Source organism: Melanotaenia boesemani, chromosome 9, assembly GCF_017639745.1.
Source record: "Melanotaenia boesemani isolate fMelBoe1 chromosome 9, fMelBoe1.pri, whole genome shotgun sequence".
Lineage (NCBI taxonomy): Eukaryota > Metazoa > Chordata > Actinopteri > Atheriniformes > Melanotaeniidae > Melanotaenia > Melanotaenia boesemani.
Genome location: NC_055690.1, coordinates 19,744,221 through 19,863,047, shown reverse-complemented (window position 1 = coordinate 19,863,047; position 118,827 = coordinate 19,744,221). Strand labels below are relative to the sequence as shown.

The window sequence follows — 118,827 nt, the reverse complement described above, 5'->3', positions numbered from 1 at the left end:
AATCAGTGACCAATATAACCACCTTTCTTTGCGAGGACACTCAAAAGCCTGCCATCCATAGATTCTGTCAGTGTCTTGATCTGTTCACGATCAACATTGCGTGCAGCAGCAACCACAGCCTCCCAGACACTGTTCAGAGAGGTGTACTGTTTTCCCTTCCTGTAGATCTCACATTTGACGAGGGACCACAGGTTCTCTATGGGGTTAAGATCAGAGGGGTATTGCACGAAACCAGAATAAAGAAATCCAGGATAATTAAGCAAGCCCAGCTTGACCTAGCTTGCGCGGCCTATCCTGGCTTAATTGGTTGCACGTTTGCTGAGCCAGGATGAGAAGGTGCGGCTAGGTTAAGCCAGGTGAAGATAGTTGCGATAAGTGCGTGTGCACGGCATACTGAAGCAGACCTCGCGATCGTTCACAGACTCACCGATGGGGAAATGGATAAAAGTCGCGCGTCCTACGTCACGGCCGCTGAACAACAGCTCCTGACGGAGTTCTCTGACGAAGTTAAGGATATTATAAGGAAAAAAGGCAATACCAATGCCATAAGTAAAGAACGCGAGAGAGCCTGGCAGATAATAGCCGACCCTCTCAATGCGTAAGTAGTCAAAAACTGTACAATTAATAAACAGTGCTCCACTGGAACTGTCATAATTAGGCTACAATTAAAGGAGTTACTTTTCAAATCCACTAACTGTTGTATACTTTAAGAGTGACAAGCAGGTGCATGTTACTCAGGAAATGTAGAGTATGATTAGGTGCAAACAATTATCCACAATGTGTCATTTAATCTATTTTCCTCATGTAACGTTTTTATCTATTTTATCTTTCTGTCCTTCATAAAGGACAAAGCTGTCTGGCCATAAAAGGACCAGGCAGCAAGAAAAAATTAAATATAAGAACATTTTGCAGGCTGGTAAGTGACTCCAAAGTAGATAACCGTGAACAAATGAGGTGAATAGATGAGGTGTCTGCTGACATGTTCAATGTCTGTATGATTGTAGCAGTTAAAAAAAAAGGCCTATAGAACTGGCACAGGGGGCGGCCCACCAAGCCAGGATGTGACTCCAGCAGAGGAACTGGCACTCCATTTAAATAAAGGGAGGCCAGTGATGGAGGGGATCCAGGGAGGGACAATAGCTGACTCTGTCCCAGCCACAGAAACTGTCTGCTTCATACAAGGTACATCACATACTGCAATTCTACTGCACATGGAACACAATCAAATATAATTTAGTGTCTGACTTTGGATAACCTTGCAGTGTCTGGGAACACAATTACACTTTTGGAGCCACCAGAAGATGATCCGGTTAGTACAGTGTCTCGAAATCACAGGCTTGGTATGTTCTGTGAAATCTTAATCCGAGTCCTCTCACTGCATGTATACGGCAGGGGGAAGGCACATCTGCAGCTGCAGAATGCACGTCTGCAGATGAGGAGACTGTGTCAGTGAAGTCCAGAAGGCTTGAGGCATGTCAGTTTTATGGGATTGGCCTGCTTATTTATTCCATGAAGGATATGAAGTCAGTGATGTGGTGCTAAGAGAAAATGTGTAGCAGGACCCGGATGCTGCACAGTCTCCTAAGCGGCCTGGTAACATTGTGAGTATTGGCTAAAGTACATCTACATTATGCACAAATCCTGCTGTGCTAATTGACATTTCCTTTACAGACTTCACAAACTGTCAGAACGCTTTATTCAGGGCACCTGGAGAGAGAGATAGAGCTGGCAGATGTTAAAAGCTGACTCAAAAAGAGCAAGCTCCAAGGAATGGAGCTGGATCTTGAGATTAAACGCCGGACACTCAGAAAACTGCTGGAAATCCAGTAACCGAAAATCTGTATCTCTCAATGACATAGTCATCTCCAAAGGCCAGGGGATGTGACCTGTCCCTGAAGACTCGTTCATGTCTGAATGCTCTTCTGAGGATGCGGGCTTCCTCGTCCAGCACATCCTCCGAAAAAGGGCAAGCCATTATGAAGAGGGACCAGGTGAAGGGGAGTTGGACCTGAATATTCTACATTGCCCTCGTCACGGATTTCTTTGAATACACCTTTGTAACCTCATCCGCTGTGTTTTGTAATCTCAATTAATGCAACAAAAAAAGGCTGTTGCGATTACGAACAGATTTCGATTAAATGTACAGTGACTGTATATGTAATATTTTAATACTGGATGATTAAAATGACGCGCCATACTTAGGAAGACCATGGACATGCTGTAAAACACATTAATTCCTCATAGAATTGACGTTGGACATGCAGGTGACTCGCTAGGATTAATCTTAGCCTTAGCAGTTAGCCTGGTCTGGAGCAGGCTAGCTGCAGCGGATAAATCACCACAGTAACTTGGCCGGGATTAGTTTGAGCTGCTTTCATACAACTGACTTAGGGCTAAATTCAGCCAGGATAACCAACATATCCCGGCTTAATCCCTTATCTTGGTTTCGTGCAATACCCCTCTGGTGAACAAGGAGGCCATGTCATTATTTTTTCTTCTTTTAGACCTTTTCTGGCCAGCCACGCAGTGGAGTAGTTGGATGCGTGTGATGGAGCATTGTCCTTCATGAAAATCATGTTTTTCTTGAACGGTGCTGACTTCTTCCTGTACCACTGCTTGAAGGTGTCTTCCAGAAACTGGCAGTAGGACTGGGAGTTGAGCTTGACTCCATTCTCAACCCGAAAAGGTCCCACAAGCTCATCTTTGATGATACCAGCCCATACCAGTATCCCACCTCCACCTTGCTGGTGTCTGAGTCGGAGTGGAGCTCTCTGCCCTGTACTGATCCAGCCACGGGCCCATCAAGACTCAATCTTATTTCATCAGTCCATAAAACCTTAGAAAAATCAGTCTTATGATATTTCTTGGCCCAGTCTTGACGTTTTATCTTGTGTGTCTTGTTCAGTTGTGGTCGTTTTTCAGCCTTCCTTACCTTGGCCATGTCCCTGAGTATTGCACACCTTGTGCTTCTTGGCACTCCAGTGATGTTGCAGCTCTGAAATATGGCAAAACTGGTGGCCAATGGCATCTTGGCAGCTTCACGCTTGATTTTCCTCAGTTCATTTGCAGTTATTTTGCGCCTTGTTTTTTCAACACGCTTCTTGCGACCCTGTTGACTATTTTTAATGAAATGCTTGATTGTTCGATGATCACGCCTCAAAAGCTTGGCAATTTTAAGAGTGCTGCATCCCTCTGCAAGACATCTCACTATTTTTGACTTTTCAGAGTCCATCAAATCTCTCTTCTGACCCATTTTGCCAAAGGAATGGAAGTTGCCTAATAATTATGCACACCTGATATAGGGTGTTGATGTCATTAGACCACACCCCTTCTCATTACAGAGATGCACATCACCTGATATGCTTAATTGGCTTTCAAGCCTGTACCGGTTGGAGTAGAACAACATGCATAAAGAGGATGATGTGATCAAAATACTCATTTGCCTAATAATTCTGCACACACTGTAATGATACCCAGCCACAATAGCTTGGTACTTCCTCCTCATGCTGGTCACCAGCCTGGCCACATTTTGCTGTGGGATGAAATCCCATTCTTAACCACACTGGTTGTGTTGGTCACTGGTACGAACAGCATTCCCAAGCTGATCACAAGTGTTCAGCTGGGTCGAGGTCTGGACTTTCATGCAGGTAATTCCATCTTTTCCACTCCCAAATTCTGGAAGTACTCTGTGATGACTAAGTGGAAGAGAGCATTGTCATCCTGAAGGGATGGAGTTAGGTCCCAGATTCTGGAGATATTTAGGATCACCACTTGCTCTAAAATCTCATTTCAACATGTCTATCAATTAAGTGTCAATGAGGAGCCTGTTATACATCTGCGACTGGAGCACACCTGGTAGCATTTGAATATCAAAACAAGAGTAAATATCAACAGGAGAATATTGCAGGGGATGTTGGCTTTTTTTCCCCATCTACTTACATGTTTAGCTGTGTCGCTCATTCCACAGAAGCACAATTTTTACAAGTTATACTGTTGTAAAGGTGACTAATCAGGCTTTCCAACACTGTTTCATACAATGTCATTATTAAATAGGATACATAATCAACCAAACACAAATTTCCTTACTTCTTTTGTTAAGTTTATAACCAATACAGACTATGGTTTGGTCAATAGCAATGAATGAGAGTTGCATTTCAAAATGAATGAACTCTGAAACACAAAAGAGCACTGAATGTCAAATGTTTACTTGTTATCAAAGAATATCACAACAGACAGACAGATTTGCTTAGGTTTCATAGGAAATAAAATATCACAATTTGCATGTACATGTTGCAAGCTGGGTTGCATAATGGTGTACTGGTTCGCACTGTCACCCCACATCAAGAAGTTCCTTATTCGAATTTTGGCTGTTGCCTTTCAGCGTAGTTTGCAAGTTGTTTTTGTGCATATGTAGATTCTCTCCAGGTACTCCACATTCCTCCTACAATCCAAAATAACGTGTGTTCAGTTAAAAGGGGTTTCTAAATTCTCTACGTTGACCCTGTGATGGACTGGTTACCTGTACAAGGTCTACCCTGCCTCATGCTATCCTCCCATACATTCAGTGCATGGATGTTGCATACTTTGCTTAGTGTAGACACAATTTAGGAGTTTTTTTAACCAAAACAGTTTTCTTTTATTCATTTTAATAGATTTCTAGGTCAAATACAGTGATTCACAATGTACCCTTTGAGCAGAACATGTGCAGGTGGGAATGTGTTTTTGCCTGGGTCATGCATAAGCAAATAGTAAACAAGTAATGCAACCCACCATTAAAACAAACAAACAAAAAAAGGAGCATGCCTGATATTATTACATTCTGGTGCATAAACCAAAAACAAACCAGCAAATTCAAATCTTTATAGCACAGTGTGTAGCACAGACATGAATACAAAAGTTTAGGACACAACAAAGTCTACAAAAAGACCAATTCTCACAGTGCATTTTGCAGCAGCACATAAGTTTAAAAGCAAAAAGCTCTTAAAACATTCACAATCATTGTGGGTAGATTTGAAATGAATTTTATCATGCCAATCAGTAAAACCAAGGGTTGTACTGTTGCAGGAATCAACTTTATCTGACAACATGGTGGCCTTTTAATTCGAATATCAGAGAATGTATAAAGTAGTCCCACCTTAGACTAACTGATCTGACTTCTTTCAGCTCATTTTTGTTTTATTTCTGTGGCAATAAATCACAACAAAAAAAAAGTCATCTTTATGTAGAAAGGAACCCACAATTCCCTTTAAACATTTTAATAGCAATTCACATTAACCCTTTAGCTTGAGCCCATATTAAAACAAATGGACTTTTTCATTTACTTTGTTCATTTTTACAAGTTAATACTATTACATGAGCACAGCTACTGTAAAATGTGACTTTAAAATGTCAAACTAACTTTGTAACCAGCAGTCTAAGGTATAGATCAAACATTGGGTGTTAAAATGTTACTAGAGAGCACACTTAAGTTACATTAGTTTGGCTTTAAAAAGAAGCAATGTTGCCATTTTGGTTCACCATGTTGGCCCATTCTAAAATATCAACTATTATTTCATGCAGCCATGAACTCTCCCACAGACATATATGTTCTTCAGAAGTAAAATGAAAATGTCCTCATTTGTGGAGATACAATAAAGTTGATTATTTTGGTCTTAAGAGTCACGTGAACAATGCAACAGTTTCTATCTACAAATTGTGGCAAGAGTACATGTTGCTACATGTTTTACAGGAGCCCAGAGTGTAAATAAACCATAACTCATGTTGGTCCTTAAAGCGTCACGTCTAGGCGTTGTGCTGTATGGTATTATCAAGAGGTAAAGACAGAGCGCAGTGTGCTGTTGTCTTTACAGCTCCTTTGCTGAAGTGGCAGCTCAGCAGCGAGAACAAGTGTTGAAACACAGACTTGCGGCAGATGATAAAAACCCATGGATCCACTATGGGGTTGACAGCGTAGAAACGAAAAGCTGTCAAGTTCTCCTTGTCACCACAGAATGGATGAATAGCGTTGATAAAGCCTGCAATCTGAAGAAACAGAGGGTATGATTAGATACAGGCTCTGCAATTTGTCAAGCAAAATGTTAACTGAGGAAGAAAAGATTTAAATCAAGCCATTTTTATGTGTGCTTTGCATCTTTTCAGAAGATTACCTGGAGACTGAACATCAAACTGACTTTATAATGCAAGCTCACAGGAACACAGTGTGTAATTATATGATTGGCTGGGAACTGATTTAATATAAGCATCCAAAGATGGATGTAATGCACTCAAATATGTCAATATATGGTCAATGTCTAACAGGGAAGATGGCAGAATTTGAAAATATCTGTTTGTAAATGGTACAACACTGGCGAGGCAGATTTATTTACAAGGTAACCCAACATTTAGACAAAACACATACAGTGAGTTACAGATTTTTAAAAAATGGTGGCAAATTAAAAAGAAAAAAAAAGTTTTATCACCCAATTAAAAGAAAACTAAGATTTTAAACAGACTTTAGGTTTTCTGATAGTTTGCTACCAGGACATTTCTGTTTGTGACCAAATAATGAGCCAGTTGTGTCATGTACCATCACACTTTTTGTACTTTTGTACATTGGAAGTGTTCTACATGTCGCCCTAACCAAAGTTTCCAGCAGTGAGAAGTAAACAAAAGAGCAACGCTAGAAAATGTTATCATGCCATCAAATTTGTCTCCTTTGTTTATTTATACAAATAACTTAGGTGATTTTTACTTTTCTCTGTAAAAAGTTTAAGGCATTTTAATGCTACTTTTGTTATTTTATACAGTTGCTGTTTACTCTGAACACTGCACTGTCACGATGGAGCCATATCAAACCTATTCATGCTTGCTTAGCAGCAAACAAAGCTGTCAGCACTTTGGTGTTGCAACTAGATGACAACAAAACTGCCTGTTAGTGGTAAACTTAAAACACACCACAGCATTATCTTTGTTAGCATCTGTCTGCAACAGAATATGCATAGCATGATCACACTTTTAAGTTTCCTATCGTAAAGTGTTCTGAATACAGACCCACAAACATGGCACGACAAACCAACATTTTCCTGCATTGACCTTTAAGCTGTGATAGACTGCAGAGAGGCGGCCCAGAGATCAGCAGCTGGCTGCTTACTCATCCTGGGCAGAGAGAGAAGCAGCTGGCCCGGGAAGCTTCTTTGTCACCTCACTCTTCTACTCTATCAACAATTCTCCATTTCCTCTGTGAAATATCCAACAAACAGTAGTCTAATTAATGGCTTGTGCTGATTGAGAGGCTTTGTACATTGGCGTAAATGTTTCCCTGTTGCTAGGGCCTGGGTTGAAAACTAATAAGCTGAAGAGAGGCCAGAGGCAGCAAGTCCAGAGCCAGGACAAATGAAACTACAGGAGGGATGAGACACAGACCTGACTACAACCTCTACACTCTCATCAACTGGGCAATCGTTCAAACATTGATCCACGGAAAGCAGGAGCTAAAGAATAGAAAATTATCAGTGATTTTCTTTTTAAGAATGTTGACCTTAGTCATATAACATCATCATTTCCTCCATCGAGGAGGGTGTGGTAGAAACATTTTGGTTCCAACGGTACCAAAGAAAAGTGGAGACAGGGCATTGCCCAACTAAGAAATGACTGCATACAGAAACCAACTAGATCTGAATCCACACAGTTTCACAGTTAGCCATGGTGAAAATGATGTAGAAAAGATGACTTAGAGTGGAAAGTGGAAGTCACATCCAGATGTTGATGACTCTTTAGAAAGAAATCAAAGAACGTTGCTGAAACTTAATGTTTTTGTCCTTTTTTTTTTTTTTTTTTTTTTTTTGCTTTAGTTACTGTACTCAGAATTAATTGGTATAAAATTAAAAACATCCAGTTATGTAATATATGACTTCAGGTTTATATTGCTTCAGTGTCTTGTAAATACATTACATGATTGTGTGTTAAGTTCTTCCTTTTAGCTCTTTGTGAGCTTCAGACAAGATGTCATCTTAATCAGGTCACAATCTAAATGCCTGAGTTAGTAAGCTAGAACCGATTTCTAAAAACTGGTTGCAAGGAAATGTTTTTTTTTAGTACTTTACAATTAACAATAATCACTGTAGCATCAGAATTCAAGTATGTAGTAATTACAACAAATTATCAAATTTTTTGTCTACTTTAGAAAGTCGCAGTTTATGAAATATCTCCTTTTTCAATGTTCTGAACTGAAGGGTAACAGCAAGCTAACAATAACTTGTGAGCTGGACGAGTTACATAATAACACCTCACAGTCATTCTGCTTAGTGTTAATACGTCGTGATAAGTAATCTGTGTATGTGATGCAGCCTGCTTTCATTAAGTGATTCATTGATTTCTAAATACAAGTGAGTAAAAAGTGTGATGACAGATCCAGAAAAGTGCAGATAGTTTTGATGGAAGGAAAAAACAGGGATGAGAGGAGGCGAAGCCAAGAGACAGTCTGGCAAAGGGATGCTGAAACCAAGGGAGTATATAAATATAATCACACAAGGTAGGTAATGACTCATAATCAGCAGGTGTGTTTTGTGGAAACGATGAGAACCATCACAAAATGAGCCTGTGAAGTCCAATCCAAATTTATGTTAGCAAAATCCAAGAAAGTGGATCCTGTAGATTTTCTAAAAGCTTCAGAAAATAAATGAGAAAAATATCCATAGACGTAATAGTGAGAAATAATTTAACTGACTTTAAGTTGACTTTTAACCAAGAAGCAGGCGCTACGCTGGTCACAATTTATTTCAGTGCAATTATATTATCCACTTAATTTATCAAGCAGTCTTGCCAGAAACATTTCAAGCAGACATGCAAACTCATATGCTCTGCATCATCCTCGCCATTGTTGTCTCATTTCGCGTTACCACCCTCAACTTCTGCGTCTGCTCCTGCATGCCACCCTGCCTCTTATGGTACTCTTAGCAGACATTATACCCTGCAGAGAGGCAAACAAATCATAAGCTGTCCTCACCAAGCACTCCAGGCTGCAGGGCATAACTGATGACATGTCAGGCTCTACTTAAACAGGACCATATTAATGCATCAGTACTCTTAAGAGCAGGCCAGAGGCAGCATGCAGTAGAACAGAGTTATGTGGGGAGCAGAAAGCTTTGATTTCTCATACTCTGAGTATGCATATAGATATATAAATCCAGCAAAATAAAATATGCTCAGGCAAGCATTATATAAATTGTGCAGAGAGTACATTGGCACACAGCTGTACACAGACTCAAAGTTGTTTCTGTGCAAATGCCTTTATCTATCACCATCTAAAGCAACTTACCAGCGCTGAGCCAAAGAAAAATGAAATGCTTTTTAGTCACGCAGATATTTCGCATCACTTTCAAACATGAAATGTTAAGTACTAAAACTAAAACTTTAAGTAAAAGGAATATTTGGATATAAATGACAGGAAAAACAATTGCTATCTATGCACTGTTTCACCAGTAACGTGACAGAAAATAGTGGGAAATGTGTATCACAATGTTCCGCTGTCAAAGCTGCAGCAATCAGCAAATCCTTTTTAACTTTATAAGCATACTTGCAGATTATATTCTTGCATAAATGATTAATTAACTGGCTCACGTACCTGGGCCCAGTTTGTCTGGTGTAAATGAGTGCATCCTGTCAGCAAACACAAGATGCTATTTGAGGCTGATAACTACTGCATCTTTCAGGAAACAGACCGCGTAATGGATGTCTACACCCTACTACCCATTATTTTCCATCTTGTGGTCCTTGTGGACTCTTCTAACCTTCTCTTCCTGATCCTGTTTCAGTGGAAGATCATTAAACAGAGATGAGAGGAGACAGGGATTACCGGCTCTTTGAAGAAGACTGCTTACAGCAGCGAATATGAATGGAGGCAAATCCTTTAGTCATGACTGTCTAAGTAAGTTTCATATTTAAAGTAATGTGTTTAATCTTCTGTTGTGTGAGATATCAGTCTTACACAAGTTTGTTTTAACTGTGATCAGTGTTTGTGTGTATGTTTTTGTTCAATAAATGAAACCAAAGTATTAAGATAAACTACACTTAATATATCATCAAGATAACACACTATTTATTTATACATTTAATACACACGGACCATATAAACATTCATTTATAACTATGTTTGTGTCTACACAATAACTACGAGTCCCACATTAACTATCTCAGGACTATAAACTCAGAAGATAAACATCTAAATGCTCAACTTTGTTCAGCTTTTAGTTGTTATGCGTGTCTAACTTTGTGCTGGGCTGGCAGTGTACAGTCAATCTGGCAGAAAAAAGTAGGTTTAAAGATGTAGGCGATGAAACTAAAACAGTAAGGTGGCAAATGGGGAAATCACGTGATCTGGTAGCAGTTCTGAGGGTTTGTCATTACAAGTGACACCATTTTCATCGCACATTCAGTATAGTACCAACTGGTTCACACAAACTGGTTTATAAAACAGTTTTCATGCTAAAACAAAGGATTGTTAAAAAAAAGCATCTAATGATAAAAAGAAAACATCTGTTGCTTTTTAAAAAATATTCACTTATTCTAAACTTCAAGTAAATATTTGGTTCTTTCTTATGAGAAGTTTTAAAAACTAATGTTAGTGAACAGTTTTCTGCTGTATTTGGGACTGCAAGTTAAAACTCTACGGTGCAACTACGAAACAAAATGAGTCAGAGGTGGAAAAAGTCTCATGAGTTAAAATCTGAAACTCAGTTTGGAAAAAAATTTCCAAACGACATTCTGCACATATGCAAAGGGTATATACGAGAGCACAGATGTTAAGCTGGTCTGCAGTTCAGGTCTGTCACCTGCAGAAAACATTTTTAAGTACTAGAAACAAAACAATGTGACATTAGAAACCCTTGAATTGTTGAGTCACTGAAATTAACTAACTAAAGAAAACATAAAAATAAAGAAAAGAATGAGATCAAAAGCAGACTGGACATCAGAAGTACCAGGAGTTTTCTCTATGAACCGATGGCCAATTGGGCCAGTACAATACATAGTAGCAGAAATAATACAAATTAAAATCTACTGGCTTTTACCCCCATCAAGCAGTAGACAGCAGGTGTGTTTCCATTACCCCTGCAAAACCTAAATATCACAAAAAAAAAAGGTAATTGAAACACCAACATTTTGAAAAACCTCTCAAATAAAATGTTTTTATGCTCTCATGAGGTGGTTTTTCAGACATGTTGATATAGAGTATATCACAAAAGTGTAATGGAAACACTTTTTTTCGCATTTACACTTCCTCAGACATGACGTAAGGGGTCACATGAAAGATGGTACGGAATGAGTAGTCGCAGGAGAAGACGGAAATCTTTTTACGAAATATTAAAGAAAAATAGAACTGCCATCCTCAATAGAACAACAGCGAAATGAAAGAGTTTTTACAAAGAATTAGAAATCTCCATCCTCCTCAAAGTTGACTCTCGCGAGACGAGATTTCACGAGAATAACAGCTAATGCGCTAAACACCATTCAGTGGAAACACCTACAAATCGCAATTGCACTTTGTCAAAATTTTAGAAATACCGCTTTTATTTAGCGAAATACTGCCATGGAAACGTAGTCCTGTGCTAGGGCTGGACGATAGTAACCAAATTTCATATCTCAATATTTTTTACCTGAATCAAGATATACAGTGTATATATATATATATATATATATATATATATATATATATCAGTATAATTTATTTTGTCAAATAACAAAGAGACAGTTCTAATTTACATCATTGGGTGCTAAATACACTTTAATTAAGGATCAGCAGCACATGTACATTAAACAGTTGAATGAAATTAAAGTAGCTGTATGATAAATTAAATGCTCTGAAAACAAAATGAATCAAAAAATGTTTTTCAATGACCACACTAAACACACAGCTGAGTCAGATGTTTTTTTTTTAACTTTACATCTCAGGAAACATTACTGCAACTCTGTCAGATAGTTATAGTCAAAAGCAAATTAAACATAAGTCATTGTTGTATAGGTCATGACATACTGACATACTGTATCTTGTAAAGGTTAACAGTTTGTGCCACACCTAAAGGGGATTTCATCACCACTTAAACCACCTTTAGCTAGTTCCTCAGGAGGTGGTTTCTAAAATTAGAGGTGCAGGAAGTCACACAAAGAATGAGTGAGTATTCTGGAAAGAGCAGCTAAACAATTTTAAAATGTATTTCTTATAATATAAAATTCTCCACAGGGATTAATTGTCTGTGTGGTATTTATTTATCATTGTTAACTGTTATCACTGTTAACTGAAATGAGTCACATTCATATTTTTTAAGTGTGTTGTTTCAGGAGAAGTGAATGTTTCAACAGGGGAATAACACTGTCTGAAAGTCCATTAGTGAATTTCCTCTTTTGAGAAGGCTGCAGTTAGTGTCCTTACGCAATTAGACTTTGTTCCATCAATCTACAAAATGGATTTCAGCTCAATAAAAAAACTATTTAATTAAACCACTGTCATAACCACACTATAAACATGCATGCTGCCTCATTGATTATAGTGTTCCACGATCTGAGAAAAAATGGTTTGATAAATAGGAGATACAGGACTAAATCTTTAATTATCAAACCTTTGTCAAGAAGCTGTAGCAGTTGCTGTTCCCCTGAACACTGAAAAAAGGAATTGCTAATAAAAAGTAACACAAAAAAAAATCTTTAAGCGACACCAAAGAGGAAGTGGGACCAACTGTCAAAGAAAGCTCATCTTTCAAGTTGGAAGACAAATACGAAGTGGATTTTTGTGCTTACACATGAAAAAATAGACTGTGCATAAACTGTGTTGCAAAATCTGCTGCAACAGCGTGACTGCAGTTCCTTTTCAGAGAAAAGGCTGCTGTTTGATGGTGAACTGGTTACATGTAAGATGCCAGAAGACAACTGCAAATGGAAATAATAATGAACTGATAATAAAAAAAAACATTGAATATGACAACTTCAAATTAAGCATGATTATTGTTAGCATGTACACATGTTTAGGTGCATGTTGCTAACTTCTAACTTGCTAACTGTGAACTGACTGTTATTTCACTGGCAGTGAACAATGTCTGCTTGAAATAGTTCTGTTGCACACCTGTTTTTGTTTTATCTATCATCTCTCACGTATGAAAACAGTTTGGGACTTACAGAGAAGTGATATTATTTGTGCTAATTTTGTTCTCTGGCCAAGAAAATGCAACTCAGCTGTATTCCACTGAATTGTCCTTAACCAGTATGTAAAATTACAAAATCCAATCTAGTACTTACCAGGTCACTGGTTTTCTACAGGAGAAAAGTGATTTTACTTTTTGTGTGTCTGCCTGTTCTATACTTTTCTAAATGACAAGAAACCCATTATCTTTTTGTTGTTATCATAGACTGTAAATAAAAAAAAAAGAATCCTGCATTCTTACTAATGACTTGCAGGGGGAAACTGTTCAGGCTGCAAAAGACCTTTCATATGGGCTGGCACCCAGAAATGATGATGGTGTTTTTCTGTTGTGGTGGTGGTGCACCGAGCTCCATCGGCCGACATTTTCATGCTTTCTGTGTCGTAGCTGGGGTGGTAACTTTTCAGATAACTAAACAAATTAATCATGTGAAGCAATCGCCAAATTACAACATTTACATTTTGTTTATAAAATAATAAGTTTATACATTATTTTATATTACATATCATAGTGACCAGCTTAGAGGTGCAACTAGTGGACTGGAGTGTGCTAAGGGAAACACATCTGGCTTTGTAGATGGATAAACTCTACATGTCTCTTGCTGATCACAGAGAATGACGTAAATTCAGTTATGATCTAATATTAATGTTGTTTTTTTTGTCAAGCCCCAGAAATACTTTATTTTCCTCTTAACAGTAGATTCTAATCTTAATTGGACCCTAACTGCTTTAACTCAATGTTTACAGACTGAACATAGGCATTAGCAGTTTCAGGTTAAACTGAGCCCCAGAAATGACTCAGACAGCTGAAATAGCACAATTCTGTTTATTATTAGTGTAAGTTCCACATTTCTAAATATCCATTGTACTTTTATTTAAGATCTAAGCATGAATGACTGAATGCACATTTAAAAATGAGTATAATTTTAGTAATGAAAGGTTTTTGCACACATTTCAGGCTTTTAGTTGTGGCTTTCCAAGATCGACTCTGAAAACAAACAGATAAATCAGCCTTATGCACATGTTCCCTGACAATGTTTCTGTTGCATTTTTTAGGATTCAAGAAACAAACATGAAATAATAAAACTTCATTCAGCTAATAGGTCTGAAAGAATTGTAATATTAAGATAACAAGAATGAATGAAGAAGCTGCTTTTCTGTAACACCAGCTCCTGCATTTATTGCAGATTTAAATATTGTTCTGGGAGTCAAAAACAAATTCTTTACTTCACAGTATGGTCAGTTTCTTCTTTATGCTGTTCATGTACATTAAGTTGCTATTACAGTTACAGATGTTTGTCTTTTTTTTTTCTTTGCTTATTAAGTAGTTTGTTCCCATTATTAAAAACCCCATGAAGCTTTAAGTGCTTGCCTCTTTACCCCCGATGAAGATCCCTCAGCTAAGTTTTCCATTTCATAAATACAACATCTATAAAAATAAAGGGGTTTAAAATAATTGATCTAGGGACTGGTTTGGAATATATTTTTAGATGCAGTAGCTCCTGGGAGCAGATGAAAGTGATAGAAAACTTCTTCCCATCACATAATAATAAACATAGCTGAGCTTTTACTGGTACCCAATATCTCAAAACCCAAAAAACTGCCCGCTGCCTGTTTGCAATTATCTTGTTAGTTTTGTTCAGTCCCTGGTGTCCCTTTGAAAGAATAAGACATTTAATTTGTTCAAGGCAAAAATTTGCAAAGGGAATTTTAGGATATTATAAAATAAATGCATTTTTAAAAAGCCACTTATAACAGAAAAGCAAACACCCAACCAAGCCATCCCACAGACGCATACTCAATCTGTTTTTTATTGACATAAATCATCACTTAACTGAAGCCAGCTGCCCTTTATGCAACAATAAGGGGAAAATTTATAACTGCAGGGAAAACAAATTCACTTCCTTTTATCAGAGATTCTATTGAACCATCAATTATCTAATGCTTTGTATGAAATCACATGGGTGAGATCTTGCTGTACACAATGACTCATTTTTAAGCATTTAAAAAACAGATGGGCAACAACACAAATTAACACCATGCAGTCTGAACAATTCCAATATCTCTTGAGGGCGCAGGTTTTTTCCATATCAAAGTTTTATTGAATCAGGGTGTCAACTGCTTCCCTTTTATTGCGTTTTCAGCACCTCAGCAGATGATCGCCACATTTTGCGTTATGGTTTGTTTGATGAGAGGGAGTTGTATTTCACTGCAGTGTCTAGAACAAACTTTATTAGCTCATATTTCTCCTGACAAGGATTCTTAGGTGGAGTATGAAACGTGTCCTTTTGTTCTTTCTGTACATACATTTCCAGGAAGAGGTGATTATTAAATTAGCACAGAGGATGGGTTGGGACAACTGTATCCAGCTGTCTCAAACCAGCAAAAGTTTGGCTAAATAACTTGATAAATTAAGCCCTGCTGGAGTGTATAAAATTTTTTGCATATTGTGTAAGAGGTTTTAATTTTTATGAGCAAATAATCTGAAGTATACAGATAGAAGGATGTGACTGCTGGACTTACTAGGTACACAAACACGAGCAGCTACACGGATTCATGACATTGGCTATGCCTTTACTCAGTCCACAACTTCTTTGAGTCGTCATATCAAAACATTTTTATTTGTTAAAATTACAAATCAGAACCAGATGTTTATTATAGGTTCTGGAAAAAGTAGTGAACCAGCTCTTTGAATGTTAGTTATCTGAGCATCTTGCAAATGTTAAAAGTCGGGCTCCATCTATGCCTCTGTCCTTCCCCGTACGAGATAAATAACGTTTTCTGAATCTGAATCTTTTATTTATTTATTTGCAACTAAAGAATGTGAACTTGCTCAGATTATGAGGTCCCACAAGAGCCACTGCCTGCAGAAGTAAGTACTGTCTGAAAATGAAAGCTATCATTTCTATGCAAGTTGTGTCTGCCTTCTCTTCAAAAACAACTCAGAACGTGAGCTTCGTCAACTTCTAATTTGAAAAGACGTGAAGAGTTAAAGCATCTGTCCAGGGTGTGAAGATATTCATTCATAATATTTTATACTTTATACTTTTTTTTCTTGCTTTAATATTTAGGGGTGATGTAAGCTGAAAATATCTATTTGACAAAAATGACCTTCTGTTACTCTGGAAAAAGGTTATTCAGAGAGATAAAACAAAAACTACAATTAAAGTCTAAGTGATTATTTGATCATGCTAAAGTATAATGATTATACTTAATGACCATTAATGATCCAAATGATTTGAGCCAGATGTGTGATGATGCCTCACAATCTTGCTGCTACGTATCTTTTTGCTGTGGCGGTTAAAAATAAATCCCCATGTTCACCATCAGCCTATCCTTTTCTTTTTTGTATTGCCTTTTGCAAGCTAAGGTTGATGCTTGCATGTTTTATTGTAATGGTGAGTTCTGCTGCTGCATCTGTGTCAACAAATGGTTGACACAGATTTTGTTCCTTCATGCTGGGTAAGTACCTAGTCTGCAACAGATACCATCAACCACAGCTCCTCCAGTACAGTCACAACTAAAGAAGGGACAATTCTTCTGGCAGTTACCAAAAAAGTAGTTTCAGTGGTCTGAAAGCGATTTCTGAGAAAGGTAAGGTTCTTCCTGAACAGGCTGCACATCTATCTTTGTGCCAACACAGAAAAACAGAAAACGACAACCATGTACGCTTACACTTAGGGCTAGTTTATAAGAGAAGAAAACATGAAGCAACTGGAGAAAATTCACAGACATACGAAGCAAACTTCAACAGCAAGATACCAGCCAACTAGCGGGTTCAAATCCTGCTGTATGTAATGAATACTCAGTAAAAAGACAAATGTTTGTATAGTCAAACTTGTTTTTTTAAACTGTGTTTGCTTATCCAGAACATAGCTACCAAATAGCCATTTGATTCTTAAGGTAATGTACTTTTAGTGCTTTCAAATCCCTTTAAAAGTATCCTTTCGTACCAGTGCAGTTTGTTTTAGTTGTATTTAAGTTATTTATACTGCACCAATTACAGCAAAAAGTCATTTCAAGGCATGTTAAACACACGGTTTAATTTAATCCCATTAAAATATTCCAAATTATTACAAATCAAACAGCCATTTTTAGAACTTTTAGTCAATGAAAAAGGAAATCTGATTTCAGCATACACCCACACGCAAATTGTCAATGCTTGTCATGTGACCTCGCTGACAACTTAAAAGTGGCTCCACAAAATGGTCCCAGCCCTGTTGTTGAGAAACTCTAGACTTGGGTGTGGAACACGCTTGATGCAAGACAGTGAACTGTGAAGCAGCTGATGGACAGAAAAATAACTGCTGACTCTGTTGGGAAATCAAAAAGACAAATACAGAGCACTAAATGAATGGTTGGTGAGGGCAGATATCTTTCCTGTACTTCTTTTAACTAATTCCAGACAAAACCTATTAAAACACAAGCATTCAGCTAACGACACCAACACTGCGACACTTTCCCATATGCACTGCAGCTCTGACCTTTTCCAAGGATGCTCCACAAGGGACGTGTAAGAGCACAAATTTCCACAGCATTCGTTCCCAGTACCAAAGCCCACATGGAGCCCATAACAAACATTCACATTGGTAGAGTCAGAAACTAAAGTCACAACATTAGCTATTACTAATAAACTGTTGCAATTATTGTAGATAACCATTAAAAAGAATATTTAAAATAGCCTCAAGTTTAACACATTAGATTACTAATATTAAGTTTTTGGGAATTTTTGTTTTAAGACATTTGCATGTAAATAAACTTACATCAAGTAAAATGAACACCACCAGTCAAAAGTTTGGACACAGTTTCTCATTAGATTTAATGGGAAACTATTTAACTGGTGGTAGGGCTGGGCGATTAATCGATAAAATCGATAAATCGAATTTTTCATTTCTGGAGATTAATTTTTTTGAAAATCGGGATTTTTTTCCATAGTTAGTTAGCAGCAGACTTAGCCTTCCCTCCACACCAGAACGGTGTTTGTCTGACAGATTTTCAGTAAAGTGACCCTTCACTCACGCCTGGGATTTAGCTGTGCGTATAACTGCAGTGAGAAATGCTGCAAACCCTAGTTAAGAGACAACCTTCATCAGGGGAATTATTCCTGCAGTGGATCCTGTATGATAAGGATCCAGATGGAAAGAGATCACGGATGTATTGTGTCGCATATTTCTATGTGAGAAATGAAGGCGTTTATATGGTGGAAGAGCTATGACATTATATGCTTTATTTTTGCTAGCATTCATCTATATAAACAAATGAATGTTTTAATAAGTTTATTTATGTTTTGTAAAAGAAAAGGAAAAAAAATCGATTAAAATCGGAAATCGGATTTGGTTATAAAAAATCGGAGATTTTATTTTTAGGCCATATCGCCCAGCCCTAACTGGTGGTGTAATAAACCTGCTGATCTGAGCAGTACCAATAAAAAAAATCAAGTAAGAAAACACATGTATCATGGTGGCACACTGATTTAACATCAATAGATCATTGTGTTTGAAGATGAATCTCAAATAGCAAATTAAACAGGAACATTTAGCTGCAGATAATCTGTTTTTATATCTAATCCTTAAAAAAAGTCATTAAGTTAAGTGAATTTATGCTGCCAACATCAGTGCACAGATAGAACTGCAAGACTAATGACTAATGTGATGGTAACTAAAATTATTGTGGAGAAATGAATAAACATGCCAGTAAATTAGAAAAATTATTTATTTAATTTGAACTGCATCCTAGGCTACTTTCTATATCACAGAATGGAAAGACTGGCACTGTTTTCCTCCGACTTCTTATAGACAAATTCCAGACAACTCTAGTAACATCATTTGCTTGTCCCAGAAAAGAAAAATATCTTAAACGCAACTACAGCTTCATACTTTCTTTTAATAGCCCGAATGCTGCTTTCCACTAACCATTCACAACTGTGTAAATGTTCAGATTCATGTGCTGCTGATTTCAACACAAAAACAGTAACCAGAGAGCCTTCACTGGCATTCTTGTACTACTGTAGCTAACTCACAGAAAGGTGTACATGTGTGGACTGAATGTCATAATACAGAAAAACTGTGTGATCCTCAGTGCAGATCTGCAGTTATATACCAGCAAGGCTTTAACATTGCTGTACACATTTTATCATGCTTATAAAGCTTATAAATTTAAAATAAAAATTAAACAGTATTTCTCACATATACGACTAAAAAGTACACAGTGGTGTTTTAAAAAATTGTATAAAGTTTGCATGAAATGTGGAACAAAGATAATCTTTGATTAAATATAGTACAGAGCATTTACAAGGAAGCTACCCACCGTACATAGCATCAGAAATAGCAGCTAGCAACCTGCATCACATCGAGCATGAGTAACTGAGCAAATGAGTCTGGAGGCAGCTATTGATTGGAGAAGACACATTTAATCTGAGTTAATGGCTCCTCGTATACTGAAAAAAAAAGATAGACCAACAATGACTACCATTTAACAAATTCAATAAGGCCTTATTACTTAGCCAATGTAATATGCTGTTATATATGTGAGGGTTATAAAAGTAATGACTAATGTAATGACTATAAAGTAATAACTCTACAGGGGAAAGGCAAACTGTCCTGACAAATGAAAAAAAGAAGTGCAGAAATGCCAATTACTTCCAAAAAACATCAGTAAAGAATGATATACTCCTTGTGTTTTGTCATGGATAGTAATTTTCACTGTAACCACAACCATCTGTTCCCAAATATTACTACAACCATAACCACATCACACATATTAATCATTTTTTAGAAATTACTACACGATTAAAGGGCTGAAATGTAAATATTTACCTAAAAGTATGGCAAAATAGTTACTTGTGGCATTATCATTTTTTTAAACCACATCTGTTTTTACTACAGTATCATTTTCAGAATGCAGCAACAGAGAAAAATGCGGGAAGCGGTCTGCCTAGAAGTAGAAAGAGATCATTCAAAGGGCAGAGTAAGATGCATTTTACAGGAAATGACAGACCCAAGAACAAATTACATGAAGTGTTTTCACACATGAGATAAAATTAGTTAACAGAGGCGCTCGCAGTGACAAACTTACAGAGATTCGTCAGCAGTCACCAGGGGCCTGAACTGCGAGGCAGGATTAGTGGTTTAATCGGTAATTTCAGGTTCAAATTTGTGTTTTTAGAGTTTTGAAGCTAATTTGCTACTTTCCTGCTCTGGTAGGCTGAAGGTTCGATTCAGGATAAAAGGTTAACATGTAAAAAAACCACCTTGAAAACCAATCAATAAAAAAACATCAATGCCAGAACAGCTCAAGTCTGATTCTGGATCAGACTTGAGCTGCATTTGTACATCAACACACTCATGTTCAGTCAGAAAATCTTGGTTGATTTTCCAGGTTAATCACCATCAATGTAAAACCTGCAAAAAACCTATTGTCAGTGAAAAATATTTTATATTTCATTACTGCCAAAAGATAGTACAAAAGATAATACACTGATCTGCTCTTCATATATATCTTCACGCTCTGTTATTTTGTTGCCCTGCCGTTAAAAAATTCTATTCCCGGCTCATTGCTTCCTGTGATACTTTGAAGCGTACAGTTATGTTACCCAACACCCTGACAGTTTAGAGAGACATTAAAGAGCCTATATTTTTCTTTACCTCTTTAAAATCAATTTTCTACTGTGTGGTTTAGGTAATGTGAAATATGAGGAAACTAAGACTAAAAAAATATTAGCAAGTCTGCAGTTTTTTTTCTAGTGAAATAAGAGTAAATGTGTGTATATACATGAAAGCACATGTGTGCATTCAGGTCTGAGCATCCAACCACCAAGAAAACAAACCCTGATTGTTCCCTTCACAAAGCAAGCTGCTGATAGTAGAGCATCATCTTTCCTTAGTGGTCTGAGTTAGGCTTTAAATCCCAATAGCATCTGGTGCACAAAAACAATTTGGGACACAAAGCTGTCAGAGCATGCGTGTCTCCTCATCTTCAACCACACTGCTCCCACTTAGTCATCTGATACCTCACACTGAAGTAAATGTCATTGTACACTGAATTGACAATGGTAATTTCCCTTGTGAATGCTTGTCTGGGATCTAAAAGCATTTTTCCCTGTCATCATCAATGAGAATGCTCCAATTTCTTAAAAGCACAGAGGTGAGACAACAAGGCTCCTGGAAGCTGCAAAGGTTTTGAGTAAACATCAGTACCATTTCTATTTATCAGCTGATCTGATTTTGCAGTTAAAGGAAAATTCACTGCAGGTTTTTCATTCTGTGAGTGCAGCAGCAGCAGGAATTTTGGGATGATCATAAAACTCCTTGAATTAATTTTTGCTGGGAAGGAGGTTATGAGATTGTTTTGCTTGTTTTTTTTTTGTTGTTTTTTTTCTTTCTTTCTCCCAGACCTAAACAAAATGTAACTTAGAACTGATGGGAGTTTTGATGTTCTGGATCCTGGTTCCTCTTGGATGAAGGATTTTGCCCCCTATTTTTCTCATATGTTTTTCATCTAAATTTTCTTTTGTAAGAAAATTCCATTATCAAGAGGGGCCTTATATCCATAAAGCTCCTCTTGGCAAAATGAATTTGTTTAGCACAACACAGCAGCCAGACCCTCGTTCAGCTTGCTATGATGCTGTGACACAGGATGAGTTTAAAAAATGCTGTGTCATTACCAGTAAAATTACATAACATTGATTCCACACTCTCATATTGGGGTGCAAATCATCAATTTGATCATGATACAATATTAAATCTATTTAAAGGACAGCGATTTGATGTTTGCTGATATCGCAAATTAAGCCACGATCCCACTTCAATTAGATTCGACTTAGGATCCAGCGATTGATATAAAACGATGTCACAGGTAATTAAACAGTCATTTCCATGAATATAAAATCACAAAAAGCAACTAGAATATCATTTAACATTATGTTCCTGAGCTCAGGTATTTAAATGAATGCATTTAAATAAAACATTATGTTATTATAACAAAGGCAGACTGGTAATAAATGGAAAACAACATGCCAGGGAAACTCAATATAGCCATTTTCAAAAGTGTGTTTGATAAATGGTTACTGTATCGATTTTTGAAAGATGTTCACATTTTGGATCGATGTCATTGGCCCATTGAACATATGACCAACATATTGATGTAGCTCGATGTTTTGTTTTTAATCCTGCTCCTATATTAGTGTTGGGCCGGCAGTATACGGTTACTGTTTCTGAAGAGATTCGTTCAGTGACTATCAGAAAATCCATCAACCAAAAATTTCTCATTTTTTGTAAGAGCAGATTCATGTATGTTCTCCTCTCACATGCATTACAACCATTTTCAGTCTTTTTGGATTTTGCATATGTACGGACACCCTCTCTTCATCCACACAGTCCGGGATCCTGCTAAAATAGGGAGTGTCTGTTAAATCCTACAATCCTGTTATTCAACATATTTTTAAGTACTGGGATATGACTGGGCATGCTGAGGGACTCAAGGGTTCCTGGCTGTTTTGGAAACTATTATAATAGCGATTTAGTTGTGGGTTTTCTGGTGAACAGGACAACAGATATTGATTTTAACATTGTGAAGCAGAGTTTCATCCGGAACTGGTGCTCATGTGGTTTTAGTAAGTGGTTCTTTAGGTTAGGTTTTTCACCTTTAACCTCCTGCCTTGCATTGTGTCAGTGTGTTTTGTGCACTCTTTATTGCTCGGTTTTGTTATACTGCACTGACTCATGGAGGCATAATGACCTGTGACCATAAATGTGTCAGAGAGGATTGCTGTTACTTATCTTCTTCCCAGCAGGCATTCCTCTGGCTCAGTTTTCTCAGAGCTGTTGGAATTTACATGGTATTTCAATTTTTTTAATGAAAATCACAGAATTCACTATGTTCTTACGATCATTTGACTTTTTCATTACACATTAATCTTTATTTGGTAGCTGCAGTTCGAGACAGTTCACAAACACTCTACAGATGTTTTAACATTACTCAACTATCTCATGGTAAATTTAATGGCTGCAGATTAGGTAAAGTTAGCTTTTTTTAGTGGTATTGATGGAAGATGTGTTTGGTAAGACAGTTGATGAGGAGAACAAATGTGCACAGGAACCCATCTTTTCTCTGGCTACATCTACTGCACACAGTTGTATGAGCCAAACTAAAGCAATGCGCTCTGGTTTGGGAAATTTGTTGTGTCTTCAGTTCCTGAAACCAGAACAACATGACAATTTGAGTTTGCATGTAGACCATCTATGTCTGGGATAAAATTACTAAGGAAGTGCCCATGCTGGCAAAGGAAATGCAGACATGATGACTCATTGCTGCATATTTTATGCAGGGGAACGTATAGATAAATGAATCTGAATGCTAAGCTGTGACGCAAACACAAAAAATATTTGACCCTAAACTACAAGTCAAACAGACTGTCAATTCTTCACATCTGTAAGTGTTCATTCCTTTCACACTGTTCCCAGAATTCACCAAAGACTTTGACGTACAGGTTTTCAAAACTGCAAAACATCTTCAAGGCAAATAAAGTACACTTATGTGGAGTCTAGACTTTTCTCAGGGGTAAAATAATTCTGATATGAAAGTACTACTTATAAATAAAAACTGTGGTGTAGTTTTCTGCTTGAACCATGCTTAAGATAAACACTTATTACATGTTCAGTTTTTATACAAACCTTTATTTCTGTGGTTTATATACACCACTTATCGATTAGCTGCTCTGTAAAAAGGTCTTCATATGTTACGTGTTGAGTGTAGCACAAACTCCATTATAGCTACTGTTCTTGTCTACATCCTTTCCAATCAATGTGGTAAAACCTCTTTTATTGGGTGTTTTTTTCTTTTCTTTTTTTTTTTCCACACTACCTGGCATCTTAGCTCGCACAAACTACTCAATATATGTCTGCTGACTCAGCCTCGGATGCGGTTATCTACACTAATCAAAACCTTTTAGAATCAAGTTAGAGCATTGCTGTTTCTCAGGGTTATTGCTGTTAAATTACCTTTAAAAAAAAAACAAACATGTTTTTCGAAATTCACTCTTTAAAATAATCATGGGAGGTGGTTCAGAGCTAAAATAAGCAATCTTGCCAGTAGGCAGTGATATCAGAGCAGCACTTTATTGATCTATTGACGAAAACATAAGGCTACCGGGCTGCTTTGTGCTTCCCGTGGTAAAATAAAAGGGGAATAGACGTATACTATTAAACCAGTTGTAACAGTTGCTGGCAATACTTCAAGATATGTATAATCTGGCTGAGAAAAACGATAAAGAAACATTATGTCCTCCCTCATCAAACAACTCAAAGGTATGTTTAATGTTAAGTGATAAAAGTCATCATATCAGCTTCCATTGCTTGACAGTTCTTTATCTTTTTAGCTACTGTACAGTTTATATAGTAGGTTTAAATTAGTGAGAGGTGATACGTCACATACTGTGACAAGCCTGGGAAGTTTATGTGATTCAGGTAACACTGAACAGGACAAACATTTGCAGCCAATATATTATTATTCCAAGAAAAACAGACACACATAACCACACACTAAAAACTGATTAATCTTTTCTGGGAAATACTCGTATTTTTTTTTACCACTTCTCCAGCTGCAACACAACATGCCAACTTAAATTTTTATTATTATTAAAAAATCTAGTTTTACCACAACAAACATCCACAACTCAGAAATGTAGTGCTTGACCAAAAGCCACTCAGAAAATGTAAGATTATGAAACTCCATCTGTAAATACAAACTCTAGAAACATTATTTATATCTGTGAGCCAAAGAACAAAGAAAATAATTAATGTTTTTTATCCATTAAAAAAAAGGAGAAGAAAAACTTTCTGGTGCATTATTTCATGCTTTTCCTCTCTACCATCTTTTATCAATGCGGTGCCCCTGCTTCAAACTGCAGGCAGACCCCATTCTTCATATGAAAACACTGTTCACTGTTCCCGTTGTAACACTTGCAATTGCTCCAATCAGGGAGAAGTTAGGAATCATCTAATTTATGCTGCACATGTTCAGTTTAGTCCTTTGTCTGCATATGAAAAAGTATTACCTTAAGACATAAACAGCTAAATTTATAAGGGAAAATATTATTTGGAGATAAGAAAGTCATTTTTTTGCCCACATTATATTTGTGACTACATAACTTGCTTTGTACTTAACATCGTCAAACATATATCATGTTGATTATGTGTCTATTTAGCTGTCTTTCAAGCAGGTTATTTGTAGTAATGTTTTAGGTGTTAGCTTTATGGCCAGCTAGCTCATGGATAATGCACTTGGGGACAGCTGTAACACGCTTTCATGGGGTAGGTTGTAACAGTTTAGAAAATGTGATTTGAATGACAGTATTTTGTTTTAGGGTGCATCTGCAGCAGGATAGTCAGGGGGACTTTGTTCATGGGATGGGGAAATCAGAAAATCTTCACACCTTTGGTTTAGTTTGCTTTCACACTGCTTTTTACTCAAGCGGACCAAACTGACGTTAAGCCAGATTTATGCTCGCGCAACATCTGAGTGCGGTCGTTTACCGCGTAGCTGACGCAGATGAGTTTGCTTTCACACTCGAGCGTAGGGGGTGTGTGTCATTTTGGTGTCGTGTTGCAGTTTCTCCTCCTAATCTGAAGGTGGCAGCAGGGGTGGTATCGGCTGGTAAACTCACCAGGTCAGAATTCTTTTGATGGTTCACTTCAGTTCGGTAAATATTTTCTGTTTTAAAACAACAATGGCGTCTAGTATGGTTCGGTGTCTTTATTAGCTGGTGGAAGATTTCATTTTTCATTTTCATTTTTATTTATTAAACAGGAAAAGATTAAAACAATCGGGCCTGACTCAGTTTAAGAACTGTTTTTCAGCAGGTTCCTGCTCTGCAGAACATACAAACCAGAAACACATCACAAATTCCAAGACAAGACAGTACAATCATACAAACACAAACCAAGAGAAGCAGCTTTAGGGGAGGCTATGGAGCCACCTCAGTGGTCACAGCTGTACCTGTCCATTAGATGGCGAGCAAATATTCTTTTAAATAGTCTTTGTGATGTTATAGTCCTGATGTGCTGTGGGATCTCATTCCAGGCTTTAGTGAGCACATAAAAGAAAGCTCTCTGACCAAAGCAGTTCCTAAAGGCCGGTAAAGGCAAAAGTCCATTTGTAACAGATCTAGTCGAGCGTTCGGACCTTGAGCTGAGTTTTGGTACCAACGGGTAACCCCTTTTAAATCAGTGGTTACCACACAAATTCAGCGAGAAGATCCAGATATCCGGCAACACGTGATCCCAAACTAACTAATCGCAAGGGGGCTACCTTCGCATAACCGTCTGTGAAGCAGGGGTGCACGTCAGGTCTGGAAGAGGTGTGCGTCGAGCCTCTGCAGAGCTACTTTGAGCCTACAGCGATTACGCAAACGCAAACTCAGCGTCACCATAAATCTGCATTAAGATGTTAGTGTAGTTTAAAGACTCATGACAGAACTTTTGCAATGTACCTAGTGAACCGCTTCCTCATCAATGGCTAATCCAGCATCCATCTTATACCCTATCTGTACTGTCAGCTCTCTTTAGTTAGCAAAGGCCTGTTACATATTGTATTCTATATTTGTTATTACTGTAATAAGACATGGAAACAGAAAACACCCATATGTTGTGACGGTTTTGTCCCTTTCTCTCTTTCTTTTCCTTTCTTCCTCTGATAATGTCTTCTTGCGTTTCTTTGCTGAATCAGCCACGGTGCACGTTCAAAAACAGCCGGTGTGTTTATATCCGTTGTATGAAGAAAAGCGACATCCCGAATGAAAAAGTGTATAGTGTAATTTCTCAGCCTCTGGACGCTGCTGGGCAACGTCAGCTCCAGACATTTGTTGGAAATTTACAAAGTGTGTCTTTAACTTCTATTCTGTGAGTCCACAGCATGTTTGTTTTTGTTTTGGGCCTCATTTCATAATATTACATTTCACCCCGAGGCATGTTACAACTGGCTCTGACAATGGGGTCAGTTGTAACATTTCATTCCTTGTGTTTGAGATCAAGCCATACATTTTCTGTTTGTGCTGCACAGGCATTTTCCAGGCCATTTATTAGCAGACACTTGAAGCTAGGTTGCATAGCCGTTTGAACACAGTGGGTTAAAAAAGCTTGAAGTTAGAGACAGAAATGTCAAAACTGTCCCCGGTCTCCCCTACTTTACATAAAAAAGAGCCAACCGGAAACATAGGCTGAAGGGTTTGTTTTGGTATGCTATTACTGTGTGGAGCAAAGGGAGCATTAATGGCTGATTGTGGCTTTTTGCACTTCTTATATAAACTGCATCAGGCTGTATTGATAGCTTTATTTCTACAGACATTTGTTGTGCCAAACTAAATGGTGTTAATCACAAGTTGAAACCTGTCTGGAAACATTTAAAGTTGGCTTATATGGTCTCATATGCTTCACCATCAATGTCTCAGTTCTTTTGTTACAGCCACAAAGAAATAAGCAAACAGGCATACCAAAGTCTGCTGAGATGACAGGGTCTTAAAATATTCAGAATGATATAAACCATGTATTGGGATTGTAACTTCAGACCAATTATTTAACTGATGACATGCATAAGTTAATTTAACATAGTGTCAGATATGATATTAAAAAATGGCATTTCCTCCCTAACTTTACATGGGTCTCACACTGGCTCGTACAAATTTTCTAATTCTCTTTTGTGACTAAAATGTTAACCACCTGCTAGAAAAAAGAAAAACACATGTTCTTATAAGTAGTGAACTTGGGGTTTCTTGAAGTCTTACTCAGAGGGTTGACAAGAGCATATCGTCATGATTGCTCATTTCCCCTGTGGGCTCTCTGCAGCAACGCAAGTCAAGTACCATGGCATACACCAAAAGTTAGTCAAACCTTCAGGCCATAAACTCTCCAGATGCAGACAGTGAGTAGATGATGAACAGCACCAACAAGAACAAACACTTTTTACTGTGCCTTGTAAACTACCTGATCATCAGAGTGGTTAGAAAAAGGCCAAGATAAATAACTGAAGCAAGAATGTTTTTATAATGTAACTCAGATTCATCATATTCTACATTCCATAACACACCTGGCTAATGTTCAGGAACAAAGGCTAATTATCTGCAGACTCCTACCAAAAGAGCCCGCTACCCTTGAGGAAAGGCAGGGCCAGACCAGTCCACCAGGGTTGTCAGGTTAGACACACTCCTCTACAAAGAGGAGCTGAGTAGACAAATGCTCAACACAAACAGCCACAAAGTGACTACATGCCATGTGTGATGAAGGCCGCATTTTCAGACACACCTACATGTAGAGCCTGTAGAGCACAGCACCATCGTCAATGAGATGCTAACAGGCCACAAAAACACATACCATGACAACAAAAACATTAACGGTCGCTATGCCCGCTGAGCTTTTTGTTTACAAGTAATGATTACAGAATGAAGGGAAGGAATTAATTTTATTAGTGTGGGCACATGGAGTCAGGGGAGTCTAATGATTAAATAAACCTGCTCCTTGTGACCCTCTGCTGTGAGCAAATATGAACTCACTGAACTATGTAAAAGTCAAAAACCAAAACCACAATAAAATTAGTTTTTGTCTCCATTTCTTTAACATGTTTTAATTAAATAGAAAATTTCTATTTAATGATTCAACAAATGATAAATTGCACCTCGATGGATCATCCACTAATGTTTTCTAGTGTAAAACTTCATACCCAACAGACGGTAACATAAATGTAGAATGAACTGAAGGGGGAGTGAATTGTGAACTCACGGTCAGCGGCAGGGAGCAGACTGCAAATATGACAGTGATGAGAGCCAGCAGCACCAGGTGGTCCATCTCTTCTTCCCCATGTCCAAACCAGGCCAGGCTCAGCCTCCTCTTTCTCCCCGTTGACACCACCGAACCACGGCGGACCATCTGACTCCGATGCATTTGGCACAGACTGACAATCACTGAGCCATTGCACATAAACACAGCAAAGATCAGCATTGCCATGAGGGAGGAGTAAGACAGAGAGAAGGCCAGCACCAGGTTGGAGTGGTCAACCTCTGTTGCGTCCATATCAATGAAGCACCATGTCCCAGGGCAGTACTGTCTGAATTTACCATAACCAATGAACGGTAAAAGGCAGAAAGCCAGGGAAAAGATGTAAATAAAGACAAGAGTAAATTTGGCAAAGCTGCTGCGGATGTGCACAGAGTAAAAGTATGGGTGGCTGATAGCCAGGCAGCGTTCCACCGCCATGGCGCACAGGGTAAGAGTTGGTGCCAAGCCGAAGAAAATGGTGGCAAACCCAAAGAGCTTGCACAGTCTTTCACCACCCAGATCTATAAGGGACATGTTGTGGGCATAGCAGATGAACACAGGCGGGCTGAGGATGCAGGTGCCCAGCAGGTCCGTGAGGGCAAGGCCGGTCACCAGAATGCAGAAAGCCGAGGACCTGGAGCGGTGTTCCTTTTGGTGCACTCCAAGGATGAAGAGAGCCAGGAGGTTTCCCCCAACCCCAGCCAGAAACATGATGATGCTCGTCACTGGTTTGCCATCTCGACCCACGATGCAGGTGGTGTTGTGACATGTTTCGTTTAAAACAATGCTTCTGTTCATGTCTGTCTTTTTTAGAGGAAATGTTGTTGATCAGTGAGGAATTAATAAAGGATTCCCAGACAACAAGAGAAAATCCTGTCCTGTGGAGACCATCATTTGGCAACACACACAGCAGGGATGTACAGTAAGACTCATACTGATGCCGTGAATTAAAACATTACTCCAAACCTCTCTCTTCTCTCCTGTTTCTTGCCCTTTTGAAACCTTTCTGTGGAGCAAAGAAAGAGAAAGTGTTTTAGTGCTCGTGTAGGTTAAAGGATGTATAGAAATCCCGAAGCATTATCAAATTTATATTTTTAATCTAAATACAAATATTCCGAAACGGTTTCATTGGCTCATAACTCTTTTGTATTTATTTATTTTTACCGATAATTACTCACCTTTCACGGCATCAGTCAGAAAGCAGCAATACTTCTGAAACTTTAGAAGTTTTTACTTTTTCTTCAGTTTACTCTTTTATTCTGCTTTTCTTCCAAGGACTCGTTCATAAAAGATGAAGCGCTCCTCGTGCGAACAAACACTGCTACAGGTAACGTGTCGGCAGACGCACGCGGACCCCACAGAAAACATGACTGTTCGGGCGACGCTTTTCCTCCTCTGAACTTTCTGTGTGTGCAGCGCGCGCCTCCCAGTCTGTGTGATCGACGTGAAGTCCCACCCACTTCATTAGAGACCGAGAAATGAAATGTCATACAGAAAACCTGATCCTCTGAGGTAAAAAAAAAAAAAAAACCCCTTTAAAGTCTGAAAGAACTCCAGCTCTCTTGACGGTCGACTTTATCTTTGGAGTTATTTTACCGTCTTTTATTATTATTATTATTATTATTATTATTATTATTATTATTATTATTATTATTATTATTATTATTATTATCGTTCAGATTTGTTTCCACGAAAAAAAATTATTTTGTTTTAGGCTATCTCTTGAAAGCCAATCAGTTTTCGGGGCTTCCAACAGATTGCTCACTACTTTTACAGTGTTTTAAATAAATAAATACATGTGTGTATTTCATGCAGTCTTTCTTACACTTTGAACAGAGAGCTGAACCATCAAAGCAGCTTGAATCTTTTCTTCTTTGTTGCTCCAAGGTTCATTTCTAATTTCTGGAGCTTATACTTTCTGTTGTTTATTTGTTTTTGTTTTTTTTAACACTAGTGACTGCCAGCATGGGCCGAGAGGAAAATCCTTCAATAAAGCGCAAGCCTTTGTTATTGTCATGTTTACCTTTGTTTGATTAATATATTTCTTTCTACAGACATCATAAAACAGATTGTTTCTTATAGCAATATTTCTTATTAATCTTCTGATCTACATTGTCAAACTCAAATTGCCTTAGTCACATCCACGCCATCATAAATAGTTTAGTGAAAAGTGAAATGCCTTGTGCACTTGCTCCAGATGCCTACACACAACAATAACAGAACTAAAACAGGATTGTGCAAATGAAAATATAAACATGAATATAAATATGTGCAAGTGTCAGTATCCGTTGAGGATGTGGATGGCCTGAGGAAAGAAGCCGATCCTCTCAGCCTTCAGGGAGCGGTGACGGTTCATTGAAGGCAGCAGGATGAACCGTATGGCAGGGGTGAGTGGGTTCTTTAAGGACTCTGGTGGCCCTAGTTCTGCAGTGTTTGTTGTAAATGTCCTGTAGTTGGGGGAGGGTGTTTCTGATTATCTGCTCAGTAGAGCAGACCACTCTCCTGGTGGCCAGAATGTCCTGCTTGGAGCCACCTTATGGTCCCTGTGCAGGTGTAAAAGTTTTATCCTAATAAGAAATCTGAAGTCCCGCAGACGTCTCAGGTGGTGGATACGCTGATGCTCCTTCTTTGCCATGGCATTGATGTGGGTATTTCATGTCAGATCCTCTAAGATGTTAACCCCGAAGGTATCTGAAGATATTCACCCTCCACCTGCATCCCACCGATGGTGATCGAAGTGTAGCTCCTCAGCTGCTTCTGACTGATCAGTTCTTTGGTTTTGGTGACATTCAGTTGGAGGTTGTTGAGCTGGCATATCTGCTGAGTGTGCCTAATTTGTCTTCCATGCTACAAAGGAAGATTATACAGAATTAAATATGGATTAATAGAACCAATTAAATAAAATAGCTGCACCTCAACATTTAAGGCTCAGACAGGTGAAGTGAGTGATTTCATCCCCTTGGGACCTGTCAGTGGCAGGGTTATAATGGGTTGCATGGGAAAATATTGACCTGCAGGAAATTGAACAACTGTGAACTGTGATGGCTAGATTACAAGTGGGAGCATCTTCAAAACATCAGGTCTTGCTAACCAAAATGGAAACATACAGATTTTTCCATCAGAGGAATTAGCCATGGGTCTTCATTTAAAGCATACATTTAACGCCCATTCTGGCCATCATTTGCAGTTGGGAATATAATGCAAAAGAAAGGAATCACAAGTGGGAAGGAAATGTGCTGACAGTTAAACATTATATAGGAAAAGTCCTAAATATCGTGCATGAATGTCAACACATTACTGCCTTATCTGATTAATGGTTGTTGCATTTCATCACCACCGGACTGAGATCTACTGGCCGGTCGTCACTGAGGCTGGAGATGTGCTGCTTCTTAGGCAAGTGGACTATGATGGAGGACTTCAGGCAGGGTGGGACGATTAACTGAGACAGGGACTGGTTGAAGATCTTAGTAAAAACTCTGACCAGCTGGTGAGATATGGAGAATGGATTCCATGACATCAGAGCATATGTGGAGATGCAGAGTCTAGGTGTCATAACAAATTAATAAAGCTCCACCTGTGTATGAAAGAAAGGAAACCATAATGCTGCAGGCCAACTTAGTTGTCTATCATCCACTTATGGGTTTCCTGATTACCTCAGGACTCAGCCCCAAATTCTCCACATTTCTCAATGAGTATCTGTGGAATGCACTGGAAAAACAAGTCTCACCCACGAAGGTCCCACCACAGTACTTTCAGCATTAGGAAAAATTTGCTGCTGCCATCAGTATCTGGTAACACAGAGCATTTCTGTTTCACTGGATCAGATATGCTTTGATGGAATTATGTATTAAGACAGCGCTATTCTCCTTAGTGGTTTCCTCTTAATATCTTTATTAAGATGTTCTGCAAATAAAAGGATCATAACCAATAATTACAGTTGGCTGCATAGTAATTAAATTTGTATAGTAAAAAATTGCTCTGTGTTTACTTAGTTTTTCTGCTCACTCTTGCTTCTTGTTGCAGTTTTGTAACTGTCAGGAGATAATGAAATCAGCATGGCGCCAATGTTCACTTGTCAATCGAGTAATGGAGGTCAAGTTTCAGCTTTTTTTAAAAACTTTTTAAATTACACCATTAATGCACAGCTGTTAACCTGCGTGTTCAGGCCACTGTGATATTGTTTAACAAATGCAAGTACGGTAATTGTCTCAGCCCCTCTTTGACAAAGTTCTAATTTACTTTCAACTATCACAAACCACTGTCCAACGAGGATGCCACACAGCATGTTTACATTGTCAGTGCCCATAAAACAAACCAAGCTGGCATTTTTAAATAAACGGCAGACGTAGCTCAAAACAAATACTCACACGTGTATGCCCAACCAAACCAGTAGACTGGTTTGTAGACATACCAAATGAGGCCCTGAGATCATGACAGATGGTAAATTTACACAAGTTCTTAATATGATAAATGACAGTTTGGACTAGAATCTTTGATTTACAGGACATTCAAAATGCAGCTGTGTTTGTATTGTGATCAAACATACAGTTTAACTGAACTAAACTAAAAAATAAATAAATAAAGGAATGAATGGTATGATAAGTGATGGAAAGGTATCTGGGTGGATGGATAATAGGGTGATGTAAATAGGTGTCTGGATGAATAGATGGATGGATAATCAATTAATAAATGTTTGTATTGCTGCATGAACAAATGAATAAGTTACTTCGACATGTTCCACAGAACGGTGATATGGTTTTGCTTGGGGTGTTTTCACTTTGCACATTTGTTCGCAGATGAGGCGAGTGGGGGGTGGGGGAAGAGGTAGAGGAAGGTATGGCTCATGGCACACTTTGTTTTGGTCTATAGGCAGTACACAACAGCAAACCTTGGGGTGAAATGATTTCGCTATTTGCCTCTTTAACAGAGAAGTGATCAAATATCCAAATGAGCTAACTTTGGATTAGGGTCTGAATATGGAAAATATTACAGGCTTTCCTTCCATCAGAGCTTGAAGGATCTTAGACATGGTGTGAACATGAAAAGGTGTCTTGGATCTAAAAGTGTTTTGAATTCTCTCACATCCATCACCAGGCTGGAAAGGCTGGGATAAAAATTCAGCCAAAAAAAAAAAAAAATGTTTGGATTATATTTTACTTTTGTCTTTGCTTACTAGTAACAGTAACCACCTTTCATACAGCCACTTTTAAGAAGATTCCAATACTGACTGAACATAACTGTTTCATTTGAAGATGGATCTTCTCAGTCTGGAAAATATCATTTCCTCTTTCATTTGTCAGAAAAATAGAAAGAATCCAATCAGTGTAAAATCTGTCACTTACATAACCTATAGGTTGTGAACATGAGCAATGAATGTCATAGAGAAAGGAAAAACTTGAAAGTGCGTCAGTTTCAGGAAGAGACTTCAGTGGAAAATTTGAAAAGTGACAGTGGGTGTTTTACCAACAGACAGCATCAGCCAGGGTTACGTCATGTGTGCAGTTAAGGGAATTTTAGACTTTTTGTCTCTTTTTGTCCCTCAGTCCTAATTGGAAGCAGAATTCTAGCGGTGACAAAGAGTTGAATATAGAGGCTAAAATCTGTTGGGGTTTAAAATAACTCTCTCAATCCTGATACGATTAAAAGAAGGCTCACAACTGATGTATGAATGTGGTGCATGTGTGTTTATTACATTTCAAAATGGTGCAACACCACTGATATTGTAACAGCAATAAGCCAGTCAAGAGCAAGAAATGACTAAGCGATACAGTTTATGTGTCTACATTTTGTTTTTATCTTAGATGCAGCACTTGTGCCACATTTTCCCAGCACGTTCTCTGTTTTAAAAGTATAAAATGTTGAAATCATGGAAAAGTTAATAGACCAAATAAGTTAATTGGCCAGTGATTTTTTTTCCAGTCTTGCATGTCATGAAGTTCTGGAAAGGCACAATTTGTTCTCCTTCCAGGGCTCCAATTCCTCTTTTGTAATTGTTTTTACATTAAGTGGGGCAAAACAGATAAAACAGATTTGGAGATAAATGAGGGTAAACAATGTTTAATGAGTCCAAGCTGTAAATACTCACATACCAAAAATACCATGGGTGCTTCATACATATATATATATATATATATATCTTTGTTATTAGAAAACCTGTTTTTAAGAATTAAATACAAGATTCAAAAGTTATTTTTGTGTAACAATTAAAATCTTTTATATTATATTAATCTTCTGCATCCTCTAATAGCATAGACAAAATCTGAGAACATAACTCAGGAAGTGTTCAGATATTTCACAGGCCTATTATGACACAGCCTCAAATACATCACGGTATAAATTTAGAGAGAAACACACAGGGCTTCCCCAGTCCTGCAGAGAAAACACAGTCGCCTGTAATATGAAAATAATGAGCCAGGCCTATGCATGCTTATCTTTTTTGTTTCAATTAAAATCATAATCAAATTTGTCTCATTTTTTTCTCCTTTCTCTCTCTCTCTCTCTCTGCTTGACTGCGCGTCATTTACTTGAGATTTTGTTGAGACACGCCTTGCAGCAATGGATGTCTTATATAATTCATGCAAACCAAGCATAAACAAAAACTGTAAACTGAGTCAATAAGATTTACAGCAATGTACATACTGACATTTTTTTCTATCATAGAAAAAGCCAAAAAGACAGTGTATATTTTATGTTGCTTAGCTTGGCACCACTGACTAAAACAATATGCCAGTTAATAAGGCAGGTAGGTTTGTAACTTTTTGGCCTTGTTATTTTTTTATATCATAGTGTTTTAAGAAAGAATGATCTGTTTTCTTTGTTAGAAATTCGTGGATTAAAAGAGGCACAAAAGGCAAGTTATTGTATCTCTGTACCGCTGGCAGGTTTTGCACCCCTGGGCTTCGTTTCAGCCAACAGATAATTGAGTTTACAGACCTATGATTTCTTTTTGAATCCAGCTGACAGTTTGTTCTCACTGGAAACAAAGACTCTAGCTTTCAAACCAAGTTTCTTTTTCTTTTTTTTAAATGGTCATTTATGAACTGGAATCACAGCTGTTGCACTGTAAATGTGGCCATTTTGAAAACATAGTAAAACTTTTACCTGGTAAATTTAATTTAAGTTTCAAGTATGACACCTTTATAAATAGGATCTGAGGACTGCAAGTCTCAATAAATCAAGCAGAGAAATACCAGAGATAATATCCAGGGAGACCCAGAATGATCTGCTGACCTTTTAAACAGAAACACATGGGAAACACATAATGGTCCACATGGTAAAAAACATGTAAAACCTGTCCTTTCAGCTTATTTTCTGTCCCTTGCTCTTATGGGAAAAGAGGCTGTGGTTTCCCTCTATAGTCGTGTTGAACGTATTACAAAGTTTTCACTTCCATTTTGTTTATCATAAACATAGCAGTTCCTGACGTTATGGGACTAGTTCAGTACCATCGTCATGGTCAGCTTATAACTGGAACAAGTTTGGAATTTAAAAACATTAAGGTTGTATCATCCTACTGTTTTAGGATGCACACCATCACAAAACTCATATACTCCAATTTTTCGTCTAGAGTTAGGTGCAGATGTTTTTAGCTTCTTGTTTTCACAGCTGGAAATCCTCTGAAGTGGCTCCTGAGTTGTGCAAAAAAGATGCAGGAGATGACATATAGATGATGCCGCTGAAAAATGCTGCGCTCTAATTGCAGACTGAAAATATCAATGAAGTTCCCTACTAATCTATGATGACTGACAAAAGTAGCACAATTTATTACACCAACAATCCAGCTGTTACCAGATGTGGACCGGATGGATGGTTATGTGGATGTTTACAGGCTGACCCATGCACTGATTCATAACATTGGTTGGGATATACTTTATTTAAACAGGGAGTATAAACTCTTGATGTGAATAATCTCTTATCCAAGAATACCCAGACCAAGATCAAATCACAGGTCAATAAAAATAAAACAGTTATACACACACACTGTAAACAAAACTATATCACAAAGTTGTAAAAATAAAAAATCTATGGTACTAAAACATCAACATAAATAGTCACCAGTCATTGGAGGCCAAATGGGGACTTAACATTAAAACGACATTTACAACTGGACATGTAAGCCTCTATTATGCTTAGAGGTTCTTCACATCTTTTTTAGTTAGACCAGGTCTTTAAGATTCAGGTAGTTTTGCAGCTGAATCCAACTCTGGTGACTTTAGATCCAAGTCACAGTCTTCAGATGTGCTCCAAGCAGGAATGTAATAAGAACGATTAGTATCAGTGACCTCTGGCCACATCCATGTCTGCCACCAATTAGAATCCTATTCTGAAAATCAACTAGAGACTGCATGACTCTTGCATAAACGTGAAATCACAAATATAACTTCTGCAACTCTCCTGTTCTCTTCATTACCTCACCTTGTGTGTGATCAAACATTTTGCATTTTAAGACCATTTTAAGGTCACAGAGTGCTAAGAGCAAATTCAATGCACTTAAGAAAAGAATGTAAAGTCAAAACCAGCAAGTGGACCCGATGTAGAGACTGTACTATCTTTTCAAACATTTTTGTTTACAGTGCATGCAGGTACATACAGTACATGATGTACCGTACATCATCCAAAGCAGTTTAGCAATTTACATTTCTTTGTGAGTTACTTTACAAGTTAATGGGTACATCACAGTTCGATACAGCAAGGAATTCAAAAGGAAGTCATTACAGTCAGTAATTAAAGGGCCCTTGTGGGAATTTTCTATTTAAACCAACACAATTGATATATTGATAAAAACATGAAGCTCAGAGAATAAACTACATTAGGTCAAACAAAGATTTCTTTCTAAAGCTTCCTATGTCAATTCCTTTGACTGGTTAAAGAGTTTTTTCCAAGCAGATTCATTAACTACTTCGTTTGAGATGTGATCATCCTTTTTGCTTTTCTTCAGCATTTTGAATATCTAACCTGAAGCATTTCAAGACTGAAAACTAACACAGGAGGATTAACCCCCAAGGTTTTTTTTAATCATCATTTTAACCTTTGACCTGATGGCTTTACTTAAGAACAGATGACCACAAAACCATAGATTATGAAATATTCTGTTTAAAGGTCTTATGTCAGCTGTTATTAGTCTCAACAAAAGCAGAAATGCAGTGTGGCCGTAATGTGCTGATTATATTTCAGTTCAGCCGAATAATGGTAGTAACTGGAGGTCTGGTTTTACTGTTTTAGTCATGGCTGATTGAAGCACATCTCTGAGAAATTCCCACAAATTAGCAGGCTGTTGTGATGGATAACACATGCTGTCTCTGGTTGACCTCCAGAGACATATAGTATGTTAAATGTCACAGATGCCTCTCCTCATTATATAAGCTGTCCAGTGACGATGGCAAAACAAAGGAAAAGTTAATGAAATCAAATAGGAAATTACTTAAGTTATTTACAACACTTAAGAGTTGCGACAAGAAGACATAAGCTGCTTTTAAAGGAGCACAATTTTAACACACAACACATTTTAAGAGAGAAGAGGGAGGATAATGCAGTGTGCAAAAGGAAATAAGTGTTCTATCACATGCTTGTGAGGTCCTGGAAAGAAAGGTATTGTGTGCACAACAAATATTAGAACACAGTTATTAGAATAACAAACAGAATATTCCTCTAGTCATTACAATTTTTTGTAGTCTCCACGGCAATACTTTACCAACCACTTCCTCCAGGAAGAACGAGAATGGAAAGGAGCATTCTGTGTTTAGGAGAAGGGGTGAATAGGCTACATTTAACACAATTATATGTAGTGGGTGGGGTGCACCCAAGCAAACACAGGACTGACTTGCAGTTCATGTACTTACTGAAAACCCTCAAACTGAACAGTTTATTTTCTGTATTTTAAGAACACACTCAAACTTTGCCTTTAAAGGAAGTTTAAATGGTTTTGAAATCACTGGCTCATTCGTATGGTTTTGTTTTCTTATACCATTCCTGCTTTAACCTCATTCACAGTATGTACTGCTCTTGGCCAAAATGGGAAGTTTTGGGTTTAGTTAAAATGTGATGGAACACCACCACCTAGTGTTGGTATGTCTATCTCTACAGCATCTTATGCACACTGGGGTTCATTTTATGAATCAGTGTGTAATAAGAATAGTTTCCAAACATTAATAAATCACTCTTGCAGTAATGCTGCATGTCAGTGGTATTTAATTCACTTAAAGTGTTGAGGGCCACAGATCTGTGCCCAGCAATAGTGAAAAGTAAATTTAGTTGAGATGTAGTATTACTTATCTACTGTGGTCGTTGTTTAATTCTGCAAATTTCAGTGATCGTTTTTGGTAATCTTCTTGATGGCTGTGGTCAATATTTCCACTTGCAATTTGTACAGAAACACAAAAACTGCTATGTTTTTAAATGATACGGTTGAGATAAACTAGCATTATATACCTTAAATAGATTCAATGGTAAAATTTTACATTCCGGTGTGGTTAGAGGAAAATCCACAAACACATACATTCCGTTGACATTAACCACGAATACTGGAAGCAATTCAACATTAAGGTTTAAATTTACTTAGACCATCCAGTCTTTGTCACAGTCTTGATCTTGTTTTACTTATTAATTTAGAACATGGGTAGCTAATAAAACAGGCCCAACTGTAGTATTGTTAGCATGAACATTTCATTCAGGCACAAAATTACTCCTCTAAGAATAAATTCTATAAAGACATCAAACTTCTTTGGTGCACTTAGCCTTCCACTGAAGATAGTTGTAATGCCAATGTAAGTTTTTTTTCTCCCCCTTTTTTTGGTAAAACAGATTTTAAAGCCAATTATCAACTTTTTATAACCACCCAACAAGACTCGTTTTAAATATCTGTAAAAATGTGGTGGTTGATTCTGACAGCTGCAGCCACTCTAGCCTGTTTGCATAACTACAGAGATAATCACACTAGTCCAGGAAGTTATCCTGCTGAGTGTGATCCTGCTTCCTAATTCATTTACTTCATCTCCTTAACCTCAAATTTAGCATGTAAATAGACATCCTATCAAATCTACCTGGCCCAGATAAAACTGCATCCAAGTGGCTCTTGATCTTGTCAGTTGGGGAAACTCTTTGTTTTCATCTAGTGGGTGCGTAAGGTCACAACCCCTGCTGACCTGGATTAGCATAGGCTCCAGTAGCAATCTCTTGAGCCTCTAAATATAGCTTGTGCTTGGGACAGTTTCTCTAGTGAAGGCATAGGGTGACCTGCCCTGACACAATCCGAGGCTGTCTGGATGAGATTAGAGATCTTTTCTTGAATGGGGACACTGACGGGGAAGCAAGAGAAACTGAAGTAAAACTGAAAAATAACAGGCTTGTCTTGCATGTGCTCATGTAAGTAGAGATGCATTTTAGATTAAACATGGCAAACAAATACAGATGAAGTAAAGCTCAGTCAATTTATTGATTTATGGAAAATATATCACATCTTTACATTTGATTGTTACCTTCAGAAGTTAATAGTCCTTTAACCATTTACTTTCAAACACCTGACTCTAAGGTAACAAGCAGAAATGCCTCAAATAAAGCAATATTTAAACATTCACACTTGGCAGAAATCATAAGCTATCCCAACCTAACCTTTGTTTTAAACACAGCCAACCGTTCAAAAACTTAGCACTAAAATCAATCGCACATCAACGGCTGAATTCTTTGCTACAAAACTCTCTTTTTCCCATCAGCCTGTCCCAGTCCAAGCGCCCAAATGAAATATATCACCCCCACCACAAGTAGTATTAGTGAATATACAGTAGATGTATTCTGTTCTGAAAACAGCAAGCAGTGAAGTTTGGACTACAAACTGAAGATCAGACACCAACAAGGACACGAAATGAGTGAAACATAGCATTGTCATAGCAGCACAGTCAGTGACATTTGGTTTCTTTTTCTTCTGTCAGAACTTTTTTTTTTTTAAAACATCAACATAGTTTATACCAAAGTGCAAATATATTTAACTGCATGTATTTTTTAAGTTATTATATTAAGTTGAATGAACTACCAGTCTTGCAAGTAAGTTGAGGCGTTAAGAGTATTATGGCACATTTCAAACCAAAGAGAAAACATGTCACAGCTCATTTACTACAACAATAGCAATGCAAACTTTACGATACATTTATAGATATATTTTGTAACCAAAGTTTGTTGTCGATACATATCTGAGAACACATTTAAAAAGCATTACATCAATTTTTTTTATTATTGTGTTATCTGTTTGCAGAACAAATGTATTAACTGCAGTCCTTAAGTGTGTTTTCACAATAACCATCCTGAAGCAGTACATAACACTACTGTCTCCCATCAGTGCCGCAGGCCATGTAAGCCCACAACTCAAAACACAACAAAACTACATCATGTGCAAGAAAACCTCCAGCACTTTCCACTCATTTTTTCCTGATCTCTTCAAGTTATACAAATGCTCACCTCCAGCTGAGCACCAATAAACACCCTACATCTCAACTAATTGCTCTTGCAATAATCAAAAGTGACACAAATTTTACAGATATATAGCTATATGTTTATGTATATACCTCCAGTGTGTACACAATCTGACCACTACCTCTGATGGGATCAGGGCCTCCTTGTTGTCACAAGAGATGGCTACAGAAAGGGTGCATGCAAGAAGAGTACTCAATTCACTTATTTAGTCACCACTGGTGCAAGACAGTCAATTATCTTTGTTGAAGACTATCTGAAAAGAATAAAAAAAAAGAACTTCCCTACACAGACAAAAGCCCTATCCCTCTGCTTTTTCAGTGTTGCTCTTTCCTCTAAATTAATCAGGAGCTGAGTGAGTCAGCAGAATCTTGGTCTGATGTAGGAGGGCTCTGGCCCTATTAAAGCTTGGTCCATGAACTTCTCTAGGGATTATTCTGTTGGTGTTAGCTAACAGATACCTTAGAAGTAGTTGGAAGTATTGAAGCATAAATAGCAAATTTCTACAAGTGAGAGATTTTGGGGGGGTATTTTGTCATTTGATAAGTTTTCTTTTTTTTATTCTTAAAGACAGTAATCTTAAGAGGACAAGCAACATTGAGAGAAATCCTCATGCTCTCTTCACTTGGCAGTCATCATCTGGACGAACTCTGTAAAGAAGAGAAAAATAACCTTTAAATTGCTAATGTATAAATATTTTTTTACTCCTCAGTATTGAGATTAAATGAACACACACACACACACAAAAAAACTAGATATGGAGCACATATAAAGAGGAATGAGTAGTTGTACTTTATCTAAATCTGGAAGGTAACAGGGGACATAGTGGGGTTGGTTACAGGATAACAAGCATCTCACCCTCATAGTTGACTTGACCATCGCCATCAATATCAGCCTCGCGGATCATCTCATCCACCTCCTCATCTGTGAGCTTCTCACCCAAATTTGTCATGACGTGCCGTAGCTCAGCTGCGCTGATGTAGCCATTGCCATCCTGCGTGTAGCCAAAGAACAAGTGTCATCTTCAAGGTTTGCTTTTCTCTTCACTTGAGATGTCACATTCCATATAAATGCATCAAAAACTCACGCTCACGTCAACACTGATAACAGCTCCCAACAAATGCAATGCCTAGCGGCGGCAGTCAGTGTCCGGGTGATCCGCTCATACAAATGGGCTTTTCTGTGGTCATAGTGATAATTTCAGTCTGACAAATTTGGGATTATCAGACCCAGATCCAGTTCTTCATTCTGTTGGTTACTATGGTCACAATTTCTGTCCATATGACTAGTTGCTTGGAAAGTAGTGACAGTGGTGACACCAGCACCTTTTTGAAAAGTTCAGTTTTAAGCTGCCATATCTGCCTCTCACTCACAAAACTGGGGAAAAATAAACAGAACAAAAATAAAAAATGCTGAAAACTAGACACATGCTCACATTCATGCTAGCATGATGAAGATCATTGTATTTCTGGGCACAAGTAGCAGTGGGCGATACATCCAATATACTCAATGTATCGTTGCTCAACATGTGATTTATAAAATGGCTATATCACGAATGTTGAGTACAAACTGTAACAGTAGTGTTTTAAGCAGTTTACATGGAACTTTTTTGTAGTTTGGCTTCTCTCATTCACAGCCGACAGCAAGCTCCCTCTCATCCAGAAAACTCCTACATGCAGGCGCATTGCTCATTTCAGGAGAGACAGGAAAGACGCATGGAGACAAGGAGTACACACATCAAGCTAGTTTGTGAGCGTTAAGAGATGGAAGCTAAATGTGAAATGTCAATTTTAAGCTGAAATACGTCTCAGAAATGACTACAATGATGAGGAGATTCTGATTGTTCAACTAAGCAATGGATATTCAGTTCTTGGCAGTGGATGTTACACCATCCATGAATTTAGTGGTTTTGCTATTGTTTGCCTCAATTCAGGATCCTGAAACTGAAATACCAGAGCAGAACTCCTCTGGCTGCTCCTTGCAGGAGATTATGTGTTCCCAACCCAGGGAGCGCTTACTGTAATGTGGATCTATATAGAAAATAAAATTAGATAAAATTAACTTACTCAATTTATATCATGTAGCATGATAAAGCCCCAAAAAAATATCTGTATGTTAGTTATAGACCATACTGCACAGCCCTGAGCTCAAGTACAGTTTAAAAATGAAACTCTGAAATTAAAAAATACTTATTATCATGTAAAACGGTTCCAGGGATCAAAAGACATTTTTGAGTAAAGGTGCACTGGTGGACATGGCAAAAACGATTTAGGGTGTACAACCAAAATTTGGTAAAATTAATCCTACATCTAATCTTTTAATCCTACAAAAACTAAAAATAAACATTCAATCACATATTTGTAGAGCACTTTAAAAACAACACTGTCAAAGTGCTGTACACAAGAAAAGTAAAACACAGCAAATGAAAAAAAAAACAAAGAAAAAAAAAAAACAAAAAAACAAAAAAACAAAGGTAAAAACGATTACAACAACATAATGAAAAAACATTAAGAAGTAACAATAAAAGCCACAATTTTAGGCTGAGGTAAAAGCCAATGAGAAATCCCATGTTTTAAGAAAAGACTTAAAAACAGTAAGTGAAATGGCCTGCCTGACATTAAACGGTAGATCATTCCACAGTTTTGGGGCGGTGACTGAGAACGTATGGAACCCTGTGAGTTTCTTCTTGGACTTTGGGACAGCTAACATTAATTGATCTGCCAACCTGAGAGAACGGGAGGGAGTGTATGGCTGGAGCAGATCAAACAGATACTGTTTACAGACATATAAAAACAAAAGGATTTTAAAATTAATCCTAAAATTAGCTAAGCTAAAATTGGGGTAATATGCTGGCGTTCTTAGTACCACTTAACAGCCTAGCAGCAGCTAAAACATTACTGTAATAAAGTATAAAATATGACAGAAAGATGAAAACTTCAGGATTTATTAGTTAAAAAGGTAACAAGTCAGCAGCATAAATTTCAAATGCCTGCCTTCTTTCTAAACACAGAAGGAAAAATATCTGATGGTGAATTTCAGCCATCAGGTGTGTTTTCCTGCTGGAACAGACAGAAAGCAGGATAATGTAAGATCTTCTATAGTGTGAGGGTGGTAGTGATGGAGAAGAGAACAATAATACAGATAAAGACAACAAATTTGTATAAATATTCAGTTTATCTACAATTTGACATTTTGTCTTCAATTTCCTGATATGACATAAGCAGAAGGAGATGAAGTGGCATCTGATCAGTAACAAGACAATGACACGTTTAGTCTTTATGAAGGTTATTTGACAACTTTTTAAAACTAAAAATAAAAAGGTTTGAATGTAGTTGTTCCGTGAAACAAGCACAGTACCTCGGGTACAAGTTTTCATCAAGTGCGTGTTTCTTTGTATGGAGCAGACACCTGCTCAGGTGATGCTGCAGTTCACCTGCAGGTGACCTCAAGAATGGCCATCCCTAGCTCCCCATATGACCTGTGGTTTGACTTGGTAGTCAGCAAGGTGAGGAATGGACTTTGAAAAACATGTAAAACTGTGTTAATGCATGATGAATAATTGTCAGTGTTAGTTAATTATTGTGTTATAGTGATTAATGATGATGTGTCAATGATGTGCCCAGCCCCATTTTTAATAGTCTACAGCAGGGGTCGGCAACCTTTGTGACCTGGAGTATCAGTTTGAAGTTTTCTTCTTAACAAGTAAATTATGACACAAAACAAAAACATTTCCAACATACCTGGAATTTCATTCCATCCATATAGAGGGAATTCAATCATATCTTAAAAGATATTTTTCTGTTATCTCAAACAGTTGCTTGTGGTGCTAATGTTGAGGTGGGAGGACAACTCTCAGGTGTCAGAAGTAGCGGAAAGTGGAGGTGGAAATGTCATGGAAATCTAATGTCTGAGACTGAGCCTGTTCAGGTGTCCCGTAATGTCCGCGAAAAACACAAGTTTCACAATCCACTTTTTCTCCTCCAGTTCTGAATACTTTTGGCCCTTTTAAGCCAGAAAGGTCTTGATAGTGTCAAAGCAGTTAGAACTTTTCTGCAGCTCAACCATCTCACTGCTGAGTGGGGAGGGAAATCTGTGTATCCGCTGTCCAGCTCCACCAGCAGGGAGAAACTGCTAATGCATCAGTGCGGATCGCTTCACTATGAAGTTAATAACCTTTGCAACCCTGTCCATAACTTCACTGAGATCTGAAACTGATATTTTTGCTCACAGATTTTCTGGATGTATTATGCAGTGGAGTTTCATGATAGAGTGGCCGACTTTTCCTTCAATAAGTTTGACAGGTGACAGCTCCGTCTGTGGTCACTGCAAACATTTTCCTGATGTTAATCCCTTGTTCCTCAAAATGTTCAGTTAATGTCTTGGCTATGTCTTCACTTATTGATGTGTCAGGCACTGGCTTCAAGCAGCAAAACTCCTCTCCGACAGCTGAATCACAGAACCTTGCCATGACTGCCGAAAAGGGGGATGTCATTCACGTCCATGCTTTCATCAAGTGCAATGCTAAATACCACAGCATTTAATCCAGCTGTTGGCTGAACTCTGACATTTTTAGCCATTTCATTGGACATGGGAATGTCCTTGATTCTTGACTTAAACGTTTCTTTAATAGGCAAGTTTTCAAAAAAAAAAAAAACATGAGCAACTGATAAAAAGCCTCCTTAATAAATTTGCCATCCATAAACAGCCTCCCAAGCTTCGTAATACAATGCACAATCTGATAACTTGGTAAAAACTTTGAGAGAGGTAGCTTGTTTAAATGCACATTTAATTGCCTGAGCTTGGTCTTGGAAGTCTTCTCATGCTTCGTCTCAAAATGCTACCTAACATTTGATATTCGGCATGCAACATTCTCACAACATGAAGTGCACACAGCAAGGTCTTTCAAAAATACAAAATCTAACTTTTTTGTCCATGAAGACTAGAATGCCCTACTTTTGGCCTTCTTAGCAGCCGGTGTTGCCATTGTTGACGACATTTGTAATGTGTGGGTCTCAGGAAATGTGGGCGGGACCGCAGTTACAGCAGCGCAGGGATTGAGCTGTCACTCAATCCCTGCAAACATCAGACCACACATAAAGCAACAATCGTCATAACACTGAGAGGTGCCAGTCTGTCAGTGTTTATGCCATGGGGTGCGACCTGTGGCACGAGTACCAAAGGTTGCCGACCCCTGGTCTACAGCATGTTACAGTAATGCATTTTTAACTTTTTAAATGTTTTTGTCAACAATTTACATTAATAGACATTAATATCTGACTATAAGCCAGGGCGGACCAGTCGGCATCACCTTAACGTGTGCGCGTTTCATTTTCAGTCTGGGAACAGAAGTGAACATCTACTGTAGTCACTGCAGAAGATGGACTAGGAGAGGGACTGCCAGAAAAAACTAGCTAGATTTGTCATTAGTCACTTAACAAAATATCACATATGAAAATAAAAAGTTGCTAGAGGGGCCCGAATACTCGCCAAGTATAGTGGCGTACTCGAGAGGTTTGCAAAACTGCAAGTTAGCAGCTTTTCCCTTACTTGCACAGGTGTACCTGCGGTCGAAAATGAGGTACACTGCTCCAATTTTAAATGCAAAAAGTTGCACATGCGTGTATTATTTCGAGCCCCGAGTTCACAATAATTTCTTTCTCTGGGCATCAGAATTATTTAAATTAACAGCTTTCAAAGTTTTTCTTGTCGTCACTAATAAATAAATATGATACAATGAGTACACAAAGTGGTCTGTGGAAACTTTCTAGTTAAACTAAGAAATGTGTCTCAATAATATAGCGCTTCTCCAGTCCTACAGTACCTTGTCAAAGACCCTAAAAGCTTCTCTGATCTCCTCCTCACTGTCTGTGTCTTTCATCTTCCTGGCCATCATGGTTAGGAACTCAGGAAAGTCAATTGTACCATTACCTACAAAAGTCATAAAAAATATGTCAGTAAAGTTGTATGATATCAATATGCTGTTTAATAGAAAAACATCAATAGATCATGAAGACAGCAAGAAATATAAAAGAGGTAAATAACCCTTTAAAAAAACATGACCAAAATACATTTATGCCTTATGCATTTGAGGATTTATTCTTACCATCAGCATCAACCTCATTGATCATGTCCTGCAGCTCAGCCTCAGTAGGGTTCTGTCCAAGAGAGCGCATCACAGTCCCAAGCTCCTTTGTAGTGATTGTACCATCCCCATCCTTGTCAAAAAGTGAGAATGCCTCCTTGAATTCTGCACATTAAAAGAAATAACCCTATTAGATGACATGTGAATTCATTTAAACAAACTTTTAGTGTTTCAAATGGTCTGAGAAGAAGAAAACATGATGAGCATGATCATAGTTCCTCTAAGAAAAATCCATCAAAATGCAAACAAAACAGTTTGGACACTTGGATGTTGACATCTGACACATACAACACCACACCCCGCATTATATGTGTGGATGTAACTTGTCAATAAACCATAACCAGCATATACTATTATTTTACAAGCCCTTACACCACCAGTTCCACAAATTTTTGCTGGTGAATCCAGGTGCTGCTAAAGATTGAACAAATCAAGTGTGCACTCACCAGCAATCTGCTCCTCAGTCAGTTGATCAGCCTGTAAGCAAACGTACAAAACACCAATGAAGTACTGATAGTGTTCAAAGAAAAGAATCTCTTTTGAAGCAATAGCTCTGTACATTTACATAACAATGAATCTGTGTGAAATCACCATATTGATATTCTCTAAATTCACCTAACACATTGAGAGAATGTGGAGGAGAATTGACATCCTTCTCCAAGTGTACATTGAGTTAGACTAAAACGATCAATGGCACACTGAGCATGCTCTATAATTCACTCAGTTCACAGGACTGATTGTTTTAAAAAATTGCAATCTTCTAGTGAATTTGGCAATCTAATGAGGCAAACAAAATATTACAAATGTATCTTACAAAATCTCAATTCCTCCACTAGCAAGGTCCAACCTCCTTGGTTTTGCAAAACAAAAGTGTTAGAGTCAGAGTTTTAGGGGTTCATTTGGATGGCTAGAAGACCAGTACTCTTTGAATCTACAAAAGAAAAAGGGGCACCTACATAACCTACAAAATTTAAAAGCTTAGAGGTAGTGCTAAGTGAAGGCATAGAGACGGAACCACAGTCTTAGGCAAAAATTACTCCTCTAATATTTGCCGAAAAGAAATGATTAGCAGGTGATCTGTCAAAGATTAATTTTACATGGGTGTGATTATAAAAAAAAAAACAAACAAAAAAAAAAAAAAAACAGAAATTTAACTCCCAACAGGAATAATGACAAAAAACTGCAAGAGGCTCTGCTGTGTTCCCAATCTACAATCATCTGCCTGTACAAATATGCTCTAGAAAATTAATGCAAAAGCCATTTTTGTAGATCTAAAACATAAAAAATCTAATACAGGATGTGATCTTACCTCAGTCTCCAATAGATAGGTTGTTAAATTTTTAGATTTTCTGCAAGCATGTCATATTAAGCTTTTAAATGAAGGCTTGAGTTACTTGTATTGAAATCAACACCAAATGCAATGCAGGTCTTGCTAAATTACTGGAGTGAGTTACAACAATATAATAAACTTTTACACCAAAAAATAATATCAACAAGCTGTTCCAGTTGAAGACTCAACTGGAACAATGCAACTGAAATCTTTTGTTTTATTTTTTAGGTTGGCTAAAACACCATTATGCCTTGCACATAAGGTCTTAATGGGCCTCTTTAAGTCAGTCAACATGCTCACTTCAGGCTGAGAAAGTGTGATGAGGGACGGGTATAAATATTCCACAGCCCAAAATACACAGGCCTGCTAAAATTAGTGCACCATGAACAGGGTCGCCAATGTAGCACACTGAATATCACAGTGGCTTACCACTTCTTTGTATCCTTTTCACCGAACAGATGTCGGGATTAATTTAAAAAATATATAAATAACATAAAAATTACAGACCGTTAAGGACAGCTGTTGCTTGATAGCGCTTGCTGCTGTTATCCTTAATTGTCAGGATGCTTGTGGGGTAGCTGGAAATAGCTGCTGTATAAAATAAACCCACAAGTGTGGAACAATCCCACTCCAGTATTGTTTCAGTGATGAGGATAAGCCAATAATGGCATATTGGCAGTCAGCCTAAGGACTTATCTATTCAAGGCTGATCAAAAATAGAAATCAACTTCTAAAGCTCTACAACTGATGTCACAGATGACCAGAAATGTTTTTATGTATCTTAGTTAACAGACGAGACATCAAGTCTCTAGTAATGTAATTTTAAAAAACAAAAGCAAATTTCTGTAGCCTGAGGATGTGGTAACACCATGTGTTCCTCAAATCGATTTAAATGAGTCACCATGTTGGTTGGGGTGGGAGGGATGTAAGAAAACGGAAGCAAGACAGACTGCAGAGTATTCATCCTGTCTAAAACCAAACAATCTGATGATGCTGAAGCATGATGTATCTGCATCAGAGCAGGGCAGTGTTTCATAGCTGCTATGTAAGCGGTTTTAAAAATAGTAATTAATTAATAAACCAAATATCATACTTGTGGTAAAAAAAAAAGATAGCTATGCAAGGAGGTTTATTTTCTCTATCAAATTGAAACTACAATTTATGTCCAAGCAACATGTGCTATATAGTGTTCTATGTTTGTTACTTGGCAAAGACAGTCACGGACCATGTGCGGTATTCTTTACTAAATAAAGAATAACTGGAAAATAAAAAGGATGGGATTCGGAGGCAGGGGCACATGAATGTGACAATGGGGGCTTTTGCGAATAGTTTTTTGGAGGGTGCACTGCGGGTCCTGTGAGCCCACTGCACCAAGCATGGTTTGGTTCAATGCGGGGAAAAGGAGACGCAAGAGGAGGGGTGGCAAAGAGGATCATTCAGCAGAAGCAGAATGCGGTTCAACGTTATGGCGCAATACGTAACAGAAGAGATGGTGTCGTATTGCGAGAATATAGAATCCAAAAAATGGGGCAACTTCTTGTCGAACTCTGCAAAATATAACATGTCTTTGTTGCTAAAAGTGAGCAGCACACTACATCTATAAACTCTATTCTTATGTAATCGAAAACGGCAGTGATCACATTTCTTCGCTTGTTGCGCACGTCAAACTACATTCAACCACTCCATGTGGTGGCAAAAGACGCTGCCCGTGTTGCATAGCTCATGTGGGATGACAAAATGGTTGTTAGGCATTTAGCTGCCGCTTATCAGATTAGCGACATGGGTTTCAAGATTCACACTGGACATTCTATTTTTACACAGCACTCTTCGACACCACGGCCACGCCCACTCTCGACTCCCAACGCAAAATGCTGCAAACCTTTCTCCATGCATCCATACAAACCCCTCTGCAATTCACCCATATGGCTGGTATCCCACAACAGCACTAGTCTGGCAGACAGTTTTCACATATACATACACAACGTACATAAACCGCTGACAACGTTTAGCAACGAAAATGGTTGTGTGGCACGTGCTAAAATAACTGGCATAAATTCAGACCAAATTACAGCGAAGTATCGCTTTTTGAATGTACAACGTTGGCTTGTCTCTGTTGTTTTTTAACATAGATTGACAAATTACAGCTAGTATCAGAGTCTATATCGATTTGGTTAATTATTATCAAGACTATATTTCAACATATGCACAAAAATGAACAATGCACAGTCGTGGAACAATAATAATCTGAATAACTGCCATAGCCGTGCAACGTAAACGACGCCTAGCAAAAGCTAGCAAAGAATGCTACATGCGTCAACGTTAGCGGACTACTCACCATTATCCTGTAGCTCTGTAAAGATGAAAAACTGACGTATTTACGTAGCTGAACTTAAAGTACTAAGGGGACAATTACCCTGGAAAAGCAACTGAAATTATATCTGGCTCTACAAATATCTACGGTTCGCGAAGTCTGTGTGGACAGTTTCCTGATGTTGCTGAGTTCCCCGGAAATCTCTATGTAACGACGCCGGCGTGTGATACGGTTTAACAGAACTGTATCCCTCCGCCGGTGTCCTGCACATTAACTTGACCAACGTGTTACCAATGTCAATGAGGATATTAGCGTGTTGCCATATTTCTTTAATGTACATGCCTGAATTTACACGTCATTCTTAAAAAGTCAAACCCCGTTTGTTCAGTGCTGCCTAGTGTAAAATGTGTGCAAAAATATATAATCCCAACTGATCTAATGTCCATCTCCATTTGTACAGATGATTGACAATGTCCAAACAACCACCCTTTCAAATAGAATTTAAATCACTGGAGCCATCATCAAATAACAGCCTGCACAATAACTAAATACACACTTGTAGGGCATTACGGAAACCAACAATGAATGTAATTGCATGTTTAATATACATAAGAAAAGAAAAGTAAAAGAAAAGGAAGCATTTTCCAAAGTACTGAAGGTGACGTAACATTATCAACAGGCATGAATTAGGTTGTTTTCAGACATTTAGAGCTTCCCCCAGAAGGGGGAAAGAGACTTTTTCATGGTTGCAAAATCTATTCTTCAATTTAAATCACAATCATGTTTTCCTACTCACTCTACCTTGATCCCTTTAAAATTCTGTAAGCTTGTTTAGTTATCATAACCAAGTATAGAGTGATGCAAGATATTCAAAATATTTTCCTATTCTCTCAAAGGATCTGTTTCTAGATGTTTGTGTAAATGATTGAATTAATAAATTAAATAATGATAGAACATTTCAGACTATGTAGAGAGAGATATAATGTCAAAGTCAGGCCTGCTGATGGTTATGTCTCAGCACTATGATGAATGTCAGTCTCAATGCATTTCAAGAGCTTTCCTTCAGAACAGTATACAGGGACTGAAGCTGTACCAAACTATTTGGTCTGCAAATTAACTGGCGGTCTATTTATTTACTTATTTCCATTTATTCCAAAAGAGGGGCAAAAGTCAAGAATCGATTTATTGCATTTTGTTTTCAAGAAATCCGATTGGTCATTTATATCCAAGGCTGTTAAATGGTAAAAGTCAGCGTTAATATATGTCCATGGTCAGCATACTATAGTCTCAATATCATAGTCTGATTTCATTCATAGCGTAACAGGACACTAAAAGAAGTGAAGACAGCCAGAAGAAGATTCTTGACAGTAATGTTGTGGCATCTCTTTAATTCTGCCCTATCTTTAAGATAAGCTGCTAGATTTAATTCTTTTTATTTTTTATTTATTTTTTTTACACTTGCTTTATCTGTATTGAACTTGTATTATCTTAACCCTGCCAGTGGGTTTATTTTCACGCTATACATACAGCTATATGAGTGTTTTTAGACACATGGGTCATTTAATAAATCCTTTAACTGAAGCGTTTGTTTCCTCAGGCCCTCAGAGTTAACCCAGAACCGTACTCTGTCGCCTCTTACAGGCAACACGAGGGAATTACATCTCATACGTACATTTCAAATCAAAATATAGAAGTCAATGTCATTTTGAATTTCAGGCTGGGAAATTTGCGAAGTTCTTTACTAGTGAGTTTCAGGGAGGGTAATACTTTTGAAAATGGTAATATGTAGTGTGAAAACATTACTGAAGGATACTCAGTTGTTCAGTGACAGGACATAATATATGGCCCAGTCAAAATTCAGATCTAAATTTAAATGAGAATCTGTGGAAATAAACTTGAAAATTGCTGTTCACAGATGCTCTCCATCCAGTCTGATGGAGTTTGAGCTATTTAGTTAAGAAGAATGGGCTATTCCTCACTAAGACCAAGAAAGTGGACCACACCAGCCTAGCTCTGAGGTCTTTTCACTGGCTGCCTTTTCATTGGATAATAAACTTTAAAGTTTTGCTGCTGGTCTATAAAGCTCTGAATGGTTTAGGACCAAAATACATCAATGACCTCTTGACTCAGTTTAACCCTATCAGAGTCCTCAGGTCATCTGGATCCAGTTTCTTATCAGTTCCCAAAGTCAGAACCTGACATGGAGAAGCTGCATTCAGCTTCTATGCTCCACATGTCTGAAAACAAACTCCCAGAAAGCCTCAGATCAGCTGAAACACTCAATTTATTAAAATCCAAGTTAAAGACCCACCTGTTCTCTGCTGCATTTGAATAGTTTGTCACGATCATGGGCTGTGGGGGGGTCATGTTCGTCATTTTCTGGTTGTAGTTTTGGGTGTGGTTCTGGTTTTTGTCATTAGTTTCCGTTTTGAGATCATGGTTTGGGTTTTTGGTTTGTTAGTTTTTTCCTTATGTGCTCTTATGTGGTCATATGTGGTACGTATTGTATGAATTATCCCTGTCTTGTGTGGTTCCCTGTCTTGAGTTTTGGGAAATAAACCTTTCACTTGCTCCGATTCTGCCTTCTGCCCTGACTGCCTGCAATTGGGTCCTCACCTCCACTGCAGACCGTGACATAGTTTTTATTTAGAAGTTGAAAATCTGCATCAGTTTCTTTTAAGCTTGAATTTTCCAACTTGATCATGTTTTGATGCTCTTTTCCCCCCACACTGGAACTTTATTTCTTGCATTTTATTTATTTTATTTAAGCATTTTCTTTCTGTTTTTATTTAATTCATGTTTATTTCTTTTAATGTTTGTTTTTTAATGCATTTGTTAATGTTTTATGTAAAGCACTTTGAATTGTCGTGTACATCTTGTACAAATAAATTTGCCTTGCCTATTCTTCAAAAGAATGAGATATTCTCCAAACGACCCAGGGCTCACCACCACCAGGCCCACACAGGCCTCCCCCACAAGAGCACGTATTTTCTCCCCTCCCCACATACACAACTATATCCGCAGCATACATATGTCTGTCTGTCTGTTAGCAACAGAACTAAAAAACAATGGATGGATTTTGATTATATTTTCAAGAAATGTCAGAAATGGAATAAAAGAACAAGTGAATACATACATCCAGTATTATTTTTAAGGATTTTTTTACTATGGGGAGACATGAATAACCCCATAGCAGATGGCTGTGCTCACAGAGGGCTTCTAGGGGTTTTATGTATTTATTTATTCATTATTATTATTAAAAAAAAAACTGGTGACCTGTCCAGGATGAACCATGCCATGCCTCTAGGGATCTTAGGCTCCAGCCTTCCCGTGACCCCTAATGGATGAAGTGGTATTTATAATGAATGAATGAATGAATGAATGAATGAAAATCCTAAATTAGTATGTAAATGCACTATTCTGGTTTCCACTCCCATGAGTGGCTGCTTAAACTCCCAGACTCAATTATCCTCATATGTAATGTTGTTTACGTCTGACATGGCAATGTCATCAATAAAAAGGTAGCAGCACAAAGTCCCTGAATAGGAAACTGAGAAGTCTTCAGAAAAGTAAAGTAAAGGAAATGTTTTATTTGTAGTTCTGGAATCTTTAAAATATAAGAAAGTGAGAGAGGATATGCACTAGTGATGCGCGGGTCGGGGTTTTTTCCGACCCGCGGGTCCCGCTCTTTTAAAAAAATTGGACCGCACCAAACCGCCCCGCACCTCCGCTTCTATTTTTTTAACCCGCCCCGCCCCATTAAAACACATGTTATATTGACGAATGCTTTTATTTAGTCTGAGAAAGGTGCATATGGTCTCCTAAATTGGCACTGGAAACTGGCAACACAAAATGTATTTTCATTTGAACGTTAAGCCTATAAACATAAATAGGCAAATAAATAAAGTGTTTTAAAGCGTTTAAGTGTTATAAAGCACATAGCCAATGCTGCTGCAGTTGTCTGCACTGATTACCTCGTTGAACCTGTCCAAACCTGTGATTTAGCCATTTGACCCTCCTTCTTTTTAAGGACGTAAACTCCCGAACGAATGTTATTCAACACTTCTTCTTCCATCTTTTGTTGCTTGTCTGCTTGGCGCTTTCTGCACGTAGTCTGCCAAGCCTACTACGCGCCTACGTGGACATTACGTTACAAAACGTGACCTGTGTTTAAATAACTGATAAATATTTTGTCTTACATATTATAGTAACAAAATGTAGACACCGATTAAGGTCTTTACTTTCAGTTTGACAAAAAATAAAATTAATAGATAGAACTAGATATTTCAGAATAGTAAACCACACCAACCCGCCCCGCAGTGAAGCGAAAATTCTTTGACCCGCCCCAACCCGACCCCCGCGGGTTAGGGGGCGGCCCGCGCATCACTAATATGCACTCCTTCAGCTCAGAGTCTACAGAGCTTGAAAGAAATTATTAGGCTACAAATACAGCAATTTCTCGAGCAAGTTTCTTGAGCAGTACCAGTTAAGTCATTCTTATGTACCATCTTTACTCACAGCTGCAGTAATTTATTGCACCACATTAAGTTTGCCTTGTTTTAAGTAAAAATATGCTAAGGTGAAAATCTCAGTCACCCAAAAGGGTGTCAGAGTAGAGCTGCTTCTCCTGTGTATTGAGAGGAGTGAGGTGAAGTGGGTCAGGCATCTGGTTAAGAGCCTCCTGGACGCCTCCCTGAAAAGGTTTTCTAGTAACGTTCTAGGAGGAGGATTCAAGTTTCAGTACACCAGCACAACAGTGGCTAATATATTTGTGTAAATTACAAACTGTCCAGGAGAGGGAAACATTTAGCTGTATCGCCCACCCAGCAGCTGACAGCCCAGAGTAGCAACAATGACAACATTCACAGTTGCATGAAAGAGAAGATGTCATGGGACAAGCACAAGCGGATGTAATCATAGAATGATTTAAGTAATTATATAGCCCACCCAGTCCAACAGAAGAAAAAATTATGCTAGTACTGGCCACCCAGCAGGTGGGCTATGCTGTCAGTTGCATAGTGGGAATTAAAATTCAGCTTTAGCCTGGACCTCACACAAGCTCAAAGAAATCAAGCTGAACATGCTTAATAACAGTTTGGGATAAATTAACTCTTCTTGTGAGACTGTAGCTGGAGTCAGTCAAGGTTCTGCTGAGTCCTCCCAAAACAGGAATGCTAAATGTTTGGCACATAGACATTTATGACGATAACATTTTTTTCATCTGAACCTTCATTGTTCTCACCTCTGCATTGCAACACACCTGTACACACACTTACAGTTTAGTGCCTGTGCTGAAATATACTTCAACATGGTGCAGCCCTTTGGATGTGCCAAAGTTCCAAGCAATCACAGGCTCAGACAAAGTAATCCTGACTAACTGCTGCGTCATGGTGACACTGTAAAAGATGGTTTTTAAGTAAAGAGGAGTTCTATTCTTTGTTTTGTAAAATGAAACAAAGATGGTCAATTTTATCCATATGTCAATCAACCTGGTGAAAATAATGTAACAGAAATTCCCACACAATGAATAAATGCATAATTTATGTAATAATATAGAAATTAAATATTCATTCATTCATTCATTCATTTCTGTACCGCTGAGTCTAGTTAAGGGTCATGGGGAAGCTGGAGCCTATCCCAGCAATTAGCAGGGTGCATAGCTGCTCATCTCCTCTGTCTCAGTGATAAATTTGCAAACTGTTTGGGGTTAAAAACAACATTTCCTGTCTCCATCACATGAATAATTACAAAAACAGCAATGAAAAAAACCCTATAAAAACTCATTATCATGTCCAAGACAGTTTTATTTGAACCATTAACTGTTTTCTTGTGATCATAATATCCATAAAGTTTTTTTTCTGAAAACCCCAGATGGAAGCAATAAAAACCCATTAAAACCCATAAACCCATAAAAACCATAGCTAAATGTTTGCTTTTATGTCTGTTACGTGGGTGTTTGCAATAAATAAAACTTAAGATACTTACCTGTTTTGCATGGAAAATGGTGTCAGAAAAAAACAAGTTCCATTACAAAAGTTAAAAGATTATACACATAGTCACTTTCAGCCTCCTCTCTTTATTCCCAAATGTACTGAATCAGTCAGATGACTTCAAGCTCATTAATACAAAGTTCCACTGTTTCTATGAACTATAAGCACTCAGAGATGTTCACTATTTCATTAACCTTTATTAAGTAGTCCCATTTGATGCAGTCAAATTTACAAGAGAGGCCTGTTTATCTAACCTAGCGTGTTCATCTTTGGATGGTGGGAGGAAGCCTGAGTACCTGGAGAAAACCCAAGAATACAGAGAACATGCAAACTCCAGTCAGCAAGGCCACAGTTTGAACCCCTGACCAGCTGAGGTTAACACCAGCGACCTTACAGTGATGCTGCAAGTCCCAACAGCCACCACCAAATCTAGAATATCAACATGACTCAGGTCAAACAATGTTGGATTATAACACCATGATGTCATCTGGTAATTTTCTTTCTTTGTTTTGTTTTTCGTGCAAATGATTCTGGGCATTATCTGATGAGTTAGAATCTGTAATGGCAAATTTATCCCTATCTCCATCACACTCACCTTTGAGTCCTCATACTCTGCATGCTGACACAAACATTGCATTGTCCTGTGTGTTTATATATTAAGAGCTACTTTTACTTAGGTTTTTTGTGTTTTTTGTTTGCTTGTTTTTTTAAGCTTGCTTGTCTCTAATAGGTTCTTATGGTGATTGTCATCATTATATTCCTGTAAAAGCCGTAGGAAATTCTTCCTTTCTTGTCCTTTGTATCTGGGTTTCCCTTCTCGTTATAACTAATGACAGGTATTGTGCCACACTGATACATTGCTGACAGATCTAAAGGTGATAATGCGTCTTCCTGCTTCGCACCAGAAGATCAAGAGACTGAGGAATCTTAGAAATTGCCTTATGTCTTTGGCATTTTATCACTTTCCCATAAGACCGTACGTGACAATGAGTGAGCCAAGAAACAGGAAGTTTACTCATTTCCTATTTAGTATAATTTTGTCAAATCTGACTGTTCTCTTCACGTTCCATGTTCCTTGACCTCTGTATCAGCAGCCCACAGGGAGGTTATCTTTCACAGTGTCTTTCCCTCCGTTCGTTCTCAAAACAAGTTAAAAACCATAATGGGCATATTCAGATTTAAGATTTAACCCACGCTTTCCTGTTAGATGAAAGTGTATAATTATATTGGTGAATTCATCTCCCTGTCTCTTATTATAAGAGACAGGGAGATGAATTCATATAAGAGTCTTATATATATTATACAGACAGCTGTGGATGGAGGAGCAATATGACTAGAATGGAAACTTTATCAATATATTCAGAAACATATAAGTTATTATATAAACTGATTAATAATTCTTTATTTTTTGCATTGAATGTATTAAATTATTTTTCTACATCTTTATGTATTTCTACATGAATCAATTTATTTTTCTAAATTTAAATAAACAAATGTTTGTTTAAATAGTTTAGTGAATGTTGTATTTGTGAAATGTTTAGGACAGTTACACAAAAAGAGATGAGGGGAAGGAAGCAGAGCAGCAATCATATCTAAATAAGGAAGCCATAGTGACTAATCTTTGATCTAAGTGTGTCTCCCTTCATAATGATTGCTATAATGAGGTTGCTGAAATAAGGAGTCTAATCCAGTTGCAGAAGAGCCTGTCCCATAAATTCTCCAACCAAACATTGTTTCTGTGATGTTCAGAGATAATACTGGTTTGTTTTTTATCCCCAAAATGTGTTTGTCATTTAGTTGACAGGACCACCCCTGTGGCCACCCCATTTCTGATTTATAGCTAATCATGTTTTTAAATGTACCACAATAAACAGCTGTATTATTCTTTTATCACTGTCTGTATTATTATTATTATTATTTGTCCATGTGTATGTGTGTGTGTGTGTGTGTGTGTGTTTTATTTAGTTTTTGTCTCTGTAAACCACTTTAGGTTGCTCTAACACATTTGATAAACTGCTATATAAAAAGAGCTGACTTTATTTAAACAATATCAAGAAATATAAATGTGTTTTCTAAATGAATGAAAAAAAGTGACAACAAATGTTACAGATGTGTTTATTACAGCTAATGTAAACATGATTAACCAGTATGTGAAATATGGGCAGACTGGGGTAGTGGGGTGTGAGGGTTTGGTGGGCAACCCTTGGTTACCCGTAAGAAAAGAGCCACACCTCAGCCCCTTGATTCCAGTAGCTAAAAGAACAGATAATCAATTAATCAGCCGATTAATTAAAAAAATATGTACACATAAAATAACTTTTATTTTAAATTTGCATGGTGAATTTTTCTTTCTATAGTGCATGCATAAGTACCAGACCATAGATGTAGTCGATATATAAGCAATGTAATGAGTGAAGTTACTGGCAAAACATTATTTATGCAGCCCTCTGACACCTTTTAACATGAAATCACATTTTCTCTTGTTAGGCCTGGTACACACATAATGATATTTGGGCTGTTTTTGTCTCAGCTTTTGTCTCTTCCCGACCTCGGATGGCAAACGCCTGATCATCGTGAGATTTCCCTGTCAATCATCATTTGGTCTGAGGTGTGTTACGAGCTGATTTGTCCCGATAATTCGCTCTGAAATGCGTCATAGCCGACAATTGGGAACATTTAACATGTTTAATATTTCAGAGCCGATTTCTGAGGAACGCCAATGACTCGTGCATTGTGACTGCCTGGATGGTGACGTGGCACGGAATGTAGCCAATCAGAGAGCGAGCTGGTTGGGGAATAAGGAAGTAAATAAAGTCCATGTTCACGCCGTCTCCAGTCTGTTACTATTTTCTGTTCTAGTTTTTTCTGTTAACAATAGTCCCAAGACCACCATCATTCCCTCGTCCTCCATGCTGTATGTTGTGTTTTCCGATTGTTACTATGGTTCCTCTTCTTCATTTTTTTCCGGTTGTTGCTATGGTTCTTCTCTATGTTTCGACGTTTGTCCGGCTCTGAGCACTAGATTGTAGATGAGTTGTGGGACAGCATGTCACGGTTCTGCTGCATGTCTTTCTCTACCTGAGCTTTAGGTGGGGCTGTGCAGGTTTCAGTGAGCTTGGGGCGGAGTCCGGTCTGCTCTTTTCTCTGCAGCTGCGTTCCATCAACCCTCATCAAGCCTCCCTTTATGAGGACTGCAGGAGCAACCAGACCTCGCCAGATTATCTCACTGTTTTTTGTGCATTGATACACTCCAGCATTCCAGTGATCTGACCTCCAGTCTTCCTCCTCCAACCGCCAGCTGTATACCTCGCCACCTGCCTGCCCGCCCTTCATCCTTCAGCTCAGGATCAGCCGTGACAGCCTACCTCCTCCTTCAATCCGGAGTTTCATTTGGATATAGTAAGCCGCTCACCAGCTTGGAATCACAGGACTTTGTTGCATAGAACTCCACTCACCATTTTCCTCTTCCCCCAGGGAACCTGAACCCCGGACCCTCTCCAGCTCAGACCACCCAGATCCCTCGTGTTTAATAAACCTGTTCTGTTATCACGTCTGCTATTTGGGTCCTGCTTTCCTCCCTCCGACGGCTGAACCCAGCCGTGACAAGCATCGTTATGTGTGTGTTGTTCTGTGATTACATTTTCAGAGCACACCACACACAATACAATCAAAACAGATTTTTTTTATCTTCATGCGTGAGGTCTCGACTAGATAAAAAAAATCTCATAAGATTAAAAACATTGTTGTGTGTACCAGGCCTTAAGGTTAGTAGGAAGTCAGGCCAGAACCAGGAAGGAGCAGACAGCAGATTCAGTAACAAAGCTTTATTTTGGAAATCCAGAATCCTTGGAGGTGTAACAAACAACTGAGGCAGAGGTGGTGGTGGTGCATTGGGCCAAACGATCGCTTGTGGTGGGTACTCCAGACTGGGAAATGAAACTCTTCTGTAAAGGTTGGTGAACAAGACAAAACAGGAACATTAGGAGTCATAGACTGTCATAGACATAGATAGACAGTATTTCAAGCCAAGAAAAGCCAACCAGATTATAAAGCACATTAAAAACAGCAGCAACCACTAACCAAAGTGCTGAACATAGGAATAAATGCTTTAGTAATAAGTAATATTTATAAAATGTCTAAAAGACATTAATAAAAACATAAACGCATTAAAACATATGACAAGCTAAAATAATAAAATCAGTGTAGAATCAACTGCTCACAAAACCAAATTAAAGAGATGGGACAGACTGAAACAAAAGCCAGAAACAAAAAGCCTTTCTAATGTGCAACAGGAGTGAATTACGATATTTGGAGCTGTTTCACATTCATAGTATTATTAAATTAATTAACATATAATATTCATACTAATAATGACATTGTGACTATTTCTCAGACAATAAGCATTCCAAGAAAATCCATAAATGTGCCATCACTATTTACATCAAACTTCTTTAACAATTGGGGTTCCAGAAGCAGACTGGAACAAAAAACTGCCAATTTAATAAACACATCATGTTTTTATAATGTCAAATGTTATGTGAGTAATGGGTGGGAATTCTTTTAATGGGTCTGTCTATCAACAACCCTTTGTAACTCACACAGAATTTTTCCTTTGGGAGCAGCTGCCAACTAAGCCGACTTGTTTTGGCCCAGCAGGCAGACATGGAATGTTCTGCCTCATTTTTAATGGCAAATGCATCATGTGAAAAAACATAAGGGTTTGTCTGGCATTTCTTGCATTCTTTCCATTCTGCAAATGTAACCTAGTGGGATGTGTGACTATGTGGAAATGATCAAAAATAGTGAATTGCTATTAAAAAGAAATGCCACAGAAAAACTTTCTTTCTTCCTTCCTAGATTTCTTCCTATTCTTCTTTTGTAAACTTTCCCTTGCATGCCTGAAATCCTTGCATAACAATAAGACATACTTTATGACAGACTTTCTGTCATAAAGGGAACAAAGGAAATACTCTTCAATAGATTTCTACATTGATCTAGATTTATTTATCTATACGGCTTATCTGATTGTAACATTTTCAAGACAGACCTGTCAAGGACAATACCACATGGAGTTACAGGCCCTCAACACAAAGCAAATACAATATTTAGATAATGTGCAGACCCTTTCTTCTCAGCATGCATGGCGTAGTGACATTGTGTCACAGCTTACTGTTGTTATTAACAGAACATTTTCTAGCGTTTTTCAGTCTTCATCTCTAAATTGTAGCATGTATAGACCTCATTTCCCAAAATATGGTAGAATTTTAATCAACAGTTTATCAGCTCGTTTATTTAACAAACACATTTCAAAAGAAATCACTTTCAGTGTATTTTTTGTCCAAATTCATTGTATTAAAAAATATGAACAAAGTTATAATTTGATCAAACCAACACACTCAAACAGAATTGGGATGTCAAGATTGCATATCAAAGCAGCATTAACAAAATGAGCCAGTATGGATTGATGCTCAGCACTCTCCTCCACACTCACTCAGTCATTGCTAAGTTTGATTAATGGATTTTCATGTGCTTTTACACATATTTTCAGTTTCACATTTATAGTGTTGTGACATTAATGTAGTTGTAAACAAATATTTTTCTATACAAGAATGCTAAGAACTTGTTATCTACAGTGCAGAATACTGTTGGAAATTTAGGGAGTGATGAAATATTAGTGCAAAACGGAAAGTGGTGGAAAGCAATGTAGGATGCATGCGACCGTCAAGGCAGCACCTTAGAAAAAAGCACTGAGACTGTTAAAAACAAAAGATACAATCACAGAATCTATACCTGTCAAATCTATCAGAGCTGAATAAGTAGGCTGGGATTATCATGGTAAATTTTTTTGGGTTTAGTTGATTTTAAACATCTGTTGCAGTCTGTTTCTTAGTTTCAGATCTTGGTTGTCTTGTCTCCTGTCTTACATTATTTTGCCAAAAGTATTCACTCACCCATCCAAATAATTAAAATCAGGTGTTCAATCACTTTCATTGAGGCTTGAAGACTGTTTCTACAAACATTTAAGAAGGAATGGGTCGCTCTCAGTGAATTCCAGTGTGATACTGTGATAGGATGCTACCTGTGCAACAAGTCCAGTAGTGAGATTTCCTCACTCTTAAATATTCCACAGTCAATTGTCAGTGGTATCATTACAAAGTGGAAGCGACTGGGAGTGACAGCTACTCGAGAGTTTGGCCCAGTACAATGAGTGAGAGGGGTCGGCAAAGGTCAGAAAATTTCTGCAGAGTCGATTGCTGCAGACTTCATGTGGCCTTCAGATCATCTCAAGCACAGTGCAAAGAGAGCTTCATAGGTTGGGTTTCCACAGCCGAGCAGCTGCATCTAAGCCATACATCACCAAAAGCAATGCAAAGCGTCAGATGGAGGGATGTAGAGAACGCTAACACTGGACTCTGAATCAGAGGAGACACATTCTCTGTAGAGTCTGGGTATGGTGGTTGCCGGGAGAACAGTAATTATCTGACTGCATTGTGTTCAGTGTAAAGTTTGGTGGAGGGGGGTTTATGGTTTGGGGTTGTTTTTCAGGAGCTCTGCTTGGCCCCTTAGTTCCAGTGAAAGGAAATTGATATTTCAGCATGCCAAAAGATTGTAGACAATTCCAATTTTGGAAAGGCCTGTTCCTGTTCCAACATCACTGTGCACCAGTGCACAAAGTAAGGTCCATAAAGACATGAATGAGCGAGCTGGATGTGGATGAACTTGATCGGCCTGCACAGAGCCCTAACCTTAACCAGAACACCTCTGGGATCAATTAGAGCGGAGGCTGAGAGCCAGGCCTTCTCATCCAACATCAGTGTCTGACCTCACAAATGTGCTTCTGGAGAAATTTGCACCCTGAAGAATGCAGTGACAATTTGCCTAGCCAGCATTTATCTAGAATTCCGTTGGCTGGAGGATGTTTGACCGATAGTTCATTCAGCAACCCAAGGAAGAGGAAAAATTTCCAAGAGCACAAGTTTTGAGAGTGCAGAGAGTGTGTCTGAGTGTGAGGGAAGGAGGCTGAGCTTAAGTGCAGGAGTTTTGAACCTGCCACACTAAACTTAAGAGGAGCAGAGTTTTAAAAGGAAGAACAATATATTTCAGAGCAAGAAGGAACTTTTTAAGTGTAAGAGCAGCATTTTGAGAGAGAGCAATATATTTGAGAATGGAAATCTTGGAGAAGAAATCTTGCTTTCAAATCAAACAATTACAGTCTTGATTAAAGATAGAGAAATACCCCTTGTCACATCTCCAGGCCTACCGCCTGTAGATGTGTTAGGTAACTGCGGCTGCGTGACCCCCAGCTCCAGATCCTGGCTGAAACCGCCCTCCTCTTCCACATCTTTGGAGATTGGTCACCGCTCATTCTGCTGAACCCATCTCGGGACTAACCTCAACGCGCTCTGGATTGGGTGCCACCAGTCCCGCTCCTCTGACCAACCAGCAGGACCCTCAGCCTTTAAGAAGTTGATTTAAGAAGTTGATCAACTTTTGTTGATTATTGTTAATTGATTGATGTTTCTTTTGTTTCCTTTTTACTGGACATTTTAACTTGTATAGGACACCTTTTGTTAAAAGTTGGGTATATCTTTTGTTTGAAGCTGTTTGTGAATAAATATACCTATAACTGATCCCTCTGGTCCAGTCCATTTTGTTGCGGACCCCGTTCCCCTAACTTTGTGCACCATGGGGTTGTTACAAAGTGGGGGCTCGTCCGCCGGATTTCCAGTTTTGTAGATGATGAGAGTCTCTCTTTACGTTTATAGGTTTTGTAGAATATCTGTATTGTAGAAGAGAACGGGCTGTGTAGCATCATGGCTCTATTTGACCTGGAGGAGTTCTGGGAGAATCCTACTCTGGCCCAGGTGGAGTTGTGTCGTAAAGATGATCTGGCCCTAATCACTAATTATATTAGTTAGATAGTTAGATATTAGTTTTAAGATGGCAGACCGTCATGGTGCTTCCCTATCGGCTTATTCATCATAATAAGGCCAATAGGGCCTAAACAAACCTAAACAAACTGTCATGCTTGCGCCATCCTCTCAGGTGCGCTCCTCTTCACCTGAGTTCTGATCACTGGCCACAACACTACAATACCCACAATCCCTCAACTTCGGACATCTTGGACACACCTGCCGTGAATCACAATCATCATCAATGTACACCTGATCTTCTCCCTACAAAAGCCCTAGTCCTGGACTACAGCTTTGTGTGTTATTCTGCCTTATGGTGGCATTCTGCTCATCTTCTGTGTTTATCTTTGAAGCTTTATTAAAGCTTGATTTCATTGTTACCTGCGTTTGTGTCCGGCTCTTCCTGGGATCCGCCTGACACAAACCTAAATTTCTTCACTTAGAAGAATGTGTCAGATCATTAGCAGAGGTCATGATACACCGATGATAACACGTACATGCAGACATTTATTTTGGCCAATAAATAAAAGAAAAAATGTTACACAATGTCCCTTTAAATGTCTTCCAGTATTACCAGTACAGACATGCCCTGATGATATTTAATGACTGCCTGAGTATAAGTCACTGGTGGAAGGTAGGCTGCTGGCTGGGTTCGTTTACATAAAAAAGTAAATTAAAAAAGAAAAATGGTGCCACAGGTTTAAAGTAACAAAAACATGGTGTGAGATGTAAATAAACTAGAGAAAGTTCAGTCAGCAGCATCTGCTGACACAGTTGTTGAATGAATAAACCTGCACGTATCCAGAAATGTGTGATGCAACAGAGCCATGAGTCATACACAGAAAGCCTTGTTTTCATTTTTTTAGGCTGTACAGAGGGAACGTGACAAGTAAATACAAATCTGATGATCTCTCTTTTCCAGTATTGAATAATAAATAATTCATTTTTTTAATAATAAAAAAGTCCAAATGGATTTATTTAGTGTAAAATGAGTTCTCAGAAAGAACCATTTAGAGGGTAGATTTTCACATTAAGAGTAAATGCTTAAAGAAGAATTTATCAGGTCAGAGGAACAGGGCTATGTGTATCTGTGTACAAGGTAGCTAGGTCCTCAGGATCCTAGATCCTCCTGACCAGTACAACCGCATGTACAAAAATCAAGTTTCATGGCTTTTTAACTTATTTCAAGGAAAAAGTAAGTTTAAAATGTATCGATTATAGCTCACACTTTTATTGGCAGACAACCCCTCCCAACATCTAAAGGATGCCTAATTTATACTCTACTGCTGACGCACATATGAACAGCTGCAAGCAACAAATCCACCCACAGTTTTTCCCATCATTGTCTCCAAGGAGAAGTGATAAATCAGCATCTATTAACAGAAAAGGTTACACTAAGAGCAGACACTAAAACAGAGACAGTGGAACGAACGTTTAACCAATTTACTGCAAATCCCTGTATCTGCAGCTGTGAGTAGCAAAACAATTCAGGATGTGTGGCAGACCAGAGGACTGGAACACATTAAAATCAAATCAGACTGTGAGAAAAAAATAAATAAAAAATGAAAAAAGAAAAACAAAACAAAACTAGATTGGTCTGGGAAAGACTGACTGGATACATGTACCTTCATTAACAAGGACATGCAGTCTGGACTGAGAGGAGGCTGTGAGCCATGTCGTTAGACAAGGGAGACAGATGGCTGAATGTCTAGACAGAAAAATGCAATCTTTTACTTAAACATAAACGCCTCATCTTCCTGTGACATCCTGGCCTGTGTGAGTGACTGGAAACAGTGACACGACGATGCAGTATCCAAAAACAAATCCTTTTTTTTTTTTTATTTACCAGACAAAGATTTAGACAGGAACTCACTCCTTCCTGTTGCAGAGCAGTCCAGCCTCCACCAGCAGCCACCGCCAAATGAGCAAACGAGCCCCATTTATCTCCTGCTGCTGATTGGACTGAACCCAACAGGTGTTTCTTCAATTATACAACAAAATGTTTCCTGCTAAAATTAACTTATACAAAATATTAAAATTATTTACACACAATGTACTTAACACCCCCAAAATAAAGTTAACTCAAAACCAATATACAAATAAACTTCTAACACCTCTGCCCCATAGTCTCTCCCAAATCATAAAAGAGTGTCCAGACCACCTGAAACCCATTTGCCTGAGCGCCCTGGAGAGGACATGAGTCAGGTGAGTCAACACCATAACACCATTAATTTACCTTATGCTCTTTACATATATACAAATAATATTTCCCGTCTTCTACCATCATTACTATTACTCTCTTTCACAGGTACCTGGAAGACAGGGTCACGGACAGGAGAGGGCAGGCTTCACCCTGGAAACGTGGAAAGTAGGGTGAACACGTAGAGTCCTGGGTAGACGCAGGCGCACAGCCACAGGGTTAACCACCTTCATGACGGGGAACGGACCCACGAACTGTGGAGCCAGTTTCCGGTTCTCCAGGCACAAAGGGAGGTCCTTGGCAGCAAGCTGACACTTGCGCACAGCTGCATGGGCCGCAGACCTCCAACGATTTGCCGAGACGTGGTCCGGGCCCGCCGCCAGATGCGATGACACTTGCGCACAGCTGCATGGGCCGACGGGACCCGCACCTCCTCCTCCTGGGGCTCGAGCAGACAACCTGGAATGGGGTGAGCCCAGTGGCTGAGGAAGGAAGGGGGTTATGGGCGTATTCCACCCAGGACAGGTTCCTGGCCCAAGAGGAAGGGTTCTCCGAGCAGAGGCAGCACAGACTGGTCTCCAAAACCTGATTGACCCTCTCAGATTGCCCATCAGACTGGGGGTGAAACCCGGAGGACAGGCTAATGTTGACACCCATCGAGCGACAGAATTCAGTCCAGAACCGGGAGGTGAACTTCAGTTTCGTTTATTTCAAAGGGACAATGCATATTCATGAACATATAAATGTAAATATGCCAGAATTAGCCAGAAGGCTACTTTACATCTGTAGTCCCTGGCAGGTCAAAGAGATAAAAACATCATATGACATTACAACTTTGCACAATATACAGACTAAGATCAAATTATTAATGACAATTCATAAGACATTGCAAAAACAACACAATAAGACACAATCATGACATAGAACAGTAACATTTACATAAGAGCACAACATCAATGATCACAAATCTGGTTCCCCTTGAGCCATCGTTTCAAATTAATTTTAAAAGTATTGAAAGTGGGATATTATTCCAAATTTCTGAACCCTTGACTGATAACACATGCTGGCTGAAAGTAGTGCATCTATAGGGTATTACACAATCACCTCTGGTAGAGGCTCTTGTTACTCTACCACTAGTACTGGTTTTGACCATAATAAACTCACCCAAGGGTGGTCCATTTAAGACCTTATAAACTGAGCAGGCTAGTTTAAAATTTCTAAAATTTGCAAAACTTAAAATACTGTATTTCTGTAGTATGGGACAATGATAGACAGATAACGATTTTCTATCAAGTACTTTTAAAGCTTTTTTAAAAAGTGATTCAATTGCCTTTAAGGTTGTCATACTTGTCAATGACCAGTTAGTAATGAAGTATTCAATGTGAGAAAAAATCATGCTGTGCAGAAACATTTTAGCTGCATTGTCTGGCAAAGATGGTTGAATTTGCCTAAAATTGTGAATATTAAAATTAACAATTTTTGATATATGTTTTACATGTTTTTTTAAAAGATAAAGTAGTATCCAAGATAACTCCAAGATAGTTAAAGCCACTAACACACTGGAGCTCCTCTCCTTTCAGCAACAGATTTAAAGAACCCTTTGATGGTAAACATTTGGAAAATAGCATGCAGACAGTTTTTTTGGAATTTAGTAGGAGACTTGATTTGGTCAGCCACTTATCTACACAGGTAATTGCTGATGTTAACTTCCCTGGGGCTTCTAAAACAGATTTTGCTTCAGTAAAGATAACAGCATCATCAGCACATAACACAATATTAAGATTGCTACAAACATTTGGCAGATCATTAATATATAATGAAAATAAAATAGGTCTGAGTATGGAGCCTTGTGGTACTCCAACCTGACAATCAAGATATGGGGATTTGATACAGCTGACAGACACATGGTTTGACAAGTAAGATTTTATCCAGAGAATAGCCTGTTTAGAGAAATTGAATTTTATTAATCTAGATAATAATGATTTGTGGTCAACCGTATCAAAAGCCCTTTTCAAATCAAGAAAAACTGCACCAACAATAGGATAAGAATCTAAAGAAAATTTTATTTTTTCAAGAAAAACATTTATTGCCATTTCAGTTGAATAGTTTGCACGAAAACCAAACTGTATAGCATGCAAGGGGGTGAAACCTATATTTAAATAGCTTATTAATTGTTTAGTGACCCACTTTTCCATTATTTTAGATATTGTAGGCAGTATGCTAATTGGTCTATAATTCTTAACGTCTGCTTTACTACCAGATTTAAAAATTGGAGTAATCATAGCCACTTTCCATGCTGCCGGAACAATTGAGTGTCTAATTGACAGATTTATCAAATGAGTTATTGGACGTATCAAGGAGTCTTTGTGTAGCTTTATAAAATTTGTGTCCAGACCATATGTATCCTTAGCTTTTGAAGTTTTTAATTCACTTACAATAGAAGCTACATCTGAGTCACTAATTTCAGCTATCGTAAAGATAGGCTCATCAACTGAGTAGGGCTCATTTTCACATGAGGTAAAAAGCTGTGAGATTTCTTGGACTGAATTTCTAAAGAAAGTATTAAATTCGGTTGCTACGGTAAGAGGATCTTTAACAAGTTCATTATTTATTTGTAGTACTAATTCTTTACCATGTTCATTTTTTTGCCAGTTAATTTACTAATGTTGTGCCAAATCTTTTTGGAATTTCCTTTAGCAGATGCAATCACTGACATATTAAAATTTGCCTTGGCTCTACGCAATGTGTGAATTACTTTTTTTCTGGCAGATGTAAAAAGTTGTCTATCCGAAGTAAGTCTAGTTTTAAGTGATTTTTTAAGTAACTGGTCCCTATTCTTTATTAATTTCCTGCATTCCTCACTGAGCCATGGCAGATCACCGTTACTAGTTTTGCTTTTCTTTCTCCTCCTTGTAAATAAAGTTATAACATCTTTAATTTTGGAGAAGAAGATATCACTATTTGTTATGATGTCATCACAAGAGGCCAGTCCTGTCCAATCCAGCTCCTTTAAGGCCTTAGCTAGATTTTGATGTTGACTTCTTGGGACTACATCATAAAAGAATGAGGAGTTCTGAGCAACTGTACAAGGCATTTGAAAACGCAATTTAGTTAGTTTTCTAGCAAAGAAGATGGCATTGTGGTCGGAAAGACCAGTTAAAACTTTAAAGGTTTTAAGAATTCTGTCACTTTTATTTGAGAATAAGAGATCAATTCTTGTTTTTGATTGGTTAGTTATATGGGTTGGCTTTTGTATTAATTGAACCATACTGACAATGTCAGTGATCTGTTTCAAATGTTTCCTTTCTTTCTTATTATCCCAATTTATATTAAAATCACCAATTAAAATTATCTCTTTCGTATGACAACAAAAGTTAAGAAGCATTTTGAGCTGATCATAAAAATCTATTTTGGTTGATGGTTTCCGATAAATACAGAGAACAGTAAAGTTCATTTCCTTTGAAAGCACAATATTTACTCCAACACATTCAAGTTTTACATTATCAGGCCATTCAATTTGTGAACATCTTAAAGTATCTCTTACATAAACCAAAATGCCCCCTCCTCTACCTTGACCCCTGTCTTTCCTAAACACATTATATCCTGCCATATGTATGGGAGCTTCAGATGAAGAACTTGTTAGCCAGGTTTCTGTCAGCCCCAGGAAATCAACATTAGACTCAATTAATAAGTGCTCAAGTTGTTCTCGTTTTGGAATCATGCTTCGAATATTAAGATGTCCTCCGAGTAACCCTTTAGGTTTAAGATGTGGGTCCCAGATAGTCCTTGCATGATTAAGTGTCTGGAAGATCTTTGTAGATCGATGCTTTTTTATAACTGGATTTCTCATAGGGACATGTGAACATGTCTGCAGATGTTCTACGGATGTTTGACTATGATTTATAACAAAATTTGTAGAGCATGAAGGCAATTTGAAGCAACACACACATCTGATGTTGTGCCTACCTTCATTTCGCTGTTTGGGAGATGCAGCTTAGTATGAAGCTGCACAGGTGATGTTGCAACTGTATTGGTTGACACACCTCCACACTGAAGATGTAGCCCAGCCAACGGTGGACTCAGACCAACCAGCGGTGGATCAGGCCCAGGACCAGATGGATGCAGCCCAGCTAGTGGTGGATGTAGCCCAGCTAGTGGTGGATGTTGCCCAGCTAGCGGTGGATGCTGCCCAGCTAGCGGTGGATGTAGCCCAACAAGCAGTGGATGTAGCCCAGCAAGCGATGGATGCTGCCCAGCTAGCGGTGGATGAAGCCCAAGTCCAGGAGGATGCAGCCCAGCTAGCGGTGGAGGTAGCCCAGCCAGCAGTGGAGGTAGCCCAGCCAACAGCGGAGGCATCCCAGCAGGTGGTGGAGACATCCCAGCTAGCGACAGAAATAGCCCAGCCTATGGCGGAGGTAGCCCAGCTCGCGGTGGATGAGGCCCAAGACCTGGTGGATGCAGCCCTGCCAGCGGCAGAGATAGCCCAGCCAGTGACTGAGGCATCCCAGCACGTGGTGGATGAGGCCCGAGACCAGGTGGATGCAGCCCAACCAAAGGTGGAAGCAGCCCACCCAGCGGTGGAGGAAGCCCAGCTAACGATGGAGGTAACCTGGGACCAGATGGATATAATCCAGCTAGCAATGGATTTAGCCCAGTGGAACAAACTGCCAGTGGATATTAAACTTTCACCAAATGTAGACATTTTTAAATCCAGGTTAAAAACATTTCTTTTCTCATGCGCCTATGCATGAAATCTGCATGTTAACTTTTTTTAAACGTATCTTGCTTTTAATCATTTTAATGTAATTTATTATTTTATTGTGATTATGTTATGATACCTTTTACTATTTCTAAAATTTCAATTTTTCATTTATGCCCATTTTAGGGTAGGGTCATGGGGTCATACACAGGGTTGGAATACATATTCTGCTAGTAAATATACACACTCTTCTCGGGGTTTGTATGTCCTATTTAGTAGGCAAATTTGGAAAACATCCAGTTGAAGTTAATAAATAAGCAAATACTTTTCTTTGCTAAACTAACTGTACAGTGAAAGTTACATAAGTATTTTAGTGTGCTGTTTCATCAGTTTAGCCAAACTTCATATGCATTTGACTATTTCACATGAAATTGACTAACAGTCATCAATCTAACCATATTCTTGATTATTTGATCTTAGTACATTACATGAATGCTCTGCTTAGTTATAGTATATTGTACTGTTCTGTATTTTCTGTATTGTGGAACCCTTGTTCTTACTTAATTAATTAATTAAACAATCACATTTTTTCCATCTCCACTGTCAGTGTTTGCAAACATGCAAGCTGAGTTTTCGGTGACAAAATGTGAGGATGTGGTCACATGTCACAATTTGACTGAAATCTATCTTTGCTAAGTGAATTCAGCCGTGCACCCCACATTCTGAACTACGTTGCCACCAAAGTGACATTACGCCAAGGAGACGGTTCATTGGTGTACAGCAGTGTGCCTCCTTATCCTGCCCTCCTGCATGAATACAGCACATCTGCCCTCTGGGAGGATGCACTACGTCTCTGCCGTTTTGCCAAAGTAAGATATCAACACCTCTGTTGATGTGTGCATGTTGTAAATGAACACATTTCCAAAAATGTGCTGGGTTTTACTTGCTGTGGTATCATTCATATATCTAGCCTGCATTTATTAATTCTTTATTAAGTGCTTAATCAAAATCCGAGTGTGCATTACTTTTATTCATTGTGGCTCACAAAAAAAACCCTGTATCTCTGATTGTATGGGGGTATGTTAAAGCCTATGGGACTAGCAACTTACACACCTGGAAAGGTAGTTCTGACCTTTCACCAACTGAAAACATTTAGCACAGCATGAACTGAAAATATATCAAAGAGTAACTTGAATCCTAAATCAGAAAAAAAGGCCAACATTCCTCTTTCAAAGTCCGGAAACTCTGCTGCTCAGTATCCAGACGTTTTATCCAGACAGATGCTACACAGTGGTAAACATGGCCCTGCCCCAATTTTTTTTTTAATCTTGTTGCCATCAAATTCAAGGTGAGCTAATATTTTTCATAAAAGGGTAAAATACCTCACTTTAAGTATTTAATTTAGCTTTTTTTTTAAATTATTATTATGAGTAAAATTTAGGTTTATAAGATTAGCATATTAATGTATGTTGTGTTTATTTACATTTTATGCAGCTCTCCCAATTGGAATTATAGTTGTAAATAAACCTCAGGATTTTGTGAAACGTCTTGCAGTCAGAGGCTTAACACTGTCCAGGTCCATGTGTTCTGTGTCACACACATGCCTGGATGTATGAGTGAGTGTGACAGTCTGAAACAAGAAGGTAGTGGACAGGTTTATGGGACCAGAACAGCAGGCTTTAATTAGCCTCCAATTAGCCTGGTGACAGCATTTACCGGATTAAGCCTCCCCAGACCTCACTCATAAATGTACAGTCTGCTGTATGTATGCGAAGAGCCTCTAAACATATAAACTAACACACTGAAGGCAGTGTGAAACTGTCTTTGCTTGGGAAATGACACAGTAACCACAACTCTAAAGAAGCAGATATCTATAAGTGAGGGAAGGGTGGAACAGAAGAGATGGAGAGAGTCACCAGTTTTAAGAGGTTTTCCCTTGACCCAATCCTCCCCTTCCGCCTCCACTTCTGGCAAGAGTTTGGTGGCAGCGTGGCTTTTCCCAGAACCACAATTGTTGTTGTCAGGAACCTCTCTCCTCACAGGAGCTGATACATGTCTACACCCACAAACAAAACATACAGAGGATGTGTGTCTTGTTTTTACAATGGCACACCAAAGAATCAGTTTCCCTAAAACATGTTTTTCTTTGAGTTGTATCACGTTTATGACCTCAGACAGGGCCTGTAAGTGTTATTTGTTGTTTCCTAGAGTGGTTTCCAGTTCAAGCTGTTTGTTATAGTGATAGACACTAATTAAAGGATACCTGAGAGATTTTTAAGCTGTTACGACTCATCCTCAATCTACAGATATCCAATATCAGGGCCATTGATCATCCACTGCTTGCATCTCTTCAATCAGTTTATAAGATATTTTGAGGAACCTGTCTCTTCAGTTTCACATTCCTAACTTGCTGCATGTGGCTTTATCCACAATTTGCTGATAAACTGTGGAACCTGTTCTTATCTTTATTGATGTAAACTATTTCTGTGCTACTGGCTGCACAAATCCTTTGATTTTATCAGTTTTATCAAATTCTACTTGCTATTATGGACAAAGAGATTAATTGAAAATCTCAGGTTCTACTTATGCAGGTATTTCTATCCATGCCTGTATTTTATTATGAAGTAACTGATCATTTCTCATTTCCACAAGCTTTGAAAAGTCAGCAAATTTTAAAACCACTAATAAAAACATCTACCTATTGTATAGCTCTCGATTTACCGGTCGATCTACGTTCCCTCACCTATGGTCACGAGCTGTGGGTAGTGACCGAAAGAACAAGATCGCAAATACAAGTGGCTGAAATGAGTTTTCTCTGCAGGGTGTCCGGGCTCTCCCTTAGAGATAGGGTGAGAAGCTCGGTGATCCGGGAGGGGCTCAGAGTAGAGCTGCTGCTCCTCCACATCGAGAGGAGCCAGATGAGGTGGCTTGGGCACCTGGTCAGGATGCCTCCTGGACGCCTTCCTGGTGAGGTGTTCTGGGCACGTCCCACCAGAAAGAGGCCCTAAGGCAGACCCAGGACACGCTGGATGGACTACATCTCTCGGCTGGCCTGGGAACGCCTCAGGATCCATCCGGATGAGCTGGTGAATGTGGCCGGGGAGAGGGAAGTCTGGGTTTCTGTGCTTAGGCAGCTGCCCCCGTGACCCGACTCCGGATAAGCGGCAGAAAATGGATGGATGGATGGATAGTTGAACCATAACATTAGAAAAAGGAGCAGGGCTTTAGTAGAAAAAGAAACCAAAACTTGCAAATAAACATGTTTGTTACATCACTGCCTGCATTCTTTTCTTGTCCCGATTATATACCAAAACATACAAAAAAATCATTGTGAACAAAAAAACAGGTGCACTAATGAGTGTACTTCAAAACAAGTTGCAACACAGTCAGACTCCCTTTGTGGTTGCAGTCTGAAACAGCCTGATGATTCAATCATGTAACAAAATGTTTATTTATGATTAGATGAAAAGATTCAACAAGACACAGGAGACATTGTGGCATAATTTTAACATACTAACTTTCTCACCAGGATCAGTCACATCGGTGGGTAGCAGCAATGTTTCCAGCCTTTAAGGACACCCTTGGCTTAACCTGGACCAGATGTGAATTCAAAGATGGGCTGGGGCGTTGTTACAGCAGCTACTGTTAGACCATAGAAGCCAAAAGTGCCTAAATTATCATTAAATTTCCAGATGCATGTGTTATAACAGTGCAATGTTGTATCTAGTGCACAATGATGTGTAATGCTATATTTAATGTTTGATCTAATATCCAGTGATTTTTTGACATTTGACATTTGAGTAAAAAAAAAAAACAAATTAAAAAAAACAATGTGGAGTTTTTTCTTTACTTCCTTCTATTTTCTTCACCTTACTGCTTCTTCCTCTTTCCCTTTTCTCTTCACTTGTTCTGTCTCTCTCTTTCCACCAGAGAGCTAACAAAACAATGAAATGTTTCTCAGAAGAGAAAAGATTGCAACATGATCAAAAGCAATGAAAGTATTAAACCTTCCTGGTTATATAGAGCAGTGGATTTTAAATGCGGGTATGGAGCCCTGCAGGGGGAACTTGAGAAAAATGAAAATAGAATAAAAGAGAATAAAAATTTTAAGTGATAAAATAATTACGAATAGTAAAGTCAACGGGAAAAAAAAAAATACATTTCATAGACTATTTTAATGTTTCTCACATCATGTTTGCAATAACTTAACAAAAATACATATTTTGCTCTGGTGAGAGGTGAAAGGGTACTCAGCTGAAAAAATATTTTAAAAGTCGTACAGCAGGAAAAGTTTGAAAACCACTGCTCAAGTGCTTTAGCAGTAATGATTAGACATAATTTAATACAGTGGTTCTCAATGTTTACCAACACATACCACCTCGAAAGACTCTTTAAGTACCAACTTCATCACAGATATCAAAAATAATTAGAAGAGACTAACACTTTTCCATTAAATGTCAGACAGAGGCAGACTAGGTCTAGATGAAGATATTATTTAATGCTGAGAGGTGGCAGATATTATTGTAAAATGATTTATCAATAGAACTCACATTACAACTTTCTCAACCTTTCAGCAAAGTCCTGACAACCCCGAGGGATCTGGGAAAGTTTTGGGTGTTTGAACACTTGAGTTTTGGCCTTTTGTATATTGCTTAAAACAATGTTTACCATACTTATATTTGTATCACTTTTTCAGCACAGGCTCACCATGATCTGATCATTTGTTTTACTTTAATTTATTTACATATTGGGCCTAAAATACACAAAAATATTCAAATGTAAATATGAAAAAAAAAAAAAATATTAAAAAAAATTTTAAACATCACTTTTTCTGTTCAGTAAAATGCTATTTAAATAAAGATTTGGATCGAGCACTGTAGCAGCCATCCCCCTCAAAAACATACATGGGTTATATACCACCTTAACTCCAAGAGAGAAAATTTGTCTTATTGATGGTTCTCTTAGTTATTCTGAAATTACAGATGGATGAAAAAGGACCACAAAAACGCAATATGATACAGAAACCTTTTTTTTCAAAAACCTCTAGCAATCGGAAGCCTATTTACTGTTAATTCAAGTCATAATAATGAGAGACACAACAGTTTGATCAGAAGTATTTGTAATTTCAAAGTATAGCTTCAGTCTTATATTGAAGAAAAAGAATGTTATACAGTCATGAAACTCAGCGTGGACACACATTCAGAACAGTGAGTTGCTGCTGCACCAGATTTTCCACGTGTATACAGTACTAAAAATGTATAAAAGCCACCATTTTTACAACAACGGTAAGTTTTACAGTGCAGAAATCACATTTAAGAAGGGTAAGGGGGTGGGTGGGGGGGGGGTATAATGCCACTGAGATTATAATTCTGGGTCATGGCATATCACCATAAAATAAAAAATGTTCAGAAGTCCTTATAATTTATTAACTTTACCATTGAAGTAATCACTCATTTACATGTAAACATTCTAATGTTAAAGTTAAGGTCGCGTGCAAACAATGCAAGAGTCAAACTAGAATAAAAACATTATTGATAAATAGTTTAGCTTATGACAACACATAGCTTCATGGTATCAGATATTATGGAGGAAAATGAGTGAGCCACTTTCTGATCCAAACTGTCAAGAACCTGATAGAGCATCACTTTTACTTTTAAAGCTTTTGTATGACTTTGGTAGTTAATGCTACTTCATATATTCATGAATGAACATATGCTGCTATGCACCATGTGGGATTAACTACATCAGTGATTACACTCCGTAGTAGCAACTTCTGTAAATGAGCTGCAAATATCAGCATTTGAAATATTCGAGGTGGACAGAGATTATGTTATTAATGTTGTGTTACTGGTTAAATAAAGAGCTATTCAAATGTAGTAAGCAAGCAAGTTAATGAGTTTTTATTATGAGTATTGAGAAACTGACCATGTGTTAAGTCACAAACCAACCAGTGGTCATCTACTGAGAACACTTGGACAGAAAGAAATAGATCGACTGGAGAACTGAGTCATGGTTTAAATCAGTAAACACATCATTTTTACTGAAGTAGTAGGTCTTCCCAGGGGTCAGTTTGAGGAACTTGCAATGATCAGGAGTTTCCAAGATGTAGCGTGAGACCAAAGGCTTGACTGTACCATTTCTTCCATGGATTTCCAGCACGTGGCTGAACACGATGCTCTTCAGAGACACACTTTCCACAGTCCCCATGAAAACTAAACAGGAAAACAAACAGAGAATTACAAATACACACGGGATTAGTTTCCAAGTCCCCCCCCCAAATCCAGTCCAAACAGATATCTTACTTTCATTACAAAGATTATTTTCCAGATTGATCGAATCAAATTGAAGTGTGGATTCTGTAAGAACACATATACATATTATCTGCAACAGCAACTAGACTGAATTCAGGCTAAAATTATTTTTAAAATAATCAGGTATTCATTTGTGAAGTGATATTTTAGCAGACACAACTGACCTGTTTTGCTGGTTTTGCTGCTATTCTGACTTGACTTGACTAGCCTCCCAGTACAGCATGACCATAAAGAAGAGTTGTAGTATTTGTGACCACAGCAGAGGAATCCTGCTTTTGCAGTGTAGATTTTCTCTTTCTTCTCACTTGTGCAGCAGACTTCCTGTTTAATAAAGGAAATATTTGGTATGTTTATGGACAATAAAAGTTATTTACAGTTTTGTCCCACTTTCATATTTGTGTTTCTTATAGCTACACTAGAGGAGTTTGTAAACCTTAAAGCAGTATTAAATGCATCAAAACCAAAGCTGTGAAATGACAAAACTGTTTTGCATAATGGTATCATGCCATACACCAACAACTAAATGACACACAATGGTGTTATGCATAAAGTTAAAAGAATAAAAAAAGACACTGATTACAGATGCAGTTATGAAAAAACAAAACAAAGAACAAGATGGAGAAAGGTGATCCAGACAATAGAGGAAATGAGAAAAGTTATAATGTGCACAAGTTAGCAACAAGATGATTGGATTTTACTGGAGAAAAAAAAAGATAACAGAAGCAGACTTAGCTTTGTTCACACTCAATAATAGCTTAGTTCATTTAGTGAAGTTACTGCTGTGTATGTTCACAATCATGAATATGACATGATTACACCCTCTTTTCTGTGTAGATTGTTAATTAGAAGGGACTGAAGCAGCGATTGATTCCTGCATTAAAACTACAGAGACTTGTTTATATATGTCAGATATAGATAAATGCTCAGACTCCTGGGCAAAAGCAGTGCATTCTTCCCTGTTATGGTATTGATCTGAGGTTAAATATAAACATATCGTTCTGGTCTGTGTCTCATAGATGTTGCCTTAGTCAGATATCTCAGTCCCATTTCAGACACATATACAAATAAGTTCCTATCATGTCAAACGGTGTGGTCAGTTTGAGTTCATTTTAAAGTTTGGAAAGGCTGTAGTCCTCTCTGCTTGTTTACAGTTTATGACACTGCAATCCAACGTGAATGATGCTGCGCATGTATTTGGCACAAACAAATGCTCTGAAATGTAAATATGACTAAACAAATGGTAATGGTAAAAGTAACTGAAAATATTCTTATTCAGACAGGCTTTTTAGTTAATGCAAAAATGGATGGATGGATGGATGGATGGATGGATGGATGGATGGATGGATGGATGGATGGATGGATGGATGGATGGACGAATAAAAAAATTGTGAATATACAAGTAATTCTGTGTTACCAAACAAATTTACCTCTGAGATTTTCAGAAAGGTTCCACAGCACTGCACTTTATTTGTTTCCTGACTCGTCACGTTGTGCAGTTTTCCTGTACAGCATTTCTTTGATGGGTCAGAAATGTTGTAGGCATGAATCCCACAGCAGATAGTCTTTCCGCTTTTGGTGTGTCTGTTTGGAAAAGCAGAACTTGCCTTGAATCAAAATCAAATGACGAAAGTGAGATAAAAACAAACAGCTTTACAACCAAAAGGAAGTAAATGCCTGTTTAAATTAAATAAATACACGGTTGGCTTGGAATATAACTTATTTAACTTTTTAACAGTGCAGTGCATGCTAAAACATTTTTGTTGGCATGTAGTCAAAATACATGCACTGAATTTCAGTCTATGTGTAAAATACATATAGGATAAACAGCACGAGTCCAAAACATTTCTGTTTCCATTTGGCTTAGAGCCCTGTCTGACAGGCATGGGAAGAATTAATAAAACATGCAACTGAAACTCTCCCTAGAGGAGCTACTGCCAGCGAGCAATGAAAGCACATATTTTTGAAGCCAAGTGACAGAGAGCGAAACAAAACGTTCACCAGAAAACAACCAGGATCCAACATTACTTTAGGGTGACCCTAAAGGTCACTGGATTAGTTTCTCACTTTGATATAAAAAGTCACCTTATATAAAGATTAAGGTCAGTGATGTTATCTGACTTCATTTCCCAAAACAGGCAGAAGCATACATTTACCCCAGTGTATTTTACAATGATTTAGACAAATGATTATGTTTGTTAAAAAAACTAAAGCAATAGTTCCTTTTGTTCTGTTTTTATGGATGTTGATAGAAAGAGGAGTAGAATGATGGATCAGAGGAAGAGAGGGAGCTGGCAGCTGTCAATACAGAGTAATACTGGACACCAGAGATGAAACTCGAGGGACATTTTCCACAAAACATCTTACTTTGCCTTTCATGTAATGGTCTGCTAAATTAAAGCAGCTGAGTATTTCATGCCTGGCAGCACTCTTGTTTTACTTGTTAAGGAGCAGTAGTGTCTAAAGTCTTCCCAAAGTTTGGATGAGGGAAATTCCCACTGCAATGTCCAAATAAAGCTAGGAATTTTCATCTGTATTTATCTGCTCCTTTGTGCATCTGCCATATGCCAAAAGTCACAGCATGCACATGGCAGGAAACCCAGAGACACATTTTAACAATTCAGTAATTCCTAATGTCTCCAAACACAGAATAATGTGTCTTGGCAAAGTGGCCGGGTGTGTCTAGTCTACTAAAACAGCCCAAGGGCGATACAGCCAGTGCAACTGCAAAAATGCAGGCTTTGTTACAAATCATCTACAGAGAATTTTCCTTTGCCACTCCTGTCTGAGTTTTTTGTTCCCATGATTTATCCTGATACACCCTACTTCCTCGGCTATGGAACGATATAGTCAGAGAAATATCTATGCACATAACACAATACCAAACACAGTGTAATCTACCTGTCCAGTCTACATGATTTCATCAGAATCACAGAAAAACTTACCTGTACTTATATCCATCACAGCAGATCCTCTTCTTAGGCCAGAAGATTTTTGCCACCCAGGAGTGTTTTTCAGAGAATATGTAAACCTGAGAAGGAAATATGGACCATTTGGTAAGACTGTAAGAATGACCACTTTCTGAACATTCCTCTTTATCCTCTCTGTGCTTACAGTGTTATTACAGCAGAGGACTCCACGCTGTGCCAGACCATACAGTGTGTATGGCACAGAAAAATCAAAAAACACACAGTAAAGATGCAGAAAGAGACAGACGCTGATATATTAATATTTAAATGGATATATGAGAGCATGCAAATAGTATTAGTGTTTACAAAAATTTAAGGTAACAAAAGGCACAAAATTATGAAATGAACAAACTTTCAACAAAGTATAGATCTAATTTCTTTCTGTCTTACCAGTGTGTCATTGTTTCATCCTGTCGCATACGCAGCTACCATTAACAAAGCGGTTAGATTGGTTTCAAGCATCAAATAGAAAACACCCTCTGAAAAGAAAGGGTGGAGCAAAATCTTTTCTTTTTTTTAACTAGAGTAGCTGAATTGTACTGCTGTCAGTTCGTGTTCTTTGTTTTTCTTGAATTTATATATATTTACAGTTTTTCTCAGTTGCGTTGGAGCATTTCTCACATCAGAATTTACATTCTTATAACTATTAGTTCAAACTCCACAACAGTTAGTTGTTTGTGCACATCAGAGTAGCATTTCTCATTGCATTGATCACATTGCAAATGCTTTTGGACATGAAGCATTTGCTTTCATACACTGTTCAAAAAAAATAAAGGGAACACTTAACACAATGTAACTCCAAGTCAATCACACTTCTGTGAAATCAAACTGTCCACTTAGGAAGCAACACTGATTGAAAATCAATTTCACATGCTGTGCCAGAATGGCATATCAATGCGAGCTGTGTCAAGAAGGTTTGCTGTGTCTGTCAGCATAGTGTCCAGAGCATGGAGGCTCTACCAGGAGACAGGCCAGTACGTCAGGAGACGTGGAGGAGGCCGTAGGAGGGCAACAACCCAGCAGCAGGACCGTTACCTCCACCTATGTGCAAGGAAGAACAGGAGGAGCACTGCCAGAGCCCTGCAAAATGACCTCCAGCAGGCCACAAATGTGCATGTGTCTGCTCATGCGTTTAGAAACAGACTCCATGAGGGTGGTATGAGGGCCTGACGTCCACAGGTGGGGGTTGTGCTTACAGCCCAACACCGTGCAGGACGTTTGGCATTTGCCAGAGAACATCAAGATTGGCAACTTGGCCACTGGCACCCTGTGCTCTTCACAGATGAAAGCAGGTTCACTCTGAGCACATGTGACAGACGTGATAGAGTCTGGAGACACCGTGGAGAATGTTCTGCTGCCTGCAACATCCTCCAGCATGACCAGTTTGGCAGTGGGTCAGTAATGGTGTGGGGTGGCATTTCTTTGGGGGGCTGCACAGCCCTCAGTGTGCTCACTAGAGGTAGCCTGACTGCCATTAGGTACCGAGATGAGATCCTCAGACCCCTTGTGAGACCATATGCTGGTGAGGTTGGCCCTGGATTCCTCCTAATGCAAGACAATGCTAGACCTCATGTGGCCGAACTGCGTCAACAGTTCCTGCAAGATGAAAGTATTGATGCTATGAACTGGCCTGCCCGTTCCCCAGACCTGAATCCAATTGAGCTCATCTGGGACATCATGTCTCGCTACATCCACCAACGCCACATTGCACCACAGACTGTCCAGGTGCTGGCGGATGCTTTAGTCCAGGTCTGGGAGGAGATCCCTCAGGAGACCATCCGCCACCTCATCAGGAGCATGCCCAGGCGTTGTAGGGAGGTCATACAGGCACATGGAAGCCACACACACTACTGAGCCTCATTTTGACTGGTTTTGAGGACATTACATCAAAGTTGGATCAGCCTGTAGTGTGTTTTTCCACATTAATTTTGAGTGTGACTCCAAATCCAGACCTCCATGAGTTAATATATTAGATTTTCATTGATAATTTTTATGTAATTTTGTTGTCAGTACCAGTGTTGGGCACGTTACTTTGAAAAAGTAATTAGTTACAGTTACTAGTTACTTCTCCCAAAAAGTAACTGAGTTAGTAACTGAGTTACTCCACTATAAAAATAACTAGTTACCAGGGAAAGTAACTATTTCATTACTTTTTTAAAGTTTAAAAATGTCAAAGAAGTTTGATTTTTTTCAGAACAGGTTTCACAGGCCAGGTGCATAGAGTAGAACAGCAAAGACTGGTACCTGAACAGAGGTTTTAATATTTATTGCACCTCAAAAGACCACAACTGGTACAACTGTACTTCAAGAATTTTCTTCATCATTTCCACCTCGAAAACGCCGTCTTTCCCTGAGACTCCGGACTCGCCATCTCTGATTTTTTGTGTGTGTGCTTCTATGTGCTGGGTTTGTGTGTAAACATCCGCCCACCTGGTGTCTCTGATTGGCTTATAAATTTTCCTCCAATCATCATTACTTAATCGCTTACCCCTGTTTTCACTACAGGGGAGCCAAGCTAGCGTTAAACCAAGTGGGACGACCACTTCGTAGCTTCACTCAGTAACTTGTAGTAACGGCATTTTGGTAATGGTAACGGCGTTGTAACGATAGAAAAAGTAATTAATTACATTACTCGTTACTAAAAAAGGCAACGGCGTTAGTAACGGCGTTTATTTTAACTCCGTTATTCCCATCACTGGTCAGTACATTCAACTATGTAAAGAACAAAGTGTTAAATAAGAATATATCATTCATTCAAATCTAGGATGTGTTATATTAGTGTTCCTTTTATTTTTTTGAGCAGTGTCCAATTTCTGCTTTTTCATGACATTATCATTTGCTTTGGTCATATCAGTCAAAATGAACTATTCTCATAACAGCAGAATAGTCAATCCCCATAATATCAATAGTCCTCATTTCATTGCTTAAGTCATTACATGCAAAAATGTTGAACTAGTTGTTTTGAAATGTAAATATGACTAAACAAATGGTAATGGTGAAAGCAACTGAAAATATTTTTATTCAGACAGGCTTTTTAGTTAATGCAAAAATGGATGGATGGATGGATGGATGGATGGATGGATGGATGGATGGATGGATGGATGGATGGATGGATGGCAAGCCGAATAAAAAATTTATGAATATACAAGTAATTCTGTGTTACCAAACAAATTTACCTCTGAGATTTTCAGAAAGGTTCCACAGCACTGCACTTTATTTGTTTCCTGACTCGTCACGTTGTGCAGTTTTCCTGTACAGCATTTCTTTGATGGGTCAGAAATGTTGTAGGCATGAATCCCACAGCAGATAGTCTTTCCGCTTTTGGTGTGTCTGTTTGGAAAAGCAGAACTTGCCTTGAATCAAAATCAAATGACGAAAGTGAGATAAAAACAAACAGCTTTACAACCAAAAGGAAGTAAATGCCTGTTTAAATTAAATAAATACACGGTTGGCTTGGAATATAACTTATTTAACTTTTTAACAGTGCAGTGCATGCTAAAACATTTTTGTTGGCATGTAGTCAAAATACATGCACTGAATTTCAGTCTATGTGTAAAATACATATAGGATAAACAGCACGAGTCCAAAACCTTTCTGTTTTCATTTGGCTTAGAGCCCTGTCTGACAGGCATGGGAAGAATTAATAAAACATGCAACTGAAACTCTCCCTAGAGAAGCTACTGCCAGTGAGCAATGAAAGCGCATATTTTTGAAGCCAAGTGACAGAGAGCGAAACAAAACGTTCACCAGAAAACAACCAGGATCCAACATTACTTCTAAAAAAATCTACGGTCATTGGAGAAGAAGTTGACGAATAAAGAAAGGGACATAACCTGGATTAACACTGGCCTTGCATTTTAAAGCGGAGAGCACTGCGAGAGCTAAAGCGGCTACAATTTGTATCAGAGCTTGCTCTTCTCCTGGACAGTAAGTAACAACATAAACAAAAGTTACTGCAAGATTTTAAACAAAATGGTGACGTTTTGCTCAGTGTGTTTGCACGTTGCACATCCGTTGGCATTTGAGGCATGTTTAGGGTAGACAGGAAGAGGTAGAGGAAGGTGTGGCCCGTGACACACTTTTTTTTTTTTGGTCTACAGGCAGTGCACAACAGCAAACCTTGCAATGAAATGATTTCGCTTTTTGGCCCTTTAAGGGTGACCCTAAAGGTCACTGGATTAGTTTCTCACTTTGATATAAAAAGTCACCTTATATAAAGATTAAGGTCAGTGATGTTATCTGACTTCATTTCCCAAAACAGGCAGAAGCATACATTTACCCCAGTGTATTTTACAATGATTTAGACAAATGATTATGTTTGTTAAAAAAACTAAAGCAATAGTTCCTTTTGTTCTGTTTTTATGGATGTTGATAGAAAGAGGAGTAGAATGATGGATCAGAGGAAGAGAGGGAGCTGGCAGCTGTCAATACAGAGTAATACTGGACACCAGAGATGAAACTCGAGGGACATTTTCCACAAAACATCTTACTTTGCCTTTCATGTAATGGTCTGCTAAATTAAAGCAGCTGAGTATTTCATGCCTGGCAGCACTCTTGTTTTACCTGTTAAGGAGCAGTAGTGTCTAAAGTCTACCCAAAGTTTGGATGAGGGAAATTCCCACTGCAATGTCCAAATAATGCTAGGAATTTGCATCTGTATTTATCTGCTCCTTTGGGCATCTGCCATATACCAAAAGTCACAGCATGCACACGGAAGGAAACCCACAAACATAATTTAACAATTCAGTAATTCCTAATGTCTCCAAACACAGAAAAATGTGTCTTGGCAAAGTGGCCGGGTGTGTCTAGTATACTAAAACAGCCCAAGGGCGATACAGCCAGTGCAACTGCGAAAATGCAGGCTCTGTTACAAATCATCTACAGAGAATTTTCCTTTACCACTCCTGTCTGAGTTTTTTGTTCCCATGATTTATCCTGATACACCCTACTTCTCGGCTTTGGAACGATATAGTCAGAGAAATATCTATGCACAAAACACAATACCAAACACAGTGTAATCTCCCTGTCCAGTCTACATGATTTCATCAGAATCACAGAAAAACTTACCTGTACTTATATCCATCACAGCAGATCCTCTTCTTAGGCCAGAAGATTTTTGCCACCCAGGAGTGTTTTTCAGAGAATATGTAAACCTGAGAAGGAAATATGGACCATTTGGTTAGACTGTAAGAATGACCACTTTCTGAACATTCCTCTTTATCCTCTCTGTGCTTACAGTGTTATTACAGCAGAGGACTCCACGCTGTGCCAGACCATACAGTGTGTATGGCACAGAAAAATCAAAAAACACACAGTAAAGATGCAGAAAGAGACAGACGCTGATATATTAATATTTAAATGGATATATGAGAGCATGCAAATAGTATTAGTGTTTACAAAAATTTAAGGTAACAAAAGGCACAAAATTATGAAATGAACAAACTTTCAACAAAGTATAGATCTAATTTTCTTTCTGTCTTACCAGTGTGTCATTGTTTCATCCTGTCGCATACGCAGCTACCATTAACAAAGCGGTTAGATTGGTTTCAAGCATCAAATAGGAAACACCCTCTGAAAAGAAAGGGTGGAGCAAAATCTTTTCTTTTTTTAACTAGGGCAGAGAACATCAAGATTGGCAACTTGGCCACTGGCACCCTGTGCTCTTCACAGATGAAAGCAGGTTCACTCTGAGCACATGTGACAGACTTGATAGAGTCTGGAGACGCCATGGAGAACGTTCTGCTGTCTGCAACATCTTCCAGCATGACCAGTTTGGTAGTGGGTCAGTAATGGTGTGGGGTGGCATTTCTTTGGGGGCTGCACAGCCCTCCATGTGCTCACTAGAGGTAGCCTGACTGCCATTAGGTACCAAGATGAGCTCCTCAGACCCCTTGTGAGACCATATGCTGGTGCGGTTGGCCCTGGATTCCTCCTAATGCAAGACAATGCTAGACCTCGTGTGACCGAACTGTGTCAACAGTTCCTGCAAGATGAAAGTATTGATGCTATGAACTGGCCCGCCCGTTCCCCAGACCTGAATCCAATTGAGCTCATCTGGGACATCATGTCTCGCTACATCCACCAACGCCACATTGCACCACAGACTGTCCAGGTGCTGGCGGATGCTTTAGTCCAGGTCTGGGAGGAGATCCCTCAGGAGACCATCCGCCACCTCATCAGGAGCATGCCCAGGCATTGTAGGGAGGTCATACAGGCACGTGGAAGCCACACACACTACTGAGCCTCATTTTGACTGGTTTTGAGGACATTACATCAAAGTTGGATCAGCCTGTAGTGTGTTTTTCCACTTTAATTTTGAGTGTGACTCCAAATCCAGACCTCCATGAGTTAATATATTAGATTTTCATTGATAATTTTTATGTGATTTTGTTGTCAGTACATTCAACTATGTAAAGAACAAAGTGTTAAATAAGAATATTTCATTCATTCAGATCTAGGATGTGTTATATTAGTGTTCCTTTTATTTTTTTGAGCAGTGTCCAATTTCTGCTTTTTCATGACATTATCATTTGCTTTGGTCATATCAGTCAAAATGAACTATTCTCATAACAGCAGAATAGTCAATCCCCATAATATCAATAGTCCTCATTTCATTGCTTAAGTCATTACATGCAAAAATGTTGAACTAGTTTTTAACATCTATCAAGCAGAAACATTTCTTTGTAGAATTTTCTGGAATGTCTCTTAAATTGAACAACTGCTCTCAGCTGATCCTCAAGTTTCACTAAATTCAATAGAGGTGTTTTTCACTGCCCGGAGGTGGAAGATGTATCACTAGCATTCACATACAAATGGCTGTGAACAAATTATTGTAAGATGGCAAACATTGTATGAAATGAAAATGTGGAAAGAACGCATTCTGTGTCATGTATTCAGTTACTCTACTAACAAGAGACACGTGTAACTTTACCATAGTTTTCAAATGGCTGTACATCTAGTATGTGGTGCTGTCTTGGGTATTTTCAGCTAGTGTCTCCAAGATCTGACTTTTTGTATTCAATAACACTTACAGACTGTCATAATGAAAACAAGACTAAGCCATTTGAGTACCTAGTTCATACTCAATGGTCACAAGACTTTTCATTTTGATGGCTTTGACAGTTTCATTGACATAAATACTTGCTTTTGAGGAATGAACTATCTATTTTTAGCAACTGACACATGTTTGCAGGCTATCCACAAGGTTCTGCAGTTTGTACTAATTGTTGTGAGAAACACACTAACCGCTATGCAAATGTTAATTCTGATGTGAGAAATGAACCAAAGCGACTGAGAAAAACTGTAAAGATAATTTTAATATAAAATTTTAATATTAAAATAAATATTTGCTAACATTTTCTTGAAAAATATACTTTTTCATTGCCATATATCACTTAATATCACTTTAAAAAAATATTACATTCATACTGGTTGAGGTCACATTGGGTGTTCTTAGAAATGCATTTTTATGGGAAAAAGCAATAGTCAGCAGACCTTTAATCTTGTCTATAAAGGTGTTTGAGTTCTCACACTAAAGTACAAGGATCAGGTCAAAAATAAACAATAAGTAAATACAGTAGCATTAGTATATTACTTGATCCTTCGAAGGCTTCAACACTGACACACAGCCATCACAGCAGATGTGAGTATTTGGGTTGTACACAGCTTCACGTTTATCTAAACAGAAGGGGGAGAGGATATAACAATTACGTTGGGGGAAAATAGATTAAAACTGTCAAAAAAATATGGTCTTTCTTTCCCCCAAGTCATCAGACTGACTCAGTAACCCCCCTCCCCTTTTTCTGCTCACTCCACTGGACTTTCATTTCAATGTTGCTGCTACTTTACAATGCAATACTCCTATGTACAATATTGTTATTTATTTCATATTCAGATTATATCAAAAGGCATGCATTATTTCTTAATAACTCTGGTACATGTTTCTTAACCAGGCCAAAATCTTTACTAAACAAAGTTCATTTCATAATATTATTTTATTCTAAATATGTAAAATTATATGACTGGAAATTCCGTGTGCTCCTTGCACAACCAATGATTTGGGTGTATTCCCAAGTTTCAGAGGAGATTTATCGTTTAAATGATGTCAGCGTGGTTGCTTGCACATTAAAAACAAACTTGTGGTGATATAAGAGAAGAGTTTATCATCACTCTCATCTCACTGAATTAACTGTAGATAGCTTTTGATGTAAAGCACCAGCAGATAACATCCATGCAACATTTCACTTCCACAAACAAAGATACCTGAGGGGCAGCACCAATGAGACTTTGTGTGGTTTCTCTCACAGCAGCAGAGTTCCTTTGGATTGTAGCACATTGACCCACAAATACCTGAGTTTGGTTTTGTGCTGAAAAAAGCAAAAACATCCACATAAATGGAAACAAAGCGCCCACACATAATTCTTTCAATGGCATAATAAATGAACAATAATTATATCTCTAACAATAAAACTGAAAAAACATTAAGGCTGAAAAAATGTTTAAAAGAGACTTACCATTTGGGCAGAGAAACATTCTTCTGGTGACAAATGGATGGATGGATGGATGGATGGATGGATGGATGGATGGATGGATGGATGGATGGATGGATGGATAAATAGACAGACAGACAGACAGATAGGCAGATAGATAGATAGATAGATTTTGTATTATTTAAAAATGATAACATTTTGTTAATGATGTTGACAACTAGTAATGCATGACTGATTAAACGTCAGACTCATTGTTAACTGAGGCATGTACATGTATGTGTATGTAGCTGCCTCACAAGTTTGGTGTTTGTTTGAAGCATTGTTGGTGCTAACCCTGCTCTATTGTCACATTGTTTATTATTTTGTTTACACCCTACAAACTGGGCCACTCTCACAAGTCTGAGTTCTCTAATATGTGTTCCTGGTATGATCCCCTGGTAAAAAGTGTAATACACAATGAAGTATGTAAACAAAGAAACTTGCAACAGAGCCGGATGTCAAGGTGAACGCCTAAGTTAATCAGCAAGTATATTCTGTTTTAGTAAGAACTGCACGGTGTCATGAAAAGATATGCTATATAACAGGATTGATGTCTATTATTCTGTGAATATGTTATTTTATCCACTGGAAATCAGTGTAGTAATGTGTTTATTTTTTATCATTTAATCAGGAAACTTAAAAAAGCAATAAACTGTCTCACATACAGAATCCCATGAACTGAAAAAGTTTGTTTCTTACCTGTGGTTGCACATCTGTGGCTGGAAAGCAAGGTTGAGCTGAGTGAAAAAAATGTTAAGTAAAAGTGAATCAAATTATTATGTAATTCATGCAACCTGTGACACCAAGAGGCAGTGATTCATCCTACATGTTCATACATGCACCTTCATTTCTCTGCTCAGGCCACAGCAGATGTAATTATGTTATAGTGTTTTGTCAAAAATAGGTGAAGCATTAAAAAAAGAAAGAAAACCTCTCAAAACAATGCAGATTTGAATAACTTTCTTTTGCCAGGTGAAAATCACGAGTTGTTTACAGTGCTGTACATTCATCTGTTGCCTGTTCACCAGCTTGTGCATGCAGTAATTCCAACATATTCTTCTCCTTAACACAGTGTGAATAAACTAATAAAGAAGTTATTGTCATACAGTGTTTGGGGGGGTTAGTAAAAGCTGACCTGCAGTCAAGCTTGAATCCTTACCATTGATAGATGGAGAATACATTTTAAGATCATTTGGACAGCAGAAATCAGTCTTAGTGTTGTACTGTTGGTGACCACAACACCTGTGGTCTGGGGATGTCTTGTTCAAGAGCTTCTTGTCATCAAGTGGGCCACAACAGAGCTGCCGTCCCTTATCATAGCTCTCTGTGGAAAAGATATGAATACTTTAAACACTTTCTTTTTCAATCATAGCTCAGCTATTATAACCCAGACACTGGGATTTTATCCACATGTTCAGCACATCTTTGAAATACAACTTTGTTTTAGTAAATGCTGGAAACATTAGCCACATGATTAGCTGCACTCACCGTTACCACATGTGGCCTGTCCATAATCATTGGTATGGTCCCCTGTAACATAAAGATTAGGTCAATATATGGACACATAAATATCTATCAGAAGAAAATATTTTCTTTTCAACTGATTTTAATATCTTTTTGGTATGAAACTGCATCAATAGTCTTGAAAAAGTATCGACCTCCTCTTCATATTTACTTGCTTCCCGCTAATTCAAGTGGGTATGTTTTGAGATTCTGTAATAGCTCTATACAACATTTTTCTTAAATGTTTACACAAATATTCTAAAACATGAACAATGATGGGACCTGTATGGAATGACAAATCCCAACATAGTAAGTACCATTAACAGATTAAAGAAGTCCTGCTAGAGGCCAGAGAAGGCTGGTCTGAAAGGCAGCACAGAGGTGCTGATCATGGCTGCACAGGAACAAAAACTAAGCATAAGAGCAATAGAGACTGTAGCAGTAAAGAACAGTTTACTGTGCATCAAAATACAATTTTGGGCTTTCTGGAATCATCTTGTAAGGCACATGGAGCAGCTATGTTACATAAATTATTTAAAGGATTACAAAAAAGCTCTAATCTGAGTATAATTTTTTAGAAAGTTGGAAGAGTGACTAAGTAAATTGTCAGATAGAGGCAAAAATGTAAAGGAAGCTAAAAGAAAACATACTCAATATATTAATACACTGATTTTATTCCTATCTAATTAAGATGAATGTTCTGGCCATTAAGTTTTGCTGGAAATGTCAAACAGTGACAGGAACATTTCAGCATGTATTTTGGAATTTAAACAAATACAAACACTTTGGGGAAAAGTGATAGAAAATTTATAACTTATATTTTCCATTCATGCAACCTGTGACACCAAGAGGCAGTGATTCATCCTGCATGTTCATACATGCACCTTCATTTCTCTGCTCAGGCCACAGCTGAGGTAAATATGTTATATAGTTTTGTCAAAAATTGGTAGAGCATCAGATAAAATAAAACTTCTGAAAACAATGCAGATTTGAATAACTTTCTTTTGCCAATACATCAACACTAGCAAAGGATGTGTTCCACTGATGAGGTGCTGGCTGATTCTGGGAACATCTTAAAATCTGACAAAACCTCCTGACCAACAACTTTAAGTGCAATAATCAGTCTAATTAGAGTTGAGTTGATATGTTCTGTGATCCACCAGTTGGTTTCATAATAAATCATTTTCACCAAATAAGAGAAACCAGGAGTATTTGTGAATGAAAAATCATGCTTTTTTTACAGTGCTGTACATTCATCCATTGCCTGTTCACCAGCTTGTGCATGCAGTAATTCCAACATATTCTTCTCCTTAACACAGTGTGAATAAACTGATAAAGAAGTTATTGTCATACAGTGTTTGGAGGGTTAGTAAAAGCTGACCTGCAGTCAAGCTTCAATCCTTACCTTTGATAAATAGAGGATAAATTTCAAGATTAGTTTGACAGCAGAACTCAGTCTTAGTGTTGTACTGTTGGTGACCACAACACCTGTGGTCTGGGGATGTCTTTTTCAAGAGCTTCTTGTCATCAAGTGGGCCACAACAGAGCTGCCGTCCCTTATCATAGCTCTCTGTGGAAAAGATATGAATACTTTAAACACTTTCTATTTCAATCATAGCTCAGCTATTATAACCCAGACACTGGGATTTTATCCACATGTTCAGCACATCTTTGAAATACAACTTTGTTTCAGTAAATGCTGGAAACGTTAGCCACATGATTAGCTCCACTCACCGTTACCACATGTGGCCTGTCCATAAGAATTGGTATGGTCCCCTGTAACATAAAGATTAGGTCAATATATGGACACATAAATATCTATCAGAAGAAAATATTTTCTTTTCAACGGATTTTAATATCTATTTGGTATCAAACTGCATCAATAGTCTTGAAAAAGTATCGACCTCCTCTTCATATTTACTTGCTTCCTGCTAATTCAAGTGGGTATGTTTTGAGATTCTGTAATAGCTCTATACAACATTTTTCTTAAATGTTTACACAAATATTCTAAAACATGAACAATGATGGGACCTGTATGGAATGACAAATCCCAACATAGTATGTACCATTAACAGATTAAAGAAGTCCTGCTAGAGGCCAGAGAAGGCTGGTCTGAAAGGCAGCACAGAGGTGCTGATCATGGCTGCACAGGAACAAGAACTAAGCATAAGAGCAATAGAGACTGTATCAGTAAAGAACAGTTTACTATGCATCAAAATACAATTTTGGGCTTTCTGGAATCATCTTGTACGGCACATGGAGCAGCTATGTTACATAAATTATTTAAAGGATTACAAAAAAGCTCTAATCTGAGTATAATTTTTTAGAAAGTTGGAAGAGTGACTAAGTAAATTGTCAGATAGAGGCAAAAATGTAAAGGAAGCTAAAAGAAAACATACTCAATATATTAATACACTGATTTTATTCCTACCAAATTAAGATGAATGTTCTGGCCACTGATTTTTGCTGGAAATGCCAAACGGTGACAGGAACATTTCAGCATGTATTTTGGAATTTAAACAAATACAAACATTTTGGGGAAAAGTGATAGAAAGTTTATAACTTATATTTTCCATTCATGCAACCTGTGACACCAAGAGGCAGTGATTCATCCTGCATGTTCATACATGCACCTTCATTTCTCTGCTCAGGCCACAGCTCAGGTAAATATGTTATAGTGTTTTGTCAAAAATTGGTGGATCATCAGAAAAAAGAAAACTTCTGAAAACAATGCAGATTTGAATAACTTTCTTTTGTCAATACATCAACACTAGCAAAGGATGTGTTCCACTGATGAGGTGCTGGCTGATTCTGGGAACATCTTAAAATCTGACAAAACCTCCTGACCAACAACTTTAAGTACAATAATCAGTCTAATTAGAGTTGAGTTGATTTGTTCTGTGATACACCAGTTGGTTTCATACTAAATCATTTTCACCAAATAAGAGAAACCAGGAATATTTGCCAAGTGAAAATCATGCGTTGTTTACAGTGCTGTACATTCATCTGTTGCCTGTTCACCAGCTTGTGCATGCAGTAATTCCAACATATTCTTCTCCTTAACACGGTGTGAATAAACTGATAAAGAAGTTATTGTCACACAGTGTTTGGAGGGTTAGTAAAAGCTGACCTGCAGTCAAGCTTCAATCCTTACCTTTGATAAATAGAGAATCCGTTTTAAGATTAGTTGGACAGCAGAACTCAGTCTTAGTGTTAAACTGTTGGTGACCACAACACCTGTGGTCTGGGGATGTCTTGTTCAAGAGGATCTTGTTATAATATTGGCCGCAACAGAGCTTCTGTCCCTTATCATAGCTCTCTGTGGAAAAGATATGAATACTTTAAACACTTTCTATTTCAATCATAGCTCAGCAATTATAACCCAGACACTGGGATTTTATCCACATGTTCAGCACATCTTTGAAATACAACTTAGTTTCAGTAAATGCTGGAAACGTTAGCCACATGATTAGCTCCACTCACCGTTACCACATGTGGCCTGTCCATAATCATTGGTATGGTCCCCTGTAACATAAAGATTAGGTCAATATATGGACACATAAATATCTATCAGAAGAAAATATTTTCTTTTCAACTGATTTTAATATCTTTTTGGTATCAAAGTGCATCAATAGTCTTGAAAAAGTATCGACCTCCTCTTCATATTTACTTGCTTCCAGCTAATTCAAGTGGGTATGTTTTGAGATTCTGTAATAGCTCTATACAACATTTTTCTTAAATGTTTACACAAATATTCTAAAACATGAACAATGATGGGACCTGTGTGGAATGACAAATCCCAACATAGTATGTACCATTAACAGATTAAAGAAGTCCTGCTAGAGGCCAGAGAAGGCTGGTCTGAAAGGCAGCACAGAGGTGCTGATCATGGCTGCACAGGAACAAGAACTAAGCATAAGAGCAATAGAGACTGTAGCAGTAAAGAACAGTTTACTATGCATCAACACACAATTTTGGGTTTTCTGGAATCATCTACAAAACATACTCAATATATTCCTAGCAAGCTTAAGATGAATGTTCTGGCCACTGACGTTTGCTGGAAATGCCAAACAGTGACAGGAACATTTCAGCGTGTGTTTTGGAATTTATACAAATACAAATATTTTGGGGAAAAGTGATAGAACTTATGTATGAGGCAAACAAATTTTTATATTATTTTCCCCATTGGTGGTATTTTCACTTTTTTTCTAAGAGGATTTCTTTTAGTTAAGATTGTTATGTTAAACAGTAAATCAAAAATGTTTACATTGGACATTAAGTTTAATTTGAGGTAGTTATGTAATGTAAATAAGGAGCAACTTATTTTCCCTTTTTGTTGTGTGGCTTTAAGAACGCATCCAGGATGTGTAAGTGGTAGAACACTGAACTTTTTTTTTTTTTTTGTACTATATTAGCTGTGGAAGCACACGGTTTTCTAACCGTGTATTGGTGTTTAATTTGTTATCCAGAAAGCACTGAACTGGCAAAAGATCTGCTAACAGCTCGTGAACTATTCGCTTTGTGTGTAAACTGCGATACAATTAGAACACTTCACTGTGTTTTGCTAGCAAAGACTAAGAAAAAAAGGCTGATATCACTTATCAAAGAACAATGGAAGATGATACACATCCAGCCACAATGAAAAAACAGCAAGGAAAACCTACAGTGAAGGCTATGGAGAATGCATTACAAAGGAAAATGGGAGAAAAAGAGGCTACATTGGCTCAGCTTACTGCAAAAAAAAAAAAAAAAAAATGAGATGCTTCAGGTAATGGATGATGATAGCAATGTGGAATTGGTGGAAAAGGAGTTGGGTGGTGAGTTTAATGTGCTTTTTGGAGAGTTTTATGAGTAGAATATTTCTGTTAAAGGACTATTTCAGCAGTATATGTCAGAAGAAGACATGAACAAGGATCAACAGGATTGGTTTGAGCCAAAGGCAAGTTCATACAAAAACTTTGCCAAACAGGTGGATGGGTGATAAAGGATATGCAAAAACGTAAGGAAGAAGCTAAGAAAGTGGATGAAAGTGTTCAGCCTACAGATAGTATATCTGTTGCTACATCTAAAAGATCCAGAAGATCTAAAGCAACCTCTTCAGCATCATCAGCACCCTCTGCACACCTGAAAGCAGAAATGGAAAGGGCTGCACTTATAGCACAGGCAGCAGCACATAAGCAAAGACAGGCTAAACAAGAGCAAGAAGCTAAGATTAAAGCTGATAAGGAAGCGCTGGAAATACAAACTGCTTTAGCAGTTGCAGATACAAAACTCAAAGTTCTTCAGACGTTTGAAGCATCAGGTGTTTCACAATGTAAGAGCACATGATCTGAAACTAATCCACCACCTGTGGTTAACAAAGCTTTTGGTGACACAGACAGTCGCAGCTCTTCTGGTAGTGGTTCTACAAAATCAGAAGACATGGTGAGTCCAGATCCCTTGGTGACTGCAATGCAGCGTCAAAATGATATAACAGAGTTCCTGGCAAAGCAACAAAGGCTTTCTACTCTTCCACCTCAAAACATCCTCACGTTCAAGGGAGACCCTTTGGAATATAGACTCTTTATCAAAGCATTCAAACATGGTATAGAGCACATATGTCAAACTGGTCCAGCAAAGGGCCGTGTGGCTGCAGGTTTTTGTTCCAACCAAGCAGCAGCACACCAGATTTGACTGATTCAATCAACTGATCTCAGTCTTCAGACAGCTGATTGGTCAAACTGTGTGCTCTTGGCTGGCTGGAACAAAAACCTGCAGCCACACGGCCCTTTGCTGGACCAGTTTGACATGCCTGGTATAGAGAGTAAAACAGTCAGCAATAAGGAGCACCTTTAATTTTTGGAGCATATGGATGAAGAGCATGGTTGCTGTGAGGTAAAAAAAAACTCTTGGAAATGAGTATAGCATCTCTGTAGCCTACATAAATAAGAGTTTAAGTTGGTTTAGGTTAAAGTACTTTGAATTGTCTTGTACATGAAATGTGCTATACAAATAAATTTGCCTTTGCCTTTGCCTGCTATCAAGGCAGATGATGGTGAAGCACTCAATGCACTTACTCACTCGTGTTGCATTTGACTTGGAAGAGCAAAAGGGTCGAAGACCTAAATTTAAAGACCTTGTCAAGTTTATCAATACTCAAGCTAACAGTCATTGACATAAAGGATAATAGCAAACAAGAAGCCAAATCTGCAGTAAACCTTTCATCAGGAAGGAAGAGTGACAAGACAGTTTTCACCACTACTGTAACCCCAGTGGACACAAAAAGTAAACTATGCCATGACAATGGGGCTGGTGACACAGACAGTATACTTCCCATTGTTCCTGTTCAAGTAAAGGCTAAGAAAGGCAGCAAAGTTGTGACACCATATGTATTTTTAGACGCAGGCAGTACTGCAATGTTTTGCACCGAAAGGCTCATGAACAAACCTACATGGAAAGAAGACTGATATTCTATGGGACTATCAACTATGGGACAGCAAAAGACTGTTAGCAGTCACATTATAACTGGCCTAGAAGTGAGCAATCTGGATGGTTACGACTTCGTAGAACTACCAGAGGTTTTTACCCAAACGATTATCCCTGCAAACAAAAGAATATTCCACAGCAAGAAGACGTGGACAAATGGTCTCATCTGGAGAGCGTACAGATTCCTACCATCCAGGCAGAAATCGGTCTATTGATTGGGAGAAATCTTCCAAAGACTTTAGAACCTGAGGAGGTCATCAGGAGAATAAACGATGGACCTTACGCCATAAGAACCCTTCTGGGATGGACAATGAATGGACCCTTACGGGAAAACAACTGTGACGGCAAAGGAAATGGAGTTGCTTATGTAAACAGAATATCTGTTGCTAAGCTGGATGACATGTGGAAGCAACAGTTCAAGTATGACTTTCCTGAATGCATCAGAGAAGAACTGGAAATGTCAAGAGAGGATCTCCAATTCTTGGACAGTGTGTCTCAGTCCACCAGAGTGATAAATGGACATTACTGTATTGGCTTATCACTGAAAAACAAAGAACAAAGGCTGCCTAACAACCGTGTTCTGGAAGAACAACGTGCCTTTTATTTAAAGAAACGGCTTCTCAAGAATCCTTCATTTTGTGCAGACAACATTGCCTTTATGAGTGATATGATCAGCAAAGGGTATGCAGTAAAGGTTCCAGACAAAGATGTGAACCGCACTGATGGAAAAGTTTGGTACATTCCACACCATGGGGTGTACCATCCCAAAAAACATAAGGTACGCATTGTGTTTGATTGTAGTGCTTCTTATCAGGGGTTCACAGTAAACAAGCGACTTCTTCAGGGGCCAAATCTTACCAGTACCCTCATTGGAGTCCTCACAAGATTCCGTCATGAACCTGTGGCAATTATGGCTGATGTGGAAGCCATGTTTAATCAGGTCTTAGTTCCACCTGAGGATGCCGACTTGCTTCGGTTCCTGTGGTGGCCAGAAGGTGACATCAGCAAAGATCTAGTGGAGTACAGGATGGCTGTACATCTATTTGGTGCTACTTCATCGCCAAGCTGTGCTAGTTATGCACTCAGAAGAAGTGCTGAAGACAACAAGGAGATGTTTGATGCTACAGTAGTCTACACAACTTTTAATGCTGATGACTGCTTGAAGTCAGTTAGCTCTGATGAAGAAGCTGTGTCACTGTTCCAAAATCTGAAAGCTCTTCTTCAGAAAGGCGGCTTCAATCTGACGAAGTGGATCAGCAATAGCTGAAGGACATTGGTAGCCATTCCAAATGAAGATGAGGCAAAGGAAGTAAAGGATTTGGATTTGGATCAAGATTCAATCTCCTTAGAAAGAGCATTAGGAGTCCAGTGGTGTGTCCAATCTGACTGCTTCAAATTTAAGATTACCATCCATGACAAGCCTCCCACCAGAAGAAACATTCTCTCTGTGGTGAGTTATGTCTATGATCCATTGGGAAACTTAGCTCCAATGATCCTACATGCAAAAAGAATCTTGCAAGAACTCTGCAGGCTAAAACTTGCTGGGATGAAAATGGTCCAGCATGTTATGTTCAGCAGTGGTCTGAGTGGAAGAAAAGTTTGCAGCTGCTCAGTGGATTCAAAATTGATCGATGTTTCAAGCCAGCAGATTTTGGATGCACAACATTTGCTCAGCTGCATCATTTCTGTGATGCGAATGAAGACGGCTATGGCACTGCCACCTACCTTGTCCAAAAGAACAGTGATAATCAGGCCCATTGTGCCATTGTCATGGGACAGGCAAGGGTGGCACCGCTTAAACACATCACCATCTCATCATCAGCTTACAGGCAGTGTTTTGGACTGACAGTATGGCTGTACTAAAGTACATTAGCAATGAGACCACAAGATTCCGCACATTCGTAGCAATCCTGAAATGTTGTGATGTATCTCAGTGGAGGCATGTTAGCACCCGCTTTAATCCTGCTGATTTTGCATGAAGGGGACAGAAGGTGAGCTCCTTTGTGAAGAACAAAGCATGGATTTTTGGACCAGACTTTCTCACTGAGCCAGCTGACTGTTGGGTCTCGAGAATTAACTCAACACAGCAGATCCAGAGCTCAAGAAAAGTGCAACAACTAATGTTCTCTCTGTTGAGGAAAAGAGAGACGTCATGGATGATTTGATAGAGCACTACTCCTCCTGACTGCGCCTAAAAAGAGTAGTGGCATAGATCTTGAAGATAAAACATACGTTGTTGTTATTATCCAAAAGGAGAAAGCACAGACAGGGAGCAAAAAACACATGCGCTCATGACAAGCCAAAGAATAAGTTCTGTCAAAGCAAACCTTACAGTTGATGATCTGAAAGAAGCTGAACTTGAAATCACGCACCACTGTCTGAGAAAGACATATGGAGAGGAAATCAGCGCCTTACAAAACAACGAGCATATCAAAAGGACCAGCCACATTTACAAACTCAACCCCCTTCTTCAAGATGGCATTCTCCGGGTTGGGGGAAGATTAAGTAGAACAGCCATGCCGGAGGAATCAAAACACCCTGCCATCATGGATAGGAACTTGCAGGTGTCAGAGCTTATCAGGGCTCCAGACCTTTCTATGTGAAGCTGAGGCCATCATTAACAGTCGGCACATTACTACTCCTTCTAGTGACCCGAATGACCTTGAGGCACTCACCCCAAATCACCTCCTGCTATTAAAAACTAAGCCATCTCTACCCCTAGGACTGTTATAGTGTTTTGTCAAAAATTGCTGGAGCATTAAAAAAAAGAAAACTTCTGAAAACAATGCAGATTTGAATAACTTTCTTCTGCCAATACATCATCACCAACAAAGGATGTGTTCCACTGATGAGGTGCTGGCTGATTCTGGAAACGTCTTAAAATCTGACAAAACCTCCTGACCAACAACTTTAAGTACAATAATCAGTCTAATTAGAGTTGAGTTGATATGTTCTGTGATCCACCAGTTGGTTTCATAATAAATCATTTTCACCAAATAAGAGAAACCAGGAGTATTTGTGAATGAAAAATCATGCTTTTTTTACAGTGCTGTACATTCTTCCATTGCCTGTTCACCAGCTTGTGCATGCAGTAATTCCAAAATTGTCTTCTCCTTAACACAGTGTGAATAAACTGATAAAGAAGTTATTGTCATACAGCGTTTGGAGGGTTAGTAAAAGCTGACCTGCAGTCAAGCTTGAATCCTTACCATTGATAGATTGAGGATAAATTTCAAGATTAGAAGGACAGCAGAACTCAGTCTTAGTGTTGTACTGTTGGTGACCACAACACCTGTGGTCTGGGGATGTCTTTTTCAAGAGCTTCTTGTCATCAAGTGGGCCACAACAGAGCTGCTGTCCCTTATCATAGCTCTCTGTGGAGAAGATTAGAATACTTTAAAAAATTTCTATTTCAATCATAGCTCAGCTATTGTAACCCAGACACTGGGATTTTATCCACATGTTCAGCACATCTTTGAAATATAACTTTGTTTCAGTAAATGCTGGAAACGTTAGCCACATGATTAGCTCCACTCACCGTTACCACATGTGGCCTGTCCATAATCATTGGTATGGTCCGCTGTAACATAAAGATTAGGTCAATATATGGACACATAAATATCTATCAGAAGAAAATATTTTCTTTTCAACTGATTTCAATATCTATTTGGTATCAAACTGCATCGATAGTCTTGAAAAAGTATCGACCTCCTCTTCATATTTACTTGCTTCCAGCTAATTCAAGTGGGTATGTTTTTGAGATTCTGTAATAGCTCTATACAACATTTTCCTTAAATGTTGTACTCTGACTTTATTACTTCTACACTTAAATAAATATTCTGGCCAGTAACTTTTGCTGGAAATGCTTAAAAGTGACAGGAACACTTTAGCATGTATTTTTGGAATTTAAACAAATACATACTGTCATGATCATGGGCTGTGTATGGATCATGGATGTTGTTTTTTAGTTATGGTTTTGGGTCATAGTTCTGGTTTTTGTCATGTTTAGTTTCTGCTTTAAGATCATGGTTTGAGTTTTTGGTTTTGTCATGTGAAGTTGGTTTTTCCCTCATGTGCTCTGTTTCTGTTTCTGGCTCATTAGATAACCTGGTCTAATTACTCTTCCACTTCAACCGTTCCTCATTTCTCCTTCCGTGTATATATGTCCTTGGTTTTCAGTTACTCCTTGTCAGATCCTTATATGTAGTATGGTTTATCCCTGTCTTATGTGGTTCCCTGTCTTGAGTTTTGGGAAATAAACCTTGTCACCTGCACCGATTCTGCCTCCTGCCTTGACTGCCTGCAATTGGGTCCTCACCACCTCCACCATTCATGACAACAAACATTCACAAAGTGATAGAACATATAGGAAAATAGATGGATATTGTGATATCCAAGTTACCACGACTTTGCTTTCTGGGGATCATTCAGAGCTATCAAATCCATCAAAATATGACTTTACAGTAATAAGTATTGTAATTGTCAGTGTCAGAGTAATCGTCAAATAATGGAAAAATACAGCCCTTCCAGAACCTTACAAATGGTTGGATACTGACAGATATAGTGTCCTACAAACAAATGTTGGCCAGAATTAAAGATGATGAAAGTTTTAAGAGGTCTTTCATTAGTCATTTAGTAGATGTTTTTTAAGTGACTTAGTGTTTAGGCAGAAGCGATAAGGGTCTTGCCTAAGGACCCAACTGTAAGGTGTTAATGTTCGTCCCCTGGGGGAATCAAACTCTGACAACCCAACTCAGTATGCTCTGCCAACTGAGCTAATAAGCTAATAAAAGCACCTTGGAACAGCTTCTTTGCGGAGACGTGTGCCCTGAAGGATGTGTCATGAAATGTTGCTGACATACTGTTGTGGTTGCTAAGTGAATCAAGTTTTCGACTCAGTTGTTGTGATTTTTTTCATTAAAAATCTACAGCAAACATGTAACTGGCTGTTTTGTTTTGTTTTGGTTCTTTCTGTGTAAAAATAAATTACAACAAGCATCATTGCTTAGTCTGACATGACTAAAACTGATATATACAATATAATACAAACAGCAGTTTTACAGAGTACACCATCCTGTACAGTATGAGAAAAAAAATCTGTAAAGCTGTTCACACTTGAAATAAGAGCTTTAAGAACTGACCTGCCGTTGGATCAGAGCAATTTTTTCAGCAGTTCAAGTGACTGGATTGAGGTTGTTTGTTAACTTCTGCTTCCAAGCAGCAGCACTCATTCTTAAGGCTGTACAAACAGCACTGATGGCCATCGGATATCTTGGTCAGGATTGTCTTATTTTGCAGACCACTACACAGCTGTGCTTCCTTGTCAATCGCCTCTTTGGAAAGAATACTTATTCATAACTCATGTACTCATGTTTTAGAAATAGTACTAATCATACGTTTTAATGCACCAAATAATTTTTTGTCTTTAATTTTGTCGCATTATAATGCTGAAAAATAAATATAGTCCCACAGAGCTCAACCCAGATATAACCACACTGCTTGAATGTTACCATTAATTCAGAATAAATCAGCATAAGTGTGCCATGGTCTAAAGTTTGGGTTTGGTTAACTTTAGTTTGATAAATGTATTTTTCTTTTCTATTAACATTTTCTATTTTTTTACATTTATTCATCTATTATTACTTCCTTTTAAGAAGTAATGTGGATCCCTCGGTCAGCTGGCTTTGCTTTAAAAGTTTAATTAAAGACCTCAGGACTCTAAATCATAACACACTGACACTAGCATAGCATCCACTGAGCCATTATACCTCCTTTACTATGCTTCACAATATAAATAATGCATATGCATATACTGCTTTGACTAATTCTGAAGTTTAGATATGTAAGAACTCCAATTTTCTTGTTATATTGAAGATGGGATTTACAATCATCTCAGTTTACCATACCAGATTGAATTAAATCAAATGTGCCAATCTCCCTTTTTTCAGGCCCTAAGAGGACAATATAAGTGTTAACCTTTTCACGTGTCTATAAATGTGCAGGTGTTTGCCACTATCAAGCATTTAGACATGCTGCAGAAGCTATTGCTTCATTATTCAAGACTGAACATGTTGCCAGTTTCAGTGATTGAAGTGATTTCATGAGATCTGCATTTGGTGGGAAAATTGTGAGAAGGTAATTGTATTTGGTGGAAAATATTTTATTTGCAGACTACATGACTTGCATTTTGAGGAAAGGCCAACTTTAATAAGATCGGTGCCAACAGAACTGTTGAATGTACACTTGGCATGAAATGAGAAATTCTGTTATCTTATCCTCCTTTGAACTGTCAAGGCAAGTCTAGAAAGTATGTTAGATGTTGCCTGGGACTGATGAAATTAAACCTTCTTTTTATTTGTTGTTTTAGCACCTCTGTGGGTATTTTTATTTGTTTATTTTTTTCTATTTCTCATTTTTGAGCATTTACTTTCACCACAGCACTCAGCCATAGGTCCAGGTTTAGCCAAAATAGCTGACTCACAGTATATTTCATTAAGTGAGTCATATTCCTCCAGTCCACACATTCTGAACTCTTTTTCACCAAGAACTTCTGTAACAGTATCTGTAAAAACAAAGGTCTTGTCAGTGAACTGCCAAATGAAGCCAATTCTCTCATGTGACAGCAGAGTGTGCTGGGTGTTGGTTGCTGCTGGGAAATTTAGAGCTCAAAGTTTAAGAAAAGTTCAACTCAGAGCTGCATAGATGGGAACAGCAGGGAAATTTCTAAGATGGAGTGAATTATCCTTTGATGTTTGGTTCTTGTACTGTATGATGGTAACAGCAGGTTAGGTTTTATGAGCTCTTATTCTAGTTCTCTTTTCTCTTTGTCTTGCTGCACATACAATACTCTGGAACTGAAACCATGTTTTTCACAGCCAAACATACCTGAATCTTGACCAAGCTGATTCTCAGGACACACAGCTTGACAGACTCCATTACAGGTTCTGTAAAATGTGGATAACATAATCCTAGAAGTTATCAGATGTCACAGTGTGATTTTAAAAGAAGAGTTAACTTAAAGAAAAATCTGGCTCCATTTCAAGCATGCACATTAATAGCTTTTGCTACACATCTATCTGATGGACTTATGCAAAACAACTCAGTCTAAACTGTAATGTTAACCATAATAAGTAAAAGGTAGAGTCTGGAAACTGACAGTCAGATCTGGCAATGCGGGGCACAGGTCTGAGTCAAAGCAGGAACATCAGAGCAGAAAAAGTTATCTTTTTAGCGGTAAATGTTTTGCTACAAGCTTTAGCAATAAACTCCACACAGCTCTTCTAGTTACAGCAGAGTGCCGTGTCTGCTTCAACAGTGCTGGCTAAAGTGAAGGGCGTTCACCCCAAGCTAGCTTCAGCCCAGGAGCAATCTAAAAAGAGTACCTCACCATCCAACTTATAACTATTGGCATGGCCACACCTCATTTACCACATGCTGTATAATCCCAGGCGTTAACTAACCAGCAGTGAGAAATAAGATATGAGGACAGAAGACAGTTATCTCTGACTAATATGTGAATTCAAAGTATGCAGTTTCATGGAAATACACGCTCCAGTATGCTCTGAATTCTCCATTTACGATAATTATGGATGTTCTCTGAAGCCCCTTTAAAACGGTGCACAATGGTTTGTTCCGCACCTGCATCAGGTGTTTCAACACAGTTGCCTTTTCTGCCTGTAGCAAGTGTGTAAAAAGCAGATTGCACATTCACAAAAAATCATATAGGAAAAACAGGCTACAAGAAAAGAAAAGAAAAGAAAAGAAAAGAAAAGAAAAGAAAAAAGAAAAGAAAAGAAAAGAAAAGAAAAGAAAAGAAAGTAAAAATAACAAGAGAAGCATCTATTTCCTGACTTTTTTGAGAAGAACATCACCTAAACCATCACAGCTTAAGCTGATATCAGCAGCATGTTAGGATTCGTTTAAGGACAACAGGATTAATTACGATTAGAAATTCATCAAAGTTATCACAGCCAATTATTTTACTCTGAGTCGTTGTGGTAAAACATTTAGGCTTTGTGTCGATATTTTATCCTTTTGTCAGTGATCAACCAGGACATATTAAGTATCAATGGATTCCTTGGAGTCTTGCAAAGACGCTGCTGTCATTGCTCTGCGATGTTTGCTTGTGTTTCTTTAAGGGAAACTGGTTTTAAAAACACAATCCCTGTTTGTGTACCTTCTTTAAAAAGTCAAATACACAATAACTGTCCGGAGTCACTCTAATTTCCTCAGAAAGGATGGATCCACTGCATATTTCTATTCACTGCTTAGCTTTCTGACCGGTCAAAGCAGTTACAGCATGCGTGAGTGGCGTATGCATAGATTACCAAAATCACCCACTAGAAGTGTTTTCTAACTTTAATCCATAATAATTTTAACATTTGATTAATTTTTTAAATTTTTCTATTTGTATGTTTCACTTTTGGTTGACAAAATGCATTTGGGTCCACTTCATGCAACCCTGACAACATCTGAGTAATGGGGGGCCTGTGCCCCTGCAGAGCTCTGTGTCTAGCAATGCCCCTGCTTTTCACTGACTAAGCTAGACACAAAATCCAGTTTCATTTGAAGCCATAGTGTCAGCAGCCTCTAACTTCCAACTTGGAGCTAGCCATGCAAGTGATTGTAGTCAGAAACAGTCTATCACCACCTGACAGTAAACCAGAACTGCAAGGGGGAAGATCATCTTACCACATCAATCAACTTTTTAAACTGAAAGAAAAAGTACTCATGTACAAATAATAATGAACATCAACAGGTATTGCAACAACCCACCCAACAAAAAGAGGTGGGGGTTGGTCCTTTACATTATTGTTAATGAAAAAGGGCCCCGCAGAAAAAGTTTGGAAACCACTGCTCTAATGGAACCACAGTTACATCAGTAGTGTATTAAGTGTGTATTAAAGAGGAGAACACAATAATTTCCTTTCTTCTTCTATGCCTTTATACAAAGGCATACATTGAATACAATGAGAGGTTTTGGGTTGCTGGGGTGAGCTCATCATCTTCCTCAGCAGAATTTTCCACTCTCTGACGGTAACATCATCTGACTCTCTTAATGTTCGTTTTATTTCAGTAATCTTGTCATCTACTCTGTGTGGGGGAGTAGCACAAAAGAGAAAACTTCACTTTCTATTTCTTCACTTGCATCTCACTTTACCACCAAGAGGACAAGCCCCACACAAGCTAGATAGATATAAGATTATCTGAACCTGCAAAACGTACAGTAGCATAAAACTTTATGTTATTAAGATTCTTTCATTTCAATGGCTTACAGATGATTGATTGTAAACTGAAGAACTTCACTGCCTCCATGAGCGCATCTTATCTCATATCTGGACATGATGATTGACCTGCTGCTGCTGTGTCTGAATTGAGGACTATGTAGTTTGTGATATCAGCCTTTGTTAATAAGGGTGTATTGCAATGTTACACTGGTACTAAATGATTGCTACACAGTGGCTGACCATGTATGGCCAAATCCAAGTGATCTGCCAAATTCGCCCTGATAGGATCATGGAACCAGGCAACAAATTAAAATGCTTCTCCCACTGAAAACCTGTTTATAGAACGGAAGTCCCATATCAAAGTAATTGGCTGTTATGGATGATTTGCCATTGATAATCCTGCAGGTGTAGTTACCTAGGTGACAGGCAGACAGCGACATGCACGAATAATTTCAACACAACAAGCTAAAACTTCTACACTTTAACTGTTGCAAAAATTATCCACAAAAAAAGAAAGAAACGAAAAAAAAAGGAAAATGTGATAAAGAATCGAAGACACGAGCAAAAGCTATGCTAATGTTTTTAAAAGAATCGTGAAGTCATGCAGGTTCCTCGCTTGCATCATAAAGTCTTGATGTCAGAAAACCACTCGGAGAGGGAGAAACTCACCGGCAGTTGTTGAAGGGGGCTGAATTTGCTCTTGAAGCGAGTTCTGTGCCAAATAAATAAATAAATACAAATAAATAAATAAATAAATAGGTCGACATATAATTAAAGTGGCAACCTGGAAATTTTTCCAAACACTAACTACATGTCATGCAAAGTCTGTCATTCTCCATGAATATAAAAGCATAATAATGATTTAAAAATACTTCGAAACTTGGTTTATGTAAATGCTACAGTGGACATTGCTTAAAACAACGAGGCGCAGCTTAAAAATCCACTAAAAACCTGTTTAAACGCAGCCACCTAAAGTTGTTCCCCAGTTCGTTTAGTTCCGGCTCTCCCCCGCCCTCGCTGCCAGCTCCATCACACACCCTCAACACATAGCTACAAAAAAATGTGCTGAGCAATTTATAAAGTTGGATGCAACACACATAGTTGGGTTTATGCAGTTATAAAAATAAATAAATAAATAAATAAAGAGAGAGAGAGCCCAATATAAAGGCTCCACACTATATTTAAATCTGCAAAGTCAGTACGTTTTCTTTCATTTAAAAAACCCCACATCTCTGAAAGAACGGCTACACACGATTATTCAGAGACATTAAAAAGGAATAAATAAATATCATTTAGCCGGGTCTCAAACTACCTAGCATGGACTTAAGATGCTCATTTGTTAATCATTGTCCTATACACAGATACAGAAAACATACGAAAATTATATAGCTATTGAAATAAATTTCAACACTAATAAAATAGGCTAAATAAATGCTGCCCCCCTAAAAAAAAATAAACAAATAAATAAATAAATAGAAAACACATACACACACACACACACACACACCTTAAAGTGATTCTAAAATGAAAAACTGCGTCAGTCTACTCACCAAAAACAGCAATGAAGTAACAAATCAGCAAAGCTGAAAGAATATAACCAGAAATATTATCTGTGTGTTATCAGTGGCTTTCAAGGTTAAAAGTCAGTTCTGCAAAGGTGTGTCTACACACCTAATCCAGGAGCCCGGAGCGCCATCGTGGTCATGGGCTTCTGACAGTTCCTGATACTCCTTGCAAGAGGAGACTAAATAGTTATTTTAAATGAGCCCCACCTCCCACGTGACGTGATATCAACTAAAAATATGGCATATATAAAGATCGTGTTTGTGATCAGGACCTAAAAATGTGTCTGTGCAGAACACTATTTCATCTTTCCTCTGTTTTTTTACACATCTTGTATAAGCTTATATGTTAAGCCTGATCCTGTACCAAAGACAGTTATTTTAAAGACAGCACCAGGAAGTTGGATGCTTTATTTCCTATGTATTGCAGCTGTTTTTCTAATTTATAAATACCTCCTCCGTTGTAACATCAGTAGCAGAGTTCTATGTTCTCTGCCAAGTCTGACTTGATGTGTTTTTCTTTCCCACGGTACTGGTGATAAGCCTGTGTTTCCAACTGATTGAATATTTCAATTAATGACACAAGTGCCGTCCATTGTCGTGAAAAATGTCAATTTATATAAAACTTTGACGCGCAAGTGACACAACTCACATCAGTTCTCCTAATTTCTTTTTTGGTTGTCTGAAGCATCCTCTTCCTCCCTGACTCCGCTACCTTGCTCGTTCACCGGCTGGATATTACCTTAGGCTGAATGCGTTGGACTGATAAAAATTGGGGTATTTACAATCAAAATGATACTGTAAGAAGCAAAAACCATTAACAGTGCCAGGAGTGAAAGTTACTCGGTGTTGGAATTGTCAGTAAAACTGCTTTTATACTCAGTGGTGATATTTTCCAAGTTTCAAATATATTTTGCTTTTCCATTTTCTTACACAATGTGGAATATATATTTTCGTGCTAATTGTGTCACTGCGTTTTAGTGTGGTATTAGTGTGGACATCCACAGGCAGAAATATCAAGTGTAAATGTTGCGAGACTGTTTGCAAACGGCTGTACGAAAAAAAGACGCTAAAGGATCTCCTTTTTAAAAAAGATATCAACGCATCTTGATTTTGTCTTATTTATCACATTATTATTTATTATCTTCTCATTTTTTTAATCCTGCAAATTTGGAATTTGAGAAGTGTAATTCCGCCAGAAGATTTCTCAACAATTAACAAGGAACAAAGCTGAAACGCTACGAGTTTAATATCAAGCATGCGTCAAATATCACTCGCAATGATTGAGGAAATGAGCTGGATTGCTGTAGAAATTGCTGCTTAAACGAAAAAAAAAAAACAAAAACAAAAACAAAAAAAAAACCAAACGAACAAAAAACGAATAGCAAACATAAAGCCTCAACAAAACATAAAAATGACATCAGCCATGGTCTTGATAGATGATGTTTCCTTTAACTTGTTTCTTTTTAAAGATCAAAGAATTTTGACAAGAATTGCGGATCAGATAAAAAAAATAATTGGAAAATAATTTGTATTTATTTATTCTATTTCCATTTTTTTCCATTATGAGAAGCACTCAAAGAAAAACAGTAGGGCATCACTACTTTTAAACACAAAGCTCACAGATCTGGAGAAGTATGAATCAGCAAGAGTAATAGCAAAACCTGCAATTATTTGATAAAAAAAAATATCCCACCAAGTCAGGTTTTAATATCAAGGCAAGGCAAGGCAGTTTATTTGTACAGCACATTTCATGTACAGGACAATTCAAAGTGCTTTACATAAAACAAAGACATTACAGATATTTAGAAATAGTAAAAGGCATCAACACATAATCACAATAAAATAATAAATTACATTAAAATGATTAAAAGCAAGATAAGTTAAAAAGTTACTGTGCAGATTTCATGCATAGACGCATGAGAAAAGAAATGTTTTTAAACTGGATTTAAAAATGTCTACATTTGGTGAAAGTTTAATCTCCACTGGCAGTTTGTTCCACTTGTTTGCAGCATAACAGCTAAATGCTGCTTCTCCATGTTTAGTCTGGACTCTGGTTTGGACTAGTTGACCAGAGTCTTTGCATCTAAGAGCTCCGCTAGGTTTATATTCTCTGAACATATCACAGATGTATTCTGGGCCTAAATCATTCTGGGATTCTGGGATTTGTAAACAATCAGAAGGGTTTTAAAATCTATTCTGTGACTGACTGGAAGCCAGTGTAAAGATTTCAAAACTGGTGTGATGTGTTCAGATCTCTTAGTCCTGGTTAAAACTTTAGCAGCAGCGTTTTGGATGAGCTGCAGATGTTTAATGCTCTTTTTAGGAAGTCCTGTTAAAAAATTACAGTAATCCAGCCTACTGGAGATGAATGCATGGATGAGTTTCTCTTGGTCTTTCTGGGAGACTAAACTTTTAATTCTGTTGATGTTTCTGAGCTGGTAAAAAGCTGTCTTAGTGACAGCTTTGATGTGGCTGCTGAAAGTCAGATCTGAGTCTATCAACACTCCAAGGTTACGAACTTAGTTGGTGATTTTAAGAGCCCGAGTCTCCAGGTGTTTACCAATGCTGACCCTCTTCTCTTTGCTACCAAACAGAATAATCTCAGTTTTGTTTTCATTTAATTGTAGAAAATTCTCCTTCATCCAAGTGTTTATTTGCTCCAGACACTGACACATTAAGTCTATTGGACTGCAGTCATCTGGTGACAGAGACACATAAAGTTGTGTATCATCTGCATAACTTTGATAATAATACTATAGTTCTGTAATATTTGACCCAAAGGGAGCAAATCCAAGTTGAACAGAAGAGGTCCAAGGACTGACCCCTGGGGGACTCCACAAGTCATGGCCACTCGCTCGGATTCAGAGCTGCCGATCGTAACAAAATAACTCCGGCCTTCTAAATAGGACCTGAACCAGTTAAGGACCGCTCCAGAAAGTCCAACCCAGTTTTCCAGCAACAGCATTCTGTGATCTACAGTATCAAACGTAGCACTGAGATCCAACAGAACCAGGACTGATACTTGACCAGAATCAGTATTCAACCTAATGTCATTTAACACTTTGACCAGAGCTGTTTCAGTGCTGTGATGAGGTCGGAAGCCGGACTGAAATTTATCAAGATTTCCACTTTCATTTAAAAAGTCATTAGGCTGGTGAAATACAATTTTCTCAATAATCTTGGAAATAAAGAGAGGTTAGAGACAGGTCTATAGTTGTTCATTACAGAGGCATACAGAGTCCATTTCTTTAGGAGTGGCTTCATAGGAGCTATTTTTAGTGACTTGGGAAAAATGCCTGATGCCAGTGAGCTGTTAACTATCAATAGGAGATCACTTTCTACTGAGGTAAAAACTGTTTTTAAAAAGTCGGATGGTATCATGTCCAGAGTTCATGTTGTTGATTTCAAATGCCAAACTGTTTCTTGTAGGATTTTTAAATCAACCATTTTAAATTGCGACATAACATCAGAATTATTTCCGGCTTTTTAGACACAGACTACTTTTCTTGTGTGACTGTGTGGAATTAATATTTTGCCTAATTGTTTTATTTTTTTGGCTAAAAAAGTTTGCAAATTGGTTGCATTTCTCAGTCGAAAGGAGCTCTGGGCTTATCTGTATAGGAGGATTTGTTTTTCAATCATAGCAAATAGAGTGCGAGAATTTTTGACATTCCTGTTAATCATTTCAGATAAATGCAGCTCTCTTAAGTTGACTCCTTAGGACTTGCCTTACTCGGTGGAGGTATTTGGCTGTGGCTGCTTTTCTTGTGGGCTGTTCGAGGTTGCCATTTGCTTGTGGGATTCCAAGCTACTTTTAGCTGTCCTCAATATCTGTTATTCTGCCGTCTGGGAGTGAGACCATGTGATATATTAAAAATATAATATTGTTTTCTGCTTCTGGGTATCTATTAGGGGACAGAAGATGAATATCAGATTATGTTCAACAGGATTTCGAACAAAGTCTATACCATAAATTGAAGCTAAATGTCTCAGAAACTGTATGTGACAAATATGCCACGTCGGGCACTTATGGGGCAACCCACCATTTTTGTTTCTTGTTTTTTTTTTGGGGGGGGGGGGGGGGGGGGGGGGGTTATTGTATCCAACCAGAAGAAGTGAAATTAGTGGCTTACAAGACTAAAATGTGTGAAACTGCACAATAAGCATCCCTTTCTGAGAAAAGTTTTGAAAACACATTTCCTACACACTTCGTATAATACCCATCAACTTCCTAAATCTGTGTTATTGTGTCAGTAAACTGACTGTTGAAAAGTTAATGAGCAATGATTTTAACATCATGTGAGTCATAAGCTGCAGTCAGCACTTCAATTTCTTGTTTTAGTTTCTGTAAAATAAAGTAAAACAAGCACTTAATTTGAAAACTGTATAGATTTAATTTTCAGCAGCAGGTAAGTTTACAGGACTTAATACAGTACTTCTTTTCTTTTAACCTCTCCTGTCCAACATCATAAAATTTGCTTTGCCATGAGGAGCCTTTTGGATATGAGCCCCCCGGCCCTTAAATATTATTCTTTAATTATCTGTTTGTTTGTTTTTTGTTGTTGTGGTTGTTTAGCACAAGCTGCCCCCAAGAAAGAAAAAGCCTTAAATGTGTGTGTGTATGAAGGAGCAGTGGAGGGAGGGGTGTGTGGGAGTGGCACAACTTGAAATATACTGTGTCCAACATTAATCATCAGGCAGCCAGATTATACTGACAAAAATAAATATGTCTGCTATGTTATGTGTCAATGCGCAGAGACATTCAGCAGTGTCTGGGACTGTTTTGGGTAGAACTGGTTCAGACCTTTCCTGTCTGGATGAGATAGCAAAAGTCCCAACAACTATAACAAATGTAAATCATGGATAACAATAAAATATCTTGATAATATTATGTTATTTTAGTTATTATTGCCATGTAGATTTTTAATAATTCTTCCATTTCCTCACCTTCTTATCAATACACCCTTCAAACATACAACAAATTAAAGCTGTAAATGCCTAAACTGATCTCCTTCTTCATTTGTTTTCAGTGTTCTGTATATACGCTGTCATTTTTGTTTTTAGAATGAATATATCTTGTAATTTATTTGCACAAAACAATGAAATGTGTTCCTGAACATCCTGCATCTGCCAGATGAAGCAATAGCTCGGTAATGTATTGCCATGACAAAAAAAAAAAAAAAAATGAAATTGCCAGACAAGGTGTTGGCCCTGTTTTGAACTGATGACCTGTCCACAGTGCACCTTGCCTCTCGCCTGCTACTGCTAGAATAGGCTCCAGCCTGTGCCTGATAGCTATCAGGCTATCTTAGCTAAGATAGCCTGATAGCTATCAGGCACAGGCTGGAGCCTATTCCAGCTATCTTAGCTATCTTAGCTAAGATAGCTATAAAATAAGCATGGGGGTTTATCTTATAGCTGTGCCTGATAGCTATCTTGTCACATAAACTATGTTAGAACTATAAGTTCCTACATGAGACCTGTATCAGATGTCTTTTTTCTTTAACAACAGTGTGAACAGTGCTAAGCCAATATTCTTAAATCAGAACCAAGCCATTTTCATGTGTGCTCCTAAACTAGATTCTTAGCCAATGCTTTTCAATGCAAACTCATGTCATGTTGCATTTCATCCAACCTTAATGTCACTGAAGTGAGAGAAAAATCTGTGTCGGAGGCGAAGGGACACGGCAATATCAAGTACTATTTCTGTAAACACAGTGCTGTGTGTGATGTGATAACTCCTGCTTATGCAGGTCACTTTTTCTGCGCTGTAGACTGTTCACACTGGAGTCTGATAGAAATCACATTTAAATTGTGAATAATTATCTTTATTTTAAACAAGTAGTTAAAATAATGAATCAGATATAAATATAAAAAAACAGTAATACAATTGTCACAAAACACAGGAAAAAGGTAATCTACATATTCAAAAAGGAGTAGGAAGAAGTAAAAGAAAACTTATAAAGTGCTACCTCGTCATAAAAACTCCCATCTCCTCTGGGTAGGCTGTGTGGCTCTTCATCTCAAGCTTGCATCCTCCACCAGAGTCCTGGGAGCTTGTGGGTCCTATGCAGTATCTTTTCTATTTCCACAATGGAGGTGTCTGATGTTTCTCCAGGTATCTGTTGGAACCACTTCTCCAGCACGGGGACACGGCCCCCAGTGTTCTGATGACCCCTGGTAGTACTATTACATTAACCTTCCAGGCTTTCTCCAGTTCTTCCTTGAGTCCTAGGTATTTCTCCTGTTTCTCGTGTTCCTTTTTCCTGATATATCCATCATTGGGGATGGCTACATCAATCCCTATGGCTTTCCTTTGCTGCTTATCCATGATTACTACGTCCGGGTGGTTGGCCACCACCATTTTGTCGGTCTGTATCTGGAAGTCCCACAGGATCTTAGCCCTCTCATTCTCCACCACCTTGGGAGGTGTTTGTGACCTAGGGGTCTGCAGTGCATATTCTGCACAGATGTTTCTATACACTATGCCGGCTACTTGGTAATGGCATCCCTTGTATTCTTTGCCTGCCAGTATCTTGCACCCTGCTGTGGGGTGCTGGATTGTTTCAGGGGCCCTTTGCACCTGGGGTCCTGTCTGGTATGGTAGATCTGGGCCTTGATTGCCTTGGTACTCAAGGCTTGCTCCTGTGCTGCCATTATTAGCACCACTGAGTTGTCCTTCAGTCCAACCCTCTCTAGCTATTGGTAGGACCTGTTCATATTGCCACTTTAGCCATCTGTAGGTGGTACATCCTATGCTGGGATTTGTCCTGAGTTCCTATATTTCATTTTCCTCCAGGTTCCATTGCCTGAGGCATTCACTCTGTGTTTCATCCCTGGGAACAATCTTCCTGATGTATTCATGGACCTTAGATTTTTCAGTTTGGATGGCCCTGCATTGTGACCTGCATTTTGACCCAGGATTTGGGGTGGAACCCTCCATGCATGGTGAACAGCCTCTGTGTTTTAACAACTGTGGTCTGCTCTATAGATGATTTCAATTGTTCTTTTTTGCAGTTTGAATAGAGATTTCAGTGAACTTTTTTACAGTATGTACTGCCAAATGTATTGCCAAAAGAATGTGGTTCATAAACTGTCTTACTTTAGTTATTGTGAAAATACTCCTAGACAGTTTATTGCAGATGTATTTAATGTGTGACTTCCAGCAAATTTTGTCATGTATTATCACCTTTAAAAATGTAGTTACATCTACTTGTTTTTATATTACATACTTGTGCACATTGACGGATTTTACTGTTGCCCAATGTCATGAATTTTTAGAATGTCATGAATATAGATATTTTTAATATGCCTAATCCATATTTAAATCAAATTAATTTCATACCATCCTTTATTATTATTGCATTAATCGGGTATTGAACAATAAAACTAAAGTGCAATTCAGTCAGTGCAAAGCAGACATCACATAAGACATCACAAAAGTTAAAAATATAATACAATAAAAACCTTAATAATGCAAAAAAAAAAAAAAAAAGAAGAAGAACCGATGCACACCTGACATGATAGTTGCTGTCATTTATGAGGCACTCACTCACCTGGTGAAGAGGGGTGCATATCTCAGGCTCTTCTTCCAGCTCAGCTTTTAATAAAATCATTCCTCAGACTTTGGTGAACAAACTAGAGGTGCTGGGCTAAAACCATCTCTGTGTTACAGGGTGCTGGATTTTCTTATGGACAGAACACAAACCATGATTGCCTCTCCCCACGCATCACACTCAACACAGGCTCCCCCCATGGATGCGTTTTGAGCCCTGTTGTACACCCTTCCAGGATATAACTACACAACCACACATCCGAGTCATCATATTGCGAATTTACAGAAGACACAGCCCTGGTGGTACTGATAACCCACAACAATGAGTCACCAAATAGGAAAGCCACCACCTGGAGAGCTGGTGCAGAGCAAACAATCTCTGCATAAATGTCACATATTCCAAGGAGCTGGACATGGACCAACCATCCCCTCCTCTTCTCTACATATGTCACAGTTATGGTCTTTATGTTCATGTTTTGGGGTTTCTGGTTATGTTTAGTGAGTTTTCCCTTGGGTGCTGTGGTTTTCCGTTCCTGCCTCGTTAGTTCACTTGGTCTGATTAATCATCCACTTCACCTGTGTCCTGTTACTCCCTCTGTGTATACGTACTCCTGGTTTTCTGTTATTCCTGGTCGGATCCTCACCATTCACTTATGCCTGTTCCCTCTGGTTTACGTATTCTGTTTTATCCTGTTTTGGATCCTGTAAATAAACCTTCTTGTACCTGCACTGAATCTGCCTCCTGAGCTGTCTACCTGCATTTGGGTCCTTACCTCCTCCGACGCCTGCCATTCGTGACAACATAGCAGGCATAGCAGTTCAGGCAGTGTCCATCTGCACATTTCTGACACCCTCACCTGAACCACTAACATCGCCAGCATAGTGAAAAAATCACACCAACATCTCTATTTCCTTAGGAAGCTCAAGGCTGCTGGATTTCGCCTTCTAGCCCTGAGCTCCTTCTACAGGTGTGGGGTGAACAGCATCCTGACACAGTCCATCTCAGTTTGGTATGGCAGCTGCACAGCACTGGACAAAAAAGCACTGCAGCGGGTTGTTAAAACATCCAAGATCAGCGAGTGTAGCTTTCTGTCCACTGAGGACATCTACACAGACCACTGCAAAAGCAGGGTCTCTGCGATAAGGGGTGACTCCACTGACACTTCTTGTAGACTGTTCACCCCTCTGCCCTCAAGCAGTAGATTGGGGAGCATCAAGATCAGAACATCCCAGCTAAGGTCCACTTTCTTCCCCGAGGCTGTCAGACTTTTAAACAAACACTGCAAGTCTTTTAACTGATGCTATGTTTTTACCTTAGACACTTTGTTTTTAGCTTGTTTATTTAAATATTCTTTGGCTTATCTTGTGTAGTCACTGAACTTCGGGTAACAAATCTCGTTCTCTTCATGTTTTTGGCATGTAGGAATGACAATACAAACCTTTGAACCTTTGAACCTTTAAAACACCTGTACATAACACAACACCATTATTACAGCTTAGCAGCATTAAGCCTGTCTGAGGCGTGATTTGCCTTTCAGAATCCTCATTGTGTTCTTGAAACATCAGGAGCTGTGAAGATTATCATTTATTTATTGTACAGCCTGAATGATCTTGTTGAGCTCTTTTTTCTGTGCCACTGAGCAGCTGGAGAACCATACGTTCAGACAGGATGTATGAATGCTTTCCAATGTGCAGCAGTATAAGGACACCAGTAGTTTAGCTATTTCCATTTTATTGGGAAATTTACCTATATGAAGTAACAAGGTTAATATGTATGTTGGTGGCTTAAAAATCCCATTAATTACATTTTTTACTATTTATATAGCTATATTATGATAATCAGTGAATGTCTTTTTTGTCATGGTTGCTGCTCTGCTGCGCCTCCAGTTCCTCAATCAGGCTCATCTTTTCCACCTGGGCCTCCCTGATTGCTCCCTCTCCTCACCTGTGTCTCACCCTACTTATACTCTCTCCAGCCTCTGCTTCCCTGGCAGATGGTCAGCAATACTGACCTTGTTGAGATTCAGTATTTTATTGTGTTTCAGATGTCCTGTTATTGACCCTTGGATTTGTCTTGCCTGACCCATGCCGGATTTAGTCTTGTCAAGTACCTATCTGGATATTGACCATGCTCAGAATGACCACAGAGTGTTGCCTGTCCCTGATCAGTAGTCTGATCTCCGCCTCTCTGTGTATGACCATTGTGAAAGAAATTTAGCTGCATTTAGCCCCATTCATTTGGGGATTTTATTTTTTTCTAGGTGGCGCTGTTAAACCACTTTTACATTGAAGTCTATGCAGACCTTAGAATATCGCAATTTTCGCCAGGCTTGACATGTGTGCCAAGTTTCACAACTTTTCATGGGTGTTTAGGGGGTCATATTTGGGCTCAAAGTTCTTAGAAGGAGGAGGAGGAGACTAAACATTTCAGGAACAATAGGGTCCTTCCATACTTCATATGGCTCGGACACTAATTAGAAGAAGAATGAGAGGAAGCTGAACTTAGATTTAACAATACCATAAAGGTTTCTCATGGGAAAACATTGAGAAGCACTGAGCCTGTAGCAGAGAGAAAAAAAAAAACCTACTAAATAGCTAGATGGTTTTGTTTTAAGTACATTATCCAACTTCAGTCATTTATTTAAATTCATGGCGCTAATAAGTCTGCTCTACACAAGAGGCGTGTACGGAGAAG

The 118,827-nt window shown here is 38.3% G+C and overlaps 3 protein-coding genes across 3 annotated transcripts; all 3 read right to left on the bottom strand.

The window, feature by feature from the left end:
* Window positions 1–4,611: 4,611 nt before the first annotated feature.
* ptgir (prostaglandin I2 receptor) lies at window positions 4,612–30,358 on the bottom strand. The gene is made up of 3 exons (XM_041995246.1): window positions 30,147–30,358; window positions 28,933–29,974; window positions 4,612–6,021 (listed from the first exon to the last, which is right to left on the bottom strand). The coding sequence occupies exons 2-3, from the start codon at window positions 29,764–29,766 to the stop codon at window positions 5,782–5,784; spliced, it is 1,074 nt and encodes a 357-aa protein (XP_041851180.1). The 5' UTR covers window positions 29,767–29,974; window positions 30,147–30,358; the 3' UTR covers window positions 4,612–5,781.
* A 10,022-nt stretch (window positions 30,359–40,380) lies between these two features.
* calm3a (calmodulin 3a (phosphorylase kinase, delta)) lies at window positions 40,381–51,428 on the bottom strand. The gene is made up of 6 exons (XM_041994665.1): window positions 51,235–51,428; window positions 48,016–48,046; window positions 47,531–47,674; window positions 47,249–47,355; window positions 42,286–42,421; window positions 40,381–42,077 (listed from the first exon to the last, which is right to left on the bottom strand). The coding sequence occupies exons 1-6, from the start codon at window positions 51,235–51,237 to the stop codon at window positions 42,049–42,051; spliced, it is 450 nt and encodes a 149-aa protein (XP_041850599.1). The 5' UTR covers window positions 51,238–51,428; the 3' UTR covers window positions 40,381–42,048.
* Window positions 51,429–77,114: 25,686 nt separating this feature from the next.
* On the bottom strand, window positions 77,115–101,031 carry si:ch211-195m9.3 (galaxin). The gene is made up of 18 exons (XM_041993788.1): window positions 100,995–101,031; window positions 94,804–94,845; window positions 94,475–94,639; window positions 93,055–93,096; window positions 92,726–92,890; window positions 91,306–91,347; window positions 90,977–91,141; window positions 90,517–90,536; window positions 89,803–89,825; window positions 89,552–89,655; window positions 88,884–88,966; window positions 86,357–86,442; window positions 84,466–84,619; window positions 81,266–81,351; window positions 79,751–79,904; window positions 78,488–78,644; window positions 78,315–78,368; window positions 77,115–78,224 (listed from the first exon to the last, which is right to left on the bottom strand). The coding sequence occupies exons 7-18, from the start codon at window positions 90,996–90,998 to the stop codon at window positions 77,971–77,973; spliced, it is 1,197 nt and encodes a 398-aa protein (XP_041849722.1). The 5' UTR covers window positions 90,999–91,141; window positions 91,306–91,347; window positions 92,726–92,890; window positions 93,055–93,096; window positions 94,475–94,639; window positions 94,804–94,845; window positions 100,995–101,031; the 3' UTR covers window positions 77,115–77,970.
* Window positions 101,032–118,827: the final 17,796 nt, after the last annotated feature.

Coding starts and splice junctions, on each gene's coding strand:
- ptgir (XM_041995246.1), bottom strand. CDS start 29,766: ATGAACAGAAGCATTGTTTTAAACGAAACATGTCACAACACCACCTGC. Junction 6,022..28,932: donor TCTGCTCCCTGCCGCTGACC/GTGAGTTCACAA, acceptor CTGTTTCTTCAG/ATTGCAGGCTTTATCAACGC.
- calm3a (XM_041994665.1), bottom strand. Junction 47,675..48,015: donor GACTGAGGAGCAGATTGCTG/GTGAGTGCACAC, acceptor TTTAATGTGCAG/AATTCAAGGAGGCATTCTCA. Junction 47,356..47,530: donor CAATGAGGTTGATGCTGATG/GTAAGAATAAAT, acceptor TGACTTTTGTAG/GTAATGGTACAATTGACTTT.
- si:ch211-195m9.3 (XM_041993788.1), bottom strand. CDS start 90,998: ATGTATTCTCCATCTATCAATG. Junction 89,656..89,802: donor AATGTTTCTCTGCCCAAATG/GTAAGTCTCTTT, acceptor TGCTTTTTTCAG/CACAAAACCAAACTCAGGTA. Junction 86,443..88,883: donor TGAAGCCTTCGAAGGATCAA/GTAATATACTAA, acceptor TTTCCTTCTCAG/GTTTACATATTCTCTGAAAA.